Below are 121896 nucleotides of genomic sequence, written 5' to 3' on the forward strand. Positions count from 1 at the left end.
AGGATATCGAGTGTCCTTACTAAATTGATCATACGACCTAAATTATTTCATCAGATACGCCAGCACTCATAAACGATCCTTTTGAAATTCTTCTAACAACATCGATTCTCAAGGTAATAGTTTGAATCTGACACTTTTAGGATATCGAGTGTCCTTGCTAAAAAACAAAAAAAAACTACTGCATTAAAAAATAAAAAAAAATTAAATTTATCATACGACCTAAATTACTTCATCAGATACGCCAGCACTCATAAGCGATCCTTTTGAAATTCTGCTAACAACATCGATGCTCAAGGTAAAAGTTTGAATCAAACACTTTTAGCATATCGAATGTCCTTACTGAAAAACTACTGGATTAAAAAAAAAAAATTAAATTTATCATACAATCTAAATTATTTCATCAGATATGCCAGCACTCATAAACGATGTTAGACTTTGACTTTTCATCCCAATTAAATTAAAAAATAAATATTTTCAACTAGAAATAAGGAGCATCGTTAAAAACTAAGACGAATGGAAATTGTCCCGTATATTAAGTTAGCTACCCCCTCCGAAATACCTTGTTCTTTATGTTAGACTTTGACTTTTCGTCCCAATTAAATTAAAAAATAAGCATTTTCAACTAGAAATAAGGAGCATCGTTAAAAACTAAGACGAATGGAAATTTCCCCGTATATGAAGTTAGCTACCCCCTCCGAAATTCCTTGTTCTTTATGTTAGACTTTGACTTTTTATTTCAATTAAATTAAAAAATAAGCATTTTCAACTAGAAATAAGGAGCATCGTTAAAAACTAAGACGAATGGAAATTAATCTTCCACATAGGGGGGATTTCCAGTGTGAATACACAAAAAACAACCAGAAATTCAATAAAAAAAACAAAAATATTATAATAATTTATTAAATTGATTCCTTTCTATATTTGAGATGAATAAAGCTCTTTAGCAATTGACATGTAAAAATATGTCACGAGATGAAACCGAATTAGCATGTATATTTAGGGTAATGAGATGCGAGTCCCTTCTAGGTGTGAGAAATTTACGTCTAAAACACCGGCAGTTTCTTGTTTACATGTGATATTTATCTAATATTCTAATTTAAGGAAAATCGTTACTTGTCATTCGCGAAGATAAATATTCTGAGACCTTAATAATAAAAAAACAGTTTATTAAATATAAACCAGGGCGTCTTGGGTATGTGTTAACATATTCAGTTTCTTTAGTATAAAATCGAGTTTCAAATTGGAATTTTATACAGTTTGAATATCCATTCTATCGATATAACTTCAAGGATGTATGGTGTTTTCGATTGCGAATACATTGGCTTGAAGAAATCGTCATGTGGAGTGATTTTTGAATGTGCGTTTCTACTGCTGACTACAGATCATCAAGAAGTCTCTTGTTACCACTGGCATATAAACTACAATATGTATGACTACAATGAAGACAGGTGGCGCAATACACTATACGTTATAAACAAAATAGGTTTATATAATAGAATGATACTTCCATCCTATAACAAAGGGAAGGATTTATCCTATGTACAAGAGGAAGTTAGAGAGATATGCTGTTTTTTTGGCGTAACAGCACTGTACACAAAAGGGAATTTGCCCACTGATAAACTTTTAATCGACAAATACAAATCAGATATACCAATATTCAACTTGGAAGATTTTAATTGTGAGGTATTTCCGAGTAAAATACACAACCCAGAGGACGAGGTTCGATTTAAGGCAAATGGGTACCGATAGATATTCCTTCTCGGAATATGTGTGTGAGATATCTTAGGAAGAAGAAGAACAAACAAACCCGTGATATAGATTGGAATCATACTGAGTAGATGACAAACAATGATGAATTTTTACAATAGTCATCACACCCATGACTACCCAACGGTCTTTTTAAAGACCACCAATTCTATAAACACTTCGTAACCATGGTAATATGAATCTTTTAGGTTCAATATTTGAAGCTAGCTTCAGCAGAAGCTTAGGATAGTAGCGGACACCCTACTGTAGGGCTCATTTGAACGACAATTAAAAGTTCTAGTGCCCTGTTTAAGTGACCAAAAAACTGAAGGGGCAACTAGGCCCCATTCAATGCTCAATTTTCCCAAAGTTACACAATCCCAATTTTTAGAAAGCCATTTTGTTCAGCATAGTCGAAATATCTAATAACTATGTCATTGAGGATGACTTAATCCCCCACAGTATCCAGGGGAAGGGCTGCAAGTTATGAACTTTGCCCATTGTTTACATATAGTTTTCGTTATTGGGAAATATACAGACGTTTTCACGCCGGACTTTTTCTGATGGGGGAGGGGGTCGAGGGAGGAATTTACGTGGGAACATCTTTCCATGGAGGTATTTTGTATGGAAGAAGGGGATTGTCCATGAAGGAAAATCCCCACTCTTTACGCTAAAGTTCTTTAGTACTTTCAAAAGAGATATCTAAAGTTTTGAAAGTTCTCTGTTGAAAGTTCTTTAGTACTATCAAAAGAGAGTAAGGAGCGACCCAGCTCAATAGTAACCGAAACTCTAAAAAACGCAATTTCGATACCAAAAGATACAGCAAAAGAATTAGATTTGTGTGTTGATTTCAAATATATAAGTTGCACCAAGTTTAGTTATGCCCGTCAAAGGTTAGGTGCCTGAGAAACTTTGCCACATTTTCGAAAAAAGTGGGAAATATCTTCTAAAAGTCGTAAAACTTTAACAAAAATCACACTATCAGATTCAGCGTATCAGAGAACCCTACTGCAGAAGTTGGAATTCTCGCTCATAATTGCTAATCACTTTAACCCTTTTATCCAGGCCTGAGCGTGCACATATTTCCTTTTGGTGAATTGACTTTCCCTTTAAGCAGTCTCTGAAAGTTCCAACTTAATACACAAATCCCTTTTTGAGATATGCCATTTTGAAAATCTGCGTGCACATAGTGTATTTTGATTTAGTTCAAGTTCCACCTCAAATACCTCATTCTGTCAAATTTTCAACTTGATATGCATAGCCTAGTGCCAGGAACCAATGGGGGAATCCTCGCTCGTAATTGCTAATCACCTTAACCCTTTTATCCAGGCCTGAGCGTGCACAGACTCCCTTTTGGTGAATTGACTTTCCCTTTAAGCACCCTCTGAAAGTTCCAACTTAATACACAAATCCCTTTTTGAGATATGCCATTTTGAAAATCTGGGTGCACATAGTTTATTTTGATTTAGTTCAAGTTCCACCTCAAAAACCTCATTCTGTCAAATTTTCAATTTGATATGCGTAGCCTACTGCCAGGAACCAGTGGGGGAATCCTCGCTCGTAATTGCTAATCACTTTAACCCTTTTATCCAGGCCTGAGCGTGCACATATTTCCTTTTGGTAAATTGACTTTCCCTTTAAGCACTCTCTGAAAGTTCCAACTTAATACACAAATCCCTTTTTGAGATATACCATTTTGAAAATCTGCGTGCACATAGTTTATTTTGATTTAGTTCAAGTTCCACCTCAAATACCTCATTCTGTCAAATTTTCAACTTGATATGCGTAGCCTACTGCCAGGAACCAGTGGGGGGAATCCTCGCTCGTAATTGATAATCACTTTAACCTTTTTTCTCCATCGTCAAGTACATGCTCCAATAATATTTTATTTAGAGATTTCATGTTAAAAAATTATCCAATCACTAATTACCCCTTTTTTGCAAATGTCAATCAATGAATTCCGATTGTTTTTAAATTGACAATACTGTCCAAACATCACTTGTGTATTATACAGTACACAATCATCCCCATCTCCCCCAATACACTTTTCATCCATTTCTTGTTAAAATTTTTTATTTCAAGTCAATCCTTAATAGGATCAAATTTGCAAAATCCTACACTCCAATTCGCAAATTTCATTACCCCTTTTTAAATGTCAATCAAACAATTCTGATTGTAGTGTCCAATTTTTTAATAACAAACTGCATACTCTCAAAACATATTTGATCACATTATATCATGCCAACTTTATTATGAAGTAGAAATGTGGCCTTCATAAATTATCTCAGAAACCTGTCCTTCATAACATATTACGCAATCCCAAATAGCACAGGAAGGAACATAGAGTAACGTAGAATAACATGGTCCTATGGCGGTTGTAGAATAACATGGTCCTATGGTGGTCGTAGAATAACATGGTCTTATGGCGGTCGTAGAATAACATGGTCCTATGACGGTCTCAGAATAACATGGTCCTATGGCGGTCGTAGAATAACATGGTCCTATGGCGGTCGTAGAATAACATGGTCCTATGGCGGTCTCAGAATAACATGGTCCTATGGCGGTCGTAGAATAACATGGTCCTATGGCGGTCGTAGAATAACATGGTCCTATGGCGGTCGTAGAATAACATGGTCCTATGGCGGTCTCAGAATAACATGGTCCTATGGAGGTCTCAGAATTCAATATTAGCATTCTACTATACTTCCCAATAACCAATACAATATGTAGGCAATGGGCAAAGTTCATAACTTGCAGCCCTTCCCCTTGGACCTGTGGGGGATTAAGTAATCCTAAAAGACATATTTATTAGATTCTCGAATATGCTGAACAAAATGGCTATCTCAAAATTTTGATTGGGTGATTTTGAGAAAAAAATTAGTTTGGGAGAGGGCCAATTTGCCCTCCATTTTTTTGGTCACTTAAAAAAGGCACTAGAACTTTTAATTTCCGTTCCAATTAGACCTCCTACGATATTCTATTACCACTGGGTCAATACGATTACCCCTGGGGAAAAAAACACCAAAAAAACAAATAAACACGCACCCGTGATATTTCTTCTGGCAAAAAATGCAAAATTCCACATTTTTGTAAATAGGAGCTTGAAACCTCTACAGTAGGGTTCTCTGATACGCTGAATATGATGGTTTGAATTTTTATTAGGGTTCTATAACTTTTAGGGGGTCTTTCCCCCTTTTTTCGAAAATCAGCCACATTTTCTCAGGACCGTAAATTTTGATGGGTAAAATTAAACTTGATGAAACTTACATATTTGAAATCAAAATTAAAATCTGATTCTTTTGATGTATCTATTTTTACAAAAATTCCGTTTTGTAGAGTTTCGGTTACCATTGAGCTGGGTCGCTCCTTACTTATAGTTCGTTACCACGAACTGTTTGATATAGTAATTATCTAGATGTAATTTTGAATTGTTAATCGACCGTTTTTTGGTTTAAAAAAGAAAAAAAACGGCTATTTTCTGGTTTTGAGTTCATATTGCAGAGAAGGGGGGGGGTCGTAAAATGTTTTTCAGAAGATGGGGGAGTAAGGAAAAAGTATATTTTTAAACATGAAAATTGAACTGAACCTGGTTGATTTTGCACGGAAAACTGTCTCTTCTTCAACCGTACATTAGTATTGGTTTTAAGTAATAAACGAAATAAAATACGAAATAGGTTTGAGCTGTGATGTAAATTTCAACGGTGAAGCTATGTTGAGGTTCAACGGTGAAGTTATAGTTTTTTTTTAATAAAGTGGCAGAATCATAATAAAACCCTAGCATATTGACAGATAAAACATGTTGATAGTGATTTCCTATGGCCTTTGTAGTATTAATTTCCTATGGTAGTTGTAGTATCCATAAGACGTTCAACCACAATTGAGAATGGCTTTGATAAAGTTCGCTCAACCTCAATAGTGCCCAAGGGGATAGCCTTGACATGTGCTTCCTACGGTCGTTGTAATATTAATTTCCTATGGTCACCAAAGTATTAATTTCCTATGGCCACCAGTTAAAGCATTATAAGCATTGATAAAGTTCGTTCTACCTCAAGAGTGCCAAAGGGGATAGCCTTGACATATGCCCTGGAAAGGTGCCAAGGAACATAGTCCGATCAATGTATTTTCTAACAGTCTAATGCATAACTAATGCTTAAAACCAGATTATGCAAGAGTTCATATTATTCAAATTTAATTTGGAATTTTGTTCGTGAAATGCAAGAGTTGGAATAGTTTAGTAGTGTGTTATCGTGGTTTACCCTGTCACAGTTACAATCTCTCGATTTTCAAATTTCATTTTGGATTTATTTACATGTAATGCAAGAGTTGGAATATTTCAGTAGTGTTTTGTCGTGGTATACCTTGTCACAGTTACATTCTCTTGATTTTTCAAAGTTCATTTTGGATTTTTACATTCTGTTGATTTTTCAAAGTTGATTTTGAATTTCTTTCATTGAAATGCAAGAGCTGGAATATTTCAGTAGTGTGTTGTTGTGCTTTACCTTGTCACAGTTACATTCTCTTGATTTTTAAAAGTTCATTTTGGATTTCTTTCGCTGAAATGCAAGAGTTGGAATATTTCAGTAGTGTTTTGGTTTGCTTTACCTTGTCACAAATACATTCTCTTGATTTTTCAAAGTTCATTTTGAATTTCTTTCGTGAAATGCAAGAGTTGGAATATTTCAGTAGTGTTTTGTCATGGTTTACCTTGTCACAGTTACATTCTCTTGATTTTTTAAAGTTCATTTTTGATTTTTACATTCTCTTGATTTTTCAAAGTTCATTTTGAATTTCTTTCGTGAAATGCAAGAGTTGGAATATTTCAGTAGTGTTTTGTCCTGGTTTACCATGCCACAGTTACATTCTCTTAATTTTTCAAAGTTCATTTTGAATTTCTTTCGTTGAAATGCAAGAGTTTGATTATTTCAGTTGTTTATTTTTTTGCTTTACCATGTCAAATTTACATTCTCTTGATTTTTCAAAGTTCATTTTGTATTTCTTTCGTTGAAATGCAAGAGTTTTTATATTTCAGTAGTGTCTTGTCGGGGTTTACCTTGTCACAGTTACATTCTCTTGTTTTTTCAAAGTTCCTTTTTGGATTTCTATCGTTGAAATGCAAGAGTTGGAATATTTCAGTAGTGTTTTGTTATGCTTTATCATGTCACAGTTACATTATCTTAATTTTTCATAGTTAATTTTGAATTTTTTTCGATGAAAAGTAAGAGTTAAAATTTTTCAGTAGTGTTTTGTTGTGGTTTACCTTGTCACAGTTACATTCTCTTAATTTTTCAAAGTTCATTTTGAATTTCTTTCAATGAAATGCAAGAGTTGAATTATTTCAGTAGTGTTTTGACGTGGTTTACCTTGTCATAGTTACTTTCTCTTGATTTTTCAAAGTTCATTTTGAATTTCTTTCGTGAAATGCAAGAGTTGGAATATTTCAGTAGAGTTTTGTTGTGCTTTACCTTGTCACAATTATATTCTCTTGATTTTTCAAAGTTCATCTTCAATTTCTTTCGTTGAAATGCAAGAGTTGGAATATTTCAGTAGTGTTTTGTCGTGGTTTACCGTGTCACAGTTACACTCTCTTGATTTTTCAAAGTTCATTTTGAATTTCTTTCGTGAAATGCAAGAGTTGGAATATTTCAATAGTGTTTTCTCGTGGTTTACCTTGTCACAGTTACATTCTCTTAATTTTTCAAAGGTCTTTTCTGGATTTCTTTCGTTGAAATGCAAGAGTTGGAATATTTCAGTAGTGTTTTGTCATGGTTTACCTTGTCACCGTTACATTCTCTTGATTTTTTTTTCAAAGTTCATTTTGATTTTCTTTCATTGAAATGCAAGAGTTGGAATATTTCAGTGATGTTTTGTCGTGGTTTACCTTGTCACAGTTAAATTCTCTTGATTTTTCAAAGTTCATTTCGAATGTTTTTCATTGAAATTCAAGACTTGGATTATTTCAGTAATGTTTTGTCGTGGTTTACGTGAAAGTTACATTCTCATGATTTTTCAAAGTTCATTTTGAATTTCTTTCATTGAAATGCAAGACTTGGATTATTTCAGTAGTGTTTTGTCGTGGTTTACCTTGTCACAGTTACATTCTCTTGATTTTTCAAAGTTCATTTTGGATTTCTTTCGTGAAATGCAAGAGTTGGAATAATTCAGTAGTGTTTTGTTGTGCTTTACCTTGTCACAGTTACATTCTCTTGATTTTTCAAAGTTCATCTTGAATTTCTTTCATTGAAATGCAAGAGTTGGAATATTTCAGTAGTGTTTTGTCTTGGTTTACCGTATCACAGTTATCCTCTCTTGATTTTTCAAAGTTCCTTGTGGATTTCTTTCGTGAAATGCAAGAGTTGGAATATTTCAATAGTGTTTTCTCGTGGTTTACCTTGTCACATTTACATTCTCTTGAATTTTCAAAGTTCATTTTGGATTTCTTTCCTTTAAATTTAAGAAGTTGAATAGTTTATTAGTGACTTGTTGTGGGTTTCCTGGTCACAGGTACATTCTCTTGATTTTTTGTTTTTCATTTTGAATTTTTTTCTTTAAATGCAAGAGTTGGAATATTTCAGTAGTGTTTTGTTGTGCTTTACCTTGTCAAAGATACATTCTCTTGATTTTAAAAGTTAATTTTTAAATTCTTTAATTGAAATGCAAGAGTTGGAATATTTCAGTAGTGTTTTGTTGTGCTTTACCTTGTCACAGTTAAATTCTCTTAATTTTTCAAAGTTCATTTTGAATTTCTTTCGAGAAATGCAAGAATTGGAATATCGTTTCTTCAACTGAAAGTAAGGAGCAACATCAAAACTTAAAAACGGACAGAAAATAGAGGCTGTTAAAAGCTTATTTAGCCTGTTCATGAGACACCAGTAAAAATTGTGTATGATTCAAAATGGAATAATGATTATTCTACTGATTATGAACTAAGAGAAGACAATAACTCCATTATCAAGATGGTGAACTATTTTATGGAACAGATTCAAAATGTCCAAAGTTAATCATTGATATTAATAATGTATCATAATATATTTTTGTATTAATATTCTACATAGCATTATTTCATTAAAAAATATTATATTGTTATGTGTTCATTATTTTTTAGAGTAAGCTAGCATATCAAGCGTTTAGAATGTCCATTAAAACATCCGAGATGTAAGAAAAGGAATTTGCGTACATCTATTGTCAGACACCCTATTTCCGTAAAATCTGAGCTAATAAGGGTTTTTGACTGTAAACTCTAGTTTTTTGTAAGAAAATTATGGAAAATACAATTCTCTGGTTCAAATGTGAAACTTAAGTCTATTTTTGGATCGAAAAATAAATCTATCTCCGTAAAATCTGAGCTAATAAGGGTCTTTTGACCATAAACTCTAGTTTTCTTGTAAGGAAATTATGGAAAATACAATTCTCTAGTTCAAATGTGAAACTTAAGTCTAGTTTTGGATACTCATAATGATGAGGACTGATGGTTCTAATTCAATATTTTTTTTCATAAAACAAACTATTTTTTTTAAACTTCGAAATTATTCAACTTTATTTATTTTTTTCTTTTTCTTTTGTACATATCTTAAAATGACAAAATATCTTTCTTGAATTCACCTCTTGGATACACAATATAGAAATTATAAAAAAAAATGTAATTTCCAGACTTCATTTGCATGCAAGAGATACCGAGAGTTCTATGACTCCTCCCCGCAATGAATTCTAAGGGTTTTATGACTCCTCCCCAAAATGCATTCAGATGCTTTTAGGAGTCATCCCCCTTAGCCATAACTCCATTCGACCTTGAACGAAGGTATATTAGTTTGATGATGTATTTCTCTTCTTATCAAGTACATTAATACCTTCCAAGATGATAGGACTCTATGACACAGAATTTATCGGTTTGAAAAAATCATCTTGTGGTGTTATTTTATTTGAATGTGCATTTTTATTATTGTCAATGGAACTTGAAGAAATTGACTGTTATCATTGGATAGTGAACTACAACATGTATGAGTATGATAAAAGCTTGTGGAGTACTACATTACATCGTATAAACAGACTGGGATTCTACGTAAGAGTGATTACACCACTTAATAATAGTGGTCAGGAACTGAGAAATGTCCAGGAGGAAGTCAGTGAAATTTGCAGATTTTTCGGGGTTGAAGCACTCTATGTAAAGGGTAATGTACCTACAGATAAAGTTTTAATTCAAAAGTGTGACCCTAGGATTCCACTTTTCAATCTAGAAGATTTTAATTGTCCTAAATTTGAAGGGGTTTATCATCGTCCTGAACACGAGGTCAGGTTATTCGCGCACTGGATACCTAAGGTCATACCTGATCGTGATAAATGCATTAGACATGGTAAAAACTATTCCATATCATGGGACCATCGTTTCTGCATGTTTAAGAGTGAACGTGTGTATGACTATGTGTCATAATATAATTTTGTATTAATATTCTACATAGCATTATTTCATTAAAAATATATTATGCATTACATTGTTATATTTTCATTATTTTTAGAGTAAGCTAGCATATCAACAGTTTAGAATGTATATTAAAACATCGGAGATTTGAGAAAAGGAATTTTCATACATCTATTGTCAGACAAATGGGGTAACATTGACAAAATCTAGGTATCAGAATGAATAAATTCTTTATCAACATCCGTTGTTGGATATGTCATTATGTCATTATGAAAAAATTGTAAGTAAGTAAGTAAGTAAGTAACAAACTCTTTCTTGAATTCACCTCTTGGATACACAAAAAAGACATTTCATTCAAGAAAATATGAAAATATTTGTAAATAAGTAACACACTCTTTCTTGAAGTCACCCCTTGGATACACAATACAGATACTTTATTCAAGAAAATTATGAAAAAATCGCAAGTAAGTAACAAGCTCTTTCTTGAATTCCCCATTTGGATGCACAATACAGAAATTTAATTCAAGAAATTATGTAAAAAAAATGTAAGTAATTAAGTAACAAACTCTATGCTTTTTCTGCATCAATTGTCGGATATGTTGAATAAAATATGCAAAGTCTACATAGCTTTATTTCATTTTTTAAGGTTAATTTAGACGAGGTTACGTGCGCGCACATAATTCAAATATAACACCACAAGATGATTTTTTCAAACCGATAAATTCAGTGTCATAGAGTCCTATCATCTTGGAAGGTATTAATGTACTTGTTAAGAAGAGAAATACATCATCAAACTTTTATATCTTCGCTCAAGGTCGAATGGAGTTATGGCTAAGGGGGATGACTCCTAAAAGCATCTGAATTCATTTTGGGGAGGAGTCATAAAACCCTTAGAATTCATTGCGGGGAGGAGTCATAGAAATATCGGTATCTCTTGCATGCAAATGAAGTCTGGAAATTACATTTTTTTTATAAATCTTGATAATGAAGTTATTGTCTTCTTTTAGTTCGTAATCAGTAGAATAATCATTATTCCATTTTGAATTATACACAATTTTTACTGGTGTCTTATGAATAAGCTAAATATGCTTTTAACAGCCTCTATTTTCTGTCAGTTTTTAAGTTTTGATGTTACTACTTACTTTCAGTTGAATAAACGATATTCCAACTCTTGCATTTCACGAAAGAAATTCAAAATGAACTTTGAAAAATTAAGAGAATGTAACTGTGACAAGGTAAAGCACAACAAAACACTACTGAAATATTCCAACTCTTGCATTTCAATGAAAGAAATTCAAAATGAACTATGAATATCAACAGAATGTAACTGTGACAAGGTAAAGCACAACAAAACACTAATGAAATATTCCAACTCTTGCATTTCACGACAGAAATTCAAAATGAACTTCGAAAAATCAAGAGAATTTAACTGTGACAAGGTAAAGCACAACATATCACTACTGAAATATTCCAACTCTTGCATTTCACGACAGAAATTCAAAATGAACTTTGAAAAATCATGAGAATGTAGCTGTGACATGGTAAACCACGACAAGACACTACTGAAATATTCCAATTCTTGCATTTCACGAAAGAAATTCAAAATTAACTTTGAAAAATTAAGAGAATGTAACTGTGACAAGTTAAACCACAACAAAACACTACTGAAATATTACAACTCTTGCATTTCAATGAAAGAAATTCAAAATGAATTATAAAAATCAACAGAATGTAACTGTGACAAGGTAAAGCACAACAAAACACTACTGAAATATTCTAACTCTTGCATTTCACGACAGAAATTCAAAATGAACTTCGAAAAATCAAGAGAATGTAACTGTGAAAAGGTAAAGCACAACAAGTCACTACTGAAATATTCCAACTCTTTCATTTCAACGAAAGAAATCCAAACTGAACTTTAAAAAATCATGAGTATGTAGCCGTGACAAGGTAAACCACGACAAGACACTACTGAAATATTCCAATTCTTGCATTTCGCGAAAGAAATTCAAAATGAACTTTGAAAAATCAAGAGAATGTAACTGTGACAAGGTAAAGCACAACAAAACACTACTGAAATATTCCAACTCTTGCATTTTACGACAAAAATTCAAAATGAACTTCGAAAAATCAAGAGAATGTAACTTTGACAAGGTAAAGCACAACAAGTCACTACTGAAATATTCTAACTCTTGCATTTCAACGAAAGAAATCCAAAATGAACTTTGAAAAATCATGAGAATGTAGCCGTGACAAGGTAAACCACGACAAAACACTACTGAAATATTCCAATTCTTGCATTTCACGAAAGAAATTCAAAATGAACTTTGAAAAATTAAGAGAATGTAACTGTGACAAGGTAAAGCACAACAAAACACTACTGAAATATTCCAACTCTTGCATTTCAATGAAAGAAATTCAAAATGAACTATGAAAATCAACAGAATGTAACTGTGACAAGGTAAAGCACAACAAAACACTACTGAAATATTTCAACTCTTGCATTTCACGACAGAAATTCAAAATGAACTTCAAAAAATCAAGAGAATTTAACTGTGACAAGGTAAAGCATAACAAGTCACTACTGAAATATTCCAACTCTTGCATTTCACGACAAAAATTCAAAATGAACTTTGAAAAATCATGAGAATGTAGCTCTGACAAGGTAAACCACGACATGACACTACTGAAATATTCCAATTCTTGCATTTCACGAGAGAAATTCAAAATGAACTTTGAAAATTAAGCGAATGTAACTGTGACAAGGTAAAGCACAACAAAACACTACTGAAATATTCCAACTCTTGCATTTCAATGAAACAAATTCAAAATGAACTATGAAAATCAATAGAATGTAACTGTGACAAGGTAAAGCACAACAAAACACTACTGAAATATTCCAACTCTTGCATTTCAATGAAAGAAATTCAAAATGAACTATGAACATCAAGATAATGTAATTGTGACTAGGTAAAGGACAACGAAACACTACTGAAATATTCCAATTCTTGCATTTAACGACAGAAATTCAAAATAAACTTTTAAAAAGTCAACAGAATGTAACTGTGAAAAGGTAAAGCACAACAATACACTACTGAAATATTCCAACTCTTGCATTTCACGAAAGAAATTCAAAATGAACTTTGAAAAATTAAGAGAATGTAACAGTGACAAGGTAAAGCACAAAAACTCACTACTGAAATATTCCAACTCTTGCATTTCAATGAAAGAAATTCAAATGAACTATGAAAATCAACGGAATGTAACTGTTACAAGGTAAATCATAACAAAACACTATTGAAATATTCCAACTCTTGCATTTCACGACAAAAATTCAAAATGAACTTCAAAAAATCAAGAGAATGTAACTGTGACAAGGTAAAGCACAACAAGACACTACTGAAATATTCCAATTCTTGCATTTCACGAAAGAAATTCAGAATGAACTTTGAAAAATTAAGAGAATGTAACAGTGACAAGGTAAAGCACAACAAAACACTACTGAAATGTTCCAACTCTTGCATTTCAATGAAAGAAATTCAAAATGAACTATGAAAATCAACAGAATGTAACTGTGACAAGGTAAAGCACAACAAAACACTAATGAAATATTCCAACTCTTGCATTTCACGACAGAAATTCAAAATGAACTTCGAAAAATCAAGAGTATGTAACTGTGACAAGGTAAAGCACAACAAAACACTACTGAAATATTCCAACTCTTACATTTCAATGAAAGAAATTCAAAATGAACAATGAAAATCAAAAGAATGTAACTGTGACAAGGTAAAGCACAACAAAACACTACTGAAATATTCCAACTCTTGCATTTCAATTAAAGAAATACAAAATTAACTTTAAAAATAAACATAATGTAACTGTGACTAGTTAAAGCACACCAAAACACTAATGAAATATTCCAAATCTTGCATTTCATGAAAGAAATTCAAAATGAACTTCAAAAAAACAAGAGAATTTAACTATGACAAGGTAAAGCACAATAATTCACTACTGAAATATTCCAACTCTTGCATTTCACGAAAGAAATCCAAAATGAACTTTGAAAAATTAAGAGAATGTAGCTGTGACAAGGTAAACCACGACAAGACACTACTGAAATATTCCAACTCTTGCATTTCACGAAAGAAATTCAAAATGAACTTTGAAAAATTAAGAGAATGTAACTGTGACAAGGTAAAGCACAACAAAACACTACTGAAATATTCCAACTCTTGCATTTCAATGAAAGAAATTCAAAATGAACTATGAAAATCAACAGAATGTAACTGTGACAAGGTGAGGCACAACAAAACACTACTGAAATATTCCAACTCTTGCATTTCACGACAGAAATTCAAAATGAACTTCTAAAAATCAAGAGAATGTAACTGTGACAAGGTAAAGCACAGCAAGTCACTACTGAAATATTCCAACTCTTGCATTTCAAGGAAAGAAATCCAAAATGAACTTTGAAAATACAAGAGAATGTAACTGTGACAAGGTAAACCACGATAAAAGACTATTGAAATATTACAACTCTTGCATTTCACGAAAGAAATTCAAAATGAACTTTGAAAAATCAAGAGAGTGTAACTGTGACACGGTAAACCACGACAAAACACTACTGAAATGTTCCAACTCTTGTATTTCAACGAAAGAAATTCAAGATGAACTTTGAAAAATCAAGAGAATGTAACGGTGACAAGGTAAAACACAACAAAACTCTACTGAAATATTCCAACTCTTGCATTTCACGAAAGAAATTCAAAATGAACTTTGAAAAATCAAGAAGAATGTAACTGTGACAAGGTAAACCACGACAAAACACTACTGAAATAATCCAACTCTTGCATTTCAATGAAAAAAATTCAAAATGAACTTTGAAAAATCAAGAGAATTTAACTGTGACAAGGTAAACCACGACAAAACATCACTGAAATATTCCAACTCTTGCATTTCAATGAAATAAAATAAAAATGAACTTTGAAAAAAAAATCAAGAGAATTTAACGGTGACAAGGTAAACCATGACAAAACACTACTGAAATATTCCAACTCTTGCATTTCAACGAAAGAAATCCAGAAAAGACCTTTGAAAAATCAAGAGAATGTAACTGTGATAAGGTAAACCACGACAAAACACTACTGAAATATTCCAACTCTTGCATTTCAAGGAAAGAAATCCAAAATGAACTTTGAAAAATCAAGTGAATGTAACCGTGACAAGGTAAACCACGACACAACACTACTGAAATATTCCAACTCTTGCATTTCACGAAAGAAATTCAAAATGAACTTTGAAAAATCAAGAGAGTGTAACTGTGACACGGTAAACCACTACAAAACACTACTGAAATATTCCAACTCTTGCATTTCAACGAAAGAAATTGAAGATGAACTTTGAAAAATCAAGAGAATGTAATTGTGACAAGGTAAAGCACAACAAAACTCTACTGAAATATTCCAACTCTTGCATTTCACGAAAGAAATTCAAAATTAACTTTGAAAAATCAAGAGAATGTAACTGTGACAAGGTAAACAACGACAAAACACTACTGAAATATTCCAACTCTTGCATTTAATTGAAAGAAATACAAAATGAACTTTGAAAATTCAAGAGAATGTAACTGTAACATGGTAAAACGCAACAAAACACTAGTGTAATATTCAAACTCTTGCATTTCAACGAAAGAAATTCAAAACGAAATTTGAAAAATCAAGAGAATTTAACTGTGACAAGGTAAAGCACAACAAAACACTACTGAAATATTCCAAATCTTGCATTTCAACGAAAGAAATTCAAAATGAACTTTGAAAAATCAAGAGAATGTAACTGTGGCATGGTAAACCAGGACAAAACACTACTGAAATATTCCAACTCTTGCATTTCACTAAAGAAATTCAAAATGAACTTTGAAAAATCAAGAGAATTTAAAAATCCAAAATGAACTTTAAAATATCAAGAGAATGTAACTGTGACAAGGTAAACCATGACAAAACACTACTGAAATATTCCAACTCTTGCATTTCACGAAAGAAATTCAATATGAACTTTGAAAAATCAAGAGAATGTAACTGCGACAAGGTAAAGCACAACAAGTCACTACTGAAATATTCCAACTCTTTCATTTCAACGAAAGAAATCCAAACTGAACTTTAAAAAATCATGAGTATGTAGCCGTGACAAGGTAAACCACGACAAGACACTACTGAAATATTCCAATTCTTGCATTTCGCGAAAGAAATTCAAAATGAACTTTGAAAAATTAAGAGAATGTAACTGTGAAAAGGTAAAGCACAACAAAACACTACTGAAATATTCCAACTCTTGCATTTTACGACAGAAATTCAAAATGAACTTCGAAAAATCAAGAGAATGTAACTGTGACAAGGTAAAGCACAACAAGTCACTACTTAAATATTCTAACTCTTGCATTTCAACGAAAGAAATCCAAAATGAACTTTGAAAAATCATGAGAATGTAGCCGTGACAAGGTAAACCACGACAAAACACTACTGAAATATTCCAATTCTTGCATTTCACGAAAGAAATTCAAAATGTACTTTGAAAAATTAAGAGAATGTAACTGTGACAAGGTAAAGCACAACAAAACACTACTGAAATATTCCAACTCTTGCATTTCAATGAAAGAAATTCAAAATGAACTATGAAAATCAACAGAATGTAACTGTGACAAGGTAAAGCACAACAAAACACTACTGAAATATTTCAACTCTTGCATTTCACGACAGAAATTCAAAATGAACTTCAAAAAATCAAGAGAATTTAACTGTGACAAGGTAAAGCATAACAAGTCACTACTGAAATATTCCAACTCTTGCATTTCACGACAAAAATTCAAAATGAACTTTGAAAAATCATGAGAATGTAGCTTTGACAAGGTAAACCACGACAAGACACTACTGAAATATTCCAATTCTTGCATTTCACGAGAGAAATTCAAAATGAACTTTGAAAATTAAGCGAATGTAACTGTGACAAGGTAAAGCACAACAAAACACTACTGAAATATTCCAACTCTTGCATTTCAATGAAAGAAATTCAAAATGAACTATGAAAATCAACAGAATGTAACTGTGACAAGGTAAAGCACAACAAAACACTACTGAAATATTCCAACTCTTGCATTTCAATGAAAGAAATTCAAAATGAACTATGAACATCAACAGAATGTAACTGTGACAAGGTAAAGCACAACAAAACACTACTGAAATATCCCAACTCTTGCATTTCACGACAGAAATTCAAAATGAACTTCGAAAAATCAAGAGAATGTAAATGTGACAAGGTAAAGCACAACAAGTCACTACTGAAATATTCCAACTCTTGCATTTCACGACAGAAATTCAAAATGAACTTTGAAATATTAAGAGAATGTAACAGTGACAAGGTAAAGCATAACAAAACACTACTGAAATATTCCAACTCTTGCATTTCAATAAAAGAAATTAAAAAGGAACTATGAAAATCAACAGAATGTAAATGTGACAAGGTAAAGCACAACAAAAAGCTATTGAAATATTCCAACTCTTGCATTTCACGACAGAAATTCAAAATGAACTTCGAAAAATCAAGAGAATGTAACTGTGACAAGGTAAACCACAACAAGACACTACTGAAATATTCCAATTCTTGCATTTCACGAAAGAAATTCAGAATGAACTTTGAAAAATTAAGAGAATGTAACAGTGACAAGGTAAAGCACAACAAAACACTACTGAAATTTTCCAACTCTTGCATTTCAATGAAAGAAATTCAAAATGAACTATGAAAATCAACAGAATGTAACTGTGACAAGGTAAAGCACAACAAAACACTATTGAAATATTCCAACTCTTGCATTTCACGACAGAAATTCAAAATGAACTTCGAAAAATCAAGAGTATGTAACTGTGACAAGGTAAAGCACAACAAAACACTACTGAAATATTCCAACTCTTACATTTCAATGAAAGAAATTCAAAATGAACAATGAAAATCAAAAGAATGTAACTGTGACAAGGTAAAGCACAACAAAACACTACTGAAATATTCAAACTCTTGCATTTCAATTAATGAAATTCAAAATTAACTATGAAAATAAACAGAATGTAACTGTGACACGGTAAAGCACAACCAAACACTACTGAAATATTCCAACTCTTGCATTTCACTACAGAAATTAAAAATGAACTTCTGAAAATAAAGAGAATGTAACTGTGACAACGTAAAGCACAATAAGTCACTACTGAAATATTCCAACTCTTGCATTTCACGAAAGAAATTTAAAATGAACTATGAAAAATTATGAGAATGTATCCGTGACAAGGTGAACCACGACAAGACACTACTGAAATATTCCAATTCTTGCATATCACGAAAGAAATTCAAAATGAACTTTGAAAAATTAAGAGAATGTAACTGTGACAAGGTAAAGCACAACAAAACACTACTGAAATATTCCAACTCTTGCATTTCAATGAAAGAAATTCAAAATAGACTACGAAAATCAACAGAATGTAACTGTGACTAGGTAAGGATAACAAAGCACTACTGAAATATTCCAACTCTTGCATTCCACGACATAAATTCAAAATGAACATCGAAAAATCAAGAGAATGTAACTGTGACAAGGTAAAGCACAACAAGTCACTACTGAAATATTCCAACTCTTGCATTTCAACGAAAGAAATCCAAAATGAACTTTGAAAATTCAAGAGAATGTAAATGTGACAAGGTAAACCACGATAAAAGACTATTGAAATATTACAACTCTTGCATTTCACGAAAGAAATTCAAAATGAACTTTGAAAAATCAAGAGAGTGTAACTGTGACACGGTAAACCACGACAAAACACTACTGAAATGTTCCAACTCTTGCATTTCAACGAAAGAAATTCAAGATGAACTTTGAAAAATCAAGAGAATGTAACTGTGACAAGGTAAAACACAACAAAACTCTACTGAAATATTCCAACTCTTGCATTTCACGAAAGAAATTCAAAATGAACTTTGAAAAATCAAGAAGAATGTAACTGTGACAAGGTAAACCACGACAAAACACAACTGAAATAATCAAAATCTTGCATTTCAATGAAAAACATTCAAAATGAACTTTGAAAAATCAAGAGAATTTAACTGTGACAAGGTAAACCACGACAAAACATCACTGAAATATTCCAACTCTTGCATTTCAATGAAAGAAAAAAAAAATGAACTTTGAAAAAAAAATAAAGAGAATGTAACGGTGACAAGGTAAACCATGACAAAACACTACTGAAATATTCCAACTCTTGCATTTCAACGAAAGAAATCCAAAAAAGACCTTTGAAAAATCAAGAGAATGTAACTGTGATAAGGTAAACCACGACAAAACACTACTGAAATATTCCAACTCTTGCATTTCAAGGAAAGAAATCCAAAATGAACTTTGAAAAATCAAGTGAATGTAACCGTGACAAGGTAAACCACGAGAAAACACTATTGAAATATTCCAACTCTTGCATTTCACGAAAGAAATTCAAAATGAACTTTGAAAAATCAAGAGAGGATAACTGTGACACGGTAAACCACGACAAAACACTACTGAAATATTCCAACTCTTGCATTTCAACGAAAGAAATTCAAGATGAACTTTGAAAAATCAAGAGAATGTAATTGTGACAAGGTAAAGCACAACAAAACTCTACTGAAATATTCCAACTCTTGCATTTCACGAGAGAAATTCAAAATGAACTTTGAAAAATCAAGAGAATGTAACTGTAACAAGGTAAACCACGTCAAAACACTACTGAAATAATCCAACTCTTGCATTTCAATGAAAGAAATCCAAAATGAACTTTGAATAATCAAGAAAATGTAACTGTGAGAATGTAAACCACGACAAGACACTACTGAAATATTCCAACTCTTGCATTTCAACGAAAGAAATTCAAAACGAACTTTGAAAAATAAAGAGAATGTAACTGTGACAATGCAAACCAAAACAAAACACTACTGAAATATTCCAACTCTTGCATTTCAACGAAAGAAATTCAAAATGAACTTTGAAAAATCAAGAGAATGTAACTGTGGCATGGTAAACCAGGACAAAACAGTACTGAAATACTCCAACTCTTTCATTTCAACGAAAGACATCCAAAATGAACTTTGAAAAATCAAGAGAATGTAAAAATCCAAAATGAACTTTAAAAAATCAAGAGAATGTAACTGTGACAAAATAAAGCACGACAAAACACTACTGAAATATTCAAACTCTTGCATTTCACGAAAGAAATTCAATATGAACTTTGAAAAATCAAGAGAATGTAACTGTGACAAGGTAAAGCAAACCAAAACACTACTGAAATATTCCAACTTTTGCATTTCAGCGAAAGAAATCCAAAATGAACTTTGAAAAATCAAGAGAATGTAACTGTGACAAGGTAAAGCACAACAAGACACTACTGAAATATTCCAACTCTTGCATTTCAATGAAAGAAATTCAAAATCAACTTCGAAAAATCAAGAGAATGTAAAAATCCAAAATGAACTTTGAAAAATCAAGAGAATGTAACTGTGACAAGGTATACCACGACAAAACACTACTGAAATATTCTAACTCTTGCATTTCAAGGAAAGAAATCCAAAATAAACTTTGAAAAATCGAGAGAATGTAACTGTGACAAGGTAAACCACGACAAAACACTACTGAAATATTCCAACTCTTGCATTTCACGAAAGAAATTCAAAATGAACTTTGAAAAATCAAAAGAATGTAACTGTGACAAGGTAAAGCACAACAAAACACTACTGAAATATTCCAACTCTTGCATTTCAACTAAAGAAATCCAAAATGAACTTTGAAAAATCAAGAGAATGTAACTGTGACAAGGTAAAGCACAACAAGACACTACTGAAATATTCCAACTCTTGCATTTCAACGAAAGAAATTCAAAATGAACTTTGAAAAATCAAGAGAATGTAATTGTGACAAGGTAAAGCACAACAAAACTCTACTGAAATATTCCAACTCTTGCATTTCACGAAAGAAATTCAAAATGAACTTTGAAAAATTAAGAGAATGTAACTGTGACAAGGTAAACCACGACAAAACACTACTGAAATAATCCAACTCTTGCATTTCAATGAAAGAAATTCAAAATGAACTTTGAAAAATCAACAGAATGTAAAAATCCAAAATGAACTTTGAAAAATCAAGAGAATGTAACTGTGACAAGGTATACCACGACAAAACACTACTGAAATATTCCAACTCTTGCATTTCAAGGAAAGAAATCCAAAATGAACTTTGAAAAATCAAGAGAATGTAACTGTGACAAGGCAAACCACGCCGAAACACTACTGAAATATTCCAACTCTTGCATTTCAAGGAAAGAAATCCAAAATGAACTTTGAAAAATCAAAAGAATGTAACTGTGACAAGGTAAAGCACGACAAAACACTACTGAAATATTCTAACTCTTGCATTTCAACGAAAGAAATTCAAAATGAACTTTGAAAAATTAAGAGCAAGTAACTGTGACATGGTCAACCATGACAAAACACTACTGAAATATTCCAACTCTTGTATTTCACGAAAGAAATCCAAGATGAACTTTGAAAAATCAAGAGAATGTAACTGTGACAATGTAAAGCACAACAAGACACTACTGAAATATTCTAACTCTTGCATTTCAACGAAAGAAATACAAAATGAACTTTGAAAAATTAAGAGAATGTAACTGTGACATGGTCAACCATGACAAAACACTACTGAAATATTCCAACTCTTGTATTTCACGAAAGAAAACCAAAATGAACTTTGAAAAATCAAGAGAATGTAACTGTGACAAGGTAAAGCACAACAAGACACTACTGAAATATTCCAACTCTTGCATTTCAACGAAAGAAATTCAAAATGAACTTTGAAAAATCAAGAGAATGTAACTGTGACAAGGTAAACCACAACAAAACACTACTGAAATATTCCAATTCTTGCATTTCAACGATAGAAATCCAAAAATGAACTTTGAAAAATCAAGAGAATGTAACTGTGACAAGGTAAACCACGACAGGACACTACTGAGATATTCCAACTCTTGCATTTCAACGAAAGAAATTCAAAATGAACTTTGAAAAATCAAGAGCATGTAACTGTGGCAAGGTAAAGCACAACAAAACACTACTGAAATATTCCAACTCTTGCATTTCAACGAAAGAAATTCAAAATGAACTTTGAAAAATCAAGAGAATGTAACTGTGGCATGGTAAACCAGGACAAAACACTACTGAAATATTCCAACTCTTGCATTTCACGAAAGAAATTCAAAATGAACTTTGAAAAATCAAGAGAATGTAAAAATCCAAAATGAACTTTAAAAAATCAAGAGAATGTAACTGTGACAAAGTAAACCATGACAAAACACTACTGAAATATTCCAACTCTTGCATTTCACGAAAGAAATTCAATATGAACTTTGAAAAATCAAGAGAATGTAACTGTGACAAGGTAAAGCAAACCAAAACACTACTGAAATATTCCAACTCTTGCATCTCAGCGAAAGAAATCCAAAATGAACTTTGAAAAATCAAGAGAATGTAACTGTGACAAGGTAAAGCACAACAAGACACTACTGAAATATTCCAACTCTTGCATTTCAAGGAAAGAAATTCAAAATCAACTTCGAAAAATCAAGAGAATGTAAAAATCCAAACTGAACTTTGAAAAATCAAGAGAATGTAACTGTGACAAGGTATACCACGACAAAACACTACTGAAATATTCCAACTCTTGCATTTCAAGGAAAGAAATCCAAAATAAACTTTGAAAAATCGAGAGAATGTAACTGTGACAAGTTAAAGCACAACAAGACACTACTGAAATATTCCAACTCTTTCATTTCAATGAAAGAAATTCAAAATCAACTTCGAAAAATCAAGAGAATGTAAAAATCCAAAATGAACTTTGAAAAATCAAGAGAATGTAACTGTGACAAGGTATACCACGACAAAACACTACTGAAATATTCCAACTCTTGCATTTCACGAAAGAAATTCAAAATGAACTTTGAAAAATCGAGAGAATGTAACTGTGACAAGGTAAAGCACAACAAGACACTACTGAAATATTCCAACTCTTGCATTTCAATGAAAGAAATTCAAAATCAACTTCGAAAAATCAAGAGAATGTAAAAATCCAAAATGAACTTTGAAAAATCAAGAGAATGTAACTGTGACAAGGTATACCACGACAAAACACTACTGAAATATTCCAACTCTTGCATTTCAAGGAAAGAAATCCAAAATAAACTTTGAAAAATCGAGAGAATGTAACTGTGACAAGGTAAAGCACAACAAGACACTACTGAAATATTCCAACTCTTGCATTTCAATGAAAGAAATTCAAAATCAACTTCGAAAAATCAAGAGAATGTAAAAATCCAAAATGAACTTTGAAAAATCAAGAGAATGTAACTGTGACAAGGTATACCACGACAAAACACTACTGAAATATTCCAACTCTTGTATTTCAGCGAAAGAAATCCAAAATGAACTTTGAAAAATCGAGAGAATGTAACTGTGACAAGGTAAAGCACAACAAGACACTAATGAAATATTCCAACTCTTGCATTTCAAGGCAAGAAATTCAAATTGAACTTCGAAAAATCAAGAGAATGTAAAAATCCAAAATGAACTTTGAAAAATCAAGAGAATGTAACTGTGACAAGGTATACCACGACAAAACACTACTGAAATATTCCAACTCTTGCATTTCACGAAAGAAATTCAAAATGAACTTCTAAATATCAAGAGAATGTAACTGTGACAAGGTAAACCACGACAAAACACTACTGAAATAGTCCAACTCTTGCATTTCAAGAAAGAAATTCAAAATGAACTTTGAAAAATCAAAAGAATGTAACTGTGACAAGGTGAAGCACAACAGAACACTACTGAAATATTCCAACTCTTGCATTTCAACTAAAGAAATCCAAAATGAACTTTGAAAAATCAAGAGAATGTAACTGTGACAAAGGTAAAGCACAACAAGACACTACTGAAATATTCCAACTCTTGGATTTCAACGAAAGAAATTCAAAATGAACTTTGAAAAATCAAGAGAATGTAATTGTGACAAGGTAAAGCACAACAAAACACTACTGAAATATTCCAACTCTTGCATTTCACGAAAGAAATACAAAATGAACTTTGAAAAATCAAGAGAATGTAACTGTGACAATGTAAACAACGACATAACACTACTGAAATAATCCAACTCTTGCATTTCAATGAAATAAATAAAAAATTAACTTTGAAAAATCAAGAGAATGTAAAAATAAAAAATGAACTTTGAAAAATCAAGAGAATGTAACTGTGACAAGGTAAACCACGACAAAACACTACTGAAATAATCCAACTCTTGCATTTCAAGGAAAGAAATCCAAAATTAACTTTGAAAAATCAAGAGAATGTAACTGTGACAAGGTAAACCACGATAAAACACTACTGAAATATTCCAACTCTTGCATTTCAAGAAAAGAAATCCAAAATGAACTTTGAAAAATCAAGAGAATGTAACTGTGACAAGGTAAACCACGACAAAACACTACTGAAATATTCCAACTCTTGCATTTCACGAAAGAAATTCAAAATGAACTTTGAAAAATCAAGAGAATTTAACTGTGACAAGGTAAAGCACAACAAAACACTACTGAAATATTCCAACTCTTGCATTTCAACCAAAGAAATCCAAGATGAACTTTGAAAAATCAAGAGAATCTAAGTCTGACAAGGTAAACCACAACAAAACACTACTGAAATAATTCAACTCTTGCATTTCAATGAAAGAAATTCAAAATGAACTTTGAAAAATCAAGAGACTGTAAAAATCCAAAATTAACATTGAAAATTCAAGATAATGTTACTATGACAAGTTAAACCACGACAAACCACTACTGAAATATTCCAACTCTTGCATTTCAGGGAAAGAGATACAAAATAAACTTTGAAAAATCAAGAGATTGCAACTGTGACAAGGTAAACCACGATGAAACACTACTGAAATATTCCAACTCTTGCATTTCAAGGAAAGAAATCCAAAATGAACTTTGAAAAATCAAGAGAATGTAACTGTGACAAGTTAAACCACGACAAACCAAAACTGAAATATTCAAACTCTTTCATTACACGAAAGAAATTCAAAATGATCTTTGAAAAATCAAGAGAATTTAACTGTGACAATGTAAAGCAAAACAAAACACTACTGAAATATTCGAACTCTTGAATTTAAACAAAAAAAATACAAAATGAACTTTGAAAAATCAAGAGAATGTAACTGTGACAAGGTAAAGCACAACAAGACACTACTGAAATATTCTAACTCTTGCATTTCAACGAAAGAAATTCAAAATGAACTTTGAAAAATTAAGAGAATGTAACTGTGACATGGTCAACCATGACAAAACACTACTGAAATATTCCAACTCTTGTATTTCACGAAAGAAATTCAAAATGAACTTTGAAAAATCAAGAGAATGTAACTGTGACAAGGTAAACCGCAACAAAACATTACTGAAATATTCCAACTTTTGCATTTCAACGAAAGAAATCCAAAATGAAGTTTGAAAAATCAAGAGAATGTAACTGTGACAGGGTAAAGCACAACAAGACACAACTGAAATATTTCAACTCTTGCAGTTCAATGAAAGAAATTCAAAATGAACTTTGAAAAATAAGGAGAATGTAACTGTGACAATGTAAAGAACAACAAAACATTACTGAAATATTCCAACTCTTGCATTTCAAAGAAAAAAATCCAAAATCAACTTTTAAAAATCAAGAAAATTTAACTGTGACAAGGTAAACCACAACAAAACGCTAATGAATTTAAGCATGTTTCATCTCATTCGAAGACATGTACAAAAAAAGTTGAAAAAATATATCATGTTAAAAAAAAATGGGGAGGGGAGAGGGGTCAAAAAGTTGGCGGGGAGGGGCCTCCTTGTACTTGGGGGAGAGAGGACCTTTGGAGGGTTGAAGTTCCTGGTGGTTAGGGTCGTTGGTGCGTATGATACTTGATGGTTCATACTCATGTTTAACTCACTACTTGATTTGTAAGGATTTCTATTGAGTGTCCTGAATTTCCTTATTAAAATTATTTTTTTGCCATCTACATCTCTCTTAGTATCAACTTTTTAGTATACTATAATGTTAAACTCTATTTTAAATTGACAACACTGTTCAAACGCCACTTGCGTATTATACAGAACACATCGAAGAAGTAAAGCGTAGTACTCACTCTTTTTGAAAAGGTGTAGAGCTTCAATAGAATCCAAACTATCATATCTACGGAATCACCGTTAAACCTTCTTCATGATATTAAACCAATAAGGAAGAAAAGAGTAGTGGCTATACGTCTTGTAGAAATGGAACATAGCACTCTACTATTGTTTTTTTGTTTTTTTGCGTTTATTTTTTTTCTGTATTATTTTGTACTCCGTCTTCTTGGTTTTTTTGCAGTGACGGGATAGAAAATAAATAAATCAATAAATAAAATAAAGGGCAATAAAACTTGGAATTCCCAATCGAATGAGCCCCTTTCGAAGCTTATACGACAACTTCTTCTATACAAAACCCCCTGTTCTAAAAAAAGGTACATTGTGCAATTGTGCCCACATCGCTCTTTACTTAGGGAACGGAGTTCCGCTGTTTTTGATCTTTGAACTAATGGACGACAATATTTGGACAATTTTCGGACTCAAAATTTCTGTCAGATCCATTTTGTAAAAATACGATGTGTGGGGGAAGGGGGGTAGCTGTCCTCTGGTTACTTTGATGCTTAAAAAGGGTACTAGAACTTCCGATTACCAATCAAATGAGTCCCTCCCCCTCCGAAGTTTATTTGTTCATCCTTTCTGCAAAAACGTTATATGGCCACAGGGCATAACTTACAGCCCTTGTCCTGAGGGCTATGGAGTGGTTGTCTTCCTGAAAGACATAATTTTCATTTAATGAGTTTGGGGAAGTGATTGGCTTGGGGGAGGCGGGTTGCCCTCTAATCACTTTTGACTATTTAAAAGGGCACTAGCCCTTTCAATTTCCACACGAATGAGCCCCTTTCGAAGTTTCTACTACACCTACATCTATACGAAGTGCCCTGGTCTAAAAAAAATTAAGATAAATAATACATTGTGCCCACATCGCTCTTTACTTAGGTAGCGCTATGGTGCTGCCTAATAAAAGACCGCTTTCTTTACTTTAATATACCCTGACCTCTGTCTTCATATTTGATCCTGTCTTCACTGTAGCTTTCAATATTATAATCTTGGTTCGAATACTGTCTTCCTATTCTTCCATACTTTTTTCAACTTTGAAAAATCATTCTGAGCCTTGACTATTCTACTTTCAACATCTTCACTGATCCCACCTTCTTTACTAATAATTCTACCAGTGTATGCAAATCTGTCCACTTGATCAATCTTTTCTTTACCCAACGTCACCTTTTCATTTTCACTTATTCCTAGCTTTAGCGAATTAGTCTTTTTACATTAATTTTCAAACCTATTCTAGCATCTTGAACTTGAAAAAACCTCTAAATTTTTTTTCATTTTGCTCATACTTTCATCTAGGATGCTTAAAACATCAGCGTAATCTAAGTCCAGGAAACTTCCTTATTTGATTCCGTATTCTACCATTGCCTTTCCTGTTGTCCTTAAGACAAAGTCCATAAAAATGGTCCATATAAATAGGGAAGTAACACAGCCCTGCTTTACTCCTAATTGAATATGCAACCAGCTATAGACCTCATTTCCTACCTTAACCGCAGCAGGGTTATTCTCGTACATAGCACTAATCACTTTAATGTATTTTCCTGGTATACCATGCAAGGATAAGACCTTCGCTAAAGCTCTTCTATCAGCTGAATCGAACAATTGCTCATAATCTATTAAACTGAGGAGTAGAGTAGTTTGATCAATCAGGCACTTTTCAACTATTAGCCTAAAAGTAAAAATTTGGTTGACACATCCTCAACCCTTCCTAAACCTGCACTGCTCTTTTCTTACAAATTTGTCTACAAATCTCTCAGTCTAAAAAGTATCATCATACAAAGTAATTTTCTACCTACAGATATCAGCCCAGTGTCTCTATAATTACCATACTACCTCCTATCACTCTCTTTATACAGGCTTTATACTAGGGTTTTCCTCAAATCGCTGGGTACTTCCCCTTTTTCAGAAATCATATTCGTAATCTTCAATAACTTCTTTTTAATCTCATAGCTACTATATTTAAGATGCTCTTTTACCACAGTATCAGCACCTGGGGCTTTGTTGTTTTTTAATCCTGTTAGTAATGTCGCTACGTCTTCCTCGCAAAATAACTCTTCCATAAAATCCAAGGTGTTACAAACTTTTTAATTTTCCTCTGTATGTTTTCCTATAGCTCTATCCTGCTTTAGCACATTCTCAAAATGTTCTTAGGTAAGAACAAACACAGGAAAGAGAGAGATAGGGAGGGAGAGAGAGGGAGGGAGTCAGGAGGTAGGTTGCCTTTTGATTGGTCTTTGCCCTTGAAAGAAGTTCCATAACTCTTCACTTACGATCGAGCAGACACCCTCTCCCAACCTCTAACCTCGACAACTTATAGAGAGAGAAAAGGTTTTATTAAAAAAATAAAAAAGCACATTAACAACAAAACCCGAAGTTTATTAAACTTGTATGGGCAGACATCACCCTTTACAAAACGCTGCATACACAATTACTACCAGCCATCCTTAGCCCCCCCCCAAAAAAAGGGCAAAAAATAATAATAAGAAAATAAATAAATAAAAATAAACGAAATAAACTAATTTCTAAAAATTTCACGACCTAATTGGGTACCGAAGACACAAAACTAAAAATCATTATTCTATTCTACCTCCTCATCGCCCGCCCGAAAAAAAGTGTCACAATCACTTGAGAGAAAAATCGCCCAGCAAGGATTAAAACTCATATGTAGACAAACACTGTCCTTTTAATTTACTGCGAAATTCATTTAGCTCATCAATTGTTGAAATTGCCTGCGTAAATGGTTCCCACATCCGAGGGCCAACATGTCTTATGGAAAAAACGGATATCTTTGTAATAACCTGGTGGTCACTGAACTAGTGTTGATGTTCTAGTCGAGTAGTTATGAAAATTAACGCCACTTGTAAACATTTCCCTAAAACACTCAGGTAATAACGGGTGTGTATATTTAAACATAAAAAGAGCATTATAAAAACGGAATAATCCAGCCATCGGTAATATATTTACTTGATTATATCTATGTCTAACAGACATATTATGATTATCTCCAGTTAAAACACATAGGGCATTATTTTGTAAACTTCTAAGGGAACGAAGGTGAATTAAAAGCGTACTTGACCACACAAGACAACCATATAGAAGGTATGGGTGAACAAAAGAAAAATAAAGCAATCTCATAATGTCTTTCGGAAAAAAGTGCTTCAGTTTCCCCATTATCCCAACATTTCTTGCAATCTTGCCACTAACACATGAAATGTGCTCTTTGAAGTTAAGGCACTCATCAACAATCACCCCTAGATACTTTGCCGAAACGTCCAGAGGCAGAATAATTTCACCTAACTGTATTTTGTCAATCCAAGGGTAGTAATTGCTACTTCTCCCGTACATTACAAAATGGGATTTTGCATGGTTTAGCTGAAGTCTGTCAACCCTCATCCTTTTTTCAATGTTTAACATGCCAGTCTGACGATTCTGTATAAGAATTTCCCCGGTTTTTGCAGCAACAGTTAGATGCGTGTCATCAGCAAAATAAGGCAAAATAGATTTTGATGCTCCAGTATCACTACATTTTAAATCAAAAGACAGTCCATTGATAGCATTTCGCAGGTCATCAATATATATAAGAAACAGTAGTGGCCCCAAAACAGACACTTGAGGGACATCGAATTCAACACTTTTAACTTGCAATTTGATTTCACCAGCACTGACAAACTGCTTTCGATCTTGGAGAAAACATTCCAATAGACGATAAAACATACCTCGAAAACCACAATTCCTCAGCTTCACCAGAAGAATTCCATGGTCCGCTGCATCAAAGGCTTTCACAATGTCCAAAAACACAGATGCAACTTTCCACCCTTGGTCCAGAGCATCGTTCACAAAAGTCGTGAGAAAAAGAAGAGCTTGATCTGTCAACATTGCTTTACGGAATCCAAACTGAGTTTTACTAAAATACTTTTTATTCTCAAGAAAATCAACCATCCTGCCACTAATCAATTTTTCAAAAACTCTCGGTAAAACTGGCAGCAATGAAATAGGCCTATAATCATTCGGCAAATTTTTTCTCCGCCCTTAAAAAGCGGAACCACTCTAGCAATATTCAAAAAACTTTTAGGCACATATTAAATAGAACACAAACCTGGTCACATATTTCCGAGAAAACATACTTAAGTACACGCAATGAAAGGAAGTCAGCATTCGAATCATTATTTCTCATGTTCCACAATGTGGTACGTAATTCACTAGCAGTTACTGGTTTCAGATTTGCAGATACATCACTTTCCTCGGGTAAAAATGGGTGGTATGTTCCATCCTCAGAAAATTTTGTTGTGGAGTTCGCTATCCGTTTACCAACAATAGAAAAATGGTCACACATATTATCTACAATCGAAGCATCAGTATTGAAATTTTCAGGTAAAACAGAACTTTTGGAGGGCTCAGAACAGACTGAATTACTCTCCATGTTTGGCTGGGATTACCTGCACTTTTTTTAAACTCATTTCGATAATAATTAATTCTCGCTGTTCGTAATAGGTTATTGAGTTCACAATTATATTTCTAGTATCTCACTTTCGCCTCAGGAGACACTACAGAATATTTATGCAGCAGTCTTCGATTTGATATGGCCTTCATCAGTCCTGTAGTAACCCAGGGTTTTCTAGGGGTAACATGAAAAGCCGGCTTTTTAATAACTGTACAACTTTCTTTTAGTAATTTAGTTATTTCTGAGTACCACAATGAAAACTTTTCATTCACTTGCAGATCACTACTTTCTAAAAATTCAAATTGAGTGTTCTTTAATTTTCTTCTGAATATGTTAAGAGCCTCAGCATCCATTTTCAATGCAGAAATTTGTGGTGGTATATTCATAGCTGTAGGGACACCAAACTCTCTAATAACAACAAAAACACCAAAACGATCAGAAACATCATTCAAAATAACATCAGCAAAATCATACTTCACATTAACAAATATATTATCTAAAAGTGATTCCGAGCGCAAAGTCACTCGACTACATATATTAACTGTCGGTCTTAAACCGTAACCCAACATAACATTTAAAAAATCACGAACTCTCGGGTTTACATTTATTGAAAATAGATCAAGATCAAAGTCTCCACAAACAAAGCATGGGCGATTTGAACCTGACAACTTATCCATTTGCCGCTCCAGCAAATCATTAAATTCCTGCACATTTCCAGATGGAGGTCGATAAACAACCACCACAAAGAAAAATTTTCCTGACTTACAAAGTTCAACCACCATTGATTCAAAATCATCTCTTTATTCACACGTAGATCATTCCGCATTTTCATTGTAATATTCTTCCTGCAATATAAAGCCAACCCACCATGTAATCGTGATTCTCTATCCTGCGTCACACAGTCATAACTATCAATTTCAAGTAGACTCATTGTATGATTACGAAGCCACGTTTCATTCAATGCAAGCACATCCAACTCAGAAAACTTACATAGTTCGGTTAAAAAATTAAATGAACTAGAAAGACCTTGACAATTCAAATGGAAAATATTCAAACTTTGCTGACCCATAGTAGATTTATTTCCAATATCAACTGGAAATTTATATTTAACCACTGGAAAATCCTCCATTGTTCCTTCATCATAATCCGGATTTAAGACCCCATTCCCCAGAACATCCCAACTCAACGAATTTCTCTCAAGTTTTTTCAATCTATTATTGTCATAATCCAACTCATTTTTTCAAGACACAAGCTTAGGAGGCAAAGGAGGAAACTCATAGAAAAATTAACTCTACTTACAACAACCACAAGTGATCTCCAGTATCCAGGAGAGCAGAAATCAATAAAAAGATAAAAAAAAACTGAAAAAAGAGAAAATAAATTAAAAATAAAATTTATCATAAATAAAACACAAAATAAAAAGATACAACATAACATAAATAGCGACGAAGACCACACTGCCATTTCATCATAAACAATGAGTATAACATCATGGAACCCTCCATACAAGACAGTAGAACACGTTCCACCGTCTCGTACAAAAAAACCTTCCCGCCGCTCCACCCACTGCCCATACAATATAACAAAAAAAAAACTCATGGAAAATAAAAAGGGAAAAGTCTCACTCAAATTAAAAAAGACAGGATAACGGAATCGAAGAAAAATATAACTGGTTTTCTTCATCAGGCACATACTTGTGCTAGTGCCTCTAACCACGATAACAAAATTCATCTAATAATAGCAAAAAAATGACTTAACTTCAAAAGAAAACAAATGAAATGCTAGAATCAACAATCAACTAGCTCTGGTATTGGCTCATTATACATATATTTCACTTTTCCAACACCTTCTCTCTCAATCTGAATGAAGGGAGGAACAGTGTTAAATACCCAAGCTGGAATACTTTTTCTACTCAATTTAGATTTAGTCTCGTAAAGTCTCTTCCGCGCTTCACGAACACACAATCATCGCTCATCGCTGACGTAAACATTTTTCATAGCTGTATTTGAACCGAAAGTCTTATCCCATTACGTAATTTTTCCCATTACGTAAGATCATAAACTTCGCCTCGTGTGATTTAACATTCATTTTGAAAAACTTTTACTCTTTTTTATTCGTAACAATTGTAAATTCTGGAACCTTTGTTAATTCTAAACTATTGGTACATAATTCTTGAAATAAACTTTTAGCAGTAACTACATCATCACAAACCGTATTCCACACAATAATGTTATTTTCTGTAGATAAATATTCCACTGCCATCAATCTTGCCGACAGCGAAGACGTCATTTCACGGTGATATTTTGCCTCAGAGGATACAATATGCATTTGGGTTTTTATTGAAATTACTTCTTCATTTACTGCATCGCAATTTCTTTCAACTTGAGCAACATTGGATTGTAAGATAGGTTGAGCATTTTCCACAGAAATTACTCGATTTTCTAGATTAGCCAATCTCGTGTCAATTGATTTTAATTTACTTTGAGACTCCGTTACGATTTCAAGAATTTTCGAGAAATCGTCCGCTAATGACTGGATCGAAGCACGATTTATTGACTTATGTGTTGAAGATGAATGCCCAGATTCGTCACGAGAAACCGAAGGTGGGAGAATAATGCAGTAAAGTCTAAACTGTGAAATTTGTTTGCAGAAAAGTTTTTGGTGCTTATCGCTGACTCTGAAATTATCTTGCCAACCCCAAAGGCTTATGTTTAGGACTTATCGTTTCATATGACTCAAATAGTCGTTTAAGAAATTTGATCCAATACCATCGTGGACCGCTAGATCACTTGAAGGTCTGAAAGGTTGATCTTTTACTTTTGAACTTGTTGTTGTCTTTACAACGGGTAAAATTTTTGTGACAAGCCTATAAAGTGGAGGGAGGTTACTCATTGCTAAGAAAAGTTACTACCGATGGTATGATTAATCTGACGATTCAAGGTATTATGCAAACGAGAAGCCCGGTACTTGAAGAAAAATCATCAAAATCCCCCATTTCATCAAACAATAGATCATCTAATTCAGTGGCATATCATCAACGAGAGGTCAGTGACAATTTGAGTGTGAACTCAGCCAATATTCCAGATCCAGGGGTCAGTGACAACTTGAGTATTATTAGTAAATCGGTTCCTGAAGCCAAATCAGGGAAGAATTCTATTGCCTGCCGTTTTCACTTGGCCAACAAGTGTATAAAAAAGAGCGATTTTACCTTTGCTCACCATTGTATGTCTTTTTTAACTACTGGTCACTGTAGCGACAATTATTGCTCCCTTTCCCCTTCCAAACCCTGCCATAAATTTCAAGGTGGCCTTTGTTTTGAAACTATGTGCATGTTATTACATTTAAAAAACAGGGATTATCGTGCTATAGCCAGGCGCAGTAAAATTTCTAATAGTAAAATAGTTACAAGTTCTCAATCCACCCAAAAGCGGAGCCCCCTTCATTCATTTAGTAAAATTAGCTCACCAGCGCATACTCTTTCTTTTTTACCCCAAATCCACCCTGCTCACTCAAAACTTCCACCTTTACCACCCAGAAAAAAACTCCATATTCCCAGTAAAATCCCTTCCCTCTTAACACTCCAGTTAACCCCTCCCAAGTAGAACCCCCTGAAAATACCACCGTTTCATTCCCCTCCCATAATTTCCCGCCTCCGACCCATGCGTTTAATCCCTCGTGCCCACCCTGAGTCACCTGAGGGTGACTCAGGTCTGAGACCTTTTGCATTTAATAATTGTCTTGTATTACATCCTAATTGTTCGCACTTCCCGACAACTGAAAACAAGTCGCACCTTCCTCATCATACTTTGTCTGTATCCTCGCCCTTCCCTCCACCTCCAAATCCCCAAGGAAAATCCTTCTCTTACCCTACTTCTCCGCAGCATCATAATATTAAATTGAAACCCCACCCAGGAAATTCTCAAACACACCAAGTATCCCTGTCGAAATTCCCCAATCGGTTTGTTTTCCCCAAATTTTTAGTTACTAATGCCGAAAGTCTTAATTTTGAAAAGCTTACTGAACTCGAGGTGCTTTCAGAATCAAATCTAATCGATATTATAGCTATTACAGAAGTACAGTCCCACGACCCAGTGTCTCTGAGCCTGACAAATTATTCAAAGTTTATTAAACTCCGTCCTTTAGACCACCCACTCGGAAAAAAATGTGGCGGTGTTTTGTTCTTTACTAAGAGTAACCTTTATCCAAAGGCTCTTTGAGTCCGTAGTTTATCCGAGTATGATGAATCCCCTGGCTGAGTATTAGACCAAAAGTTCTCCCTCGTCCATTTAACATTATTGCAATAGCCGTTTTCTATTACTCCCCAAATCAAAATATCATAAGTGCTGATTTTGTTTTTTCTAAATACCCCACTGCTGGTCTTTTCTTAGTTGGCGATGCAAACGACCTTAAAATGGTTTCTTTTTACTCCTCAATTAAATTTAAGCAAATTTTTAAAATACCAACGACTCGGGGAAATACCTCTCTTGATGTTATTTTAACTAATATGTATAATTTTTACAACCCTCCCTCAGCTCTGCCTCCATTAGGTGGGAGCTATCATCTTTCGATACTTTTATCTTCCTCCTCAAATTTTAATCATTCTTTCTCAAAAACTTATGGCAGTTATCACCGTCTTCAAAATTCTGGTCTTCATTCTTTTGGTATGTGGTTGAATACTGAAGATTGGTCCGATGTTTATAGTTAAAAAAATTTGGATGAGAAAATGGCTTTGTTCCACAAAACGCTAAATGACAAATATCAAATTTGCTTCCCGGAAAAAAAAATAAAAAATTGCTCCAGTGATAAACCCTTTATTAACCAAACTATAAAAACACTAATTAGAACCAAACTGAAGCTTTTCAAAAATGGTAAACCAGATGAAGCCAATAAACTAAGAAAATCAATTAAAAGAGAAATTTGCAAATTGGCAAATAGTACTACAAAAATAAGGTCAAAGTATTGTTCACTAATAAACCAAAAAACTGGCATTCTGAGGTTAAAAAGCTGTGTGACAGGAGGCTTGAACAGCTTAACTTCAATCTACCTGAGTCCCCTGATATTACTGCCAATAATCTCAATAAATTCCTCGCTTCCATTGTCCAGAGTCTTCCACCACTGTCCGACAAATTACCATCAGGAGCCCTTTCCCCTTCTTTTCCCACTGTTTCTCAGTCTGAGATAGAAAGAAGAATTCAAAAACTAAGAAAGACAAGTATTTGTCCTTTGGATATCCCCTTTCCTCTTATTAGTGCCTTCGGTGATTTCTTGTCTAAGCCCTTGTCTTTCCTGTTTAACAAGATTACCGAGTCTGGGCAAATTCCTACAATTCGTAAACAAGGTTTCATAACCACTTTGAAAAAGAAAAACGGAAAGCCTGGTTTTGAAGGCGTCCGGCCTATAACTTTTACTCCTATTTTATCGAAACTTTATGAAGGATTACTTGCAGATTGGCTAAAGGAAAAAATCTTACCTCTTACTGACTTGAAACAATGTGGGAACCTAAAATCCACCTCTAATTCCCATTACCTCGTTTCTCTTATTGATCACATCGGGAAAACCCTTGAAAAGCCTAATTCCTGGCTAAATTTAATTTCCATCGACCTTCAGAAAGCATTCGACCTTGTTAACCACAATATTTTAATTGAGAAACTTGTCAACGAGTTCAATATTGATCCATACTGGTGAAATTAGTTGCCTCCTTCTTAACAAATAGATCGCAAGTTGTCAAATACCAAAATTATTATTCTAATCCTCTCCCTGTCCACAACGGCATACCTCAAGGTACTCTCCGAGGTCCCCTCCTTTTTTCTGTAATGATAAACAGCCTCGCAAAGGAATTTCCTGACCGATGGAAATTTGTTGATGACCTAACGGTTGTTGAAACTTGCTTCAGAAATTTAATAAGTGACCCTATGAGTATCCTCAATGAAATTGGAGACGAGGCCTTAGAAGTGGGATATCCATGTTAAAGACATCATCCATAGAGCTAATGTGTCTGTCGCCCTCCTTAAGCTCCTAAATAAATTCAGCGTCCCCTCTCCCACTCCTTAAGGATTTACACGTCTTTTGTCCGCCCGCATCTAGAATATGCTTGTCCAGGTTGGCACCCTGGTATCTCTCGCGAAAAATCGAAAAAAATTGAATCAATTCAAAAAAGGGCCTTGCGAATAATTGTCAAAGAAGGCAAGGTGTCATACTCTCTGCTCCTAAAAAAAAGCTAGTCTTAAAACCCTAAAGCAAAGGAGGATTTTGTTGTGCCTCCGTTTTGCAAAAAATGCCACAACAAACCCTTGGACGGCAGGCATTTTCCCCAAACATCACTCCCCATCCAAATTACGGCCGCTTCGAGCTGTTTCTGAGCCCATCCCTGCTTTGTCCCCCATTCGCTGCGTTACTTCCAGATACGAAAGAACTTTTATCCCCTTCATTACAGAAAAAATGAATAAAATGTCTCAATAGTTTCTTTTTTTTTTCCCTCTCTTTTGTTTATTGGCTGTTGGTACTGCCCCGGTTCTTGCTCTACTTTGCTTGCCCCCCCCCCCCTTTCTTGACCGGTTTTTATTGTTTTTAATTCATTTATTGATTTACTGTAGTTGAACTATTGACATTTTCTTAGTATCCCTTTTAAATTAAATGCGTTGATGTCTCGCTCTAAGTTTAGTTTGACCAGTTTCTACCAGTTTTTAATGTATTTATGTCTTGCTCTAAGTTTAGTTTGACCAGTTTTTATCTTTTTAATTTTTAACTGACTTTTTACAGTTTTAATTATTGAATTTTAAATGATTGTTAATTATGGTTTTCTCTATTTCGTTGTTGTTCTTTGCGTTTTAGTGTAACCATTTATATTGTCGACTCCAAAGTCCTAATTCGGCCCTTTGTGGGCTTGTGATAGCGATTTTTTTTTTAAATACGAGCGATTTTTTTTATATTACGAGCGATTGTGATAGCGATTTTTTTTTTTTACTCGTATATATATTTATCTCTAACGGTGGCAACCCTGGATAGTTTTTCAGACGCCAGTAACTTTAAACCTATCATTCCCGTCAAAATATTTCTTGCACGAACACATGTATCTCAAAGCATGGTGTATAGAAATCTGGGACGTATGCAGGAAGTGGAGGGGGGGACTAAGGCTCATAGATTTTCCCAAATTACCAAATTGTCGGTGTTTCCTGGCACTTCTTATTCAAATTATCAAACAGATATGTAGTGTATTCTGGATGGCAGACAAAAATACGACTAACATTGTTTATCAAAAAAAAAAAAAAAAAAAAAAAAGAAGACGAACACGTATGGTATATTTGGGACATTTCTCGACCACAAAGCTGACTATTTGGTGCACGTTTTCTAAAACTAATCAAGAACATTGAAGTGCTTTAGTATGTTAAGCCTAAGATGTAACTAATCCAGCGAAATTCGTAAGTGATGAGATAATGAAGAAGGAAGATAAGGATTTATCTGGCAGGAAGTATTACTCCGACTGTGATTTTTAAACAACATTCATATTTAGTTATTGAGATCGCGTTGGACTTATTGAGTTAATGAGATTTAAAAGGTATTTAAAGAATTTAAATGTTTGTTCTTGTTATGGAATGAACCATTTATGACCTCGGGCGTGTTTGATCAAAGTTAATAGTATGCAAAAAGAGTTAAAAGACAAGATTCGACTTTTTTTTTTCCTTCTTACTTCTATGTTAACAGCAATGAAATGCCAATGCAGTAGCCAGGTCCTCTTATTGGTCAGATTATGCCACCCCTCCCTTCCTTCTATAAACGAGATTATTTGAAAAAAACTACGTTTTCTAAAGAGTTAAAGAGGCTGAGTCACAAGTTCGAACCTTAAAACGTACAGGGATTAGAAGGTACAGTTGGGGGGATGCCGCCCCCCAAACCCCCCGCGTTCACAGCCTTTAAATAAAACAAATTTTTTTAAACTGAAAGTAAGGAGCGACATTAATACTTAAAACGAACAGAAATTATTCCGTATATGAAAGGGGCTGTGCCCTCCTCAACGCCTCGCTCTGTACGCTAAAGTTTTTATTGTTTAAAAAAAGGAGTTGTGAGAAAGTCAAACTTTAGCGCAAAGAGTAAGGCGTTGAGGAGGGCACAGCCCCTTTCATATACAGAATAATTTCTGTTTGTTTTAAGTTTTAAAGTTGCTCCTTACTTTCAGTTAAAAAAATTTTTTTTAATTTAAAGGCTGCGAAAGCGGGGGGTTTGGGGGGGCGGCAGCCCCCCAACTGTACCTTCTAATCCCTGTACGTTTTAAGGTTCGAACTTGTGACTAAAACTCTTTAACTCTTTAGAAAACGTATTTTTTTTCAAATAATTTTGCACGTTTTTGTACAGTTTATTACTTATTATTGCTTGACTAACTGTTAGATGATTGTGTATTATTCTTTTCTTTCTCGACAGGGTGTTTTAAGGGTCGACCTTGTAACTCAGCCTCTTTAACTCTTTATAAAACGTAATTTTTTTCAAATAATTTAAAAAAGAAACTGAGTTTCTTTTTTAAACTTTAATTTCAGTATATAAAAAATTTCCTCTGACGGGGAATCGAACCCGGGTCTTCCGCCTGACAGTCAGGAGTATCGACCGCTGTACTAAAGAGACACAATTGTAATTGTTTTTTCGTAAGTGGAATCTGTTTTTGACGCAAGCAAATCCCCACAAAACTTGATATTTGGTTTTTGGAAAACAGGAAAACAGGAAGGAGTGATCAGATTGAGCTGAAATTTCGAGGATAAGCTCCCAAGCCCCAGGAAAGCTTATCCTCTAAATTTCAGCCCGATCAGACAACGTTAAAGGGGGGCTGGGGTGGGAAAAATTAACATGGGCTCTTATAGGAAAACGAGGTTTTTCGTAAATGTAAGTTCGGGGGATAATTTTTTCGGTCTGAAAATATCAAATGGCCCTAACAGGTCGAATTCTGCTTCGAATGAGTCCTCATTCACCCGGATCCGTTGCCAACTGTGGCCTGTAGGCGTCTATAACAAAAAAAAGAGAGAAATGAACATTAAGTGCCTATATCTGGTTTTTGGAAAATAGAGAAGGAGTGATCGGATTGAGCTGAAATTTCGAGGATAAGCTCCCGGGCCCTAGGAAAGCTTAACCTCTAAATTTCAATCCCATCGGACAACGTTAATGGGGGCTGTGGTCGGAGGGTCGAAACTTCCGGCCCACTTTTACCCATGAAGATAAAATCGGAGGGGGGGCGAAATTTTGCAAGTTTCTTAGTTTGAGCTTGGGCTACAAAATGCGATTTCCGCTGTCTCTCTGCGACCGCTAGGACCGGAAATCGCTTAACATTGTGGTGGGTCGCCTCTTTATAGAGGCACAAGTGTGCCTCCTTGATATTATATGTTCATAATATATCAAGATTAAACACATTTGTTGATACACCAACGGCATCAAAATGAAACACATTTACCCCCCCCCCGCTCTATAGTAGGTCTATTCATGCATGAAAACCGGGACTTTCAGGGTTTTTTTTTTGTTCTTAGAAGAATATGGAGATTAAAATTCTTTCGCAAAATTTCACCGTTTTTGCCACACTGGACCGTAAAAAACTAAGCATAAACTAATTCGGGTAAATTTGACAATTGTTTTTGATAATAAAACCCATACATAGACACACTGTTGACTCCCAGGTTGTTAACAACACATCATTTCCCGTTTACGTAATATTGGCTGGATCCAAGTTTTTGTTATATCATGAAGCAATGGAGGCTAATGGGGCCAAATCAGGTCAGAGACTCAAGGTTACTACGCATCTTAAGTAAGTACTTTCATATTTGCGCTTTTCAATATTCCGAACATATAGTAATTTCATATTTGTGCTTTACATAGTGCAAGTATGGCCATACCCAGGATTTTTGTTCGGGGAGGGGGGAGGGATTTGGAACACCTTTTAAAAGCGCATCAAACAATGTGTATATACTTTTGGGTTACGTTTTTAAAATTTGGACAAAAATTTGGGGGGGGGGGGGTTCAAATCCCTAACCTTTCCCCTGGATACGGCCTTGAATGCAAGCAATAAAAGGGGTAATATTGGAATCAGAATAAAATGAGAAATTGGTTAATGTGTGAATAAAGTTGAAACGCTAAAGGGATAAATGTAACAGAATAGGATAACTGTTCTTTCTAAAAGGATGTTCTTGGAGGCAAGTCAATTAATTAATAATCTGAAGTTTTTAATGTTCAGTAATTTTCAAAATAGCCTTATTAAACCATAGATTAGATTTTAGCTATCCAATAATAGATAGATCGATGTACTTAAAAAGCCCTGAGGCCATTGACACAAAAAATTATATGCAAAACAAGGTTTAATTTTTACATATAATATGCAAAAATTATATGTCAACAAAAAAATTAAAAAGCACAATAAAACGGAATATATAGTACAGTATATACATTTTTGGCGCCCACAGTGTGTTTTTCAACAACAACAATAAATAAATCACAATGGTGCTGAAAGTTTACAAAGGAGGGCTAATGCAAATATGACTAAAGCTGCCGGCTCCTCAAACTATCTTAAAGGTCAGTCTTGTTTGTGTCCTACTGAGTGACAAGGATACATATTTCAAAAAGTGTTTCTTATTTTTCCAAACATCAAAACAAGGGAGAAACAAATCGCAATTTACAACTACTAACTCATTGTAGCACCAAACCCCCTGAGGTAAACAGAATTGCGGACGCTTATCGTTTACCCCAATCTACTCAAAGATTCTCTCTTTACCCCTCCCATGAATCTTTAATTTTCTTTAAATCATTTCCTATGCACTTTGATTCTGTTTGATTGAAAAAAAAAAATTGACGCCTAAATAAGCCTTTGGACCAATCCATAGTATTTTTTTAAGAAACGTGTTTAGTTCGGCGAAGCACAAATATGAATCCGCTAATCAGTGAATTATCGACCATCTGTTGATTGTCTGTGCTCCTGAAAGGGATAACTTTAAAAAGAAGGAGGTATTTTACATATCACAGCATATCAGAATAATTAAACAAGATTAATTATGTAAAATATAAGAGGAAATTGCCGGAAGTTTGAACAATTCCTTATTAAAACTGCTTAATTGTATTTTGTCTTCAGTAAAGAGCAATTTGCACTTTCCCTTATAGGGAAATTAAGGGAAGGTTTCCTCGCATTTCTTTGTGATAATTTTCTATTATTTTAAGTTATTTCTTCAGTTTATATCTTGGCGAGTTCTCCGCACCGAATGTCTTACAGATGTAGTTTTCAAGCGGAAATAAATTTTTTTTCCATTTTTAGCCTTAATTTTAGGCAAACTTGTATCTTTTTTTATGAATTTTGATCCCTTTGGCCTAGGCACTTAGTGATATAATGTCTAAGTCGTTTGAGAGAAAATTCCTACCCTATTTTTGAGCAAACCAATGTATTTTTTAGTTTTTTTTTTGCGCATATAGGTCTCCTTACCTAAATGGTTTAATAATATGCTTGTTAAGTTGTTAGAAAAATAAATTTTGCCCCATGTCTGGGTTTGGTTTTTGAGCCCATGCTCCTAACCTAATATCTACGTGAATTAGAATTAACTTGTCTCACGGACTAATTTACCTAAATTTTAAACCAACTGGAACAACTGTTGTTCAGTCTGTTTTGTCCCTTTTCGGGCTTGATTTTCGGACAAAGCGATGATCTTTTTTTCGCCGTTTTTAAACCCCGTTTCGGTACTAGTGCATTCAACCTACTCTTTTATACACTGTATATGCAATGTCAAATTGGAGATGCTACAGATACCGGGACAGATACCCGCCAGACTGGTTATTTCACGAGACCGCTATTAAGAGTTGGAATGCAAAGAGTAGTTTTCATTGCGTTTACGATATTTAAACTGTTGTTTTTTGGGGTTAGGGGGGGAGAAGTACCTAGGTTAGTTTAGGTTATGTATTTAATATATGGTATGCTTTACCCCCCCTAGTGTGCAAATATATAGCCCAAATTGGTTTCTAAACTATTATATATTCATCCTATTTTATTTTATTTCATTAGCATTAACCAAACTTGAATTCTTTAGCAGTATATAAAAGAGTACGTTTATTGCACCAGTACCCCAGTTTCTAGTGATCCAGTATTTTTTTTCAGTTTTTTTCTTGTGAATCGGTCCTTATGGCCCAAGGATTTAAGAGTATTATAAGATGATTGGATAAAAAGTTTTTGATAGTTCATTAAGCCTCATTTCTAGTGATTCGTGCCCAAATGGTATTTTCTGTATATTGGGGTTCCGATGTACCAGAAACCTGCGGTTATAAGCGCCAAATTGATCAAAGCCATAGTTTTGTAGCTCCATCATCGGGCCCCCTAGCGCCACCTGCTATCATCAAATGTAAAATCCCTTTAGCCCAGGAACATTCTCTGAAGGAGACCCCACTTTGGACTCCCTGCCCATTTTTTTCACTGTTTAGGTCTCCTTGGCCTAGGCTAAGGAGACCCAAACATTTTTTTTTAGAATAATGTCTGTTTTTTTTTTAGAATAGTAGAAATAGCAGGCGAGAATTCGTTATATAATATTGGTAGTGCTAATGTTGAAGTGAATCAATAAATTAGGCTAGATATTAGTTTTACATTAGTTTTGCAAGCTAATGTTGAAGTGAATTATTAAATTAGGCTAGATATTAGTTTTACATTAGTTTTGTAAGCTAATGTTGAAGTGAATCAACAAATTAGGTTAGAGATTAATTTTACATTATTTTACAAGCTAATGTTAAAGTGAATCATTAAATTTGGCTAGATATTGCTTTTACATTAGTTTTGCATGCTAATGTTGAAGTGAATCATTAAATTAGGCTAGATATTGGTTTTACATTAGTTTTGCAAGCTAATGTTAAATTAAATCAATAGACTAGGCTGGATATTAATTTCATATCAATTTTACAGACTAATGTTGAAGTGAATCAATAAATTAGGATAAACATTGAATTTATGTCTGTTTTACAAGCTATCGCTGAAGTTATTCAATAAATTAGCTTAGGCACCTATTCTACATTAGTTTTATATTCTTAGGGTGAAGTAAATGCAATAAAATAGACTAGATATTAGTTGCCCTTCCCCAGGTAACTCAGCGTGTCCCCAGGTGATGATAGGGGAACGCCCTGCAGATATGTAGGGTACCTCCACAGGAGATACGGGCTAAGGGGGGCTTTGTCCCTGGGGGTCCATAATAAAAACTGGGGTACCCTTGCCTGAGGTCATACATACAGGCGGAGGAGGAAGAAGGCCCCTCAAATGTACACTCAAAAGGGCCCACTGGTTTGTTCACAAGTCCCAGGAGTTACAAACATTCTCCCAGCAATGGATTAAATTGCATGGTGATGCAGAACACAATCGCGGGAGGATCCTCTACAGGAGGACAACTGCGGCAGGGCGTAAGATCCAGGTCTATGGACAACGGCCTCAGCAAAGGGGTGCCTCGACGCTTTCGGGGTACCTGCAAGACTGGGGACCTTGCGGTCAACTCTATTCCCACCTGAGGAGTGGTGCCCCTCAAGGAAATTATATCCTAAAAAACGACACAGCATTCACACGGAATTCTGACTAATGGATAATTCGTCTGGGCTTGGTATGTTTTGACGGGCGTTTTCGGGCTGAAAAACCTCTTCCTAGCTAATTTATTTATTATGGCTGCCTCTCCGTAGTAACATAATATTTGTAGGCATGAATATATAATGAGTCGGAGGTAAAAGGCCTGAGATCGTCTGTGCAGGATTTCGACTCTTGTTGATAGAAGAGCATCGCCAACTGCTGAAAACCATCTTGTGACCAAGATGGGCCCAGGATTGCACAAAGCCCCCATTCATGGAGGTCCCAGGGACTTCTTGCTGACCGGTTCTAGGCCAGCTTAAGCACTTTAGCGGAGACTTGAGAAGATATGTGATCCCCGTCCTGCACTGGTATCCGGGATCATTGCTTTCCTGAGGCGAAAATAATTTCAATGATTTAAAGAACATGAAAATTGGAACTTGGAATGTTACGAAGTTAAAAAATGACTATCGTATCGATATTTTGACTGACGAATTAAGACGATTCGAAATGGATTTATTAGGAGTTTCAGAAACTCATATCCCAGGGGTAGGAAGTATGAAATTAGGTGATATAGAACTTGTTTACTCAGGCAGGAAGGATGGGGTAAATAGACAGGGAGTAGGGCTCATGATGAATAAGGAAGCTGCTAAGTCTTCTTTAGGCTGGGAAGGTATTAATAATAGAATACTAACTGCTCATTTTATGACTAAAAGTTCAGGGTATCAGTTATAGTAGTATATGCCCCTGTAGAACGGACTGGCATAGATACTAGTGACTCAGATGAATTTTACTTACAGTTATAGGAGCAAATAGACAGGGTTCAAGGTAGAAATATGATGTTTTTACTAGGAGATTTTAATGCCCAGGTCGGTAGAAATAGGGATAGATGGTTTCCTAGCCTAGGTAAATTTGGTGTAGGAAAAGAAAACAGTAATGGATACAGACTTTTGCAATTTTGTAGGTGTAACAATCTGTAGGTATAACAATACGGTGTTTGGTCATAAAATGACTCATAAGTTAACATGGTATTCACGTGATGGTAAGACAGCGAATCTTATTGATTACTTTATAGTAAACTGAAGACTGACAGGATCAATACGAGATACTAGGGTATATTGGAGTGCTGTAATTTACGTTAAGAGATAAAATCAGCGTCTAGTAGTGTCAAGAGTATAGTTAGAGCTGAAAAAGTGGAAGAGTAACTATCTCTCGGGACGTTATGGTGTTGGTAGACTCCAGGATGAGAATTTGAGAGACAATTTCCAGGAACAGTTGAATAGTAAACTTGAGAGTTTAAAATTTGATAATGTGGAAGATGGTTGGAATAATTTTAGAAAAATAATTTGTGAAGTGGCTGAAGGTGTCTTAGGGAAGAAAGCTAGAACTGCAGCTAAGAATATTAGTGAAAAGCTTTATGTTTAATAGAAATGAGAAAGGACTTGTACAAGCGTTACCTGAGTGATAGATCATATGAAATCAAAAGGAATGTAAAGAAAGTAGAGAAAGCATTAAAATAGGAACTAAGGAGGTGTGAAGCGGAGGCCATGGATAAAATTGCTAAGGATCTGGAAGATGCAGCGGGACGGCAGAATAGTAAAATATTGTACTGGCATGTTAACGAATTGATAGGGAGTAGTCAATGCGGACTTGGCCCAGTTAAAGATAGGAATGGGGCCGCAATTAGTCATAAGGAAAAAACTAAAGAGAGATGAGCCGAACATTTTGAGAATTCGCTTAACCGAGATAGAGTTGAAGGAAGAGACATAGAGGAAAATGAAAAAGTTTGTGATACATTGGATGTGAAGGAAGATTTGTTTTATGAGGAGGAATTAACGACTGTACTAAAAGGACTAAAAAATAATAAGGCTCCAGGTGTTGATAGGGTGGTAAATGAGTTTCTTAAATATGGTGGCTCTGAGGTTAGAAATAAGTTACTGAAGATTATGAATATGATTTTTGAAAAAAGGTAAGTACCTAACTATTGGAGATGTAAGGAAAGGGGGTCACCACTTATTGGTGCAAAAATGGCGTAAAAATGTTGCTTTGCCACTTACTAGAAGGGGGAAGCCCCTTGACGGCCCAAATATTAGTGGGATACCCGCGCTTACCCCAACGGTTCTGTGCCAATTTACAATATACCCTGCCTTGGGGTACGATAGCGTTGATCAAACGGTCAAAGGGGGCACTTTAAGGTCAAGGGTACCCGCCCTGGGTTACCGTTAATATTTGGACTCGACCTAGGATAAAAAGTCAAAGATTATATAGTATAAAAAATCTTACTGTATTCAGTCACGCTTACAAAAGAACTCAAACGGAACTAAAATCACACTTCTAATTTTCCCCCAGGTCGCTCAGCCGGCCACGTGCCTGCGATGGGTCGTGGGTGGATTTTTCCAGCCAATCCAAATGCTTACCATTTACTGTCCTATTTCAAATTAATCGGCTTTATGCCCCTTCTTACACCCCCCGACAATTCGGACCAAACCTGTTCTCTGAAGTAGCTTTTTAACTATGGTGAATTATCCCTAACTGCGCAATTAATGCCTCGTGGTTTGTTTCACAAACTACGCAATTAAAGAAGGAAAGAAAATGGCACAGCCAAGATTAAGGGAAAATTGATAATTATTACTAGGGGGAAAGAGAATAATTAAGGGACCAAAAGAAAAGAATCTGGGAAGGGCATTTATCTGAACCAAACCAGGACCAACGGTCCTAACACCTCCCACCTAAGATAAATGACCGCTACTCCGGTAGATTGGCTGGACACTCAGACATAAAATAAATAACACCAAACTCAAAATCACCAAATTTGTGTCTTCTCTTCTCTCTTCTACCAGTGCCTTTGCTTCCACCGCTTGGTTCAGGATCCGTCGTCATCCACACGTCTCTTCCGTAGAACCACCATGGTTTTTATCGTATGGCATCCGCATTTGGTTTTGAAAGTTAAAGTCCCCAAGACTCGTAGAAAATGATCGTGCGCAGCACAGTCAAAAATACAAATTTTTTCGTCCCCACGAATTTACATTTGAGAGCAGCAGAGAATCAGTTTCTGGCAAATTCGATGATGCCAGCCATCATGAAAAATTGGCTGCACTAGCCTCTTAATTTCTATCTGTGGAAAGAACTCCACATCTCAATTAAACTATAAATTGCCCCTTGGGATAATTTTAAATAATCTAAGGCCGAAAATACACAGGCCTGTGAAAACGATAAGGGTACAGGGAAATGAAGTAAAATTTTGAGCGAACCATGAATCGCTTTTCTCTGGGTTCCCTCCCCTAAAATAATCGAATAAATAATGCTCGGCGATGAGTGATGAAGATAATATTGAAGACTGGAAAGACAAGGCTTCAGTAAAGGGATCACAACTTGTCTGCCAGTTGTGTATTGAGGAAAAGGGCTATCTTTCAGGTCTTCCCGAAGGAGATCTTCCCCAAGGGATTCCTCCCCCTCATAAAGGAACAAACCCTCTTTTGAGTTGATCAGACCAATATCAGATTCCTTCCCAAATTTCTTCAATCCAACCCGAAATTAAGTACCTTTCAATCTTTCCGTGACCCGTTGTTGACTAGTCAATTTTATGTCATGATTATCTGCAGTTTCTCTTAATATGTCATGGGTCTTCTCCTCCCTCCTAAGTTTTTTCGTCTTATTGTAATTTAGTAATTTTCCCAGTGGTTCATAGACCTCTTTATCCCCCCTATTATTTATGTTATCAAGGCAAAGCCCATCCAACATTTTTTTATTTTTTGCCACTGCAGGCTGAATCTGCAAAGTTTGTCTCTTTTTTGCATTTACTTGTTCTTTTTCAGTTTTCTCAATTTTTTCCATGGCGCAAAATAAATCATCATTAAGTTTGAATTGGACTCCAGTGTCCACCATCTTTGACTGTATTTCTTCATTGTTGCTCCGTTTAATATCTCTTTTCTCCCTCTTAGTTTTTTTTTCTTTTGTAGTAGCATTAAATAAATCGTCATGAGATCTGAATTGGACTCCAGTGTCCATCTTTTACTGCCTTTCTTTATTGTAGTTCCGCTTAATATCCTTTTTCTCTCTTTTACGCTTCTTTATTCTTACCGCAGAAACAAATATTTCGTCATCAAATGGGAACTGAACTCCGACATTTGGTTTTTCATATGGTACTAAAATTTCTCGAATTTTACAAGGAAAAGCGCGTACAATAAATTTCGTCTCCTTTTTCTCTGGTAAAATCAGTCCTTCATTTTGGCAAATATTTTTCGGCGTCTCGTATTCGTTAAAAGTGTTCTCAAGTTTTCTATTTTCTAAAAATTTTCCCGAAAAATCATTTTCGTGCGTCTTATTTTCACTATTATGTTGTCTTTTTACTTCTACGTCCCATTTCTGTGGATTATCAATATTTCGAACACGCGTATCAAGCATTTCGTTTTTCCAACAGGGCGGCACAGCCTCCCAATTTGTTTTATGGGCCGGTTCACCTCCCCAGTAGTCAACGAAGTTGTATATTTTTCCGTCTTAGTGTAGTTTTGTAATTTTCCCACTGTTAAAGAAGTCGCTTTTAACGATAGGAGATTTTCGATATCCCAAAAGTCTGCTCCTACTAAAACATCTACTGCTAGAGTAGGTACTAAGCCTACTTTTATTGTATTTCTCTGGATTGTACCGTCGTTCCTTGCAATTTCTATTCTAACGGGCATTGGTGCTTATCTCCATAATAACACACTGTTGTAATATTATTTTTATGGTCTATTTCCGTCTTTTCAATTAGGTCCATTCGCACAAACATTTGCTCATTCTCTGAGTCACTTACCATTTCGGTCAATTTTCCATTTAATTTTCCTTCTAATTTATGTGATTTCACAAGCTCGTCAATATTTCCTTCATTGTGGGCTATAGCCCATTTTGTTCTTTTATAGGTAACTTTCTCATCTCTATTGTGGCAATTTTTAGAAAAAGGCTTCGAGGAATCAAATTTTACCAGATTATCAATATTTTGAGTATCAAGCATTTCATTTTTCCGACAGGGCGGCGCAGCCTCCCAATTTGTTTTATGGGCCGGTCCATCTTTCCCCGTAGTCCACGAAGTTGCGTATTTTCCCATTACAGCATTTACTGTGTGATAATTCTCTGATAATCTCTCACTCATTGACCTTCCTTTACGGGCTTCACAAGCTTTAGTAAGGGTTTCCATACGAGCCTGATGATATATTTCATTGGCATGTCAATCTTTTTCAATTTTGTCCATACGGACCTGATGAAGTATTTCATTGGCTTGACTACCTTTTTCAATTTGATCTATCTCATACTGTAATTTTGTATATACTCTAGGTATTTTGTCTCAAAGGCTTCCATATTAGCTTTTCTTTCTATTTTCCTACTTTTTCTATGGGCTTCACTCGCCCTTCTCGGTCTTGAGTTAATCTTATCTCTGTCCGACATTATTTCAAAATTCTGTCTGTCATTATTTCTTCTTAATTCATTTTCTGAATCTGTTCGTTCTTTATCCGTATTTTCTCTTGCCCGCAACTCCCCTTCATTTGGCACAGCCTCTGAGGGGTGAGTTTGCCTTGTTTTTTCACATATTATTTCTTCCTTCCTTATTTCATACCCCCCTCATTTTACCGCGTATACTTCTTTCCGATTATATTACCTCTTATTCGACTTCATTAGAGATTAACGACTTCTTTCAAAGCAAGCAGTTTTATGCGAGTGAAATATATCTCCGAAAAACGAATTAACAGGGGTTGGATGAGAAAGTAAACTGAAAAACCGTGCAAATATTCCACTAGTGAATTAGCTGGACTAAAACTCAAACAGGGGAACTACCCTGTAAAACAAATCACGTATCCTCCCTGGTTACTCGTATTCCAAATATAATCTCCTCCTAGGCAGATTACTCAATAGGAAAGGTGCCTCCTCCCTTCCTTGTCCAATGTGCGCATAAATTGACAATTTCTCCTAATTTGCCATCCTCAATACTCTTATAACCTTCGTCACTGAAGATTATATCTAAGTCCGCCAATCCACTCAAATAATAACCCAACTTTCAACGTTTTCTTATCTGTCCCTAAAACCCTGTAATACTTTTCAATACGGAGATTCCCCCATTGTAAACTCAAACTCAATTAATTTCACGTTATTCTTTTTTGGTTTTGTCTGACAAGGCACAGCCCATTATAGACCTTCATAATTCTATTAATTGATTCCGTATTTTTCTCTCTCTATATGTAATCAGAATAGGCAACTGTGTAGGCTAAATTATTTTATCTCTTCGAAAACGCGGAGTTCTTTTACTATTAATGCTGCTAATAGTTCCTTTTCTTACTGCCACCAGTTTTATACTGGTAGGTTACAATGTCACCAGTATTGGTGTGGTAAGATACGGAGGTCACCACTTATTGGTGCAAAAATGGCGAAAAAATGTTGCTATGCCACTTACTAGAGGGGGGAAGCCCCTTGAGGGCCCCAATATTAGTGGGATGCCCGCGCTTACCCCAACGGTTCTGTGCCAATTTACAATATACCCTGCCTTGGGGTACGATAGCGTTGATCAAACGGTCAAAGGGGCCACTTTAACCCTAGAAGGGTAAGCTTTCGTAAATTTTACGACGCAAAAACACTTTTTCGCGGTTGCCATGGAAACGGATGCATTGCGCGAACCGACCTTCCCGATATGTTAATATTATGACTAGCCAGTTCTTGTGCTTTCCCCAAGGTTTTATTATCCGAACCAATTGTAGAAATATTAAGGGTGTGTAGTAAAATTTACGAAAGCTTACCATCTACGTAAGTTTTTCACCTGTTTCAGGAAAAGGGATTTTTTACCAAAACTTAGTAATTACTAAGTTTCTTCGTACTATGAGGTTAGATCAGTTTTTAACGTTGTTGACAAGCTTCGTAGCAAATTTCCTGAGGAAATAGCACATGAAAATGCTGAATTTGGCTATTTTCTGATTTAACAAATGAGCAGCAAAAATTTTTCACACTGACAAATAGAAATGTCACGACTGACAACTTGTTTACATTGATTCCGTTTGCAGCAGAACTACTGAAAGAACCGTATCGACTGACTACAGTTGGTACAGTACGAAAAAACAAGAGAGACATTCCGGAAGACCTGCTTGTAAGCAAAGGGAGAATCACAGGAACCTCTATGTTCTGTTTCGATTGGGAGCTGACTCTAGTGTCCTATCCTCCTAAGCCATCAAAAACGGTCCTGCTTTTGTCAACTTACCATGGGGTTACCAGTACCATGTATTCAAGCAAGAAGCCTGAGATCATTGAGCACTACAATAACACCAAAGGCGGTGTAGACACATTTGACCAAATGTGTAGTTCAATGTCAGCGGCTCGGAAGACAAATAGGTGGCCCATGTACATGTTTTATGGGTTGATCAACAAAGCGTGTATCAACAGATATGTCATCTACTCCCTTAATATCTCCAAATATGGTGGAAGATCACTTTCACAAAAGGATTTCATAAATTTTCTGTCCAAAGAGTTGACCCAGCCGCATATGACCGCTCGCTTAGGAGCCCCCACTTTGCAGCACTCGATCAGACTTGATATCAGTCAAACAATGGAGATGACAGGTGAAATACATTAAGGAACGTCTGTGGAAGGGAGAAGAACGACCTTCAGCCTCTGCCCAGTGCGCATTCGCCGAATGACTACCAATTTTTGCAACCACTGCAAAAAGCCGTTCCGCGGTGAGCACCGTGCGAAGTCATGCATATCATGTGACTCCAAAAAATGAAAGCAACCTTTTGTGCTGTGTAAAACATTATCTGAAGATCTGTTTTCGATAATTCCCACCTACTTTTAAAATATACTTAAGTGATGAGTTTTAAAAGTCAATGTTTCTGCAAGTAGTAATTTTTACGAAAGCTTACCATCTACGTAACTTTTTGGGAAGCTTACCTTTCTAGGGTTAAGGTCAAGGGTACCCGCCCTGGGTTACCGTTAATATTTCTAACTATCTCCTTGGACTCTATTTAGGATAAAAAGTCAAAGATTATATAGTATAAAAAATCTTACTGTATTCAGTCACGCTTACAGGAGAACTCAAACGGAACTAAAATCACACCTCTAATTTTCCCCAAGATCGCTCAGCCGGCCAGGTGCCTGCGATGGGTGGTGGGTGGATTTTTCCAGCCAATCCAAATGCTTACCAATTACTGTCCTATTTCAAATGAATCGGCTTTATGCCCCTTCTTACGCCCCCCGACAATTCGGACCAAACCTGTTCTCTGAAGTAGCTTCTTAACTATGGTGAATCATCCCTAACTGCGCAATTAATGCCTCGTGGTTTGTTTCACAAACTACGCAATTAAAGAAGGAAGTAAAATGGCACAGCCAAAATTAAGGGAAAATTAATAATTATTACTAGGGGGAAAGAGAATAATTAAGGGGCCAAACGAAAAGAATCTGGGAAGGGCATTTATCTGAACCAAACTAGGATCAACGGTCCTAACACTAACGATTTTAGGAAAACCTTAATTAAGCCACTTTATAAGAAAGGTGATAAAAGTGAGTGTGGTAATTATCGAAGGATAAGTCTGGTTTTTGTAGGTAGTAAATTACTTTGTAATATGATACTTTTTAGACTGAGAGATGCCGTAGACAAAGCTTTAAGAGAAGAACAGTGCGGTTTTAGAAAAGGTAGAGGATGTGTCGACCAAATTTTCACTCTTAGGTTAATAATTGAGAAGTGCCTGAGTTTTCAAACACCTTTGGTACTTAGTTTTTATAGATTATGAGCAAGCGTTCGATTCTGTTGATAGAAGAGATTTAGTTAAAGGTTTTATCCTTGTATGGTATACCAGACAAATACATTAAAGTGATTAGTGCTATGTACGAGAATAACACTGCTGCGGTTAAAGTAGGAAAGGAGGTTATCAAGTATTTTGGGCAATAGGTTGCATAGGTTGCGTCAAGACTGGGCTGGGTAATTGTAAACAGAGTTAATCAGGAGTTAAGCAGGGTTGTGTTCTATCCCCCTTTATATGGATTTTTTTGATGTACTTTGTCTTAAGGAGCACAGGAAAGGCAATGGGAGACCACGGAATCAAATGGGGAGGAAAAAGCCTTCTGGACTTGGATTAGGACTTGAACTTGGATTGAAAGTGTGAGCAAAATGAATGAAGTTTTAGAGGTTTCGAGAGTTCAGGGTGCTAGAATAGGTTTGAAAATTAATGTTAAGAAAACTAAGGCATTAAGGCTAGGAATAAGTGAAGATGAAAAGGTGAAGTTGGGTAAAGAAAAGATTTATCAGGTGGACAGCTTCACTAACCTTGGTAGTATTATTAGTAAAGATAGTGGTAGCAGTGAAGATGTCAAAAATTGAATAGTGAAGGCTCAGGGTGTTTTTTCACAGTTAAAAAAAGTTTGGAAGAATAGACACATAAGTCTGCAAACCAAGATTAGAATATTAGAAGCTACAGTGATGACAGTGGTCAAATATGGTTCTGAAGAATGGGCGCTCCGTAAAGCGGATGAATATTTGTTAGATGTTTTCCAGAGAAATTTCTTAAGGATTGTTCTGGGTACCCTGCTGACTGACCGTATTTCAAACAATAGGCTTTGCGAAAAATGTCGTTCAATCCCGTTTTCTAGGGCTATACTGAAAGAAAGTTTGAGATGGCTAGGGTAAGTTGTGCGGATGAAGGATGACGGATTGCCAAAGATTGTTCTTTTCGGCCAACCGTCTAGAGCTAAACGGAAAGCAGGTCGTCCTCGTCTGGGGTGGGAGAACGTCATAAAGAAAGATTTAAAGGAACTAGCAACTTCATGGGCGGGTTTAAAAAGGAATGCTTTGAATAGATTGGATGGAGGAGGAGCACGCGTAGCTGTGTTGGCCTCAGGCGGCTTGGTGCTGCGGTGAGTTGTTAGTAGTAGTAGTAATAATGTCTGTTCGTTTTTATTGCCAATGCTTTATTATCGGTTAATATAATGAATGTTTGTCCAGTTTTCGGCTTAAGGGACATAATATTGGTTTCTAATTTGAATTCTGACGTTGCATAATATGATCTGAGCAATGCGTTTGATTGTATTCACTAAAATTATTGAAAACTTTGTTCAATTTTGAATCAATATTTGGAACGGTTCAGTAATCTATGGATGATATTATCCAAGGAATATTAATAGGAGAATGTTAAAAAAAACTTACATATGAATGAAAATGGAAAAACATAATTAATGTATGTCAAAGATAATAAGATATGACTCAGCTCTCTTTATTTCTGAGACTGTAATTTTTTATTTGGGACTTTAAAGTGAGTGTTTGCTAACTTTGATGTGGAAAACATGGCATTCTGACAACTCCGATTTGAATAATATCTTTTGATTTAGTTCAACACCCCTATCAACTTTCCCTCAAGTTCGTAAGATATTGCAGATCCACCTAGTGGTAACAGTAGTAGTTGCAGTAGCAAACAGTGAAAGTTGCAGTCACAGTCGCAAGTCCTCGCAATCGAAATCCAAGTTGCAAGCAGTTACAGCTGCAGTTACGAATAGTTGTATTCACAAATATTTACAGTCATGGTCGTAAGTGGATGCAGTCTCAAATAGTCATAATTACAAGTAGTTGCAGTTGTAGTCGCAGTCATTAGTAGTTGTTGTCACAAGTTGTCACAGTCCTAAGGAGTCACAGTGGTAATTTGTCGTAGTAGCAGTCACAAGTAATCGTATTCGCTGTCACGGGTAGTCGGAGTCACAGTCGCTGCAAGTTGTCGCAGTTGCAGTCGTAGTCACAGCTGCAAGGTGTTTCAGTAGTGATAGTAGTTGTAGGAGCCCTGAAAGGTTCATGTTACTGCTCGTAGCCGTTCCTATGGTAGTGTATATGCACGCTTTTGATAGCCTAGATGCACAAACTGTCTTTTCATTTGGTTCAACATACCCCTGAACATTGTTCATATATTTGATTTATTATTGAGAAATGGATCAATAATGAATCAAGTATGTAAACACTGAACAAATTGCTTAATTAACAACCCTTGCTTGGGGACTGTGAGGGTCATTGCCTGAGGCACAGCTATTTGACCTTTGACCATTTCGAATAAAATGGCTCTCTCAATACCTTGATCAGTGTTAAGGGGACATCTAAAAAGGGTAATGGGGGCGCTGGTTACCCTCCGATTATTTTTCAACATCCCCCTCAACATTCCCTAAAGTTCTAACTTCATACCTTCGGCTTTTCGTGAAATATTACTCATCCACCCTTTTGACAACTAGCATACAGATAATTGGTGTTGATTTTTTTCTGCACCCCTCCCCCAAAATTTCCTGGAAGTTCAATCTAAGCCTTTTTGGGGACCATGGATCGATTATGCCTATATTTCCTGGAAACAAGTCCTATAACATATAAACAATTGGTAACTTACATAATTTACAGTCCCTTCCCCAGGGGCTCTACGGTAGAAAAGGTAAACCTTTCGTTTACCTTCCCCAGATTTCTCCGGGTACCCATTTGGAGCTTGATTGACTCTGGCTGAGCGTACAGTCACAACGCTAACCCTCGTCCCAAACCAAATAATTGGGCATACAAGAATTCGAAGCATCGCCCTTTCAGACAAAGAGTCCTAAATCCAGCGCATCAATCCACTCGGCTAGGATGGGCTCTACGGGGTTATGTCATCCTTGGGGGCATAGTTTTTTTACCTTTAAAGTATTTTGACACAAGACTACCTTAAAATTTAGATCTGGTATTTTGGGGGAAGGGAAGCTAAAAAAAGGGCATCGAAGGGGAGTTGGTTGCCCTCCAGCAACTTTTGCATCTTAAAAAAGACGCTAGAACTTTCAATTTCCAATCGAATGAACGTTTCCCAAAGTTTCTACGATACCTTCCATGTGAAGTAGCCCCGGGAAAAATAGTAAATAAATAATGCATTGAAGCCTCGAGAATCTTTATTGTAGGGCTAGAGCGTTGGATCTGATCTTATATTCTATCTTTAACGAACCTCTCTCTTATGCTGAGTAAAGGCTATCGCTTTACCTCTTACGTCTTGTGTACAGCATCGGTCCTTTTGGCTTAGGGCTCCTATCACGAGAAGCTACCTTGTATAGCCAAGCCCTCGCTCCCATTTTCTTACAGATAAGTATACATTTCAAACATTTTTCCGTAGGATTATTATCTGATTTCTTTTATTCTTTTCCAGCTTATAGCTCGTATAGCCTATCCGTCACAAGTTGCTGCGATCTCAAGAGAAAGGGATTTCAAAAGAAATTCCCCTCTGTAGTCCCCCGCCCCCTTGCGGAAATTACCACCCGTAGAAAATTCTCCCTCTGTGGACCCCCCACCCTTGGAAAACTCCACGCCAAAAATTTTCCCTCGAATTAATAATGACTGTTGTTTTTTTTAGAAGTACTTGAAAATAGGCCCAGAAAATTCCCTCGTGGACAATTCTCCCTAGGAAATTCTTCCCATGCGGAGACTCCCCTTGGAAAATTTCTGCCCTGGTGGAAAACTCCTTCCAGAAATTCCCCCCCCCCTTGACAGTTCCCCTTCATTGAGGAATCAAGTCCGTAAATCGAAAAACACGATAATGTACTGAATCGATGAATACAAGCATCGATTTTGTTTGTATAAAGTTGTGCTTTACCTTGTATTTATATAAATTACATAGTTTATTTATTTTGATTACAATTGCAAATAGAAAAAGATATTTCCCCTTCTTGCGAAAAATTCTCCTAGGAAAATTTCCCGCCGACAATTTCCCACATGTAAAATAACGATAGTATATTAAAATTTGAAGTTTATTAGGAAAATAGGCTCACTGCCAAATTAAAGAAACTGTTGAATACCAAGTTCCGAGAATTTACTAAAAAAAGTTATAATTTAGGAACTGTGTTTAATGAAAGAATTGATAGTTAACTAATCCGTGAATTGTATATCCAGATAATACGGCAATATGATCGGAAGGGACTGCCAATTATCAATGTTGATGTGTCTCTCACACACACACACACACACACACACACACACACACACACACACACACACACACACACAAACACACACACACACACACACACACCACACACACACACACACACACACACACACACACACACACACACACACACACACACACACACACACACACACACACACACACACACACACACACACACACACACACACACACACACACACACACACACACACACACACACACACACACACACACACACACACACACACACACACACACACACACACACACACACACAGAGAGACACACACACATAGAGACACAAACAAACAGTCACACATAGACACTCTCACACACACACAGACACACACACACACACACACACACACACACACACACACACACACACACACTCACACCCCGACAGACACTTGCGGTAGTTTCACGCTTGGTAGATAATTTGATTTTGTTTTTGCTCATTTTTTGTTTAATGGAGTTCTTTCTTCTTTGCAAAACTTATTTTGTGAAAAAGCTTTTTTTAATTAATTTCTGTTCGTTTTATATTGACAGGGTCTTTTCAGGGAAAAAGAAAATAATACTTTAAATCTTTTCTTTTTTCAAGACTTTCTTTTCTTTACATGGACAATGAGATTTGTGTGGTACCTAGCGGCTTACGAAAAATTCTACTGAATCTGAAACGAATCTAAGAATTTTCTACGGAAAACTTGCAACAGTAAGCGGATTATAAAAAGGAGCTAACGAAAACACTGCTTATAGCAAAAAATTTAAAATTAAAGCTCGCGGACTGTGACATATTGTACCTCTGTTTGTATTTTTCTTCTTGTCATAATTTTTTCAGTAAATTTTTACCAAATTATTTTATTGAGTAACAACTAAAGTGAATATACCATTTGATGCCTTTTTTTATGCTGATTACGAATATGATAATCATTTTTGTCGAAAATTTTAAGTTCCTCCCCTCTAACCTTACCCCACCCGCAAATCTGCAAATATATATCCTGAATTGACATATATAGGGGGGGGGGCTAAAATTAATTTCTGACAAAAATAATTATTACATTTGGAATCAGCATAAAAAAAGTATTGAATGGTAGCCTATATTCACTTTATTTGTAAGTCAATAATAGCCTATGATTTGGTAAAAATTTACTAATTTTTCTACTGTTGTTTTCCATTAGGCTATTTTTATTTGAACACAGTTTGACCAATTTTTTACTTTTTGTGAAATTAATGAGGACTGGATGTAGTATAGGCCTACTGTAGGCCTAGGTCAAGTGAATTGTGGGCTATTATTTCCTAATATGCAATTATATACCCTGAATTGTAACCACACAAAGAAGTTATTAACATTAGTTAAGTTATTGAAAAGTGGTTAAAAACATATAACTAGGCTAGTTTATAAATAAGTTGTTCAAGTGTAACATATTCCAAAAATACTTATTGATAACAATTCAAACCTCATTTATTAGGCTGCTCAAATATAAAACATTTTCCTACCATTTCATTTGAATGCCATCAAGAAAAATAGTGCTGAATTTTGTGATTTGAAACTTTGCAATCAACAATTCATGGTAGGCCTAGCCTTTATTCCACTTTGGGGTGTATATTTGCACTGTAGGGGGGGGGGGGGGGATAAATTTGAATTTCAATAGAATCAATTATTTTATTTGTTAAGAGCATAAAAATGGCATCAAGTGGTATGTTGACTTTATTTGTAAGTCAATAATAAGAACTGCCAAAAATTTACCAGAGTCTCTGGTTCTTTTAAATAGTGGGCTCTAAACTCTCATTCCTGTAAGTTTCATTCTCAATAAATTTCTAATATAGTTAAAAGCTTGGTAATTTTGCACCAAGTTTCCCACTCTGAACTAAAGAATAGGCTAGACTATAATAGGCTAACAGAAGAGTAGCCTAGGGTAAATTTACAATTATTTCAGTGGTATAAATTTACAACTACTCCAGGTCATAAGGAGACATGTTAAGAAAACAATTATTACTTCTTAATATGCATAATAGCCCTAGTTAACATATTTTCTAGAAGGAGAATCTTTATCATCACTTCTTTCCCTGTTGTATAACTTTTTAACAAAATTTTGAAAAATAAACACATTCAACTGTATTTATCTATTTTCAATTATTCTATACATGAAAGTTAAACACCACCACTGCCATCTATTACAAAGATATAAATAGGCTAATATTGATAAATTTAGGTTAGGTGAGATTAGCTAGATGGTTCCTGGGTGTTTGTTTTAAAATGATTTTCAAAACTTGGTGAATTGACATAAATATTGAAAATGTGACTAAAAGACTGTAAAAACAAGGAAAATAGTAAGGATAAAGGTTCTCCTCCTGGATAATATGTTAACTAAGATTATTGTGCATATTATGAAGTAAGAATTGTTTTCTTAACATGTCTCCTTATGACCTGGAGTGCTTGTAAATTTATACCATTTCAGTTACTTTGGTAGGCTAGATACCAACTAGGAAGGAACAAAACTAAGAAATCTCTAGCATCAAGAGCCTTTTTTCAGACTTTAGTATCTGGCTTTTTCAATAAATTGTATCATTTGCTTCCCTTCATGTCTGTATTTTCTTGATACCTGTTGTTGTACTCAATGAAACCCAGTAATTACAGTATCATACCCTTAAACTTGGTGTGTGTCACAATAGTGAATCAGCTTTTTTTCTTTGTGTAGAGCAAAACACAGGAAAAGCCAAGGACTCAGGCTGTTTGGGGGAGAGGAAGAAAAACAACAAACAACAATGTCTTGCAACAAATACCTTTTAGAATTTAAAATAAACACAGTCTAGGGGCCTTAACTAGGACAAATTTGAAAAATGGAAGCCACAATACATGTAAAAAGCAAAAAGATGCTGCTTTCTATCTCTATTCTAGCAGGCAAGGGCATTGCAATTTCAGAGGAAGACACAGCATCCCAATTTTTTTAGATATTTAAAAATGATTGTCATTGTTTATCAAGATGCTTCTGGCCAAGTACAACATCCCAGTGTTAAACCATCTACCTTATTTGCATTTCCTTACACCATGCAACTTTTATCTGGTTCCCAAGGTCAAATCTGCATGAAAAGGAACAAGATTCCATTCCATTAAAGCAGTGAAAGAAAAAGAAGCACATGTCATGAAGGAACTCACAGAAGAAGACTTCCAGCACTGTTTCAAACAATGGAAAATTCCCATTTAGCATTGTAGGATAGAGGAGAGGTGTATATTGAAGGTGATGATAACCAAAATGTTTCAATTCAAAATAAAATATTTTGCAGCAATAGTCTTGTTATTTAATGGCCACACCTCATAAATCCAAGTAGTTCACATCTTTTGTTGATATATAACATTGTGAGGTTGTATGTTTTATGAAGGAAGAAAATATTTATGGAAGAGAACACTTTGTAATCCTCTTAGTTCCAAATATCTTGCTGTTTTGTAGCATACTGAGTTACTTGATAGATGAAAATTGATAATCCTTTATCTCAAAAATAAAATTGCAATTAAATATGCTGGAAACTAGAGCATTGGGAATGACAAACTACAGCTCATGACTTGAAATAGATCTTAAAAGTTAATAATCTTAATAGATTGATTAAGTAAGATCTGTAAAGGAGCAAATGTTTATTGCTGTGAGCAACTTCAAATGAATTATCTAACTATGCTGTAAGATATCAAGAGAACTGCTGCAAGTTAGAGGATTAGCTCTTTAAAAAAATTTAGTGAAATTTCTGGGTGGCCAAGGCCCCCAGAAATATGCAACTGTCTACTCTGTCTGTAATCTCTTGTTCCCAGTTTCTGGTTTGAAATCAGTATTGACTAACTTTTACAAAGTTACTTAGCAGGCTAGCTTAGCACACCAAAATCAAGAAATCACTGCAAAAATATAAGACTAAAAATAGACAGATGGGCAGTGCACCACCAGGCCAATGGTACCACCAGCATGCCACTAAATTTTTCTCCACACTGGCATGTTTTTCATTGGTAGCATGCCACTAATAAATCCGATTTTTATTGGGGTCTATTTCTTAGATGTATACTGGTTCACTCTACTCCCCTCCTAATGAACGCATATATAGCTCAAATTTGGGGGGAGGGGGTAAAGTGAAGCAGTAGACATTTAGAAATGACATTAAGTAGTATTTTAGAATGTTTTAAAACAGTTTACAGAATTTATAGTGTTTCCTTATAGGGAGTAGGAGTACTGAACCAGTACCAAGGCTGGTTCTTAAATTATAGAAATAAACTTATAAATCTTTCAAACTATATAAATCAGGATTGAGCAAAGGTATGAAGCACAAGATACTTTCCCTGTGCCTCATTTTAGCAGTATATCTGTTTCTCAAGGTTTTACTCTTGTGACATAAAGGTTATATAAGGTCATCAAAGGACAGTACCATTTGGAATGAAGACCTGGAAGTATGTACCTCAAAGTACCTTCATATGGGATCATTGAGGTTCTGTATTTGTTCTAGTGAATTTCTTTCACTATCCTTAACCACTTCCCAAGATAGACAAAAGCCTCTCATCTGGAGATTTTTGAACTCGTACTATAAAACTGTCACCATCTTTTTTATATTTTATATATATATTTTGCATTGTCCAGCAAAATGAGGAAAAAGTCCTGTAGAGTTGCTGGTCAGTGATAATGTAAATAAGCCATCTTGTGCTTTTGTGCACCCTTCCTGTTTACTTTCCCCAGATGATGGGGAGCCATTGACTCAATAGCTTCCCACTCTGTCTTCCATGATTTAGTGGACCAACTCTTCTCAACAGAAATCTTAAAGGCATCAAGAGAGGAAGTAATGGCAACAGTATCAGGAAGATTGTTCCTGTGGGGAATCACTCTGTTGGAGAAGTAGTGGCTGCAGACTCGGATATGTGTCCTCTACCAGGACAACTTCTTACTATGCCCTCTCGTCATGGAGGATTCGTCAAACTTAAATGGCTTCTCACAGGGAGTCAGTGTTCAAAAGCTCATAAGTCATTATGACATCACTTTTTTGATGCCTGTACACAAGTGTAGGGAGCTTTACCTTTTTCAATTGAGATGAGTGGTCAAGATTCTTGTATCCATCAAAATCTTTTGTTGCATATCTTTGGATTTATGTATTTTCTGCTGATCACTCTTGTTTAGGGGTGTATATACAACCCAAATTTTAGGAATGGTGGCATAAGACCCTTTACTGCAATCAGAATATATATTTTTTTTTACTCTCATCTCAGTTGCATTACAAAACAAGGAATTTTATAAACATATCATAATTGAGCCAAAAATTGCAAGAACAAATTTTGCTTAATCTGATAAATAATTTCTGTTGAGTTAAAAGATTCTTGGTTCTCAATTAAGGCAAAATTAGCAATCACAGTGTGGTTTAAACACACACACATATGTTTTGTATCATAACAAAATTTAATTTTTCTAGCCTTCATTGCAGTTACCTTATGGAATACAAAAATCTTGTTTCTTTATAAATTTGCCATAGTGGAACCAAAAATCAGAGGCAAATGCATGAAGTTTTTTTTGCCAGTTATGGTGAGAGCTATCACAAAATCGGGTTGTGTGTTCTAAATAACTTCGAAAAATGGTCGCATTTCTAGGGTACAGTCTAGAACTGAGTTTCATTTTTTTTTTTTTTTTTTTTTTGTAAATGAAATAACTATGAAATAAGAATGACTACTGATATATTTTCTTTTCCAAAAATCATAATAATATTTATTATTGTAAAAGAAGGTGCTTCACCCTTATTTAACAATCACTTTTTTTTATGAAAAATCAAAATGTCATATTTCATACTATATTAGGTTTATATTACATCAACCCTTCACAATTTTCTGCAATTTATTTAGGAATCCTGACTAAAGGCTCAGATTTGAGACTAATTTGTTACAGTTTTTTATGGATGGTGATAGATGGTTTAGTACTAAAAATTAGATGACAGTATTGTTTACAATTTAGTGCCATTTCCTGGAATGTTAGTTTGAGGTACATATTTCCAGGTCTTCTACTCCAAAAGGTACTGATCTTTGATGACCTTACACAATCTTTATGTTAACCTTGTAAACCTTATGTAAACCTTTATGTAAACCTTGAGAAATGGATGTACTGCTAAAGTGAGGTACAGGCAAAGTATTTTGTGCTTCATACCTACTACTAAGGAAAGGCATACAATTATGTCTAGTTGATGGTAATAAAAACTTAAGCAAAAGGCTTAAGGCTTGTGAAACCTATTGCAAAAGGCTAAATATGCAATCATACAAATAGTAAAATAATTATTCAGAAACAGCCATTTAACATTATCATTAGGTATATTTCTTCTTGTAAATCTAAAAAAGGGAAAAGCAAGTGTCAAGAGCAATCCTGCCATGTTGAGACAGGTAGTCCTGAATTTAATGGAAGTTGTCAGATACATCAAGTCAATCCATCCTCTCTATTTCAACCATAATACTTTCCATACAGACTTCCTATAGCCTAGCTTTGAAGATTTGTGCATTGTTTTTTCTGCATCCATCTAGTGTTTGGGTCAAGCCAATCAGCCAAGTGGATTCTTGGTCTCAACAATTCTCTAAGTGAAAGATTGCTTTCCTGGATACCCTGTTATGTATTGTTAGACTCTGTTATGTGTGTTTTTCATTGAACTGCCAAATAAGGTATTCTCTTTTATTAACTCTTTTTTAATATTTTTTTTAACTAATGTCATATTGTTTTTACAATCTTGCACATCTTCTTAGGTCTATAATTAACAGGAATAGATGTGAACCACCCCTTTTAAGTATGGTTTTCACTAGAAGTAATTTCTAAGAAGTGTGTAACCATTTCAAATCAATTAGAAATGTTAAATTTAATATATTGATGGTTTTTGGTGAGAAAGAATAGTTCAAGAATATTTTGCCACATTTGGTTTTCAATTTCTTATGGTCATTTGCAAGCTTCTGAATGTAATAACAATATAACTTGTTAATAAGAATAATAGGCTTAAAGATTAGGCTTGAAAATTAAACCGTGTAAAGCTTTTTTGGCCCCCCCCCCCTACTTTTAGACATTCTAACATATTTTGTTTTACTCTTGTACCCTTTTAAAGTTGGGGTTGGGCCAAATCTAAACAAAATTAGCTTGGGCTTCCAAGGGAACATTTTTAAACCAAATGTTCTGTTATGCCCCAATGAAGATTTCTATGGGTTACCATAATGTATTGTCATTTGGGCTGATATAAACTTTTGATGAATAACATTTATATTAAAAATCTTTGTCTTTTTAATAGTTCATTGCTTTTCTCAAAGTAAATCTTGAGTTGGCAATTTTTTGTTTCAATAAAAAAGACAACCTTAAAGAAAATAGTTTGGCCTATCCCCAGATCCTAGGCCTTTTGACCCAGCAAAACCCATAAGCTCAAGATTGAATGTTACTTATCCACAAAAACAGAAATGAAGAGGAAACCTGTTTCCAGATATATTACTGAACGGACATCTTAATTTGCATTTGAAGCAAATCATTTGTCTTACTCAGATCTCTTCCTCCTCTATGTTGATGGTAGAGGCATCAATCAGTGGCAGATCCAGGGGGTCGGGGACTCTGGGCCCCTCAAGATTTTTCTGGCACCCTCATTCCTTGCTTTTGTTTTTCTTTTTTTTACCCGTTTTTTGCACTAAATTTGTCAATTTGGTCAATCTTTGTCTCCTTTGTCACATTGCCCCCCCCCCCCCCCCCGATTGCTCATGGGCGCCCTTGTCACATTGGGCCTACAAGATTTTGCTCTAAATCCGCCCTGGCATCAATATGTATAATTTTCCAAAGGATTAGCTGTCCAACACAGACTTTCATGATTTCTCTCTCCAGTTTTTTTCAGCAGTTTTTTAATGAGGCCACTGGACAGCGTTTTTGATAGTTGGCTGCTTGTTGGCTACTTGGCACAAGTAAAATACTTTGCTAGATTGGGTGTTTAAATAAAGCTAGTTTTTTAGTTTATTAATTACATTTTGCTTTATAGGATTAAAGTGCCACTCTAGAAGTAATGCAATGAAAAAAAAATCAAGTCTATATGAAAATGTGAAATATTTTAGACCTCATTGTTGTTGTTGTTGTTTGGGTTTTGACGTGTTCGACCAATAGGTCATATGCGTTTGTATCACTTGATTGTTCTCTATCTTCTGTAATCACTAGCTTGCTTGGGTGTCGCTTCAGTCAATATTCGCTGAACTTGATCATGTATAAATTATCTTGCTATTTGTAGGAGTTTATTCACCAGCAACAATTGCCTGCGTTGTAAAACGTAAATCAAAATAATGCAACTATGCTTTGTCACACATCAATTAAAATATACAACACAATTATAATAAATAATGCAATTTTTCTTTATAACCTGTCTCATGCATCCAGGTATAAAGATATAAACAGATAAAATACTGATAATATAAACAAAGCAAAATCGTAAATAAGATATCTAATTTTATAGAGAATAAACCAAACCAGTAGTCTTAAAAAATATGCCTAATAGGTTTGTGCTTAGTTTTCTAGCTCAAGAAGGTGAGGAGTAATGTCCCAGAACAGAATGCGTTGTAAATGCCTTAAGTGCCTTCTCACATCAATTCCTTAGTATTTCCCTCTCTTTTTCATATTGTCTACAGTTGAAAATGGTGTGACGTATGTCTCTTCGTACATTCTACATGTATCATAGTTGAAAGATGGGGCCATCTTCCATAGGAATAGGGTTGATTGTGTCTCTGCATGGCCACATCTAAGACAGTAAAGGCAAGTTGAAAGGGTATGAGATGGGATGTATATTTTTTTTATGGCTGCTTATAATCACACAGATCCATGAGCTGGGTAGTAGAAGAATTGAGCCAAGCCTCTTCTTCCTCTGAAATTTTTGAACTGATTGGAGACAGGAATTCAGCACTAGTAATAGGGGTGTGAGTGATCAGACCCAGCTGGGAGGTTTGTTTTGCAACCTGGTCTGCTTTTTCATTTCCTGTTATACCACAGTGTGCTGGAACTCATATAAATAGAACTGATATACCCTTTCTTGCTAGTTTTGTAACTAAACTTTCAATCTCAATGGCAACATTTATTGCTTGGTGCTGCTCATATTAAAGGCAATCCAGAGCTGACAGTGAATCAGTGCAGACAATATACTTCTGATGTTTGGTGTCTGTTTGAGGTGATATGGCCTGAAGAGAAAACTTGATTGCCATATGCTCTGCAGACAAAATTGTCAGGTTAGGGGGTAAACAGTAGGAAAGAGACAGGCTCTGGAAGAGCATAACTACTGCAAAGCTGCGTTTTTTCATATTTGAACCATCTCTGTAGACTTGGGTATACTCCTGATATTCTGCCAACTTTTGCAGGAAGATAATTTTCATGAGTGCTTGGGGAAGTTCTTCCTGTTCTGCAACACTGGTCTCAGGAAGAATAAATTCCCCAATTTCTTTGGGGTCCTAGAAGAATCATCATTCAAATTCATGCTTGCAGGGGCCACTATGGTTCAGTCTTAGAAAGACTTGGACTAGATGGCTCTATTATCATAATAGCTGTGAACCAATCAGTAGCTACTGCTATACCTTCTATCTCAGATGTAGCAGTAAATGGCTGTAAAGTAAAGTTTGTGCTTGGTTCTAGCTCCAACCCCGCTTTAATCATAACAGAAAAGGTATTGTATTCATCCCATCTGAGGAGGTCACCAATCTGAATGATTTTGCATTGGAGGTCCAAGGTAACAATAGAATCCAACCAATGACAATGGTCTTCAAAAATCCAAGCCCATTGGTTATCCCTTTGGTTTGCACCTTTAATCAGCATGTTCAGTTCCCACTGAAAATCTCTGTTTGGGATGCAAGGTATACAGTTCAGCAGTTTATACCCCAAGCAATACTGTTCTTCAATTGCCAAGGTTTTGGCCACATGGCTTTAAATTGCTGCATATGCAGAAGATGTCAACTATGTAGTGGACAACACACCCTGGAAGAATGTCCCCAATCCAAGACAGTTAAGAAAGATCAGGTTCTCAAGTGCCCACACTGCAATGGTAACCATGTCACTAACTCCAGGGAGGCAAACAAAATTTTTCCATTAATGTCCAGGGGCTCACCTACTCTTGAATATAAGATAAAGCTAGTTTTACAATATTAACAAAGAGGAAGCTTAAACTAGTAAAAATATGGAAACTTAAAAAAAAAAACTTGATTAACCTTCAAAGTCAAACTATGTAAACACCGACTATAAAATGTTAATGCAGTGTCATCAGCAAACGAGGTGAGACAAAAACCTGGCAGATAAAACATGATCGTATCAGAATATACCAAATATAGTAGAGGACCAAGCACCGAGCCTTATGGGACTCCATAAGCCACAGGATATGGAGCAGAAGCGACACCATCTATCACAAAATTAATAAACCTACCATTCAAATAATTTTCAAACCATTTTAAGCATGATCCTTTTATGCCTCTACATTCCAATCTTCGCAATAAAATACTAAAATCTACTGTATCAAAAGCTTTTTTAAAAATCAAAGAATACTGTTAGAGGAATTTCGCGCCTTTCTAGACAATTATTTACGAAATCAACGAGGTGAATAGCAGCATGACTAGTAGAGTGGCCTCTCCGAAAACCAAACTACGTGTCACTTATTGAAAATGTAGCCCTCAGCCTGACTAACATAATTGAAAACCTAAACAGAGAAGGGTTAAGCCCTACAACCATTAATGTCCCATCGAATACCAGTAGCCCTGGCAAAGTGGAAAGAAAACGTAAAGGAAAGGAAGCTATACTTAGCTCAGAAGGTGACGGGAATAAGCTACAGAGACCTAGGTTAGCTCTCTCACACACTAGTGGCTAGTTCTCTTTCAGTGTCCCAACGAAACATCCGGGGATTTATCTAAGCCAAAAGAAAAGAATTTTAAAATATTTTAGTCAGACTTGCTCCTGATATTTTTCTACTTCAAGGGACTTTTTTAAAACAGGAGAATACTGTTCAAGATTTCAAAGGGTCTAATATTGCCCCTTGGGACAGAGTCCACACAACAGGTGGTGGCCTACTGTCACTTGTGAAAAATGACGTAGTATTTGGAATACATGACCTCAGTCCACAAGGGGAAATGGAGGCTGGTATAATAGAAATAAAACTACTCGGAAGTGATAAGTGGATTAGCATTGCAAATTGCTATGCTTCAAGGACTAATAAATTTGTCCTATAACAGTTCAAACTGATTGTGAATGCATGTGGCCCTGTGAAAATATTTACTGGCGACTTTAACCTACACTACAGAATATGGGACACAGTGTCACCAGAAGATTCAATTGCAGCCCCTCTGACCAATTAGGCTACATGCTGACAACCAAAAAAAATTGTCCCTTGTCACCCCCAAAGACCTAAATAACCGCCTGAATCTGCAGACAGGCCAGTACTCAACAATTGACCTTACTTTCACATCAACATAAATTGTGAATAGTTCAGAAATCCATAAACTCTGTGACTTTGAATCCTAACCACTAGATTCTATCCTTGACACTAAACATTAACCCAGTTAGGTCAGGGTACTATTGCCAGTGAAATTCTGGAAATTTCAAGACTAACTCTGGAATTCTTAGAAACACAATTTAGATCAAAAGGCTTCAGAAAATAATTCAAGTGATCAATTGAATCATTATCTAATAAAATTACTTCAGCGATCATAGCTTCCTCAGAGAGAATATTTGGTTACAAACAACTCCACCCCAAAATAAAAAAAAAACTACTCGTGGACGGAACACTAAATGCCAGAAAGCCTACCTAGAGAAGAGAAAGGCAAAAAATATTTTCTCTAGATACCCCTCAATTGAGAACAAAATGGTTTTTAATCAAAAGACAGCAGATTTCAAAAAGACTGACAAAGGAGGAGGGATGGAGAAGGCTCATTGAGGACAAGTTGGGCCACAACACTCCTCTTCAAAGTCTATGGAGAAACTTCCAGGTTTTTTCAGGTAAGAAAAGAAGAAAACCCATCCCTCAAAGGAATACAGATGGGAAGGACTACTGAATCCTCAACCAATGGGTAACTTTACCTCTTATTAGAAACGTATCTCAATGTAGATACACCATTACATCATACACCCTTTCAACTGATATTAGACCTCATTATTTGAAATAAAAGCTTATGTTATCCTTCTTCTTTAGCAGTAAATAGTGGGAATCCTAGCGGCTCTAGAAAAAAATATGCTTGAATCTTGAGTTTAGTAGATGAAGTTTAGTAGATGGATATTGCATAATTTGGATATTTAGGACTTACAGTAAAAAGCATGAATAAAGTTAGAGAAACTAAATTAAGGCACTTTTCTATGAAGAACTGTGGAAGAAAAGAATTATCTTAAATATATGTAGAGGATGGTCAAATATTTCAAGTTTGTGCAGCAAAATTAAGAAACAAAGTCCAAAAATAAGCTGGGCATGTTCATCCCTGTTCCCACTCTATGGGCTAGAGGCTTTCTTAAAGCTATCAATCAGCCAGGAATACAAACATATTTTCCCTCTTTTATTCATTACTTTTGTATTCTTAAGATGACTATTATTGCCACAGAGGAAGAATCTACAAAGGTAAATCTAAATAATTTCTATTACATGAAACAGGTATTGAAAATTAGTTACCCCCTATATACAGAAGTATTTATAAGTAAAAAGCTATATGAAAATACAGTTATATGAAAAACATAAAGAAATATGGGAATAGATAAACATTTCAAGATTTGGGAATAGGTAACGGGCTCATAACCTCCCTTCATCTTCCCCTCTATGGGTGCGGGCCTTTGTCCACATACAATATTACAAACTAAATTAAACTTTATTATTCTGCAGATTACATTGAAATTTAGTCAAAGATGTACAGACCTAGAGAAGAATATGAATTGGAATCAAGACGAGGAAGTGGACGTAGTGGTCGACTCTACCCAGATATACAATCTGAAATGGATGATGAACTGGGTAGGGAGTCGTTAAAATGGAAAGAAGTATTTGTTAGGGTGAGTTATTTTTCTAAACAGGATTTTCTACATAATTACATATTTGCTCTTCTTTTCTTTTTGAATTATAAATTGTATATTATTCTGTCTTTCATTTTTTTTTTCACTTTCCCCAAAAATCAGTTGTTGTGTTCATTCATCATGTCTTATTGAGCTGGATCAATCCTGAAAGTAATCCGATTCTGGCTCAATATCGCTAGTTTCACCAGTTCTCCTAAATTGGTAAAGACATTAGAATAACAAAGTGTTGCCATTTTTATATTCTTTTTATAGGCTACAAAAGAAAGTGGATAGTGCTAAAAAAATTTCAATTGTGGCTGTATAGAAAGAAAGTATTTTGTATTTATCGTAATTTTTAGCCAAAACAATACTGCTATCATGCCAAAACCACCATTTTCACGAAACTTAGCCCCCTGTGACTTTTTCTGTGTCAAAAATCGAGAAGGTCAAAGAATGCTCGATGTTTTGCCACAATTGTTAAAATAAAGAGTGCACTGATGAAAGAGCTTAAGGTAATACGAAAAAGCACATACCGGAAGCACTTTGAACATTAGAGAAAGTGCTGGCACAAGTATATAACATCCAGGAGAGATTAATTTGAAGAGAATAAAATTGATGTTGACTTATAAATGACTATGTTTCAAGAAAAAACTGAAATTCAGATTTAATTTGAACAAACCAGCTTTTATTTCATCTTTGAATTTTTTTTAGGGAAAAGTCTAAAGCTAATTGAAACCATCGCTCAGGTTTAGATGATATAAAAAATTAGATAGAATAATTTCTATGTATATTCATTCAAGGCTCAAATTTTTCAATAATTATTTTAGGATTAATTGTCTTTATCTTACTTTCAACTGCTAAATAGATGCGAAAAATGACTTCAAAGTGAAAAAACTGCTTGGAATTCTGAATAGAAATTAATTAATTTTTTCTAAAAATTTCACCCCCTCAACAAAAAAATCGCCTAAAGTGTCTGAAGTTGTGGTGGCCAGATGCAAATTGCCTCATTGGAAATACGACCTTGTGTTCATAAGTCGGAATCTGAATTGACATTGAACACTACTAATTTCTATGAATATTCTTTTCCAGCTTGACAGAAACAGGGATGGTAGAATAGCATTGCACGAACTGAAAGATTTTGTCCAAGCCTCGCCAGAAGAATTCCAGAGCCTAGGACAAGATGTGATTGAAGAAATTTTTTTCCTTTGTGACAGAGATGCAAATGGCTATTTAGATGAACATGAATTTATGACTATGGTAAGTTCAGTAAAGATATTCAAGCAATTTATTTGGTTTACAGTCGGTATTGCTGCAGTTTAGTTTCATGAATTTAACCTGTGTAGATTAATATGTGTGGTTTCTTTCATTTATATATGCTAGAAGATTTACTATTAGTTATTCAAAATGCACTGAAAAAGTGCAAGAAAAAAGATGCCAACACTAAATGCCAGGAACGAAATTCTCTAAAAGTGAAAGAGTAAAGAAGATAAAGATGAGAGATATAAATAAAAAAAAACGCTGCTCTGTGAAGAAATAAGTAAAAATAAGATTGATTTTCATTAGATTTTAGTTTATTTAGTCTGTTATTTTTGCTTAGATGAATTTTAGTTTTGGTTCTATGGAAGAAATTAGGTTTTTTCTCTTATAATTAATCATTTTCTTATAATTAAACACGGATTTGAATGAACAGGTTTTCATTTTAGCCAGACCCTATTGTTTTAACGATTTAGAGCGAAGCAACACCAACAGGACACCGAAAAAATGTATACTATACCCGGTTGTATGCTTATATTTTGATATGTTTATTTGTAGAGTGAAGGGGGAGGAAGATATGATATTAAAATTTGTTAAAAAAAGCAAGAAAAATTGATTTTTCACCTTTATTATTACAGTGGACCAAGTTTCTCAGAAAGCAAGACTTTCCCAAAATTCTGTTTATTAAAGTGATCCCTTTCATGTTTCAAAACATAAAAAGTTCATGAAGATTTTTTAAATGGCAGCAATTAAAGCACTCTTTATTGTGAAATTTGTTTACATAGGGTTAAGTGTTATACAAATAGTTACACTGTATTTTATTACACTATATTATACACTATATTCTAATAGTTACACAAGATCATAGGTTAACCTATGATCTTACTGATCTGTTTGCTCAAAAGTTTATAAAGCAGCTGAAAATTTCTCAAGCAAAATAGAAGAATATGTAGATTAAAAAATTTTCTCGGGGTATCTTTTGCCCAAAATTCAGCGATTTGCCAAAATTACACAAAAAAGGGACCCTTTAAGACCTATTGTTACCTGTACAAAAGTGTCCACTCTAAATACTAGAAAATAGCTATGTATTGGTTATTATGAATGTCAGAAATTGGTGAATGTCGACATTCACCAGTGAATGTCCGAAATTTATTTTTCTCTGCTTGAATTCAATTAGCTTCGCGAATCAGCTTTTTCAGTCTTATGCAAGCTTTGATGGTAGAAATTAAAGTTAGGGTAGGTTGTGTTAAGATAGGTTTGGTTAAATTAGGTTATAAATCTCAGAAATGTGTTAAAAACCTAACCCAACCTAATCTAACCTAACCTGTCACCGCCAAACCTTGCATAAAACTGAAAAAGTTGACTGGTAACACTGACTAAATCCAAGAAGGAAAATAGGTATTTCGGACATTCACCGGTAAATGTCGAGATTCACTAATTTGGGACACGGTAACATAGTGCTTTTAAAGCTTTGTTTCACTCCCGAATGTATTATATAAAACTTCTGTAGATTTATTAGAAAATCTTAAAAACATGGATGGCTCTGGAAATACAGCATCAAGCAGCTTTGGCATCGTTTCCATATGCACAACTACCTACTTGAAGTCTGAACACTTGTTACAGTATAAACTTTAAAACAATTATTATCAAATTATAATCTAGATGATTTCGGAGACCACACTGCCGATAAAATAAAAGTTCAAAATAGGGATAAAATCCTTTGTAATAGACAGTGTATAGAAATTCACAAAAAATACCAGATATTTCGGTCACATCTACAGTGACCGTCATCAGTAGTAAAACTACTGATCAGAACTAGTCATCAGGTTTACTACTGATGACGGTCACTGTATATGTGACCGAAATATCTGGTATTTTTTGTGAATTTCTATACACTGTCTATTAAAAAGGATTTTATCCCTATTTTGAACTTTTATTTTATAGGCTAATTATAATCTAATTGGGGAGTGAGCAATAGGACTCAATATTAATTTTCTAATGAACTTGGTTAGGTTGTATAGTAAATATTCCATGTGTTTTCAGTTAAAAGACTCTTCACACCAGTATATAATGGGTTTCCCTGATGAGAGTCCCTTCATCGGGTTTACTTGTAAATATCTACGTTGAACACCTTGAGAATTGGGCAGTACTCAAGTCAGCTACTTCAAGTAGCTGATTTATTTTACCTGCAATATTTAACTGCATGTGCATTGACTATATTCAGGGTCCCATAAATAACTATGCATGGGTATCTAAATGAAAGAGTACTTTTTTTAGTGCTAGTTTGAAGGAACTGAAATCGTTAGACAGTGGATGATGCTTGAAGTGGCTCTTAAGATATAGATGAATCAGAAAGGTAGCTGATAAGTATGATTAATAGTGATTGTAACTAAGTGGGTATGGGGAGATTCCTTGCGACTAATATGGTATAGGTTGAGAACAATATTTTTTTATAAACTAAATGGTATTTAAATTCGATTTTGCGAATAGTACCTCATTTTCTAATTGTTGTTATTGCGCTATTTCGTTTTTTCCCTATTATAATTATTAGTATTTTTTTTTGACGGCTGATGATGTATAGTTTTTGCAATTGTTTTCTGGCTTTTGTTTACGATAAATATCATATATTACATCTAAATAGCTAAAAATGATTGTCAAAATGAAACTCAAGTTCAAGCTAGGCTATTTTTAACAAGAGTAATCGTAGGGAAAAAGGTAATACTTAGTATTCTAGTATTTTTTTTAATATTTGTATCCTCAGTTAGTTTAAATACTTTAGAATTTATCTGAAAAAAAAATGAACTAACAAGTAACTTCGATAAAGATCTATTTTTATCCAACTACTTTATCTGTCTAAATTAAGTCTTTTCCGATTTCCTCTTCTTTTTACAAATCTAAATAAACACTTGAAGCATTTTATAGCTATTGGAAGGAACTGTCTGTTGTTTTAGTTTAAAATCGGAGAATAAACTGTCTTCATAGGATGTTGTATCTCTGTTATGATAGGTAAGTTTTACCTGATTAATTTCACAGAACTCCTTTCAGCAGAAAAAAGCGCTAAGAAAGTGCCTTACCATAGATGGCCCTATCCTTGAGCTATGCAGTGCTTACTTCAATGCTATGCTTATTTGATAGTCACCTTGTTACTCAACGGACAGTCTACACACTGATTTTTTCAATAAAAATACATTTTCAAAGGGTTCTACACGGGAAAACCAAGTCGCTCTGGCGTCTAAATAAATACGATTTTTCAAGGTAATTAAACTAACGAATAGCTATAGTACACCAAGTCAATAACTAAAATGAGTTAATAAAAAAATTAGCATTTGTTTTTGTATTCTATGTTTTTTAAGTTGCTGATATTTGTTTTTCTAAGATCTGATTTTTAGATGCGGCTCTAAACTAACTGAAACACCTCTTCATTGAGATACAACTGAAAATTAAAAATGGAAAGGTATGTGGTGAAGAAAAGAGGCTGTAACAAAAAAGCGGGGATAATTTCCCTATTTGACACAGATTTTATTTGAATATCTTCATACAAAACACTTAGTACTTGTTTGATTGATTTTTTATGTAATTTGATTTGAGTAGAGTTTGACTGGATTTGGGGCAAGTGTAAGGCTGATTTACATAGATCGAAAAAGTCTAAATTATCCTTGCTCTTGAATGTGTTTTTATAGTCTGCCCAATTTAGTAACTACGCTCACGGGAGTGATGTCTCTCAGAAGAAACTTGAAGCCCCTCCACATTGGCTCTCACTCTAGTCCGCGTTGGAGAAAAAAAAGCATTGCCTCAATTGACAACCCGAAAAATTTCCCCCATAATTTGTGAGATCTTAGTCCTTTGTATAGAGCAAATACTTCTAATCTTGGGGCAAAGCTTGCCATAAATTCTGTCAACATTCAGTATTGGAATGCAAAAAAAAAATCCGTGAAAGTGTGAGCTTCTTATTTTTGGGATTACATTTGAAGCCCTTTTAATTACTACAGTATAGCTTTAGGTATGATCTACCATAATTTTGGTTTCATCTGAAAGTTTATGGGGATTGTAAAGGGCAAATATAATCTAAATAAAAACATTCTGCCCTCTTCTCCCTGGACCTGTGTTAGGATCCAGGCTTGAAAACCGTGATTTTCTAAGATTTTTTTTTTTATTCGCTTTAAAATCGTGAGGTTTTTAAGGTACTATCATACTTCCGTTGGTGTTACAACGCTGAATCCCGAAAAAAAAATCAAAACTAATTAGTTAAAGTTGACTACGCTTTTTTCCGTAAAAACGACCAAAATAACAATTTGTTGATTCCCAAGGACAAAGAAACTTCACTGTTTATAGTTTCTTGTGAAAATTCACAGAAAATTCTGAAGTGAAAAATTTCTAAAGAAACTTCAATGTTTGGTGCTAAATTTTTTAGCATGTTTTTCTGATCTTTCACCCATGATTCCATTTTTTTAATTTGGCGTTTGCTACTACAGAAAAAACTCCAAGTTGAAATTATTTTCACTAAAAACTCATTCCAAATTTTTGTAATATTTTAAGATACATTTGGTTGTGTGAGTTTCACATAACCAATTCAAACAACTATACTTTTTTTTGACTTTGTATCTTAATAAAATTGTAATGTATTGGAGATAACACGTTCACCCAGAAATTTCTTCTTGTGTGTGTTTGTGTTGAGGGGAGGGGTGCTAATTCGTCTAAACAGCAAAAAGCACATAAATCATGCGTAAATATTTGAAAGGTGTTGTAAAATTGCCAGATTGTGAGTTATAAGGAGGCTAAGCACGGACTCCTTCCCTAGTGGAATGTGCGTGATGCGGATCCACAGAGACCTTTTTAACCGAAAATTGGCAAATGAATTTTTTGCGCCTTTTGAACTCATACCCCCTCCCCCCCCCATTTTAATCTTCTAAAAATGGCCAATAAATTGTTTAGCATAAGATAATCCACTACTTTTCTTTCTAGAGGAATTTCTTAATCACATAAATTGTGTTTTTTCCGTGGCTCTATTTCTTAGCAAGATTTATCAAAGCAATATCTCTAATGAACTGTGGTAAATGCATTACCTTACAATGATAAATAAACACAGTGGTAATATCTTGTTGCTTAGCTTCAAGCATATGCAAACTACTCACTAATTTTACATATATAGAGGGGTAGAAAGACGTGTCGTTTTTAGGCTATGAACGGAAGTACTTATTCAACACAGGCGAATTTTATGGCAGGTTTTAACCTAGAAATTCTTTCTAGGTTGCCTCTTAATTTGAAGGTTTTTTAGGCTGACTTATTACCTTGAGAGACTTCACTCTCTCAGGCTTTACTCTCTTTAGTCTCTCAACATGCTAATGTAAGAATATTTTCAATACAATATTTGTAGACCTACTTAATAACTCACTTAGTGTGCTATTTGGTGGCTTAGCCAAGCAAATGTCTTTGTCGAGTGTTCTGTTTCTGAAAATTAAACTAATTTTCAAAGACTACGCTAACCTTATTGGGAAAAATCCAGCTTGTTATTTGCACGTATGAGCTCTTAAAACGTTGAAAAAAATTGCTACCTCTGTCTAGCTATAAAGCGCCTAGAGCTTTTTGTGCGTTGAACCTCCTTTTGAGGATCTTGATTTTTATATTCGCTATTGCCTATCTCGAACGTGTTTGTCCACTTTACAATATTTATTTAATTCGTAGGACATTCCTAGTAGGATATGCCTGAAAGTATGAAAAAAATTAGGTTTCTGTTAAGCAGGAACAAAGAAAATCAAGAATCATGCTGACTTTTGTCTGAAGAAGATTCTCAGCAGCAACAAAATTAATACAGATAAAAAGAAAAGACCATGTCAATCCAACAAGAGTCTCAATATCTGAAAATTTGAAGAAGATTTTAATCAAATTTGTAATAAAAATTTGCTTCTCTGTACATCGAAATGATAAACATCATTTCAGTTGTACTCAGTAAAAATTGATTGCTGCACATAATTATCTCACTATTGTTTGACACATATCTTTGTGTGTCAAGGCTATGTATCTTTATGTATCTAGGGCTATAATAAGAGAAAGGTCGAGATGGCTAGGCCATGTTCTGCGGGTGAAGGATGACAAATTGCCCAAGATCGACCTTATTGGCCAGCCATCTAGGGCAAAACGAAAAGCAGACGACCCCGAATGGGGCGGGAGGAGTTCGTGAGGAAAGATTTAAAGAAAATTGGAACTTCTGAGGAGGGTTTAAAGAGGGAGGCTCTGAATAAATTGGGATGCAGTGTGCGTAGCCGTGTTGGCCTCAGGCGGCTTGGTTTTGCAGTGAGATGTTAGTAGCAGTAGTAGTAGTTTATGTGACATAAATGATTTATTTTTTAAATGTTGTTAAGAAGCCATACCTATCTCAGAAACCAACATGAATGAAAAAGTGAAGATGTTATTAAGTCGCTCTGGCGGAATGCTTCATTCAAATGTTTTTAGTTTTGAAAATACACTTTTGGGCTTAAAACAGTGTCTTCGGAGTCAATTGCACTTGTTCCTTAATGGGAAACTTATATTTCCATTTGAAATGATTTGAAATTACTTAAAAAAAGTGTTGAAATTTAAATTATGCTTGTCCAAGCACCATGTTTCGGATACACTTTTACATTTTAATCTTTCAAGGTAAAATGCGACAGTGCTCATTTCAGGTTAAAGACCACGTTTTACGTCGACGCCATCCTGATCTTCATCGTCTTCTTAGTTTTGCTTCCAAAGTGGTTGTGCCTCAAAAATCCCGCCGGGAAGCTGTTAACATCAAAGTAGAGGAGTTCAGATGTTGTCCACCTCCTCTTTTATTCATTCTCCTTAGTCTTATTGAGGTAATGGCCCATTTAGATTTGAATCTCATTAATATTGAGGTTTAACTAGTGCTGGTTTGAGCCAACCAGAAATTTGCATAAAATTTTTCAGTCGATTAGAAAATTCTATAAAAATCTGATTGGCTCAAATTAGGGCTAGCTGAATCTCGGTATTGTTAAAATCTCATTGTGAATAGGCCTGAAGCTTACTGTAGTCTTTTCTATTTTCATTTTATCATGGTAATAACGTTATTTAAAATGTGCAATTTTTTAAATTTAGTTTATTTTATGAAGTAAATACGATAGATTGATTGTTTATTAGAAAGTAATTGCCAAGATTTGACAAAACAACATTGGTGGTAAAGAATGATAATTGGGGACACTGCTTAATATTAAACTAGCTGCATCTTTTTTATAAAAGCGAAATCACGAAGGAAGAAAAACTACTTCTTTTATTGATGCAAAAAAAAATAAAAAAAAGAGTACGTGAATGAGGGTGTAAATGATAGTTGGAAACCAAGAAACTAACAAACAAGAAAAGCTACCAAAACCAACACAACATACACAGAACAGACAAAGGCGGTAAAAATTGTGATTAATACGTACAAAGCCTTAAAATAAAGCAAATAGAAAACATGTGTACAAAAGGTTATCTTTTAAGTATCAGAAATATGTTCTGCTAGGGCAATTTTACATGTTGAAAAAAATATCCGTTAAAAAAGCATGAAATTGAAAATATTCACTATGGAATTTTTAATAGATTAATATATATATGTCTAAAAAGGTATTTTGCTTACTCATCAATGGGTAGAATAGTAGCTTAGCCTCTTACCCATGCTGAAGACATATAAAATCCTTGGAATACTTAAATGCCTTGAACATACTAAAAGTCTACCTAATTGCCTCCTTCCCCCAAACACATAACTATAGTACCTTACTTCCCTTTGCCCTTAAAAAAAATCTTGACGGTTCAACGCAATACCCTAGCCGTGAGATGAAACAGGGTATGCTGTCTTGTGATGATCTAAAATTCTTATTGCTAAAACAACCTGGAAATATATTGGCTCTAGTTACCCATTGTATACCCTCACTTGAATGGTTAGGTGTTATAGAGACGTACCAAATATATAAAGTAAGATACAATGTGTATTATCTATATAGTTTCTCGCTTGCACGAATATCTATAACATAGGCTACCTAAAAGAAAAACACAAAGAAAAGTGAATTTGATATAAAAAAATACCATATTTTCTTCTCTTTCAAGTGCTTCTACTATTAACAACTCACTGAAGCACCAGCACAGCTGCGAACGCTCCTCCTCTATCCCAATCTATTCAAAGCATCCCTCTTTACACCCTCCTAAGAAGTTTCCATTTCCATCAAATTTTTCCTTACGACATCCTCCCACCCCATTCGGGGATGACCCGCTTTTCGTTTGGAGTCAATTAGAGACAAATTAAAATTAAAAGGGCAAAAAAAGTTGAATGATAAATAAGGTAAATTAAGCTTGGCTTAATCCCAAACCATCCAAGAGTACTCTTCAATCACATGCATTGCTCAACTTTAATAAGTTATCAATATTTATTGATTTACAGACATTACGGAAAGAAAAACTAAAATTTGCTTCTTAACTGAAAGTTCGGGAATAATTTTTGGAAAAGATTATTTAGTTATTTACTAATTACAAAACTGAATACAGTGAATATAGAACTGAGATATTTTAGGTAAATATACAAAAATATAAGCTGTAATGCAGCGATTGGTTTAATCGTGTCATTCATCATGCTGTTGTTATCTTTTTTTCGAATCATTACAACTTCTTTGTCTGTTTTCAAATGTTTGTATGTTTTCAGAATCTAATATAAAACACAAATGACACTTTTTAGTCCCCAATTGCTATTTTCTATGTTGTGGGGGAGGTGGGGGTGTTAAGTTCTGCGTATTTGTTTTCTTTAATTCCTTGCATTAAGTATTAAGTTTTTGCTTTGGAAAGTATTTTTATCTTTATTTATTTCTGTTATTATCGTTTTTTTATATATGTCATATTATTTATTATTTTCCATCGTTAGCTAGTTCAAACATATTTATATTATAGCATCAATATATAATAAATGCTGAATTATGTCGCTTTAATAACAGTATTTAGACAGTATTAAATTCGCATATTTTCGAGAATGAATCATCTCTGCGTATTCAGCACTAACATTAATATTTTAAGGTAAATGGTTGATTAAAGGAATATCGGCAATCCATGGTAATGTTAAACCTGGTAATGTAATGTCTAAGACAAAAAGTAACGTAACGTAAAGTAACGTCTAAGACAAAAGTATATAATACAGATGTCCGATTAAGCAATTTTCGGTAAAGTCTAAGACAAAAAGTAACGTAAGTAACGTCTAAGACGAAAAGTAACGTAACGTAAAGTAACGTCGAAGACATGGTAACGTCTAAGACAAAAGTATATAATACAGATGTCCGATTAAGCAATTTTTGGTAACCAGTAAATTTGGTTCTTATTCTCGTCTGCGTTCATTTTCATCCACAAATGTTTTCATGAATGTTGCTTGTTAAAAGCAAATTTGCTCAGAACCTTTGATCTTTCAAAAGAAATTCAAGAGACTTAAATTTAACTTATGAATTGATCAGATAGATAAGATAATATTTATTGCAAAAAGCCTGTGGGCCATAGCAACACATAATACAATCTAGAAACCAAAGCTCAGGAACAAAATACAACTTTAGATAATAAAAATCAAAAAAGAAAAAAGAACAACAAAACGACAAAAAAAGAAACACACGAAGGTTCAACATTTTAACCAACAAACACCATATAATAAAATTGAAATCCTAAAAATAGTTACAAGCTATCTCCTCAAACATGATTCCCTATGTTTAATCCCTAAACGAAGAAACTTACACAACTGTTTAATAGCACATGTGTTCCTCTCAGCCATAACCAACATTCAGTCCCAAACCCTCGTACAAAACGTTCATTTTGTAATTTAGACAGAGCTCTTCACACTCGGATACAAAATGAAATAAGTTTTCATTTACACATCCACACATTGGGCAAAAATAAGGGCCAGTCGCCAGCCTAAACTTTCCCAAAAAATTCCTTCTCTCACCTAAATCCAAACTATCCCCTCTTACCCACAACAAATTCTTCAAATCCTCTTTATTCACCCCAAATTTAAAATACCCCCCCCCCCCCCCCAACCGTCTTTGGCTTGGGAGTAAAACCTGAAAGACATAGAATGGTCCTTATGAGCTTGCCACTCTTGGATTTCTTGTTCATTTAAGGTTCGCTGGACTTCCTTTCATACTGACATGGTTTCACCCATACGGCCTTTTCCTTCATTGCATACCTCCAAAAGTCCACAGAGGTCCTGAATTTTCTTGACCTTGGCCATGAATCAAGTCTACCGTTCTTCAAGCTCTTCAAATGAGCTGCTTTAAGAAGCCGAACTCTAGGTAGCCTAGTTATCTTCTTCCAGAATTTTATCATTCTAACAAATCTAACACTCCTTAAAGAGAAAAGCCCCAAACTTCCTTTCTGTACCACTGAACTAAATGAATCCTTCAAGCATAAAATTCTCTTAAAATATCTTAGCTGAACTACTTCTAGCTTAGGTGCTTTAGCAAAACCGCAAACCTCAGAGCCCCAATGTAGACTAGAAACTACTTTTATCTGGAAAATTCTTTTCTGGATTCTCATGTCAGCTAGCTGATTTAAATCACTTCCCAAAAGCATACCTATTTGCCCAATATCTGTTAAACTACAATCTTTTAAAACACTAGATAGCATCTTTAACGCAATGTACTTAACATACAAATAAAAAATTTTTCCTTATCGTCAAACACCTTTCCTCCAAATTAAAATGATCCTCTGAATCAATATCTTCTTCGCCCCTAACTGTGAATACTAATGATCTCTTAGCATAGAAATTTAACTCCTTCTTTTCTAAATAATTTGCTATTATATCTAATTGCTTCTGGTGATTATCTCTGCTATCCGCCACTAGAGCTATGTCATCCGCGAATAACATGCATGATAGCCTAAACTAATCCAAAGATACATAAATGGCTCTAATATTTTTCATAAACCTATCTAAACAATTGATAGACAAGGAGAAGAGCTTAGGAGATAAAGCACATCCTTGTTTCACACCCACATGAGGCATAACCTGCCTAGAACAATTTCCCATAACCTTCACAACAAATTTTACCCTCCGATACATATCTGCTATTATTGCTACAAAGCTAGACGGCAAGCCTATTTATAACAGACTTTCAATTAATAACCTCCTATTTACCGAATCAAAAGCACTTTTCAGGTTTAAAAAGGCTACAAATAGCCGACCATTTTTTCCTCTAGCATATTTCCTTCTCAATACATCCAAAGTAAAAATATGGTCAATAGTGCTGAATGTCGATCTGAATCCCGCTTGTATCGGGCTGAGTATTTCCTTCTTATCTAACAAATCTTTTAGCCTAAATTCGAGAACCATGCAAAACAATTTACTTACCGCATTCTCCATAAAGATAGACCTAAAGATTTCGTGTAACTTCCTATTACCTTTCTTAAAAAGAGACACTGCTATAAAAATGTACCCATGAGCGAGCCCAGCAAGCTTTTTCTACCACAAACGAGAAAATTGCAGCCAACATGGGTATTAAAGTTGTCCTTCCTAACTTCAGGACCTTTGTAGATATACCATCTGTTCCTGGACACGAATTTCCATTCATCCTTTTCAACTGATGCCAAATATCTTGTTGAGATACAGGCCTAATTAAATCGTAAGCATTCTGTCTTAAAGGATGTGTTGCTGTCCATAGACCTGGCTCTCTATCCTCTGAACCATTCGACTCATTCGCCCTAACATATTCTGACTCCCTATTATCAAAATAAGCTGGCCACGTCTCAACTGCTGGGACTTCTCCTCTTATTCCCGGGCCCTGGATTGAACATTTAACTACTGACCAAAACTCTCTTGACTTATTCACACTATAAGCTCTCTTAATTTCCTCATTAATTTTCATCTGCCTCTCTCTCTTTTAACTCTTTTAACCCTATTATAATCTGACCTTAGTTTCCTATATTCAGCTAACCTGTGCAAATTCGTTTCCTGATCCAATGCGTCTGTTGCTTTAAGTAGCCTGAAAACCCTAATTACCTCTTTCATTTTCTGCCTACATTCCTCTTCGAAAAAACCCTCATCTTTTCTGGCCGGATGTTTTTTATCCTGAGATAAAGGCTTGATTCTCTCATAAATTTTATCTATAATTACCGAAACAGTTTCATGCAATTCAGCTGGTTCTGAAAAATTCAAAATCGAATGGCAATCATTCTGAAATTCCTCACTTTCTAGTTCCATTTTAACCAATTCTTCTTTCACCTTGGCTATCCAAACTGGTTTACGGATCCTTTCCTCACACGTAGACCTTTCCTTTCCCTTTTCGGACTGTCGAATACACGCTCTCACCATAATACTCACTGGCAGATGGTCAGATCCAACCAACTCTAGGACCCTGAGGTCGGCCGCCCGGGGCCAAAGAGAAAAACTACATAAAATATCAAGGAGGCACACTTGTGCCTCTTTAAAGAGGCGACCCACCACAGTGTTAAGCGATTTATCGTCCTAGCGGTCGCAGAGAGACAGCGGTAATCGCATTTTGCAGCCCAAGTTCCAACTAAGACACGTGAGAAATTTCACCCCCCCTCCAACTTTATCTTCATGGTTAAAAGTGGGCCGGAAGTTTCGACCCTCCGACCACAGCCCCCCTTTAACATTGTCGGATTGGGCTGAAATTTAGAGGTTAAGCATTCCTATGGCCCGGGAGCTTATCCTCGAAATTTCAGCTCAATCCGATCACTCCTTCCTTGTTTTCCAAAAAACAAATATAGCCACTTAAAGTTCATTTCTCTTTTTTTTTATCAGCCACGCCTACAGGCCACAGTTGGCAACGGATCCGGAAGAATGAGGACTCATTCGAAGCGGAATTCGACCTGTTAGGGCCTTTTGATATTTTCAGACCGAAAAAATTATCCCCCGAATTTACATTTACGAAAAACCTCGTTTTCCTATAAGAGCCCATGTTAATTTTTCCCACCACAGCCCCCCTTTAACGTTGTCCGATCGGGCTGAAATTTAGAGGATAAGCTTTCCTGGGGCCTGGGAGCTTGTCTTCCAAATTTCAGCTCTCCGATCCTTCTTTCCCTATTTTCCAAAAACCAAATATCAAGTTTTGTGGGGAGTTGCTTGCGTCAAAAATAGATACGAGAGACTAAAATAATATAACAAGTGTCTCTGTGGTACAATGGTCGCTGTTCCTGACTATCAGGCGGAAGATCCGGGTTCGATTCCCTGTCAGAGAAAATTTTTTATAAACTGAATTTAAAGTTTAAAAAATAAACTCAGTTTCTTTTTTAAATCCGCTTATCCTCGAAATTTCAGCTCAATCCGATCACTCCTTCCCTGTTTTCCAAAAAACAAATATAGCCACTTAATGTTCATTTCTCTTTTTTTATCAGCCACGCCTACAGGCCACAGTTGGCAACGGATCCGGGTGAGTGAGGACTCATTCGAACCGGAATTTGACCCAGCAGGGCCTTTTGATATTTTCAGCCGAAAAAATTATCCCCCGAATTTACATTTACAAAAAATCTCGTTTTCCCATAAGAGCCCATGTTAATTGTTGAATAATAAGTAATAAACTGTACAAAAACGTGCAGAAAATATTTGAAAAAAACTACGTTTTCTAAAGAGTTAAAGAGGCTGAGTTACAAGGTCGAACCTTAAAACGTACAGGGATTAGGAGGCACAGTTGGGGGACTGCCGCCCCCCCAAACCCCCCGCTTTTGCAGCATCTCTTGTTAAGGTTTTTTTAGTCCTGTACCCTGTAATCAAGTGGTCGTACCAATACGAATGAAACTGTTTCAATGGCATTTTTTTAATATCTTCTGAGGATTTGGCAATGACTACTCAGTCTGTTGCAGTTATAACTACAAACTTGTCTCTGTGCCAGGTAGTGTTATGTACTCAGTGTGATCATGTATGATGGTAAAATAAATGAACCTTAACTGCTAGTTTATTCTGAGCCCTTCATCTGCTCCCTGTTTTTCTGTTAAAAATTTTTAAAGTTCATCCCATTATAGCTTGTTATTGGTTAGGGAAAAATCTCCTGAGGAAACGGAAAATAATAATTCTCAGTAGGGTTTTTAATCAAATAAATGCAATAGGGTGTTCTTATGGTAAAAAATTCAAGCAGACTTTATTTTAGTTGTAAAACAGTTCTTTGCAAGGGCAAAACCGGGGGGTGGTAGCCCTCATCGATAAAAGATGCAATAGTTGTTTTTATGATAAAAACTACAGCAGAATTCGTTTGTGTTGCAAACCAGATCTTCGCAAGAGCAAAAGCGGAGGGTGACCTTAAAAAAACCTTAAGAAAAGAGGCTGCAAAAGCAGGGGGTTTGGGGGGCGGCAGCCCCCCAACTGTGCCTCCTAATCACTGTACGTTTTAAGGTTCGACCTTGTAACTCAGCCTCTTTAACTCTTTAGAAAACGTAGTTTTTTCAAATAATAATCAATTAGGCTCGGGCTAAACCCACTATAACACGTAAAATCACCCTGACCAAAATCTCCTCCCAACCTTCCGTCCATAATTAGTAACCCTTCCTTTTTACAAAAATTTATTAAATTCCTTCCCCATCTATTTATTTTCCGAGCCTATCCCTACTTTCCCTATTAGGGAAAACATACTCACATTCATTCTCCAAACAAACATTCTGACCTGGTTCATTTACAAGGGGTTCATCAACCTGCAACTCGTCCTCTTCACTAGAATCATAACTTCACTAGATTCATATATTTTGAATCATAACTTATGTCGTGTTCGTCCTAAATTACCCGGGAATTGCTCTTCCCTGAGAGTTTTGTCTGAGAAAACGAAATGTTAACCCGTATTTTTTTAAATTCAGAATTCTTATCCTTTTCTTGCATTTCCATCTATTCTGTTTTTAGTTGTAGGATTATGTCTTCATATACTGTGTAATTTAATTTCCAAATGATCATGCTACTGTAATACCTAGTCGAAACGACCTTGTATTGATCTGTTTCGTTTTTAATTATAGCTCGGTGTCTTCATCTACTATGCAATTGAATGTTCAAATGATGGTGCTACTTTAACAGCTGAGGGCCCTGTACCCATTTTGTCACCCTTAATTTACAACCCAAGGAGGAGATATGAAGCTTGGCGTTATATTTCTTACATGCTCATTCACTCAGGGTAAAAACTTCTGTTTTCCATATTCTGCTTCTCTTCATAAATTCTTATCTTGTACATTTCCTTTGATTTACTAGTTTTCTTTTCAATTTATTGCGCACAGACTCAGCAAGACTAGGGTAATAGTGCAGCTTCTGAAGTCTGAAATAGTTCGTTCAGGTAAAAGACCCGTTGATAAGGATATTTGCTCCCCTACTCCCCTACACCTCCTCTGTCGAATCTTGTGGAAACGTGCGTCTGATTTAGAGTTTATTTTATCAGAATGTATGTTAATGTTAGATGATCAAGTGGTTTAACCTCTCAGTGTGTGCTTGTAGTTTTTATTCATAACTAAATACTCTCCTAGCTTCTGTGGAAAGCTTTTAAACTCCTACATTGTGTAAGTAGAGAGATAGCAATATGAAAATAGAGAGATTGGGATATTGGAGAAAGAAAAATGCTTTTACAAAGAAGAAAATACGAGACTTTTTAGATATGGTTATATTTACGGATAGGTAAATACAAATTCTTAGACTAGTTGCTCTAGAAAAAACTCGATATCGTTGTAGAATGAACTAAAAGCCATTGGACTATAACCCACATATTCTGGTAATTAGAAGTTATCCACAGTGGGCATGTACAAAAGTGCTTATATAATGGGGGGGGGGGGAGGTGGGTAAATTTCTCAAAACTGTGAAAAAAAGTGAAAAGGCATGAAAGTTTTAAAATATAGAATAATCGTTTAAATCATGATATTTTGGCAGGGGGAGGGGCCTAATACTCCTTCCCACCTCACAGACGGAAGTGGTTTATCAATAATTGCTTTTAGAAGAAATTGTCCATGTGGTGTGTTTTTAGACCCCAGTATCAGGACAATGTCGTATTCAGCGTTTCCTTAAATGTTTCCCGATTTTCCTGGCTTTCCAAAGAATACCTAGAGGTTTGGCATTTACATTGGCTCATAATTACTTCTTCGTATTTAGGTATGGAAGTTACCTTTAAACCTATGAATACGGTATTTAGAATTAAAAGAGTTCGTGGTAACGAACGGTAAGTAAGGAGCGACCCGGCTCAATAGTAAGCGAAACTCTAAAAAACGGAATTTTGATACCAATATATACATAAAAAGAATAAGATTTTTATGCTGATTTCAAATATCTAAGTTTCATCAAGTTTAGTTTTACCCCTCAAAAGTCACACGCCTTAGAAAATTTGCCTTATTTTCGAAAAAAAGAGAAAATACCTAAAAGTCATAGAACTTGAATGAAAATCACAACAGCAGATTCAGCGTATCAGAGAACCCTAATATAGAAGTTTCAACCTCCTATATGCAAAAATGTGGAATTTTGTATTTTTTGCCTGAAGAAAGATCACGGATGCGTGTTTATTTTTATTTTATTTTTTCAGGGCTGATCGTATCGACCCAGTGGTCCTAGAATATCGCGGGAGGGCTCATTCGAACGGAACTTTAAAGTTCTAGTGTCCTTTTTAAGTGACCAAAAAATGGATGGGAACTAGGCCCCGTCTCTTGCTCATTTTTTTCCCAAAGTTATCCGATCAAAATTTTTAGATAACCATTTTGTTCAGCATGGTCGAAAAAATATAATAACTATGTCTTTGAGGATGACTTGATCCCCCACAGTCCCCGGGGGAAGGGCTGCAAGTTATGAACTTTGCCCAATGTTTACATATAGTGGTGGTTATTGGGAAGTATACAGAAATTTTCAGGGGGAGATTTTTTCTGGTAGTGGGGGGGGGTGCTTTTCGTGGAATATATTTCCATGGAGGAAGTTTTCATGGGGGAAGGGACATTGCTATGACGGGGGCGTCGGATTTCCCAGCATTATTTAAAAAACGATCTGAAATTTAAAAAAAAAACAATTTTTTCAACTGAAAGTAAAGGAGCAACATCAAAACTTAAAACGAACAGAAATTATTACGTATATGATTGGGTTCGCCCCCTAGTCATTAACTCGGTCTTTACACTAAAGTTTTGTACTTTCATCAGAGGCATTTATTCCAATTAATGGCCTTTGTGATTAAGGAGTCATTCTTAAAGGATTGGAGTAAAATTTGAACCTTAGAGTAAAGAGCGAGGTATTGACTAGGGGGCGAACCCCCTAACATACGTTATAAGAACATACGAATATAGAAGTTCGTTACGTAAGTTACGTCAGAACAAAATGTCGAGAAAGCCATTTAGCCCAAAAAATAGTAAAATTAAAGTGCAAATTTTATTTTAATTATTCATGTACGGTGATCCAAAATCAAAGCTGCATTCATTCAAAAACGTTCAGAAGTTAAATAAAAAAACAAGTTTTTTTTAACTGAAAGTAAGGCGCGACATTGAAACTTAAAACGAAAATAAATTATTCCGTATATGTAAGGGTCTGTCCCCTCCTCACGCCTCGCTCTTTACGCTACAGTTTTTTTTTTGTTTTAAAAAATAAAGTTGTGAGACAGAGTCAAACTTTAGCGTAAAGAGCTAGGCGTTGAGGAGGGGACAGCCCCTTTCATATACATAATAATTTCTGTTCGTTTTAAGTTTTAATGTCGCTCCTAACTTTCAGTTAAAAAAACTTGTTTTTTTTAATTTAATTATCTTGAAAGAAACTAAGAAAATCCGTATAACAAGACGCAATCTGCTAGATAATGTTTTCCTGGAATGACCCCGTCTTCTTGAAAATCGAAATTATCTGTTGTGTGTCTTCTGTCATTTTAGCTTGTAATATGGGCTGTGTTTAAACATGTACTCAGGACTTTATTTCGGAGGAGGGGAATGAGTTAAAAAAATATATATATAAAATAAACTCGACAAAATAGATGAATTGTATAGAACATAGACGAATATAGACTCGCAAATTGTAAAAACCTCTACTGTTCTAGCGGTGTGAATTTGAAGCTACCCCCTCCCCTGTTTTAATGCCGTGTTATATTTCCTGATTACCTGAAGCCAAATGCGGAGTTCTATTTTTAGGTACGTCCACATCATATCCAACATTGTAGTACAACTTCTATTGGGTGTTCCTTTAGAAATGTTTCATGGACCTTTAAGATTGTTTGTCATCTACATATCTGGAGTGATTGCAGGATCACTTGGAACATCTGTAAGCGACCCGAGAGTATACCTGGCTGGTGCCTCTGGTGGTGTCTACGCTGTTTTAACAGCCCACGTTTCTAGCATTATTCTGGTAGGCCCATTTTCAATGTTTAGAAGATAAGACGATGTGTAATACCCAGAAATGGCGAACATTCTCATTTCATTTATCTAAATTGGGGGGGGGGGCATGCCGCCGCAGATTTTTGTGTGCCCGTCCCCCTAGATTTTGAAAATGCCTTTTTGAGGGCATTGTCATTGAAAAATATCTATTTTGGTATTTTCATTGGAAAAATAAAAAGCGACTTATTTGCCCCACTCCCCTAGATTTAAAAAATTCATTCCCCCTAAATTTTGTGAATTGGCTTCACTTTCTCAATTGAATGAGTAATTTTCGATGTCTAGATAATGAAAGTATTGCAGAAAAAGAGTTGTCTGGTTATTTTCTGTAATTACCAATAGTTAGCGATGACCAAGAGTTGGAATTGAAAATAAATAACTTATGCTTCGAAAGAATCAGCTTTTATTTAAGAAAAATAAAATAAATTAGAAAAAAGTACTAAATAAACATACTATGGTTGATTAATACAAAAATACCACTGAACAAAGTTTTCTCGAATAAAACCACAACATCTGCAAACAATCAAAAAAGAAAGAAAAAAGGGGCAATGGTTTTTTAGGGTTTTTTCTTTCCTTATTTATTTTTTTTGTAATATGAAGGATCGAAGTTTTATCACATCTAACAGTCCAACAATGAAGTGGAGATAAGTGGAAAATTAATTGCAAGGTGTTGAGGTATAAGAGAAGGTTTTTTTATACATATATTTCAGCTATGGATATTTCACGGCATGTAGTATTATGTAAGTAGGGATGCATTGGGTAATTTATGGTGATCATCAAATTGCTAGCTTACTTTACATGCTGTTATGTATAGTAGGATGTAGTGGTCACGGCCGTATCTGGGGGGTGGGTTTAAGGGTATTGACCCCCCCCCCAAGATTTTTGTCTGACTCATAGAAACGTAACAAAAATGAATATAAACAAATTTGTTTATGTATTTTTTTTTTAGTTTTAGGTAAGCCCCCCCCCCCCCGAAAAAATCCTGGATACGGCCCTGGGGGCAGTAATTAAAAATTGATATCTTAATTCTTAATTTTTTTTATGATATTCCAAAGTGCTGATTCAAAGATTTGTATACTTGGAAACTACAAGAAAAGTGAACTCAGTTTTTTTTTCTAATATTGAAGCTGCTCAACCAAAGGTCTTTCAACCCGTAAATTTTCATACGAGTATCTTGCAAATTGAAGAGTATCCCGTAAGTTTAAAATGAAAGTTTTGGAAAACACCTATCTTTGCTTGTATATTCCAAGTGTGCAACATTTTACAGGGGTGAAATTTTAATTTTAGGTTTAATTTCCCGTTGCCCAACGAAGATTGATTTTGCGCGTTCAACCTAAAGATAAAAGCTTGAGAATCAGAGAGATTTTGTAACAATCTAATGCGTTACCTAAATTACTCCTTGTTTGCGTGACTTGTAGAGTTCTTGGCCTGGAAAGTGGGCTCCCCATAAAGTTACGTCAGGGAGGAACCATCGGCCCCATGTCCAGAAATTTTGAAGATCTCTTTGAGATTTCTTGATTTTAGTTCTTCTGAATCCCCCCCCCTCTCCAATCGATTCATGTGCGTGTGCCTGATAAAAAGCGCAGTTCATATTTCTTTTTTAAAATCAGAGGCAACACTCTAGCGTTGGGCATAGTAAAATACCATGAGGCTTCAATGCATTATTTATTTTACTATTTTTTTCCGTAGCTACTTCATATGGGAAGGATGGTCGTAGAAACTTTAGAGATAACTTATACGATTGAATGTCGAAAGTTCTAGTGCCCTTTTCAAGAGTTAAAAATGACCGGAGGGCAACTAGCCCCTCTCCTACGTCCTCTTTTGCTTCCCTCCCCCAAAAGACATCTGATCAAAATTTTGAAATATATTTTGTTCAAAATATTCTAAAAGTCAAATAACTATGTTTCTGGGGATGGTATAACCACCCAAAGCCCCTGGAGAAAAGGCTTTGAGTTATGCAACTTGCCCTTTGTTAGTATATAAGGTTCGAAATTGAGAAAAGGGGACACATTTGATTACAGGTCTCCAAAAAGGCTGAGATTTTTATAATACAAATTTCATTAAAATTTGGAGGGAGGTGACTAACATAATAAAAACACACTAGGAACGAGCTGGACTCTCAGTCGAGCATACCCATATTGTACTTGTATTTAGTTTGTAAGTAAAATAACCTGAACTGTGTGCACGATGGTTGTCAAAAGGGCGTATCAGCAATATCTGATAAACGGCTGAGGATAATAAGTCGAAACTTTCAGTGTATGCTGAGAAGGATGCTAAGAGTGATCGGAGGGCAATCAGCTTCCTTGCCCTTCTTAGATTCTGCCTCATCTCAATGCTGAGTGAAATTTTGAAAAGCTATTTTGTTCAAGATAGTTAAAATGTCTTATAACTATGATTCTTGGGATGCCATTCCTCCCGTAGCCCCTGGGGCAAGGATTTAAATTACGTAATTTATCCATTGTTTTCATGCGGGATTTATCATTGGAAAAGGGGGAATGTTTGATCCTGGGTCTGTCTGAAAAGGCTAAGTATATTAAGTAAAACTTAGGGGAATATTGAAGGGGTTGCTGAAGAGCGATCGGATGGTAACCAGCCCCCTTGCCCTTTTTAAATGTCCCATCTCCACAACATGGATCGGAATTTTGGAAAAGTTATTTTGTTTGAAAAGGTCTAGTAAATTTTCCTCCGATGATGCCATGCTCCCCACAGCCTCGGGGCGATGATTGTAAATTACTCAATTTGCCCATTGTTTACATGCAGGATTTATCATTAGGAAAGGGGAGAATATTTGATCCTCGGTGTGTCTGAAAGGCTAAGGGGGTACTTGTATGATCTAGGCCCTATCTAATATTCTTCTAATGTGTTTTTCTGACACTCAATCCTAATGCAATATACCTAATTATGATAAAATATAATACGTTAGAAACAAATTTAGTCTATATATTTGCACATTCGGGGGGGGGGGGTAAAGTATAGCGAGTCTGCATGCCTAATGTGTTAGGTACAATTATTATGCATATTATGCGCTAATAATTTTTTTTCTAACCTCACACTGTCCAATGCTTTACCCCCACCACCTCCCTTAATGTGCAAATATATAACCCAAATTATATATTTTCCATCGATTCCGTCACTTCTCTTTGTCTTGTCTCACGCTAAGGTGAATGAAACTAACAAAAAAAAAAAAAAAAAGATTCTGCAATGCGTTCATGAATGAACAACTAGAGCCGTAAGGCGTAGATCATACAAGTACCACTAAGGGTGCTAGGGAGGAACTTCCAGAAATGTTGAGGGGTATGCTGAACTTGATCAAAATACACTATATGCGTCCAGATTATCAAAAAGGTGTATGTGCAATATCTAAGGAACGACTAAGGGTATTAACTTAAAACTCGGGCCCACTACTATTGCTACTATTACTGAAACTACTTGCGACTGGGACTGTGACTGCTTCTACTTGCGACTATTTTCAGAAAATCATGACCTAGATAGCGACGAAGACCACACTGCCTTTCCATCATAACAAAAAATAACAAGTAGAACAATAGGGAATTTTTAGCATAAGACAGTGGAATTCCAAACTTTAAATGAATATTTCGGCTTTGTGTCCAAGGGCCATCCTCAGCAAAGCACAAATAAAAATATAAAGGAAAAACTTATATTAAAATACGACCATTAAAACTGAAAAAAAAAATTAAACAGCACTAGCACCCTTACTTCAACGAAGTTCAACCAGACTGATAGATAATGTGAGGTGAGTCATTACTAGTCATTACTAATGAGTGAGGATTTTTTAAAGTATTGTGTGGCTGTTTTTTTTATTGGTCGTATTTTAATGTAAGTTTCTCTTTTATATTTTCATTTGTGCCATGGCAAGGACGGCACTTGGACATAGGGTCGAAATACTCCTTTAAAGTTTTGAATTCCACTGTTATACTGAAAAAAATCCCCTATAGTTCTACTTGTTATTTTTTGTTTAAAATGTTGAGGGGGATAAACAAAATAAATTCACACTGTGTGCATGCTGGCTGTTAGAAGGGTGCAATAGCAATATCTTAGGAACGGCTGAGGGTACTAAGTTGAAACTTTCAGGGCATGTTGAGGTGGATGTTGGAAAGTATTGGAGGATATAGGCCCCCTCCTTCGTTCTTTTTAGATGCCCCCTTTATACTGATCAAAGTTTTACGATATCCGCTTTGTTCAAAATAATCAAAAAATTTAACAACTATGCCTCCGCGGACGTCATGCCCCCCTACAGTCTCAGGGGAAAAGGTTTTAAGCTATGCAATTGGTTCATTGTTTACAGTAAGGATTTATCATTATAAAGTGGGGAGAATGTTTAATCCTGGGTGTTTCTGAAAAGACTAAGGGTAGTAAGGTGGAACTTCGTCGAATGTTGAGGAGAATGTTGAACGAAATCAAAAGATATATTCTGCATTCCTTTTATCAAAAGGGCATATCTGAGATTTCTTAGGAATGGCTAATGGTATTTGTTTGAAACTATCAGGGTCACTATCACTGCGACTGTGAGTACTTGAGAATGCGAATGCAAATATTTAAGATAAGTTAATTTTTGCCTGCTTACAAACATGTAATAACAAGCGGAGTAAATAAATGAAAAAAGAGAAAATAGAAAAATTCAACGTTTAAATGATAGAAATACAAAGCACATAACAACTCAAGAGCAGATAGATACTCTAAACAAGCCTCGTATTTACTAAATGGCAAAAACTGAAAAAAATGATTTAGGTTTCTCTTGAACATCTCACAACCTAGAAAGCTACCAACAGAAAAAGGATCGGGATCTGAATATTTTTGGCAAAACATGACTGTTCTTAAAATACAGCGGAAAACTTAACAGAAACTTCAAATAATGGTAAAACCCTGATCAGACCTTGAATTGTTCCCTCTTTGATGAGGAATGTCATCGGGGCGAGATATTTAGCGCGTGTGGGATAGCCATGGCGGAATACAGTTTAGAATGTAGACGCTTCTTATAACTATACTTGAGCGCAGCAAGTTTAGCGTAGTTCGAGCGGAAAACAGCTACAGCGTGGTTCAGTGAGTACCTTCGAGTACTTGGCTTATCTTGGACATAAACAAGGCCAATGTATTTCAGCGAAGTGAACTGTTTTTTTGTTTTTTTTTGCTGTACCGGCAACAACAACAGATAAAGAAACAGTAACTTTTCCGTGAATATTTTAAACAAGGAATTCAGTTTTTACAGTGTTTACTGTAAGCCCCAAATAAATATAACCCGAGATCAATGAATCCCGGTTAACCTGCAACGCCGATAGACTAGAACTAATCAATACAACATTATCAGTGTAGCAAATACATAAATTCGCAATACATAATTATGCAGGGTTTTCTGACGCCTTAGCTTTAGAAAAACACACTTTAAAAGGCAGTGAACAAACCCACAGTGTAAAAGTTCACGGAAAGATGATTGTCTATTGTCTGAAACACATTTACGTGTAAATTTAGGAAGAATCAGGCAATTTTAAAATCTTACTTAGGACACTAGGAATTGTAATAGGGCGATAACTACTGCACAAGTTAGCATTTTGTCTTTTTTCTGGATATTCGTCATAACCCCGGAATCAAGTAAGGTTGGCACTTGACATGTATCAATATACATCTGATATAACAGTGTGAGATGTACAATCGATAAAGCATTGATATTTTGGAAATGATGTGGTGTTAATAGTCCCCGAAGTCGCGCCACGCCGACATGACGGCGGCGAATGTGTGATTTATTATCGGCGGCGCGCCAATTTTTCTGATTAAAAATAATAATAAAAATTCCACTTCACCAAGCACGTTCACCCTCAACTTGATTTTAATAAGGATTTTCAAATGGTTGAATAAAAACATACAAGAACAATATGACAAAACAGGAATTTGTTGGGCCGTGCGGAAAGTGTTTATGTTCACCGTCGATCAGACCAAGTAGAATTCTCATTTTTAGCCACTAGACCCTGGGAAACCTATGTTGTGTTTATGTTTAACATCGCATTGTTCCTATAAAATCCCGTGTTTAGTCATTTTCTTCTTGTTAATGATTTGGGCTAATGTGTGTATAACTTTCAAATTTTGAAGTTCAAACATCTCCTGTTCATAAAATACATACGAAAAGGAAGTGAAAAAAAAAAACAACAAATAACAACATAAAAAAAACACTGTATACAAGTCAGATACCATTGCTTAACAACACAAAAATTTTAAATCAGCGGTTACATCACTTCAGTTACAGTTGATGTAACAAAAGTGAGTTTGTTCACTCTGCTTGGAGCCATTGATCTTTTTGCTGTCACTATCAGTCCTGTCGTGCTAAAAAGCTGTTTAGCTGGGGCACTTGTGGCTGGTACAGCCAGAACTTGATGAGCGTAAACTGCCACTCGTGGGATCTGATACTAGTATTGGACCTTGGGGTCCCACAGAATGCCGCAAATGGGATTCTTCTTTGTATCTACTGAAATAAGTTGTTTTTATAAGGGAGAACTAACCTGCACCTTTTCTATAGGGCCCCTGCGCCCTACACTACAGGGGAAACTAAACTCCATCTTTACCCTCTTTTCTTATCAACACGGAATAGCCCTACAAAATTCTTTCCTGAAAGAAGTGGTCAAGTTATAAAGTTTCAAGTCAAACTTTAAGGCTACTTCAACTTCAGTGTTTTCTGCTCACCGTGCAAAAAAAAGCTCTAGCTCTAGCTCTTTTCCCGATTAATTAAAAAAAACTTTTTCCTCAAAATAAGTTTTTCAAAGAAAAGTAAAGAACTCCATTAGCCAAAAAATGAGCAAAAATAAAATCATATAATCTACCAGGCACGAAACTACCACGTATCATAATCTATAAGTAAATGAAACCTGAAACGAACAGAAATCAGAATTAATTATTAAGTTAAGCTGAAAACGAGCAGAAATTAACATAAGTTGGGCTCAAAACCCCTATGCCTTCCCAATACCAGAACATAATTTGCACTGAACTGAAAAAATATAAATGTTTTTAATTTTATAAATTTAATAAACCGAATAATATTAACATTTTGATTACTAGATATCTGTACATGTATATTAAACTGACAATGCACATTCATTTGTATTTTTTTCAGTAAATTGCAAAATTTGTTTTGGCCTTGGGAAGGCATAGAGGTTTTGAGCCCAACTTATGTTAATTTCTGCTCGTTTTGAGTTTGACTCGGTTATTTATTGTAATTTCTGTTCGTTTTAGGTTTCATTTATTTATCGATGCTGATTTGTGGTAGTTTCACGATTGGTAGATTATTTGATTTTATTTTTGCTCATTTTTTGTTAAATGGAGTTCTTTACTTTTCGTTGAAAAATTTTTTTTGTGGAAAAAGGTTTTTTAATTAATTTCTGTTCGTTTTATATTGACATAGTCTTTTCAGGGAAAGAGAAAATAATATTTTAAATCTTTTTGTTTTTTAAGAATTTATAGTTTGGCCTGTTATTTATATGCTGGAAAAAAATTTTCAGCAACTTTTAACAACCTAGGCCCTTTTAAAAATCTGGACACAAATGTTAGTGTTTAATTTAGTTTTATATCTCTTCTTGTTGACCTTAAATATAAAACTTGATATCATTCGCCAAAAAAATCTTTTTACTTTCTGTCAAAGGTTGCAAAAGCTTACACTCTTTTGATTTGTTTCAATTGTAAGAGCAGCAACAGGCCTAAAAGTCAGAAAATAATACACTCGAACATCCCAAGAACAGTCTTTATTGAGATACTTCTGAGATGGCTTATTGAGAATTACCATTAACACAGTGCATTTTGATTTAATCTTAAGGCAACATTTAATTTTTAAAAATAAAGGCAAATGGGAGGGTGGGCGTGGGAGGGCGATTAGTTTCCCTCCAATTACTTCCGACTATTAAAAAGGGCACTAGCCCTTTCAACTTCCAATTGAATGACCCCCTTTTGAAGTTTCTACAACATCGCTTTCTATAAAAACGTTATATGCCCCCAGGGCATAACTTACAACCCTTGCCCCGAGGGCTCTGGGGGTGGAGGGGCTGTCATTATTAAAGACCTTATTTTCAAAACTTTCAACTACGTTGAATAAAATGACTATCACAAAATTTGATTGGATGTGTTTGGGGAAAAGGTTAGTGTGAGAGGGGGGTTAGTTGCCCTCAAAATCATTTTCGAGACTATTAAAATCATTTTCGAGACTATTTGAATTCCCAATCAAATGAGCCCTTTTTCAAGTTTCTACGACAAAGATTCCAATAAAAACTTATATGCCCCACAGGGCATAACTTATCACCCTTGCACCGAAGACTGTGAGGGGAGTGTCCAGCTCAAAGCTATAATTTCCTGAACTTGCGTGGAACAAAATGACTATCTCAAAATTTTGATTTTGTTGCCTTCCAATCACTTTCGACTATTAAAAAGGGCACTAGCCATTTCAATTTCCAATTGAACAAGCCCCCTTTCAAGTTTCTACGACAACGTGTTCTATAAAAACCTTATATGCCCCCACGGAATAACTTACAACCCTTGCCCTGAGGGTTGTGAGGGAGTGTCCGCCTCAAAAACACAATTTCTATCTGGAAATCAACTACGCTGAACAAAATGGTTATCTCAAAATTTTGATTGGGTGGGTTTCGGGAAATGTTGGGGGTGGAAGGGGTGTTAGTTGCCTTCCAATCACTTTCGACTATTAAAAAGGGCACAAGCTACTCGAATTTCCAATTGAATGAGCCCTTTCCGAAGTTTCTACGACAACGTCATCGATACGAAGTGCCCTGGTCTAAAGGAAAAAAAATAGTACATTGTTCCAACATAGTTTTTATATGCCCCCAGGGCACAGCTTACAACCCTTGCCCTTTGGGTTGTGGGGGAGTGACCTCCTCAGAACATATTTTCTATCTGGAAATCAACTAAACAGAAAAAAATGACTATCTTAAAATTTTTATCGCATGTGTTTCGGAAAATGGTGGGTGTGAGGGGGGTGTTGGTTGCCCTGCAATCACTGTCGACTATAAAAAAGGGCACAAGCCACTCCAATTTCCAATTGATTGAGCCCTTTTCGAAGTTTCTACGACAACTTCTTCAATACGAAGTGCCCTGATCTAAAGGGAAAAAAAAGAAATAATACGTTGTGCCAACATCGTTCTTATATGCCCCGTGGGCATAACTTTAAACCCTTGCCCTGAGGGTTGTGGGGGAGTAACCTCCTCAAAAACATATTTTCTATCTGGAAATCAATTACGCTGAACAAAATGGCTATCTCCAAATTTTGATTGGATGTGTTTGGCGAAAAGGTGGGTGTGGGAGGGGTGTTAGTTACCCTCCAACCCCTTTTGGTTAACAACAAGGGCACGAGCTCCTCCTATTTTCATTTGAATGTGCCCTTTTCGAAGTTTCTACGAAAACTCCTCCAATGCGCAGTTCCCTCGTCTGGAAAAAAAATAATACATCGTGGCCAAAGCGCCTTGTACTTAGGCAACCCTATCGTGCTGAATATGATAACATCCTGAATTGCCCAATGCTCTTTTACCTACCTCTTTCATCCGAAAAGTCAGAAAGAAAAATGAACCGAATTTCAAAGTGGAGGGTAGAATCTTTGTTTCAAGAAAAATTTCTTTTTCTTCTTCCTACGAACCGATATACATGGCGAGCCGAAGGTGACAGTATTTATTCTTAAGAAACATATTAGCTGGGATGACGGTTGAAGCCCGGAGGTCAATATCGATAAGAAAAAAAGAGAGAGAAAATTAAAAAAAACGGCGGCGTATTAGTGACGCCGCCGCCGATAGAATTAGCGGCGGCGTCAGCGCGCGGATGCAAGCTCGGCTGCGCGCCACTGACTTTTCGGCGCGGCTTCGGGGTCTAGGTGCTATGCTGTTAAGACTGGGTACTTTACCAAGTTTAAGGACCCGAATCACGCGCTTGATATCACACGTGTTTGCGCAACAGTGGGTCTAGCCTAGCTCTTAACTTAGCATCACTTTATCTTTCTACATTTAAATCACGAGAATAAAACACCGGAGTAGTAGAGGAACCACTGATCTTCAGAAATGCCAACACCCGACTTGCTACAACCGCTCCGCCTGTTTCTACATTTTTTCCAAATAAGGTTTGGATTCTTGGGGGCCTCGGTGGAAGAACGCTCTGTATCACTTGCTTTGGGGTCATTGACATGTTCAGTATAATCTTTCTATGTTTCTATAAGCCTGAAAAACAATCCTGACTCTTGGTTTATCACAGTCGCCCTAAATACGATACCACAGCTTGGAATGTCTTTTGGCTGTGCCTGTACGGGAATCCTGACTCTAATTAAACCCATGAATACCGTGTTTTGGAAACTGGGATGGAAGCTTTCTCCCTATACTTCATAGCCTGTACTATTTCAGCAGCATAAATATCAAGACTAGTGCTATCGTCATGATACCATGAAGTAAAAGCTGGAACGGAGCTTTTTCATTCTGCTTATTATCACGCCATATGTGTAACGATAAAGACTGCGTGTATAGCGAAGATTTGTGACTGCGATTATGACTACTTGTGACTGCAATCAACTGTGACTACTTATGAATTCCGCTACAACTACTTGTGAATGGGACTTCGATTACTTGTAACTGCAACTACTTGCGACTGTGACAATGAGTTTGACCGTCACTACCCGTATCTGCGACTGGAATTACTTTTGACTTTGACCACCTGTAACTGTGACTACTTGCGACTACGACTATTTGTGACTGCGACTAAGGCTTCTAGCGATAGCAACTATAACTGTTTGTGACTACGACAACTTGTGACAGAAACTACTTGTGACCGTGACAACTTGTGACCGTGACTACGAACGACTATGACAACTTTTGACTGCGATTACGTGAGACTGCTACTGTGGCTACTTGCGACTGTGACTGCTTGTAACTGCGACTGAGATTATTTTTGACTGTCCTTCAAATGTGACAACTTGTGACTGCGACTGCTACTACTAGTAATGCTATTGTTACTGTGACTGCAAATAGTACTGCTACTTCTACTACTAGAATTATTGGACTAAATTAAAAGAGTTTAAGTACATCCTGCTTGTCAAAATGGTATAGTGCATCCAGGTTGTCAAAAGGGCTTGTCTGCTATGTGTCATGAATTACTAAGGCTATTTAGATGAAAATTTCAGAGAAAGCTAAGGGGAATGTTTCACCAAAGTAAAAGACGGTAAGTGCATCTAAGTTACCAAAAATGCTGTGAAGCGGCCAGTCTGTCAAAACGGCATGTCTTCAATATTTTAAAAACAGTTAAGGAAGAACATTAAGTTGAAGCTTTCAGAGAATGTTGAGGGAATGAGAGAATGTACTGAACTTGGAAACACTATATGCATCCCGGTTGTCAATTGGCGATGGTACAATATCTCGGGAATGACTAAGATTATTGAGTTGATACTTTCAGGAAATGCCGATTGGGATGTTGAGCTGAAGCGAAAGACACCGTAAGCATCAAAGTTTTCAAAATGTCATGTCTACAATATCTCAGGAACAGTTTAAGTTGAAAATTTTAGAGATCGTTGAGGGACCTGTTGAATTCAATCAAAATATAACTATGTACATTCTGGTTGTCAAAAGGACGTATCTGTAGTTGAAATTGTCAGGAATGTTGAGAAGACTGTTGAAGTATATTAAGTTTGAGCTTCCAGGGAGTGTTGAGAGAGTTTTGTTAGACTAACCAAAAAACTCAACATGCACCCAGGTTATCAAAAAGGCTTATATGCAATATCGTTGCATCCGTGGGAGGGGGCAACTGTCCACCTAGGTTTTTCGTCCCTCTTCCCCCAGAATTACAAAATACCTTTTTTTGCCATTTTCGTTGAAAAATAACCTTTTTATATTTTCACTAAAAGTGAAAATATAAATTGTTACTTTTGGAAAACAATTTTGCCGCCCCTCCCCTACATTTTTGTGAACTAACGCCCGTATAACGCCGTATCTATTGAGCATACAAATAACAAAAGGTAAAAACACGAAGAATTATTTTAAGACAAAGAAATTTTTTTCTAAATGAAAATTTCGGCTTTTATATTCGAGGATAATGTCGAATATAAAGATTGCAGAGACTGCCATAGATGAATAAATAAATCCGAATAAATAAATAAAATTGAATAATGAAACGAACAAAAATTAGCGCAAACAGAAGATTGGCCATTAACCCCCTGCCCTCCTCTGACCGTAAAAGTTATAAAGCCTATTTCGTCGTTGGCGCCTTACTGAAAACAAAATATATTATAAAAAATGTTTTAGATTTAGAAAAAAAAAGGTTTAATAACATATTGAATTGCTTAGATTTCCAGGAATAAACACCATTATGTATAATAAATGTTTCGTTTATTTGCATTGATTCCTTCCATTCATCTTGATGATTATAGTAATTGGTTTTTATTTTTCGTCGATGTTTTCAAAGATTTAAGCTCACTGTTCATATCACTCACTCACTTTACATATAGTTTTCAATAAACCGCAAATGACGCGATAGGCTTTATGATTTTCACGCTTAGGGGAGGGGGAAAGGGACAATAGCCAATCTCCAAGTTTGACACGTGGATTCAATTTAATTTTTACTTGTTTGATATGATTTTTTTTTTAGTTTCTGCTCGTTTTGGATTCTTTGAGAGTAATTTCTAGTGGTTTTAGGTTTGAATTATAATAGGACTCTATTTCTGTCCGTTTTAAGTTTAATATGGCTCTTTACTTTTCTTTCAAAAACTTCTTTTCAGAGAGTCTTTTTAAAATTAATAATTAAAAGAATGATAGGTTGCTTTCTTAATGACAAAGGTAGTTTGTTACCAAAATTTAAAAGAGACTGCAAAAGGATAGTAATCAGCCCACACAAAAGGCGTTGTGGGAATTATAGAAATGATTTGAATTCTATAGGCTAAAAGCACGAGGATATGCTGCCCCCTTTTTTTCGTTGTTCTTTTTTTACTTTTTAGCGCCAGGCGCAGTCTGTCCTCTGTGACTAACTTAGTTTGGCCCTAGGATGGATGGATGATAGACTATCTATCAACAAGTGAAAATTACATCATTTTTATACAATGCTGAAAAAGGCTTATACCAGCTTTGCCTCTCACTCAGACTATCTGTCTTGGCTTTTTCTTTAATTGGCCATGGATTGATAGCAATTTGATTTTAATTAAAAAATCAACGGACTCGGTTTCCTATTGAGTTGATTTTGAATTTGCTACATTCGGTTGTATTTGCTACATCCGGTTGTTTTGTTTGCTGTTTATACTAACCAGCCATTTTAAACATATGCTATTGAAATGAAGAAAAAATAATGGACCTAGAACAGACAATTATGGAACTTCAGATTAAATTACAGTAGAATATCTTACTAAAAGATTGTAAAAATAGCCGTAATGATTTGTGTGACTATTTAACGACGTACATTTAAGCCCTTTATTCCTATGCAGTTTCGAATGAAGACTACTTGTTAGATTTAGAAAATCAGTTCATAACTTTATCATTCAATTGTTTTCTTTGTTTTTCTTATTTTTTCTTTGTATTTCTAAATTCACAGGAAACAGGATAGCTTGTTAGGAGTGGGATTATGAGCATAAAAAATTAAGGAATCAACTTAGTATGCCAAAAATGAGCCATTGTTGACCTGTGTTGCATGCAAAGGCATAATTATTCGCAGGGCATCTTTTAGGCTAATTACTGAGAGTTTCACTCAGCTAACTCATCTAGCCTAGTCCTACTTTCAATAACATTCTATCTTAGCAGCTCCGCTGAAGGAAAACTGTTAATGAGATGAAACTAGTACCATTAGATTCCTCATTATTTTTTTCACTCATATTATAGACTCATGGGGTAGAGGGTAGCTTGTTAGTAGTGAGTTTATTAGCATAGAAAATTAAGGAACCAATTTAGTTTGCCAAAAATGAGCCATTGTTGACCTGTGTTGCATGGAAAGGCATAATTCTTCTCAGGGCATCATTTAGTCTAATTACTGAGAGTTCCATTCAGCTAACTCAACTAGCCTAGTCCTACTTTCTATAACATTCTATCTTAGCGGCTCAGCTGAAGGAAACCTGTTAATGAGATTAAATTAGAACCATTAGATTCCTTATTATTTGCTCTTTCAAATTAACATATTCGTGTTTTTTACAATGTCTAATGCAGTTTCGAATGAATACTCCTAACAGATTTAGCAAATCAGTTCATACCTTCTTTTGTTCAGTTTATTGCTTTATTTATCTTTTTTCCTCTTATTACCATTTTTCTCTTTTAGAATTGGAACGAGCTAGAGTTTGCACCTGTAAGATTGGCTGCTTTTTTGATATTTTTTTGTGTTGATTTGGGTGTTGCTGTCTACACTAGATATACCCTACCACCTGGTGCTACAAAGGTAAGACTGATTTTTTTTAGGGGGGGGGGGGCATAAAACTTAGCAGTGTAAATTCTATTAATGTATAATAAATGATTAATTTGCATTAATCATTTGACCTTGATTATCATATAGACCTTGCCCGCAATGCTTACTAAAATTTAATTAATATTATTTAAAATTATTGGAGGAAGTGAATGAGCTCCGTGCTTCACTAAAGGGTTTATGTTTAGGTAGCTATTAAGCGTGAGTAAAGTAAGGAATTGTTTTTTTAAGGAATTGGGGGGGGGGGGTGCGAATGTTAGGGACTGCTTAAGAGTGAAGCAGTGTGAATTTTTTTCTTGCTGATAGAGTTTTTGAGTGAGCTTGGTTGTAAAGATATAGATTACATTGAATCTCTATATTGGGTTGTTTGGTTAAGAGGAGTGAAGGCATATTGTGACGTGGAAGGAAAATATATTTAATGTGCTGTATTTTTTGTCCATTTTTTGTAATAGGATATGTGACAAGCTTAAGCTTTTTTTCTTTTATGTCTGTTTAGCAATAATAAAAAAAGGGAAAAAATAACCTTTTATTGCAATATTTCGATTATCGTCAGTAGAAGGGTATCATTGGTGCTTTGATAGGTGTGTTATGTGGATCAAAAACTGCTTGTCACACTGAGAGTAAAGCGTTAACCCATGCCTTGCTCTCAAAATCTGAATCAGACTAGAATTAACTTTAGTTCGATTGACAGAGAGACAGGTTTAATTCAACATAACAGCATCGTTTTTTTTTTTTTTTTTTTTTTTTTTTTTTTTTTTTTTGCAACAAATGATCCTTATAATGTAACCAAAATAATCAACTTCTACTAAACAGCTCTGCAGAATCATTAGCATTTGAATCTAAATTCAAATTAAACTTTACATCTTAGTTTTTAAGTTTTTTGAAAGTAAACATATTTTGTTCTCAAACTTTTTTATTCATTTTCGATAAACAGCAAAGGTCAGGTGCGTTGCAGTGCCCAAAAGACTCTCCAAAAAGGACCCTTTTTTACAAGGGTCCTAAGCACTAACATTGTGGAAAATAAAAGTAAGAGTCAGGTTATTAGCTGGTTTAGTTTTGAACCAAGAGTTAAGCAGTGTTGTATCCTATCGCCGTTTATATGTATTACTGTGATTGACTTTGCCCTAAGGAAAATAACAATCAAATAGGAATCAAATAGCGAGGTAGAAATCTCCTATACTTGTATTATGCAGATGATTTGAATGTCCTAGATAAAATATTAGCAAAATGAATGATTTTTTTAGGTTTTGAGAATTAATGGTGCAAGAAAAGATTTGAGAGTTAATTTTAAGAAGACTAAGTCGTTTAAATTAGGAACAAATTAAGGTGTAGAGGTGATGTTGGTTAGAAGGAAAATCGATCAAGCTGATAGCTTCACTTGCCATGGTAGCATTATTAGTAAAGATGGTGGATGCAGTAAAGATGTAAAGAGATCATTCGTAAAAATAATATTACCAGGATTTTGAATTTGAAAATACTATATCGAAATATTAACTTCTCTTATATGCTTTAAATCTAACAAGTTTAAGAAAAAAATATCGTCTCTCATTTCTGATGCATTTTCAAGTTTTGATAGTCAATGTAAAAATATACGAAAGTAAATTTTTATGTAAAAAGTTTTCACTTCTGTTTTTTTGAAATACCTGTGGTGCTTTTATATGCGTTCAAAATGTATTATGATAAATAATTTTGCAATAACTTAAATAAAAACCAATTAAACGGTGCTAAATTATTTAAAGAGCAATTAAAGAGTGATAAAATAAAAAATCGAAAGGGATGAGTAGAAGTCATGAGGAAGAATTGAAAGGAAACTGGAACTTCGTGGGAGGTAGTAACGAAAGAAGTGTTGAAAAGATCTTGATGGATGTGAAGCCTGCGCAGCTATGGTGGCCTCAGGTGAATTGGTGCTGCACTGAGTTGTTAGTGCTAGTAGTAGTAAGTGCTTCAGATCTAATGGAAAAACAAGATGACAGTAGTGTTTCGACTTAGGTTTGTGTCGTTAGATTTATTGTTGTCGAGTAAAAAATGGCTTTTTCGTAATAAAAATCAGACATTGAAAGACAGAAAAAAACTTTTAGCTGGTCTTTTCTCCTTCATATTCTTACGTTCTGGTAAACCTTATTTTCATCACTGCATTCGACGATAGACCCCGTTTGGATTTTAATTATTCCCTTGTTGTATTGGAACACGATGTCATATTGAAAATCGTTTCCTACCGGTTGAAATGCTGTTTTTGTAGTTCATTGATCTTACCACAATCGCAAGAGTTGACAAGCCAAAAAAAAACTATAGACCCCGGCTCAAGGACAAAACAAAAACCATCCTTTTTGGCCTCAGGCAAGAATTATTTGTAGTTTTCTAGCACATGATACCATATTCATCAATCTAGCCAGAGTTCCATACCTCCCTTGAAAATGGAGAGGTTAGATCCATTTTTTAATAAACTGGAATCGGCAGTAGGCTATAGGAAAATAGTAGTGAAGCTTCGCCGTCTCTGTCATAGAGGGATGGGAGGGGCTGAAGGACTTCTTGGACGGGACTTCGGGGATAGGAAACAGGAAAAAGTTAACTTTTTTACCAAAATTTATCAATTTTGGAATCAGAAATTAAATTCTCCCTCTATACTCAGTGATGGTCCCCATCCCAGTCTAGCGTGGAGTATCCTATTTTTCTGTCTTGCTCTTTAAACTTAGCAAAACCTCAGTTTTCCCAAAATTTGGTAAATTTTATCTTGACACCCGGTCCTTGTGTATTCCCGAAAGCTATTTCTCAAGTGACTTTCGAATGATCCTATTGTTTACTCCCTGTTGATGTGTTTGTAAAATATATCTGATATATTACAGGTGGGTTATGCAGCTCATTTAGCTGGAGCTATTGCAGGACTTCTTGTTGGAATCAACGTTCTACGCAACGTTAGTATGGAACCATGGGAGAAATATTGCTGGTGGGTGTGCCTTTTCTTGTATTTCATCTTAATAGGAGCAGCTGTTGCATGGAATATTGCGTATGCAGATTATTTTCCACCTGAGGACACAGAACCGTTACAACCTGGTCATTGTAGGATCTATTGAATTTTTGCATGCTAATCTGGCGTCCTATGCGTTAAAGTTGTATCTCTGTGTTTTTTGGCCTAAATGCCAAAGGTCCCTCATTAGAAGTCGTAAAAAGACAGTTAAGTCTATATTGTTCTTTTTTTTCGTTTTTTTTTCCTTTTTGAAGCTTATTTTCTATCAGTAGCAAAGAGTATGAGAGATGAATAAAAGAGGGAAGTGTTCGTTATCACCTGAGACAAAAGAACAACAATACCCATTGCAACCTAGCCTCAGTAATCTCAATTGGTGGTGGAGTGGGGGGGGGCTGTAATTGTTAATGGAGTTAAGTAGCTTGAAATTTATCATAACCATTGAAGAAAACTTGTTGGACTTGATTAAATTTGCCTCAAAATCGGAAATTGAGCGGAACATTTATAAATGAATATTTTTGGAACTTGAATAGAAACTTTACATTCATAACGTATTAAGTCAAAATATGGATGGTAACTTGTTTTCGTAACTTTTTGACGCACCTCACCTCCCCCCATTCAAATTTTTTAAGTTCAAGCTTGCTAGTATGATAGAGCCTCGCACAAGGTTAACCTCTTGGGGGTGGTGGAATGGGAAGCTTATGAGAAGATTTTACCTGTACAGAAAAAAATTGTTAATAGGAATTTGCCAAAACTTTCAGAAACACCTGTCATTGAAATTCACAGTTTGATAAATTAGTTGTTTTTTTCTCTAATTCTACTGGGTAAAGTTGCACTGCTAGTTTTGAATGTTTTTTTAATAGGTTTTCAATTTGGGTGTGGGCGTCCCCCCTCTGTAAAATTACCGCCCAGCAAATCCCCCCGTCTTCCGGTGGAAAATCCTCCTCCGGAGAACTCCTCCCCATTTTCCTCAAACGTGTCCGATCAACATTTTGAGATAGCCATTTTATTCAAAATAGTCCAAAGGTCAAATAACCATGGCTTTGGATTTAACAAACCCCTTTCCAGCACCCGGGATAAGGGCCGTAAGCTATTGAAGCTGCCCATTGTTCAGATATAAGGTTTTTATGGGAAGGGTGGTCTTATAAACCTTGGAGGGGGCATATGTCTTAAATGGTCGATTTTATTACCAAAACATCCTTATATCGAGGAAAGAAATTGATATTTAATCTCTCTTGATTTCCGGGAATATTTCTGGTCTTTGCTGTTATTATGAATGCAAAGAGTGGCTTTAAACCTCAAAAGTAGCAGAATTTGTTCTGTATAGGAGGGGTGCTGCCCATTCTTCATCCCCAACCTTCTCCTCTTGGTCGTAGAAACTTCGGAGGATGCTCCTTCGATCGGAAATTAAGAGTTCTAGTCATTTTTTAGAAGTCGAAAGGGATTGAAGACCAACCAGCCCCTGTTTTAAAACTGGTTTTGATATCTGGTCCCTTTGTTACCCCTTAGGACATCTGATCGACATTTTGAGGTACCTATTTTGTACTTTCTCTGTATTTGCTCAATTGTGCGCGTGGGATAATTTTCCGTTGGGGTGGGGGTATTTTCCACGGAGGGAATTTTATGGGGGGCACTGGGTTCCATTCAGTTTATGTCAAAGTGCCGTAAATTTCTCTCTTACCACTTTCCCATACTTTTTGCAACAATATAGCAGCACTCTTGTCGATAACAATCAATTATTTCTTAAATTGATTATTAGTCAATTCATGCTCTGTTACATAATTTTCAATTTGGAACGCTTGAAAATATTTTATACATTAATTTTGTGAATCAGTTCAGTTCATGCGCCAGGATTTAAAAAAATGGTAATATCATAACAGAGCCGAAATAAGATTTGTTTTTCGATATTATAAGTCCTAAGTGGGTTGGATGGAATGGTTCTCTGAAATATTCCTGACCAAACTTAAGAGTTCCTTAAAATCCAGCCTTTAAAACCTAGGAGGGGTACTTTGGCGCATATTACCAGGCCGGTCGACCCTGTCCGGTTTCTGAACACCGTTGCTAAATGATAGCAAATCACGAATTTAAATTAATCCAGAATGGAAAGGATTGAACTGAAGGATTTGGGAATGTAATTGAATGTACAAAAGAGGTTTTAGCAACCATTTGAAGTTTGGATCTCCAAAAACGCACAAAATTCCCCAGTGAAATTATGTTACAATCAGTGCCTTATTCACTCTTTTATCGTAGTTTCTCAGAAAGCACATAGTGATGTTGCAGGGGGACAATCGCTTGAAATTTACCGTCCTTTGTTATAATTGAACTTCACGGTCATGTCCTCCTGATTTCTTTATAAACTTTTTAAATAAGAATAATAACAATTATTTTTGTTCCAACAATTTAGATATTCAGTTGACTCCAAGTGCAATTAAACTCTATTGGATAAATATCTAGAAGTCCCAAAAAATTTTAATTGTTATCCAGTTATAATCAGATCCAGTACTACCATACAAAGCTTGACCAGGGGACTATATCCACTTAAGTTTTTCATCTTGATTTTTCACCTTTATATCTGTAAATTTCTACCTCATTTAAAAAGCACTTTAAGAGAACAGCGTGGCAAATCTTTTTGGAATATTTGAATTCCTTCAGTATATCTCTAGGTTTTGGTAAAAAGCTGTCAAAATAACATAAGCTAGATCATACAGTAGAGAAATTTTTCTGTTAAAAACCAACTGTCGAACCTGGTTTTCAAATAGGCAATTTAAGAGGTAATTTGGGTCTTAGTTAAATTTTATCGTTCAGAAATTATTTAGTGATTTTTTAATTCTGAATCAGATGTTTCAGATTTGAATTTCAACCGTATTCTGATGTAAAAAGGATTCTGCTATTTCGATCATCATCGCAAGTAATGCATAATGGCTTTGCAATGTTCAAACTCAGCTTTCTAAAACTACAGTGAAAGAGCTGTTGCGCAATATTTACAACTGTAAAACATGCAAAGGTGCAAATAGGTTCAACCCATTAGGAGCAATGGGCTATAACATAAATTTTCCTTAGGATTAGGGTAAAAGATAATGCACTATAGCGTTTAGTAATTTTTCTACCAGCCTTCAAGCTAAAATTGAGAAATATTTTTTGTTTCCATTAGCCCTCCTCTTCCTGTTTGTAAATATGCTACATTTTTAGGAAAAATTTTGCTTCTTTTTATTGAAATTTTAGTGCTAGACTTTGGTTTAGTTTATGTAGGGCAGTGGTTCTCAAACTGTGGTATGCGTACCTCTTGGGAGTATGCAAACAATTTTAGGGGGTAGGCGGCCGGCCAACCAAAAATAAAACAACCCTTTAACTCTAGGACAGGCAATTTTATTTATATTAAATTTTAGGTAAATTAACTGAGAAGGGATACCTAAAATGTTTTGCGGGTAAAAAGGGGTACAGGGTCTAAATAAGTTTGAGAACCACTGGTTTAGTGTATAAATAGAGTTTTATAAGCTATAGTCACCTCTTTTATAGTGGATGTTTTTTTTTTTATTCCCGGCTCTCTTTTGGTTTTGGTACAAGTTTGTTATGTGATTTTTCTTTTATAGTCTTGCAGCTTTGGAGTTCAAAATTTCTATTTTGATGCATATTTTTTAAATTTCTACCTCCAATTCGGTGAATCATAAATAATGTGTTATAATATATTAATTATTTGTATTTGGTCTATGACCAAAAAGGATTGTATTTTAGGCCTAGAAGCCAGGATTTGCAGATGCATACCAGAGATCTCGCAAGTAATCTTAGGTTTAAGGGTACCTTTCTCTCATCTGCACAGGCATGAATATGACCTTTGAAAGTGAGAGGCTTGTCTTCTATTTGTAGAATAGTAAGAGTAATTTTATGGACAGTAAATATTATGTGGTAACCTACGGGCTACCGGTACTTGGAACTTTTTAATTTTACTTTTGACTTCAGATAGCTAGTTTTACAGCCTACTGTAATTCAAGAAGTATATAACGTTATAACGTCTCCACACTGAAGATTTTGTAAATTTTGTTACCCTGTGTATCCAGAGGGGGTCAGGGGGTTTTAACCCCCCCCCCCCCCTTCCGCTCCGAAATGTTCGTCTGACTCGTAAAAACGTAATAAATTAATATAAACAAATTTTTGATGCGTTTTTCAAATTTTTATTGTACGTCACCTCCAAAAAATTATTTTGTAAACCCCCCAGCCCTCGAAAAAAAAAAATCCTGGATACAAACCTGCTTGCATAGACAGCCCTACTTTCTAAATTTTAGTTACTGCAAAATAGATATCATCAATGGTCTATTCGCCAAAACCTCCCAAAACAAGCGTTCTTAATACTTAGCGTTTTACTGAGTATTTTAGCGAATCGTAATGCTTAGCGTTCTGGTAATAGGTATTTTTGTGTTTTATCGTAGCTCATGTGGTTTTATGTCAGTTCCCTATTTCTCATGGATATTATCTGCTGAACTCCAGGGTTCCAGAAAATCCTGACTGAGAAACTCTTATGTACAGTATAGTTCATATACTAGCAGAGCCAAGTCTCGATTAGTGAAATAAATAGTTTTGATTGGTTTTCTTCCTACATAAACGTTGTGTATAAGAACTTTTCTATATGTTTTTATGAGCTTTACTTAAAAGCGTTGTAAACCCGGTTCAATAAATCTAACTTTTAGTGCAGTCTAATAGTTCATTTCAACTTTAATTTCTTCAGAGTAAATGAAGTTAGGAAAAATATTGCACAGTTAAATATTTGTCCTTTATTTTACAGTAGGCCTTTTTTTTCTTTTTTTTTGTAGATGTACCACTTTGCTCTTGTGCATTCAGTTTAAATTTGTTTTAATTATTGCAAGTATAGCTAGTACCAAGGGCACCAACACACCACACATCCCTCCTCTCCTATAAGATTAAAATATTGCAAAATGTCGCAAAAAAAACCTTATTTTCTAAAATTTTGCTAACCTTTGCTTGCCTTGGGAAAAAGTAAAATCAGTATTCTTTGACAGCATAGATTTTATTTGTGTTGGATTTTAATTATGAAATGGGGTTTATGAATAATAAAAGCTATTTCTATAATCGAACCGCCCCTCCTGAAATTTCGAATCATTTAAAGTTGCTAAAGTTCCTATTAATAGCTTTTATAGTAGTTCAGAATATTCTTTATGGTCCTTCTACTTACTTTAAATGAAAAAATGTTCACACAGATGTGTGAACACATCTACATACTTTAGATTAGAAAATCAATTTGAAAATAAAACAAGCAATATTATTCTATCCCAAATAATTTTAATGCTAAAAATGGGTTTTTTACAGGAATATATTTCAAGGCTTGTCTTTTTGGGTCGATATAATCTAAAAAAAAAAAGGAAGACAAGTTGTACAGATAATGTAAGAAGTCACAAGGGAAACTTTAGTAATCTTGAATTTTCGCAAAGGAGAAAGGGTTTACAGGACGAAGACACCCCTCCCTGTTTTCGTGCCTGACAGTGCCTTGATAACTTCTTAATTTATTTTGAAAATTTAAACTAGCTTCCTTATTGTCATCAATTGGTGTCAACTATGATACATATTGACCGTCATACGCCAAAGGTCTCCAGTTTACAACGTCTCATTCTGTTGATTAAACTGTGTGTTTTGGGATTAGCTTCTTAATTAATACTTGTATAGTATTTCAAGTAATTAAGATTAATCCAATATCACCCAGTGAATGGCTTGGTTAAAATGTAATACTTTAAAAATGTATATATTTACTTAACTTAATATCAGGGTCCAGTTTTACGAGGATAAGAGCTGGTTGGAAGTCATCCATCCACGTTAAGCTGTGTTTTCACCCTAGATTTGTCCAAAGAAATTATGTTTTGTTTCCACCCTCCTCTTATCTATTATTTGTCGAATAGCTCCAGTTCAAATCTTTCTTGAGAACAGAATAAAGCTGGTTGGAGAAATCAACCTTTTTTTATGAGGAATGGGCTGTTAGGCTGAAGAGTATATGCCTCAAACATACCAGATGTAAATTTGATTAGCCCTATAAAAGAACTAGAGGAAACTGGTAAAGCAGATAATTTGATTCTTTTGATTTTACCATAGACCTGTCAGTGCTCTGGCAGAAAATTGGAAAGCATTTTGGCACTATCAGTCTAATTAGCTTTGAAAAAAATATCGTTAATCAAAATCCAATTGGGTTATAAATCCTTATTTTTGGGGTCTTTTCTTTCAAGCATAGAAAATATACAAAATCGTATATTTAGGGCTATATACAAGTAACCCACAAAGCGACTTGACACTAAAACCCAGAATAAACGAAAATTTGTCAGTCCATTTGAGTTCTAGATGGCTCAATTAATGGTTTGATCACTGATAAAGATGAACCTAGCTCTTTTTCTTTATTTCCGTCATTTTACTACCAGCGTACTATTAAAATTCATTCAGCTGCCATCATTTAAATTGTTTTCCCAAAAGAAGTGTAAAGACCGACTCATTTTTACTGTAACTACAACTGATTTTTTGTGCCTTAACTATCTTGTAACTACCATTATCACTCTTTTTATGTATTTTGCCCTTTATTTAAATATATTATTAACTAACATACTCTTTGTTTTCATCGATACCTACAAGCGGCAATAGAGTTAAGGTTATTTTACATCGATCGATTTATTTATGTATTATACCAATCAACTTATCGGAAAAAATTATCCATCACCTACGCAGAATTTATAACAAGGAAAGTGGAAAAAATGCAACTTATTTGTCAGTTTAGGGGGGTAGGTAATTTCACATGCAATAATTTCAAATACTCATCATTTCACACCAACTACAAAACATTGTCTGGATTTCATAGGCGTAATTATCAAAAATATATAAATACTGTATAATCTCTATGCTCAAAGGGGTTAACAATGATTGAAGGCCTTAGATGATGACACAATAATTAGAGTTGCTAACAGATCAAAAAATAAAACCGTTTGACGTCTTGAGAAATAACTGAAAAAATGAACAAAATCTTTAGATTTATAATTTGTCTGCTTTATCTTGAAAGGAGTAGAAAGGGTGCAACATCCAGGCCTTTGTTATGTAATAGGGAATGTTTTCTAAAATCTGCAAGTGTCTGTTTGTTAATTACTTAAGAAACCTGACAGCGTCTGGAAAAAAAATTTTCGGGGTCCCCTCAAGTAAGGACATGGCCCAAATTGATTATAACCCAATATTTTCATGCTTCACACACACATAGCCTTTTGTCGTCTGCAAACAAAGGATTTTCCCGCCATTTCTAGGAGCAGAACCGTTATACAGTCTAGACGTCTATTGATTTTCTTGGAATATAGGCATGTTATTCTTCTATCAAGACAAACAAAAGATTTTCCGCCATTTCTAGGAGCAGAACCGTTATACAGTCTAGACGTCTATTGATTTTCCAAGAACACAGGCATTTTATTCTACTAGCATGGCAAACAAAGGGTGTCCCGCTATTTCCAGGAAACCGAAGCGTCATGCGATCCACTATCCTTCTATCAAGAGCGGGTAATTGCCATTGTTCCCAAAGGGGTATAAAACTGGGGACTAGAATGGAGATTTCATCAGTCTTGTATTAGATTTTGAAGATACAACTTGATTTTAAATAATGGGTAAGTCCCAAGTATACCAACAGGTGAGTCTCTATATATATACCCCTCCCCTCCCCCCACCAAAAAATGGGACATTATACCCAAACTTAACCTACCATAATTCTTTGTACTGGATTAACAGCTAAAATCCCACCCCCACCCCCAAAAAAAAAATTTATCGTAGGCATAGTAATCTAGTTTTCTCGCAGAATTACACTTACTCTACATTTACTATTTCAATGTGCCTTTCGCTATTCTAGCAGAAAGTTAAACTTACATCGTCAAAGTATTTGGGCTAGGCATTAATCACCATCTATCCCCCTCCTTATGCTAATAGTTAATGACCGTGAATAGCACGACGCAACCTGGCTTAAACATTTCCATAAGCAGGTATATAGGGGTTAAACCTTAATTATCTCACGCTTTCAGATGTAGTATTAGTTTCCGTTGAGTTGGTAACATAATGCATACCGTTAAATAATTGAGCGAAAAGGGGTCTTTTTGCATTTAAGCCAAATACTTCCCTTGCGAGGTAAAATAACGGCCTATACAATTCGACTTTGATGGTTTTAACCAGTAAAATAGTTATTTAAAAAAAGGTTGTTATATTTAAAATAGATGCAGGGGGTGGAGCTAGTTATAATCTCTATGTTCATATGAAAAAATTCTATTAGATCTAAATTAAGGAACGCAGTACGGAAAAGTGATTTGAAATCAATAAAGGGAAGCCTTTCGAAAAGTATGGTGAAAAGAAGTTGGCATGGGTGTGTGCGCAAATCTGAATAATTTAAATTTAGGAGTCTAATTGGGAAAAAAGTGTTATGAAATTAATAAAAGGAAGGCTTTTGAAAAGTATAATGGTAAGAAAAGGGCACAGGGGTGTGTGCTAATCTGAATAATTTAAGTTTAGGAGCCTAATACGGAAAAAAGTGCATTGAAGTTAATAAAAAGAAGGCTTTTGAAAAGTATAATGAAAAGTATAGTAAGAAAAGGGTACATGGGTGTGCACTAATCTGAATTATCTATGTCTGAGTGTGCAATGTTGAAAACTAGGGTTAAAATTACCTTAAGGAAGGCTTTTGAACAGTATGATAACAAGAAATCGTTTTGGAAGTATATGCAAATCTGAATAATCTGAGCTTGGAGGCACAATATGGAAAAAAAGGGTCTGAAATTAAAAAAAAGGTTTTGAATAGTGTGGTGGTCAAAATTGATATTGGGGTGTGCGCAAATCGGAAAAAACTAAGTGTCGGAGAGCAATATGGAAAATTAGGGTTAAAGTACTAAGACGAAGGAATTTGAATAGTTTGTTGGTAAGAAGTTACTATGGAGGTGTTCACAAATCCATATAATTTGGGCTTAGGAGCGTGATATGGAAAAAAAGGTTTGAAATCAAAAGAAGTAAGCCTTTTGCATAGTATAATGGTAAAAAATTGGTATAGGGGTGTCCGCAAATCTAAATTATCTAGGTTTAAGAACACAGTATGGAAAAAAGTGGTTTGAAATCTATTAAAGGAAGCCTTGTGAAAATTATGGTGGTAAGAAATTGATATGGGGATGTACACAAATCTGAATAAACTAGTTTTTCATTGAAAAAACTTTCTTTCATAATTTTCATGTTTATCCTCTCGGACCCTGAAAACTACTTCGAAAGCTAAGCTTCCCCCCAGTAAGAGGGCGAGAACGAGGGCTAACCCAAGCGTGCCTAGTGCCCAAGATGGGGTCCCATTACAGGGTGAAAATGCAGAAGCTTCCACCCCCCCCCAGCAAGAGGAGAATACGGTCCCTGTGCAGGATTGACTTGCCTGGCCTTCTACACATTCCCACCCTCATCGCAATGAAGTTGTCTGCCCTTCTATGTCCAACATGCAAGATGAAGATGTCAGTCCAATAGCAAATAAAACTTCTTAATATTTCTTGAGAAGCTAAATGTTTTTTTTCAGCATGGGAAAATAACTAAGGGGATATTGAAGAAAAGCGCATATAAGAAAATAACTATGAGGATATCGAGTCGTTAATGGAGTTGGAACGGGCCACAGAGAAAAGTAAACATGAGGAGGGTTTTAGTGCGGGGATGAACCCGGTTAATATAGCCCCCCTATCTTTAATTTAGATTGTTTTATAGCCGATCTAGGGCATGAAAAGGACTATGAATGGGTTGACCAGCTACCAGCAAGCGGGCCCGAAAAGTGCAACCAGACCAGACAGTGCCCTGTCCTCACAGTGGCCGTGAGTTGGGGGGAGCAGGACAAACCGGAAGTGGTTCACCTCCTGTTTTACCTGATTTTATTTAGCCGATTCTGCTTTGCGCCATATTTATCTTTTTAGGGTGTGTAAGCTCCAATGGCTTTGGCAGAGACAATGGCTGGAAGCTCCGTTGATAGATTTGGAAAATGCTAAGAACATTAGCTCTCGAATGAACTACACCAACTGGGACGAGTTCATTTACCCGGAGCTAGTGAAGCGCCAGGCCCTAAATAAGTTATTATTTTGAAATTACGAGACGGAGAGCGACTTGATATCCAATGATGTGCTTGCAGGTCAGAAGGTATACTGTGTGCGAACGCACAGCGAGGACATCAAAAAAGTCTGCAAAGGGGTGCCTTTACATTGTGTAAAGGAAAATTTTGACATGAGTGTTTATAGGAACTGTGTATAGAATAACGTAATTCCAATAGTGAAGGTCATGGCGATTCTCTCTTTAATATTTAGAAAAATATAGAGTTAGAGTTGAGAAAAATGCCATGTCAGCCATATCGGACAAAGTCTCTGTGCGCGCGGACGGTGTGAGAGTAGTACCGCAGTGTCATTACCTTACTTCAGATCCAGACGTATGCGAAGATTACAGAAAGCACTTCGGTCTGGAGAAAGTTCAATAGTCGGAGGGAGGAAGGTCCGTTTTTTACCCCTACAGTCAGTCTCCAGCTTAGCAGTGTGTTTCTTATTTGTTTATTTATTTTTTTGTGAAAGGCGGAATTGATGTTTTAAAAAAGTTCTCAATATTATACTGTGAGTTTATATGAACCCCGCAGCCCCCCCCCCCCGCAGCGGGCACCGCAACTTCCAGTCACCAGAGTGGCCTCTGCGTCATCAGGTTCATCCCGTCGCGTCCGGCCCTCCTGGTGGGACCCTTTTCTAAGTGCCTTTATTAATGCCCATGCAAATATGTTTCAGTGCTAATGTAAATATGTTTAAAATATGTAGTGCATTTATTTATACATTAAAGAAACGTTTTATAGCCGATCTTTGGCTTGAAAAGGACTATGAATGAGTTGACCAGCTACCAGCAAGCGAGCCCGAAAAAGTGCAACCAGACCAGACAGTGCCCTGTCCCAGAGTGATCGTGAGGTGGGGGGAGTAGGACAAACTGGAAGGGGTTCATCCCCTATTTTACCCAATTTTTATTTAGCCGATTCTGTCTTGCACAATATTCATGTTTTTAGGGCGGATTTTGGAGACGCATTTAATAGTCTTAGAAGGAGTAGTATTATCAAGGATCCAGTTGACATAGTGCAATCATATGTGGGCAAGATTTGGGTCCTTCGTGAACGATAGATTCGGGAGGTGGAGGAGGGGATAGCGTAAGAGTATCCATTACACAAAAAATGTTTTTAAATGAAAATTCAGGTGAGGTGTACTCGCATTACCTACAAACGAAGATGCAGACGATTCGCCCGGACTTGCATAATTTTGAGGGCGGTTTTTCAGATTGGGTGGGTAACATTTTTAATAGGATGGAAAATCACAATGAAAATGGAAGCCGGTCGATAGTATTATTTATCGAAAATCTAGATATCAGTATAACTAAGTTTAAAAAAGAATTTGTTTTAAGAGGCGGGAAGGGGAATGGGAATACAAGATATAATGCTTATTTAAAGGGTTGTACGGCTGTAAAACGTTTCTCGTTCGATACAGGGCTTCAATACTTTAAGTCCTCTGTCCTCATCGCAGGGCATAGACCTGAGCAAAGGGATGTCCCTAAGACACTTTTGGACAATTTGGCAGCTAATGGGGTTGGGAAGGGACAGAGCTTCCTAAAGTAGATTTTACTGTTTAAAGGGGCAATATCCTGTAACACTTAAGGGGGTAGACAATTTTGAGGCGGTCAATGAGAGTATAAGGAGTTGTGTTTCAGTGTTACAGTACGATACAGAGCATGAAGAGGGGGAACTTAAAAATACAAAGGGGGTGATATATTCAGTAAGGGCTCCGTACATTTAACAGTTGAAAAATTGGGCATGCCTTCTCTACGAGCCTTCGAGTGAACCTGATGCAATTAGATATTTTTTCCTATTCCACGCATAAGTCGGGTTCTAAGTCAAGGGAAGAAGCAAATCTCACGTCATTATTGTCCAATGTGTCTGTCTAGATTCTATACCGAATTAAAATTAAAACATCACTTGAGGCACTGTAAGCGTCATGGGTACCATTCCCTAAAGACGGTTTCGGGTAACAATGCCATCTTGCGTTTCAAAAATTTTTAAAAATTCGCTCTTGCAGAATGAAAAGATGGATTTACATACCGAAGCTAAACTCAAAGATATGTGTGATACATCAAACTCGAATCGTGTTAAAGAACTTCAACCAATTGCAGTGTCTTATGGGCATTCTCAAATGAAATCAAGTAATACATTGTAACTTGTATGGGTATATGAGAGAGTGTGGTGGGGAGGTCATATGGGAGCATCTATGGTTGGACTTGTCAAAACATCCAATAAATCAATTTCCCGGCTGCGCAACGTAAACTATCCAATGACTCTATCACCGGAGGACGAGTTGGCGGTACAAGATTGGGGTTTCAGTGTTACAGTACGATTCAGCGTATGAAGAGGGGGAACTTAAAGATACAAATGGGGTGATGTATTCAGTAAGGGCTCCGTCCATTGAAACATTGGGTATGCCTTCTCTACGAGCCTTCGATTGAACCTGATGCAATTGGACATTTTTTCCTATTCCACGCAGAAGTTGGGTTCTAAGTCAAGGGAAGAAGCATATCTCACGTCATTATTGTCCAATGTGTCTGTCTAGATTCTATACCGAATTAAAATTAAAACATCTCTTGAGGCACTGTAAGCGTTATGGGTACCAGTCCCTGAAAACGGTTTCAGGTGACAAGGCCATCTTGCGTTTCCAGAATTTTTAAAAATTCGCTCTTGCAGAATGAAAAGATGGATTTACATACCGAAGCTAAACTCAAAGATATGTGTGATACATCAAACTCGAATCGTGTTAAAGAACATAAAGCCATTGCAGTCTCTAACGGCCATGCTCAAAGAGACTCGAGTAATACCCTTCAATTGGTAGAGGTATTTGGAGACTAGAGTAATACCATGCAATTGGTAGAGGTATTTGAGACATTGGGTGGGGGAGATTGTGTAGGTAAAGCTATGGTTGGACTTTTCAAAACATCCAATAAATCAATGTCCCATCTGCGCAACGTAAACTATCCAATGACTCTATCACCGGAGTACGAGTTGGCGGTACAAGATTGGGGTTTCAGTGTTACAGTAGGATTCCGCGTATGAAGAGGGGGAACTTAAAGATACAAAGGGGGTGATATATTCAGTAAGGGCTCCGTCCATTGAACCATTGAAACATTGGGTATGCCTTCTCTACGAGCCTTCGAGTGAACCTGATGCAATTAGATATTTTTTCCTATTCCACGCATAAGTCGGGTTCTAAGTCAAGGGAAGAAGCAAATCTCTCGTCATTATTGTCCAATGTGTCTGTCTAGATTCTATACCGAATTAAAATTAAAACATCACTTGAGGCACTGTAAGCGTCATGGGTACCATTCCCTAAAGACGGTTTCGGGTGGCAATGCCATCTTGCGTTTCAAAAATTTTTAAAAATTCGCTCTTGCAGAATGAAAAGATCGATTTACATACCGAAGCTAAACTCAAAGACATGTGTGATACATCAAACTCGAATCCTGTTAAAGAACATGAACCCATTGTAGTCTCTTATGGGCATGCTGAAAGAGACTCGAGTAATACCATGCAATTGGTAGAGGTATTTGAGACATTGAGTGGGGGAGATTGTGTAGGTAAAGCTATGGTTGCAATAATTGAAACTGCCAATAAATCAATTTCTCGGCTGCGCAACGTAAACTATCCAATGACTCTATCACCGGAGTACGAGTTGGCAAATAAAAATAAAGGTATTTGTTAAGTATGTAAGAAGAAATTGGTTGAGGGTAGTGGGGAAATGTCAGTCCGTGACCATGACCATTTAAGCAATCCTATTTTATCGGGGGTGGGGGGTTATAACTTTCGGGGTGTGGAGCATAAACCTTGTAATTTAAATGTTAAACAGCAATAATTCCTGCCGGTTTACCTGCACGATTCCAACTATGATTTGAATTTCATATTAGCAGCGTTGGCTCGTCTGCAGAAAGGTGAAGTTGTAGATGGCACATGGGTAGATGGGTCTTTCATATAACATCATACTCAAATCATCTGAGAAATTGCTGCTCTTGGAATTCAAAGGCAAACATTTGAAAATAATAATACGTGCTTGAATAAAATCCGTTATTTAGATTCCTATAGTTTCTTCACCAAATCCCTAAGTCGATTGATTAAAGTACAAAAAGCGAAGATTTTAATACTTTCCCTTCCTTGAACAGTGCTTTCCAGATGATGAAATGTATGGTTTATTAACGTGTAAGGGCATATACCCGCATGAGTATTACAACTCCGCCTCGAGGCTACGCGAGGAAAAATTGCCGCCAATTGAAGGAGTTTTATGATTCACTTCATGATCGTCAATGCACGACTGTCGACTATGAATTTGCTGTAAAAGTTTGGGACAAGGGAGGATTATTGTAAAATGTACCTGACAAGTGATGTATTGACGTTATTGGATATTGTCTGTAGAAACACGTATAAAATCTATCAGGAATTTGGAATGGATTTGGTATATTATTGTTCTACTCCTCCTCCGGTGATGGATTTAATTTTAAAATCAGTAACGAAAAATTAGGTCTGATTACCGACATTGATC

At 35.5% G+C, this 121896-nt stretch overlaps 1 protein-coding gene across 2 annotated transcripts; it reads left to right on the plus strand.

Moving 5' to 3' along the window:
- Nucleotides 1-38424: 38424 nt before the first annotated feature.
- On the plus strand, nt 38425-113873 carry LOC148947803 (rhomboid-related protein 2-like). Of its 2 annotated transcripts, none has more exons than XM_089095445.1 (8): nt 38425-38465; nt 70217-70380; nt 71470-71637; nt 78294-78464; nt 86575-86729; nt 89683-89896; nt 104185-104301; nt 107169-113873. In XM_089095445.1, the coding sequence occupies exons 2-8, from the start codon at nt 70240-70242 to the stop codon at nt 107394-107396; spliced, it is 1194 nt and encodes a 397-aa protein (XP_088951571.1). In that variant the 5' UTR covers nt 38425-38465; nt 70217-70239; the 3' UTR covers nt 107397-113873. The 2 variants fall into 2 exon arrangements, with proteins under 2 accessions (XP_088951571.1, XP_088951570.1); XM_089095444.1 differs by lacking the exon at nt 38425-38465 and adding an exon at nt 58151-58186.
- Nucleotides 113874-121896: the final 8023 nt, after the last annotated feature.

This window comes from Artemia sp. Qi Xiang Cuo, chromosome 10 (assembly GCF_049724085.1).
Source record: "Artemia sp. Qi Xiang Cuo chromosome 10, ASM4972408v1, whole genome shotgun sequence".
NCBI classification, from domain to species: Eukaryota; Metazoa; Arthropoda; class Branchiopoda; order Anostraca; family Artemiidae; genus Artemia; species Artemia sp. Qi Xiang Cuo.

Excerpts from the sequence above, each read along its gene's own strand:
- LOC148947803 (XM_089095445.1), top strand. The coding sequence starts at position 70,240 with ATGTACAGACCTAGAGAAGAATATGAATTGGAATCAAGACGAGGAAGT. Across the intron at positions 78,465-86,574 it reads TTCTCCTTAGTCTTATTGAG|CTCGGTGTCTTCATCTACTA; the intron begins GTAATGGCCCAT and ends TTTTAATTATAG. Across the intron at positions 86,730-89,682 it reads TACATGCTCATTCACTCAGG|GTACGTCCACATCATATCCA; the intron begins GTAAAAACTTCT and ends TTCTATTTTTAG.